Raw genomic sequence first — 144,179 nt, forward strand, 5'->3', positions numbered from 1 at the left:
TTGTGAATAACGGTGCATAAATAGTTGTAAAACTGTACTCTGTACTGCAAACTGATCTGAACTGAACTGCAAAACATGCGAAAATGAAGAGAAGTGCAACCTGAAATGTAAATGAATTTGTCCCCTGGGGTGCTGCACTAATTTATCTCTCCTATTTATTTTCAATCTGTATGTCCCTCACAGCTAAAGCAGGAGATTAAATGAGTTACAGTAGGTTTTTTTTTTTAGGTGAATTACTTTGCTAATGATGATACACAGAATACTACATAAGGCAATGGGCACTTGTCCAGGGCGAATCAGGTATGTGTAGCAGTCTTTAATTAATTATTGTATTGTAGGTATTTTTCTCAGTTAAAGGGATAGTTCATCCAAAAATATAAAATTCTGTCATCATTTACTCACCTTCATATTGTTCCAAACATGTATAACTTTCTTTTCTCTTTGGAACACAAAAGAAGATGTTTAGGACAATGTAGCATCAGTCACCATTTACTTTCTTTGCAGTTTTTTTTTTCTTTTTTTTCTGCACAATGAAAGTGAATTGTGACTGAGACTAACATTCTGCCTTACATTACCTTTTGTGTTCATATGAAAAAAGTAATATGGGTTTAGAACAACATGAGGGTAAGTAAATGATGACAGAATGATGACATTTAATTTCATCATGTTCCTAACATTTTACCTTTAAAGGAATCGTTCACCCAAAAATGAAAATCCTCTCATCATTTACTCACCTTCATGCCAACCCAGATGTGTAGAGTAAAAGTAATCCATAAGACTTCAGTGGTTAAATCAATGTCTTCAGAAGCAATATGATCGGTGTGAGTGAGAAACAGATCAATGTTTTAGTCAATTTTTAGTATAGATTCTCCTCCCTGCTCAGTCAATCTCCACTTTAACTTTCACATTCTTCTTCTTGTGTTTTTGGTGATTCACATTCTTTATGCATACGCCCCCTACTAGGCAGGGGGAAGAATTTCTAGCAAAAATTGACTTAAATATTGATCTGTTTCTCACCCACACCTATCATATCACTTCTGAAGGTATGAATTTAACCACTGGAGTCTTATTGCTTACTTGTATGCTCCCTTTATGGAATGTAAAAATTCTGACACCCATTCACTTGCATTGTATGGACCTACAGAGCTGAAATATTTTTCTAAAAATCTTAATTTGTGTTCTGCAGAAAAAAGACAATCATGCACATCTGGGATGGCATGAGGGTGAGTAAATGATGAGAAAATTTTCATTTTTGGGTGAACTATCCCTTTAATGTAGTGTTTAATGATACCGGTTTACCAGCACAAATATTCCAGCAGGAAGACGTCTGGATGCAGTCTGCCTTTAAACTTGTCAAGCCCATCCAAAAGCAAATGTATCGGTAAAGTAGTAGTAGTAATCATCATTCAAGCCATTCATTCTGCTGCATTGTTTTTATCTCCCCTCCCTCAGTGGGTAAATTGCTCGCTGTTTTATATGCTTCTCACCTCAGTGTGCAGTGTGTGTGCACCATGTCCTCAGTGCAGACAAGAGTTAAATTATTTCACTCATTTATTTTTTCTGGCTTTCACTTTTGTGTAGAATCACCAATTAATTTATGCTTTTCATCATGGGCATTTGTTTACAGGTTTGCTGTTGTTGCATCAGTTTTGCTGTTTTCACAGATTATTTTTAACTTTGTCCTTTCAGACTGATCTCAAGAAAAATCGGCCAGAGGATGTTGAATGGAACTACAGTTGCGAAACACAGACCAAAACAGCATTCTTTCACTTCTTTGAATGGGTGTGACGTGAAAAGCACAGTGCGTCCGATTTTCGAAACAGTTTAAGTAGTAATTACATTAATATACTCCTAACCCTGACCTGACCCTAACCCTGACCCTTAACCTAACCCAAAAAACAACAGTACAGACAAAATAGCTTTCTTTCACTAACATTTTTGCAAATGTAGTATCATGGATGTAACGTCAAAGGTACAGGGCGGGTGTTTTCGGTGTATGAATATTCACTGCATGGTGGCGCTATTCCAATATTCCAATTCCAAATATGGGTGGCAAAACATTCAGAACTTACATGTCGAAATCCTCTGTGATCATGTTGCTACTTTGGTCTGCAACACCTGAAAATGGCGATTCTGGAAAATGTAGGTCATACCATGTGAGACCCCATAATCCTGTTACTCGGAGGCACAGACAGGCTTTGGGAATGCAAAACACTGTTGACATCACAGCAACAGCAAATCTTTTGTGTTTATTCAAATACACCAATCCGATGCCGTTGAAATCTGGGTTATCATTTCACAACAACAATCCAAATCTTTTTATTTCCTCTCTTTTATATCTAGTCACTTCCATACATGTCATATATCACCTTGCCTGAACAAATTATCTCTCTCCTATGGTGCCTTGTTGAATGCCATTGTTTTGTTTTATTAAATGTTTTTGTAAATATTTACAGTGATCTTTACAAGTTAATAATGATTTTAAGTTCAGAAATGAATCTCTACATGGTGCAAGCCTATAGGTCCTTTAAAGGAAATGGCTTGTGTAATGGTAGTCAGCTGGTAGGTAGCTGAGCAGTGTGTAAACCACTCTCCCCTGGCCTCAAGAGGTGCACTAGCGACTGATGCTAGGAGCTGTAGCCTTTAGGCTCCTCGTTAGAATGCCCGCCTCCCATGCTAGAGACCCCAGTTCAAATCCCACTTGGAGTGGGTCGAGCAGGACCGGTTACAGTGGTGCCGTGACCTGGATGGGAGTGAGGTTTAGGGGTGAGTGTAATGATAGCCAGCTGGTAGGTAGCTGTGCAGTGTGTAAACCTCTCTCTCCTGGCCTTTTCTTCTTGTTCAGTTTGCTTTCACGAGGCAACATTTCAAAACAAATCAAAATTGTTCTGAACCCCTGAGGACCATTCCACAGAGCCCTACCCAGTTTTTCAATCTGTCAAGGAGAATGTTGTGGTCAACTGTGTCAAAGACAGCACTGAGATCTAGTAATACCAGCACTGATATTTTGCCTGAATCAATATTTAGCCAAATATAATTTATTATCTTTATGAGTGCTGTCTCTGTGATGCGGTCAGAAACCAGACTGGAAATTGTCCAAGAAGCCATTCGAGATTAAGTATTTGTTCAGCTGATTGAAAAAAACATTTTCAATTATCTTGCCTATGATATGAAGATTTGAAATTGGTTTGTAGTTGTTTAATATAGAGTTATCCAGATTGCTCTTTTTTAGGAGGGGCTTAACAACTGAAGTTCCCTTACGATTCAGTTTATTTTATATTGCGTCACTAAACTGACACTATGGGGAGTGTCGTTCTACACAACCTAGTTGAAACCCTTCTACAATAACAACGATTCTAAGATTGGCTATGGTGTTTAAGCCCCGCACTTTTAGGCATGAAGCTGTCCGGTAAAAAAGCGGGCGCGCAAACACCATTCTCTCATCTTAGAAGTCCTCAACATTCATCGTTGTCGGAATACACGAGCCAGCGGACAGAATCTTCACAAGCTTAGAAGACTCTCCATTCCCCTGCAGTGTTCCGGTGGACATTCTACACCTCGTAGATTGACGTTTTGTTGGTGAACAGGTCCTTGATTTATCGACATACCTACTCCACGCAACAGTACATGTCTATGAGTATACTTTATTGCCATTGCTATATTGTATATACTGTATATATACATATATATATATTTCATGTTTGTGTCTTTTTAAAGATGTTATTCCATAAGTGGTCCTTATGCAAGGGGCACATCCCACCATCAGATCAACATGAGAGCTGCATTCGCTGTCTGGGCCGCGCCCACGCAGAGACAGCTCTCATGGAGACAGACTGCCCTCACTGTGAGGGCATGAGTCTCAACACACTCTTGAATCGCCCTCATTCTGAGGGATGATTCAGCCTCCCACACCCTCCCAACTGCCTCTTCTGTGACTCCCTAAGGATCACACGAGGAGGCATGGCGAGGCCGCGAGGTCAAGCAGGATGAATTTGAGGTGGACCTCGTGCCGGCACATGCCTTGCGACCCCCTCAATATCCATGTACTCTCGCTGAATTTATGACGGTACAGTATGTGCGTGACGAACTTCAGCCCTCTGCAGGAGTGCAAGACCTCATCACGTTCGGTGGTTCTGACTCTGGGGATGATGTTATGTCTCTTGCTGCATCTGGCGATTGGTCAATTGGTCAACCAAAACCAGTGAGGGCGAGGAGCATGCTCGTGCTTCTGACAAGGAGATGCTTTTCGTCCTTTCAAGAGTGGTCGAAGAGCTCAGTCTCAAATGGTCTCCTCCAAAGGAACTGGAAAAATCTCACCATGATTTGTGGTTCCTGAAGTCTGGACGTCGTCAAGTGACCATGTTCTGAAGATCTGCCTTGTTCTTCCCAGAAGTTCATAACGAACTAACAAAATCCTGCCGTGTGCCCTATTCAGCTCACTCGCACAAAAAAGTGGACCACGGGGAAGATAAAGGTTATGCCCAACTGCCCCCTGTGGAGGAGGCGGTAGCGGCAAATCTCTGCCCAGCGAGTAGCAGGGAGTGTAAATCACACCCTGTTCATCCTTCCAAGCTGCGTCGACTAACGTCCACACTGGCTGGAAAAGAGTACTTAGCAGCAGGCCAAGCTGGTTCAGCACTCCACACGATGGCGGTGCTCCAGGTTTTCCAAGCCAAGCTCCTCAAACAAATGGATGAGCAAGGCTACGATCCAGAGACTTTCAAAGAGCTCCACTCCACTATGAATTCAGTTCAAACTGAAGCTGTTACAAAAAGCATTGGGGCTTATGGCAGCGGCATCTGCCATCATTCCATTAGGTCTTTTACATATTACACCTCTTCAGTACTGGCTCAAGCACTGTGTGCCACGATATGCCTGGTGCCAAGGGCGCATGCACATCACTGTATCTTGCCACTATCTAGCTACTTTAGCACCTTGGACAGCTCCTGCCTTCTACAAGCAATGTGTCATGCTAGGACAGGTTTTCAGGTGGAAAGTGGTGACCACGGATGCGTCCAACACAGGTTGGGGTGCAGTGTGTGACGGACACCCAGCTTTCAGCACCTGGACAGGTGCGAAGAGGGCATGGCACATCAACCGCCTGGAACTGTCAGCTGTTTTCCTAGCCTTGAAGGCTTTTCAATTCGAAATAGCGAACTATCATGTTCTGATTCACTTGAACAACACAACAGTTGTGGCGTGCATAAACCACCAAGGCAGAACTTGTTTCCTGCCAATGATGAGACTGACATGTCACCTCCTCCTGTGGAGCAAGCGCCATCTCCTCTCCCTGCGGGCGACATATGTCCCAGGCCATCTGAATTACGGTGCGGACCTATTGTCACGCCAAGGAGCAATGCCGGGCGAATGGAGACTTCATCCTCAGACTGTCCTGATAATCTGGGAAATATTAGGCAATGTAGAGATCGATCTATTTGCCTCCATGGAGAACGCCCACTGTCCCCTCTGGTACTCCAAGTCCCAGGGTCCGCTAGGAGTGGATGCAATGGCCTAAAAATGGCCTACGAAATGCAAATACACGTTTCCCCCGGTGTGCCTCCTTCACTCTGTCATATGCAAAGTCAGAGAGGACAAGGAAACGATTCTATTGGTTGCGCCAAAGTGGCCCAATCAGACCTGGTTTCCAGAAATGATAGAGATTCTGGACGGCCCTCCATGGAAAATACCGCTGAGGGGGGATATACTTTCTCAAGCACAGGGCACAATCTGGCATCCCCAGCCCAAGCTGTGGAACCTGCATGTGTGGCCCCTGAACGGAATGCGCTAAACGTGCCAGAACTGACTCAGTCAGTTATGAACACCAATTTCACAGGCAAGATTGCCATCTAAGAGACACCTTTACGCACTGAAAAGGAATGTGTTCACTAATTGGTGCTTTTCACGTGGCAAAGACCCAGTGAACTGACCCATACCTGAAATTCTTACATTTCTCCAAGAGCAATTGGACGCAGGGCTCACTCCGTCAATGCTCAAAGTTTATGTGGCAACTATATCTGTGTATCACGCACTTGAAGAACTTCAAGAGGCACGCACCTCTATAGGCAAACATGATTTAATCATAAAGTTCCTTAGGGGAGCGAGGCGGCTAAATCTCTCTTGCCAGGCTACAGTCCTGACTTGAGACCTAACTTTGGTCCTAAAAGCACTTGCGGGGCCCCCCTTTGAACCTCTGGACTCTGTTGAATTGTGTGTGCTTTCTCTTAAGACCGCATTACTGCTGGCTTTGGCCTCAGTAAAATGGGTCGGTGATTTGCAAGCACTGTCAGTCGACAATTCATGTCTGGAGTTTGGTCCGAGTCTTTCAAAAGCCACTGTCAAACCCAGAAAAGGCTATGTGCCTAAGGTTTTAACCATGCCCATCAGAATGGAGGTGGTTCACCTTCAAGCCTTTTTCCCTCCTCCATTTAATTTGGATGAGGAACAGTCCTTGCATTTGTTATTCCCTGTGTGAGCACTACACAAATACATTGAGCGCACCCACCAGTTTAGACTGGCTGACCAGCTCTTTGTGTGCTATGGAGGATGCATGAAAGGAATGTTCATCTCCAAGCAGAGACTTTCTCATTGGATCGTTGATGCGATTGCCCTGGTTTACAAGTCGCAGGGGGCGACTTGTAAGGGTGCCCAATTGATGTTAAAGCACACTAAATTAGAGGCATGGCCTCTTTATGGGCATGGACGAACAGTGTGTCCTGACAAGACATATGTTTTGCAGCAGGATGGTCTTCTCAAAACATATTCACAAGGTTTTACAACCTAATGTCTCTCACATTGCAAGTCCTCTCTGCCTAGAGCGCTTGCTATTTCCTTGGCCAAACATATACTTATGCCCCTCTTTTTAAGTACAGGCTCCCCGTACTATTCCTTCAGGGCAGTACCGCAAGTAATTTTGTTTCAAGAACTGCAGTCTCTTGTAGAAGTCTGTGGCAGTTTGAGCAGTAAGTGGAGTTTGAGCTAAAGGACTTTCTCATCTGTCTCTGTGAAGGCAGCTGTGTTGTCTCATTTTAGGAATGTAAACTGCCGGTAGTAAGAGGCTGGTAGACTGCTTTGACAGAAAATCCACTTTTTGTAGTAATATTTTAGTCCCAAAAGTCTCTGGTTTTTTGTGTGGGTGCCGTTTGAGCACTGTGCTGAACTGCTGATATGAAAACAAGAGGTTAAATTGCAAAAGCAAGGTAGCAAAGCAAGGAGCAGTAAGCAAAAGCATCCGAACAGTAGCAAAGCAGGAAGGACAAAGAAAACGTTTAAGAAAAGCCTAAATATCTTACACTGTGCATCAAAGCACAGCATTTCCATCCGTAATTCATGTAATTTTTACTGTACGTCTTCAGTCATTTTTACACATTCATAAATTGTGGATCATGTTTTAAGTATACCTATAAACTTGAAAAATTAAAATTCTCTGATAATTTACTCACTCTCGTGCAATCTAAGATGCTATTTAAACACTTTTTAACTATAAAAGATCACTTCCAGGCATTGATCACGAATCACCGCTCATCAGACTCAAATGACCGACTAGTTCAGTGAAGTGGCGTATTCATTCAGCGGGTCAAACCAATGACATGCTCCATCACAGCGTGCACTCGAATGCTATTGGCTCATGCTATAGTCTTTACAGGCATGAAAAGCAGCAAAGCTCATTGGCTCCAAAAAGGAGAGACTTAAGTAAACGAAAAATATGAGTCAGTGCATGGAGGTGAACAAGAACGATTTGTTCACTTGAAAGATTTGTTCAAAAAGACTGGTTCGTTCACGAACAAAACATCACTAATGTAAACACACACATCAAATAGACATCTGGGTGATGTACTTGTGCCATCAGGGTCACCACATAGTACAGAATGTGCATTCCAATTAGAGGTTGCTCTGCAAATAAACATTATCTATTACTCGGATGGAAATTCATTGAAGAATTTCCGTCATGGTTATTTATGTTTATGTTTATCCATCCTTAGTTACTTTTGCATTATTTCTGCATTGAAAAGTGCCTGTTCTAATGATCACAAAACAAAACAAACACACAGACAAGCAGTAAAAAGGGTGAAGCCAAGTAAAGATGGTTAAAATAAAACTAATGTGCTAGTTCTATTTCATGCCTTCTAAAAGGTTATATATATATATATATATATATATTGTTTTATCTGTCAAAAAGTTACTAATGCCTTCCTACCTGTGTCTGTTCCAACAGAAAAATGTTATAAAAAAAGGTGATATTAAAATTACCACAGGAAATATTGTATTATATCTAATATAGTCGCCAAAAAGCCTATATCCACGTTTTGATTATGAATTACAGTGATCTGCTGACTTCCAGGTATGCTCAAGGTCAGGGTTTCTAAATCTTTTCCCACTGCAACCCACTTTTTTGAATGTCAGTCATGCATGACCAGACCTACAAACCTGCCATATCCATTATAATACCTTATAATTTTTTCCCTGTAATATTCCTGAATTGGATTTCTAAATTTGTATCATGTTTGCTAGTGGATTGAGGTGATCAGCTCAGGCGGTTTCATAGCCTGCAGGGAATAAACTGTTCCAAACATGTGAGCATGCAGCAGCCTTGAAGACATCTTTGCACCAAAAAACATTTCTCAGCCTCTCCAAGTTGGTATTTCTTCAGGCCAGAGACCTCCAAATGGGGGTGGAAACTCCAAAAGAGTGCGGGTTTACTCCAAAAGGGGGTTGCACCAACTCCAAATGAGGGCGTCACTTCCACTCATGGTTAAGGTTAGGGAAAGGGTTAGTTTTGGGGTTCACTATATCTTCAATGGCGATCTGGAGCTCATGCCCCTTTTTTGGAGCAATGCCTGCAGCTATACCCTTCTCAGCCTCCGTCCTGCTGGGCATGTACATACAGTGTTCTGATTTTTCAACAGAACTGGCGAAAGTCCAGCCTGTATGTCGGAAGTTTCATCTCAGCCTGGAAAAAAGTCAGCAGAGCGTGAATTGAGTGGTAAAGTAAGTGTGTTGTTACAGACAGTGATGGAATATCTCAAATCCCCTGGGGCTGCAGTACCCAATGCAAAAGGAAACACTTATTGTTGAAAGAATCTTGAAAAGGAGTAGTTCACCCAAAAATTGGCAGGTCGTTAAAGCCTCTGTATTTCATGCAAGCAAAATGGATAGTGTTTTTACTGGCAAGCTAAAGTAAACTCAAGTGTAAATGAGATTTGAGAACTCCAGCGGTAAATTTTTTTAAAAAGTCAAACTTTTTGAACATTCCTCACACAAACCCTTTGTATGGCTTCAGAAGACTCAGAATATATTGAAAATCAAATAAATATGGACTTTTATGATACTTTCCGGTGCATTTTGGAGCTTGGCGGGATAAATTCCCATCCATTTACAGTATGTTGTATGGAAAAGAGCAGCTCAGACATTCCGCATAACATCTCATTTTGAGTTTCAAAGAAGAGTACGTTCGGAACACCATAAAGGTGAGTAAATGATGATTTATTTATTTATTCATTCATTTTTAGGTAAACTTAAAAGGTGCACTCAGTAATTATTTCCTCATTAGAAAAGTTTAACTCCTAAAGACATGAATTGTAATTTTGCAATATATATAGGAAATCATGACCACTCACATAAAAATGAAGACTCCAGTCATTTCAGTAACCTTAAAAAAGCTGTTTTATTCTACATGGAGAGGGTCCGCACATGGGGTTTGCCATTTTAGAATCACATGACCAACCTAATTCTACTCGCTTTATCTCAGTAATCATCCTGTTATTTGACACTTTCATTTATTGAGTTAAGTAATCATGGCTGACTGTAAATACTATATTTCTACAATGGCATCTGAAACTGAAAACTGTAGGAAATTTCTCAGTTATAAAAGTGATTACAAGTCACAACACATATTTTAAAGGTTACATCAGGTTATAATCATTTGTGTAAGATACATTTTTACTATCAAAAATAGACTGTGTCGTGCAGTGTAGAATGATTATACAATGGAGTCTTTTAATAGTGTTATAGTTCATATATTTTTAGCTGCTGTTTGCAGGAAAACGGTCACAATAGTTTTCATTTTAAGTGTAGCAAACTGGTCCAAGAACAAAGAAGCCTCAGTCTAGGATTCTATGCTTTTCATTGCAATCCTGAGGTTTCCTTGGGAGAGTCTTTTGCAGATGGTCGAGATGGCCATGTCATGTGATGACCATTAAGTGAGACGGTATTTCCTGATTTATAACATGAGTGAGGAGGGGTCTGAAGGAAGGTTATGTGCTATCCTGAAAAATTTCCTTTGTTCAGATGATGGTTGAGAATAAACAGATGTGCATTCTTACACTAGGTTGATTCAGACTTTAAGGGCACCATATTGGCAGAGTCTTTAATTTTTTTATTATTTCAGGGTAGACTCTGTATAATTTATCTAACTCTTCTTCTGTTTCCGAGCTCCTCAGATCTTACAAAACTATTGATTTTAAATTATGCTGCATCCAAGCCACTAGGTGTCAGTGTAAGTCTAAGATGACACAAAGACAAAAGTTACTGAATGCACCTTTAACTTAAAGTACACAGTAATGCAAAACACAATCTGTCACAACCTGTAAGATTAGTTTCATGCATCACTATAATTGAATAAATGTGGAAAAACTGTGCAATGTGAGTTCATTTAAATACCCTCAGATTCAACTGCCCTTGCAAACTCAGTGCAGTAGTGTCTCTCCTCCTGTATAAAGGACAGGAAGTGGATGAGGTGGCACTGATACACTGAGACTGTGGGGGACTGATTAGACAGGACATGACCTGCTGAGCCCCTCAATCATCTTTAGCTCATCAACAAATGACACTCATTAAAGGGATAGTTCACCCAAAAATGAAAATTCTCAGATAATGTACTCACCCTCATGCCATCTGAGATGTGTATGACTTTCTTTCTTCTGCAAAACACATTTGAAGATTTGTAGAAAAAGATCCAGGCTCAGCATGTCCTTAGAATGGAAGTGGATGGTGATTCTATATTTGTAGATCCAAAAGCACAGATAGTCAGCATAACAGTAATCTATCCTATCTCCAGCGGTGACATTAGCAGAGAGGAGAAAGAAGGAAAGTACTATACAAAAAAATAAAAAATTTCTGACCTTTTTTCTAAAAGCTTTTTCATAGTCAGCTGCATGACATACCGTGGAGGGCACTCGAGAAATGCAATTCACAGTTGCCCATGTGAAAATTCACCATAGCAACCATGCCACTGAAGCAAGTGGAGCGTCATTCACTGCAATAGGCAACTCAGCTTGATACAGCACAGCACAAATAACCTCATATCCCCAATCTTTCAACATGTACAGTATTCACCTCTGCATTATTATTAAAGCAATCAATTATGCATTCCATTCATGCATATAAATTAACATGTCCTTTTCTACATGAATTGTTTTGTTTTCTAATGTGCTGATGTCAGTAGGCATGTTTTTTGTTTGTGTCTGGGTATTCATGGATGTCATGTGTGCAAATGTGATGGTAGGCAGGTAGGTGTGCAATTGTCACAACCTCTGTCAAAAAAACATTGAAGTGTTATTTGGTGATGCCCTAAAACTTTTGTTAAAGCAAACTGAAGTGTGTGATTAAGGCTACATCAAATGCATTAATATATTAAAACAGTCTGTTCCGGTGGTGCAGCAAATCCATTGCAATTTTCAAGCCCATATGAGCCTGGACAGACTGAGAGACAAGGTCGGCTTTTGAAGGTACCACAGTGCAATAGAATAATTCACATTGTTGTATTGTGGTCATGCCAACAGGCTGCTGTTATTATAGCCTGCCTGTTTTCCTCGATCCATCACATGGACGTGTTTTGGAAAATTGTTCTTGATATATCATTGAAGTGCAGCAGCATCTCAACATAACAAGCTCTCATATCAAGTTTTTCACGGTTAATCCACGTATTTTATGAGGGACATTATTTAGTTTAATGCTATTGTGCAGTTGAGTTATCATAGTGTTTTCAAGAACAAAACTGTCACTGTTAAGCTACTGTACAGTATATGTGTATATTAGATTTGATTTTCCTTTATCTGTGTATGAAAATCTTAATTTTCATACCACCCTGGTATAAAAATCATCTAATGAGGAGCAATGCCATCTACTGGTATACTGAATATAGCACAATATCTAAATCATACATTTAGGAATACCTGTTTTTGGTATGGATATGTTTTTTAAACAAGACAATGAGAAATTATACAGTTGTCCTAAACATTATAACACTGGAAGATTGTGTATGGACATTTTTTAATAACTGTTACATTAGAAATGTTTCTGCAAACATATCATGAACCTGTCAAGACAAGCTAAACAAAGAAATAAATAAAATACCACAAATAATTATACTATGTAAATTTATTAGTATCATTCACAACTTCATTTTAGACTGGTATACAGGAATACATTCATGCACAGGCTTTAGATTTACTTTCCACTTAAAGCTAGTGCGAAAGCTAGTTTACCTGAATCAGTCTGTCAATGACCAGGCCACTAAGAGCGACTTAATGACAGGCTGCAAAAGTGTGTTGTACATGGCAATAGCAACAACACTGAAAAGCTCCTAGGCGGGAGGTTTTGTTGAGTTGAGATTGGCCGCATCCCTAAGGTGTCTTGAGCCAATCAGCAGTGTCTTTTGCTGGATCACATGGTCATTTCTGTCCTCCTTTTTCAAAGTTGATTTGTGTAAAGGCCTCTTAAAATTCCTGTTCGAAAAAGTTCATGTTTTAATCATACATTTTATATCTTAAATAAAACAAATTAAAACAAAATGAATTCACAAATATATTTGTAGCTGCTGTTTGCAGGAAAATGGTCACGATGTCTCATGATCTCCTATGAGTTTTAATTTTAAGTGTAGCAAACTGGTCTAAGAACAAAGAAGCCTCAGTCTAGGATTCTATGCTTTTCATTGCAATCCTGAGGTTTTCTTGGGAGAGTCTCTTGCAGATGGTCAAGATGGCCATGTCGTGATGACCATTAAGTGAGACGGTATTTCCTGATTTATAACATGAGTGAGGAGGGGTCTGAAGGAAGGTTATGTGCTATCCTGAAGAGTTTCCTTTGTTCAGAAAATAGTTGAGAATAAACAGATGAGCATTCTTACACAAGGTTGATTCAGACTTTAAGGGCACCATATTGGCAGGGTCTTTAATTTATGTTTATGAGGAATTTTGGGGTAGACTCTGTATAATTTATCTAACTCTTCTGTTTCCGAGCTCCTCAGATCTTACAAAACTATTGATTTTAAATTATGCTGCATCCAAGCCACTAGGTGTCAGTGTAACGGTACTGAATGCCCCTTTAACTTAAAGTACACAGTAATGCAAAACACAATCTGTCACAACCTGTAAGATTAGTTTCATGCATCACTATAATTGAATAAATGTGGAAAAACTGTGCAATGTGAGTTCATTTAAATACCCTCAGATTCAACTGACCTGCAAACTCAGTGCAGTGGTGTCTCTCCTCCTGTATAATTGACAGGAAGTGGATGAGGTGGCACTGATACGCTGAGACTGTGGGGGACTGATTAGACAGGACATGTCATGCTGAGACCCATTTACTCACTTACTCACCCTTATGCCATCTGAGATGTATAAGACTTCTTTCTTCTGCAAAACACATTTGAAGATTTGTAGAAAAAGATCCAGGCTCAGCATATCCTTAGTGTCAAGACAGTGACAAAGAGACCCAAGAGCAGAGGAACTGTTCAAAGGATTTATTAACAATAAATATTCACTTCAACTGTGCTGGCGCAGACTGATGATCCCAGCACCGGCTGCAGTAGCGGGAAGAAGTTAATGGATGCACGCGCCGTGGCCGCGCAATGGGAAAATCCGTGAATAGTGTCCAAAAATCCACAGGGATCTCTTTCCAATGGCGATAGCAGCAGTGACAGCCAACTCGTCAGCTAGATCTTGCGCTCTTCGCTTTCAAATTACGTACATCACTTAAAGTGTGATTGTGTCACTCAAGGCCAGCTAGAAGGCCTCGACTTGGACATATCCTAAAGACCACACTCACCAAGAAAAAATAAATCAATCTGATTGGCTGATGAATCTGACGATCTGACTTTAGATGCCTATTCACTTGAACTGTTGATCGATTCTATAAAAATTCTGAAGGCCTGATAGGGTGGAGCTCAGACTCACGTGCTGCTTCGGAAGCACTTGGCTTAGGGCATGTGATTTGTGAACCAGTCATCACGCTTCGCTTGTAAGGATCAAGGAATAAATTCTGATTGGATAAACTATTTGTTGTTTGCTATTCGTTTTTAGATGAATTAGGAGTGGAAAGCGATTGGAAATAAATAGGCAAAAAGGTGAATGAGAATGAAAGGATGAAAAAATATTTATTTATTAGACATGTTAGGCCAGCAGAGAAGGCTTTGCTGGCCCTAAGAATTAAAAAGTGCTTAAATATCATTCTTCTTCACACACAAAGTGATCAATTCTCTTTAGAAGACATTAATGTCACCGCTGGAGGTAGGATAGGTTACTTTTATGCTGATTATGTGTGCTTTTTGGAACTACAAATATCTAATCACCATCCTCTCACATTCTCAGGACCTGCTGAGCCTGGATCTTTTTCTACAAATCTTCAAAAGTGTTTTGCAGAAAAAAGAAAGTCATACACATCTCAGATGGCATGAGGGTGAGTAAATGATGAGAGGATTTTCATTTTTGGGTGAACATTCCCTTTAAGAATAGCCTTGACAGGGACAGAATCTACAAAGAACTCAGGATGTGTGTTTATAGTGGCTGTGTGGTCAGCATCTCTGCATGCGAGCATGGCTGTGAGTTTAAAATCACTGGAAACATTTCTCTCTCACAATGATTGTACATATATCAGTGTGCTTCATACAGTAGCTGACTCTCAAAAAGATATCTGTTGCTGCTGGGCTTGATTAATAAATATAGCAATAGATTACCAAACGAAATCTAAACAGACAGATGCCAATGAGATCTGAAATCTAATATCGACAGTGACTCAAGAAAAATGTCAGTAAGAGTGCAATTACTGTGACTTTACAGATGTGACATTTCACGGGTGACTGCTCACCTGTTTTCAATCAATATTTCCATATTTACCAGTTAGTGTGACATACCGCAAGTAACCTCCATATAATATCCATTCTTTCATGGAAATAAATCAATTAAATTTCCTTTTGCTATTACATTTCTCTAATCTCGTTTGATTATGAATAATGTTGATATAACTTAAGAAGTACTGTCTGTGATTACAGTGAAACTGAAGCAGAGAAGAGAAAGAAGGAAATCACTATACAAAAAAAAAAAAAAAAACATTCTGCCCTTTGTTCCCAAAGCTTTTTCATAGTCAGCTGCATGACATACCGTGGAGGGCACTCGAGAACATGCAATTCACCGTTGCCCATGTGAAAATCACCATAGCAACCATGCCACTGAAGCAAGTGGAGCGTCATTCACTGCAATAGGCGACTCAGCTTGACACAGCACAGCACAAATACTCTCATATCCCCAATCTTTCAACATGTACAGTATTCACCTCTGCATTATTATTAAAGCAATCAATTATGCATTCCATTCATGCATATAAATTAACATGTCCTTTTCTACATGAATTGTTTTGTTTTCTAATGTGCTGATGTCAGTAGGCATGTTGTTTTATTTGTGTCTGGGTGTGCATGTATGTCATGCGTGCAGGGTTGGGGAGTAACGAAATACATGTAACGGGAATACATATTTAAAATACAAAATATAAGTAACTGAATTCCATTACAGTTACAATTGAAATCATTGGTAATTAGAATACAGTTACATTCAAAAAGTATTTTGATTACTGAAGAGATTACTTTGCATTTTGTTGTCATTTTTTTTCATTTAATATTTAGTCCTTTCAGATGGAAAACATTTATACATATAAATGATGTGATCCAAAGTGCATTTGAACAGCAGTGAAACACTTTCTTATGATGTGTTACATTCATACGAGCAGACAGAGAAGTAAGTTTGAAGTAAGTTTGGAGCAGAAGAAATAGAAATAAACCTTGTGTAAATTGTCAAATTTACGCTAAGCTAAAATGCTATTTCTAGCCATTTTACATGCACATGTTACCAGGCACAATCCTATATTTTTATCAGGAAAATTCACGTTGGATCATAATTTCTTTTTTCCATTAAGACCTTTTATATTAGGGCAAAAATCATATTCTTGATAATAATTTTTGTATTGTTTTCCTGTAAACATATCTAAAAATCCTTAAAACAAGATCAATTAGATTTATCTTGTTTTAGAAACAACACTGCATGAGATTTTTAGGTTTTTCAGAGAATGTATTTTTAACGTGTATTTTGTCTTTGAGTTTTTATAGTCAAAACAAGTGAAAAAATCTACCAATGCTGAAGAAGTAATCCAAAGTATTTAGAATACGTTACTGACCTTGAGTAATCTAACGGAATATGTTACAAATTACATTTTACAGCATGTATTCTGTACTCTGTAATGGAATACATTTCAAAAGTAACCCTCCCAACCCTGCATGCGTGCATATGTGAAGGTAGGCAGGTAGGTGTGTAATTGTCACAACCTCTGTCAAAAAAACATTGAAATGTTATTTGGAGCTGCCCCAAAATCTTTGTTAAAGCAAACTGAATTGTGTGATTAAGGCTACATCAAATGCATTAATATATTAAAACAGTCTGTTCCAATAGTGCAGCAAATCCATTTCAGTTTTCAAGCCCATATGAGCCTGGACAGACTGAGAGACAAGGTCGGCTTTTGAAGGTACCACAGTGCAATAGAATAATTCACATTGTTGTATTGTAGTCATGCCAACAGGCTGCTGTTATTATAGCCTGCCTGTTTTCCTCGGTCCATCACATGGACGTGTTTTGGAAAATTGTTCTTGATATATCATTGAAGTGCAGCAGCATCTCAACATAACAAGCTCTCATATCAAGTTTTTCACGGTTAATCCACGTATTTTATGAGGGACATTATTTAATGCTATTGTGCTGATGAGTTATCATAGTGTTTTCAAGAACAAAACTGTCACTGTTAAGCTACTGTACAGTATATGTGTATATTAGATTTGATTTTCCTTTATCTGTGTATGAAAATCTTAATTTTCATACCGCCTGGTATGAAAATCATCTAATGAGGAGCAATGCCATCTACTGGTATACTGAATATAGCACAATATCTAAATCATACATTTAGGAATACCTGTTTTTGGTATGGATATGTTTTTTAAACAAGACAATGAGAAATTATACAGTTGTCCTAAACATTATAACACTGGAAGATTGTGTATGGACATTTTTTAATAACTGTTACATTAGAAATGTTTCTGCAAACATATCATGAACCTGTCAAGACAAGCTAAACAAAGAAATAAATAAAATACCACAAATAATTATACTATGTAAATTTATTAGTATCATTCACAACTTCATTTTAGACTGGTATACAGGAATACATTCATGCACAGGCTTTAGATTTACTTTCCACTTAAAGCTAGTGCGAAAGCTAGTTTACCTGAATCAGTCTGTCAATGACCAGGCCACTAAGAGCGACTTAATGACAGGCTGCAAAAATGTGTTGTACATGGCAATAGCAACAACACTGAACAATATATGCTGGGCTTTCCAGAGCCTATTCTCATTTGCTGTTAAAGATAGGCTATAAACCTCAGAGTAATTTCAGATTACTTTTTTTTTCATACATTTTCCCTATTCTACATTTACAGTATTTTTATATTAGCTCATCAAGAAACGTGTTCAATCAAGGGCTGTAAAGTACTTGTTTAATTGTATTTGTTTACTATACTTTTAGTAGACTAAGTATTCTTTGGGGTAATTTGTGCAAGTACTTTTGAAAACATTGTACTTTAACTAAACTAAATTTCCTTAATTCATTTTTCTCACTTCTCATTATTCCATTCCCATCGCTTTTCTGTTCCTTCTAAGTGCTACAGCACTAAAGGTTCTTTAGGAGGAAGGTCTCACAGAAGTCACTTTATATGACTTCACAACAGTGCTCAAAAAATCAGAGCAATTCTCAAATGTCCATTTTTATGAGGATTGACCAGACACTGTGGTTGTCTCACAAGAGCCCCACACATGCCTTTCTCCTATGTAACATGTGGCACCCACAGATTTATGAGTTAAGAATGACAGGTTGTGAGAAAATATTATATTTCCGACAAAAATAATAGTAGAAAGAATTAGAAACACAACAACTAAATGACAATAAAGATGAGCAAAAACACACTCTTTGCAACTAAAAATTTAAACTCACCTTCATGTTGTACCAGCCCTGTATGACTTTCTTTCTTCAGTGGAGATATTAGGCAGCATGTTAGTCTCAGACATTGTTCACTTTCATTGTATCCATACAAAGAAAATGAATGGTAACTGATATGACATTCCACCTAACATCTTTTGTGTTCAACTAAGAAATAAAATCATACAAGTTTGGAAAACAAGAATTTCATTTTTGGGTGAACTATATATATCTTTAATGCAGTGTACACACACGTAACACATGCAGTCCTTAGGAGCTTTTGCCCAAGCAATGAGGAATGAGTATGAAGATTATGTGACCTTTTAACGCATACACCAACACACTCCACTTTGATCAATACCCTGAGGAAAGAGTGACAGACTTATTGGATTAGAACAGAAAAGTGGGTTAAGTATCTTCTTGGATACCACAAATATATCAGGCATAAAGGTGCATACTGTCACTTCCCAAACAGGGATCTCCGTGCCGTTTACAGTGTAGGGACAATACATAGCAATAGTGATGGAGATGAACTCAGACATGACTGGTAGCATATGCACTTCAGCAAATATTGCTCTGACATGACTGATTTGAAATAAGCTCTTGAAGTGAAAATCATATCATAACACAGTCATATTCACAGTATTCAAATAAATATTAAAGTATAGCTAAGAAACATTTATATAGACAAAAAAAAAAAAAGTAGTTTGACTACTTTGTCGACATTGCACTCTCTACATTACAACAGCTAACATAAAATCACACTGCACTTACACTAAATCATGAATCATAAGGGAATCAGGAAAATTCATATTTTTACATTTACTTGATTTCCCTAAATTCAGTTTTTGCTCTTCGTTTGAAAATCTAACTGTGGTTTGCACATTTCCAATGTTAAGAGCAACAATGACAGATAACTGTATACAGTATGTCTCACTGTGTACTCTTCACAACAAATACAATGGTTACACATGGTATCAGTAATCGATTTGCAACAGTCTGATGACCATGCTGTTTTTCTTTAGTGTAAAAGCACTGGGGGACCTCAGTTGTCACCAGGGCAAGAGCATGTGAATGCCCCACCTCACACACACCCTAAATATCTAAAACCACGTGTCATTTGATCAGGAGGCACAAAGTATGACAAATGCTACTGCAGGGTCGTTTGGTGCAGTAGCCTTTGTCTAGTTTTGTTTTACATTTACAATCTGCCTACTCTTCATGCATTTATAAAACAAATACAAAAGTAAAAAAGTGTTTCATTCTTTAAAAAGAAAACTCCACTTTGACTCTCACAACAATGCTAATATTTTTTGATTGGGCTTTAAGATTGAGAGTCATGATGAGTTTTATTAAAGTAATTAGGACACACAATCATTTATTTACTCTTATGTAAGAGGACTACCTGACAACAATGACCAAAAATGTAAACAGCATCCAAATAAAAGATGCTTTTCCTCATGGGGGTATTAGTAGGGGAGATACTGAATGAGACATCTTAAAGGGATAGTTCACCCAAAAATAATTTACTCACCCTCATGCCATCCCAGATGTGTATGACTTTCTTTCTTCTGCCGAACACAAATGAAGATTTTTAGAAGACATCTCAGTTCTGTGGGTCCATTCAATTCAAGTGAATGGTGATCAGAACTTTGAAGCTCCAAAAAGAATATAAAGGCAGCATAAAAGTATTGTGAGGTGAGAAACAGATCAATATTTAAGTCCCTTATCTTATTATCTTCCTTGTGTTGAAGGTGGTGTTATGCATGAAGAATGTGAATCACCAAAAACAAAATAAGAAGAATGTGAAAGTGACAGTGGAGATTTATAATAAAAAAGGACTTAAATATTGATCTGTTTCTCACCCACACTTATCATATCGCTTCTGAAGTTATGGATTAAACCACTGGAGTCGTATGGATTACTTTTATGCTGCCTTTATGTGCTTTTTGGACCTTCAAATTTTTAGCCACCATTCACTTGCATGTATGGAACTACAGAGCTGAGATTTTCTTCTAAAAATCTTTATTTGTCTTCTGCAGAAGAAAGAAAGTCATACACATCTGGGATGGCATGAGGGTGAGTAAATGATGAGAGAATTTACATTTTTGGGTGAACTATCCCTTTAAAGTGAGCAGAGAAGTTCATGAAAGACCTCAGCATTCTTCATCATCAATTCCTTCATTAGAGGCAGCAGTAGGAATGTTCCATCCTGGTGTGAGTCACACACACACACACACACACACACACACACACACACACACACACACACACACTGTGTGTGTGTGTGTGTGTGTTTTACAGCTAATGTGAGTAAACAGTGAAGTGCATATAGGAATGTCTGACACTTGACTGCAGCTTGTGAGCTGGACCATGTCAAAGTGATTTGTGGCACTGTTTTTCTGCTTGGAAAGAACTTCTGAATGATAGGCTGTTGTGAGGACATTTTCAGTGAAAAGGCATTCAGCAGGGCAATAAAAAGTTTTCCCATTAGATTAATACACCAAAAAAGAACAGACTGCCATTCTAATCCATTCTATCTACTATCCTTGCAACATTTGTCCTAGGATTTGGCACTGTTAAACTTTATCTGTTTAAGATACCAATTAAAGTTAAACAGGCCTTTAAGTAAGACAATTACAAGACAAATTAAGTTTTAGCATTTAAAAATCCTTGTTATAGTTTATTATGGTGTGTACCTACAAATAAATGTTGTTGCCTAAGTGTTAACAAACACCGAGAAGAAACAAACAAACAAACAAACTGAGTCACAAACTGACTAGAAGTCTGTATGGCTATTGGCTGTGGCATAATTGTGTGTCTGGTAATTGTGTGTCTGGTTTTGGAAATTGTTACACAATCTGATGAAACTAGAGAGAATGAACAACTCAATATGTGACACTCGTTCGAGCTCACCGGCATCTCATTGGTTAAGCGGAGGGCTGTCAATCATGCTTTCAGCACCTGCGCGCGCCGTAACTATAAAATAGCTCGTGAAGACTGCGCGAGTGAATTTACTGTAAACACCGCTGGATATCCGTTCGACTAAAGCGACCCGGTAAGTGTTTTCTCTCTTATTTTACGACACTTAATGAGGATGCACAGACAACGTAGTGTGAAAGTCAATTAAATGACCACAGAACTTGCTGAAACGTTGACTTCGGGTCACCCATCCGGTCTCTGATCATCTTCAGATGTCGCGCGGTGAGAATTCCCATCTGCAGCTCAGCAAAACCTGCCGTCCTGTGGATTGAGTGACATTTGCTTTAGCAAAAGGGAGAGTTTAAACACAAAAAGTTATCTATTTAGATTTATTTTGAATTTTATTTGAGTTATTTAATAGGTTTTAAAGTTGGAATTTTACAATTATTTAGATCTGATGCAGATAAAGCACAATTACAGCATGTTTGTCCAGTCAGCAGATGCCACAAGAGATTTACATCTTAACTCACTGGAGATCAGATTAGCAGAGATTAGAGAGAAACTTCCTCTCAGCTAAAACTGACAGAGAAACTCACCATGTGTTGGAGCGGCCTGCAAAGAAAATACAGGTAACATGCAGTTATACTGTATTATATTCATAAGGTTATATCTGCCTACCATCTTATTCTGATTGCTTTGGATTTGAGCTATATTACTGAGTTGATGTTGAGTTGTTTTAAAGGGATTGTTAACCCAAATATGATAATTATGTCATGATTCACTCATCCTTGTTCTAAACCTATATATAATGCTAAAAGGAACACACGTGGTTTTAGGATTTTAGGTAGAATGTTAGCCTCAGTCACCATTCACTTGCATTATATAGAAAAAAGATGCCCTTTGTGTTCAAAAAAGAAAGTCAAGATGGTTTTGGAACAACATGGTGTATGAATTATGTCAAAATTTTAATCTCCCTTTATGTTATTATCTATTCCATAAATTGACAACTGTAATCTATGTGGCAATATGTCATATCTTTCAGATTTTTTTTTTTTTTTTTTTCACTCTAAACACAGTTGGGAAAGTGCATAAACTTGGCATGAGTCCTTTTGTTGAGTTTCAGACCTTGACCTTACTCAAGGGTGTTGTTATATTGAAAGCCTTCAATTGGTTTTGAGGATGTCTGTTTATATCCAAATTAATGTCTCAGTTTATCCTTTAGAGTTTCCTAATCTTTCTGCATGTTCTCACTTTGACCCTAATATCCACTCATTCCAAAATGGTTGGCGAGTTTTTGTGGGAGAGACAGTGGTTTGGTGTGCCACCACCTTGACTCATTAGGCAATGTACCATTGGGTGGCCTTGCTATTTTTAGCCCAAGTCTGAGTCAAGTGGAATTCTGGAGCATAAGGGGTTACCTTACTCATCTCCTGTCTGTAGGCCCACGTTTAGCTGCACTAAAACACTAAAACACTAGAGGTTATTATGGAAAATGGAGATATATGCCGACAGCTACAGTTGGTTTTGGCCAAAACTTGTGATACCTTTGCAGTACACTGAAAAAAATGTAATAATCTACGTTTTAAAAAATGTGCTCCATGTTAACATCTAAATTAACTGGTTTGATTCAAGTCAAAACTATTATTTAATATGTGTGAATCAACTTGACTACATTATCTTACACCAGCAAAACTAATTTTAAGGGTTATATCGAGTAGAAATACCTCCTTGTGGTAACAATTGCAGTTAAACACTTTTTACAGTGTTAATAAAGTGGACTTTTAATAAGAATGTGGATTCCAAATAGCTACTCATTTCAGCTGCTTTGAAATTAATTAGCCCTAATATTATTCATCAGATAAAGATTTTAAATCTATCTCTCCAGGGGACATTTACTGTATTTTTTGACAGTAATTTTATTTACACCTTTAATCAAATAGCTTTTAAGAATAAAAGTTTTTCTATAGGTTTACATATTGATAATATGGTTTCTATTTTGATCCATAAACAGCTGCTTTTAGAATAGATGTTAAAACTGTTACTGAAATTAACATAAAACTTTTGGTAGAACTGTGCAGGTCACGTCCAGGGCAGTGAACAGTGTTATATCAGAAGCAGATGAGCAGGGTTGTGTTGAGTCAGCACTGGATACTTTCTATGTATGAAACATGGGTAGAGACAGGAAGTCTGGAGTCGGTCTCACATTTCCTGGAAGAAAGAGCAGCCTGGTAACTCACAAGATTCAGTCTTGCTGTCACTAACACAACAATGCTCATTTTTAAAGATTAATTACTGTACTAGTATTTGTTGAATACAAAATGAAACTGAGGAATATCAGAATCAGAATGAGCTTTATTGCCAAGTGTAGAGTGGGACGTGGTCATGTGTCTGTCGCTGGGGAGAGAGGAAGCAGTAAGGGCCATCACCTGGTGATTAATGATATGTAACACCTGTGTCTCATTACAGTGACAACGGAGATGGGCTTGAAAAGGCCGCCGAGAACGCCAGTGAGAGAGAATTACGGGCAGCTGCCCTGTATGTGTTTGTGTGTGTCTTTTTATTTAATTAAATATTATTTATATTGTTAAGCCGGTTCTAGCCTCCTCCTTTCCCTTTACCCCCTTTACATTGGTGCTGAAACCCAGGAGTCGAAGGAAGACTGTTCGCCATGGACACCTCACGCTGGGCGAAGTCATCCGCGCCCTGGCTAGCATCCAGGAGACCCATCACCAAGCCCTGCTCGCCCAGGAGAGACGTTTCCAGGAGCTCCTCAAGGCCCAGGCCGAGGATCGGCAGGCTCTACGGAGCTGGCTAGCTCCAGGTGGATCCTCCGCCGCGACCCCGGAGGCAGCAATGAAGCCGCACCTCCTCCTGAAGAAGATGGGCCCTCAGGACGACCTGGAGGCATTCCTTGGCCTCTTTGAACACTCAGCCACTGCCTCCGGCTGGCCTCAAGCCCAGTGGGCCCTCCACTTGCTACCACTGCTGTCCAGGGAGGCCCAGTTCGCGGCGCAACAACTGCCAGCTGAGGACCGCCTGGACTATGTGAAACTGAAGACCGCTGTCCTGCAACGGGTGGGCCGCACCCCCAAACAACATCGTCAGCGGTTCCGCTCCCTTATGCTGAGTGAGGTCGGCCGCCCGTTTGCATGTGCCCAACAGCTCCAGGACGCCTGCCAAAAATGGGTGTTAGCCAGGGAAGGGTGTGGCGTGGAGGACATAATAGAGCTGATGGTGCTGGAGCAGCTGACCATTGAAGCCCACGAGCAGTCCACATCTCTCCCTCTCCCTGTTACTCCCCTTCCTGCCCCTCCCTCTCCACCCTCCCATCCTGTTCTGCTCAGCATCAGAATGAAGCAGTGGGGGGGGATCCTCTGGCATTCCCGCCCTTAGGGAATTCCCGGAGGGGGACTTCCCTCTAGAGCAGTCGCGTGACGAAACCCTTAGGCATGCCTTTGACCAAGTGAGAGAAATCGATGGTCAGCAGCTCCAGCCTGACGTCGCCCTCACATATCCGTATTTTTCAGTTATTAGGGACTGGTTGTATCGAGTGACACAGGACACTCAAACCCAAGAAAATACAACCCAGTTATTAGTCCCGAGGAGCCGTAGGGAAACACTTTTCCAGGCGGCTCATCACAATCCTATGGCGGGTCACTTAGGGCAAGAAAGAACACTACATCGTTTAATGGCCTGCTTTTATTGGCCGGGCATTCATGGGGATGTGCACAGATGGTGTGTGGCATGCTGCGAATGTCAGTTGGTGAATCCACCGGCCACACCAAGAGCGCAATTGCGCCCATTACCGCTAATCGAGGTCCCCTTCGAAAGAATTGCCATGGACCTCGTGGGGCCATTAGAACGGTCAGCATGTGGATATCGGTTTGTGTTAGTCCTGGTGGATTACGCAACGTGATATCCGGAAGCAGTGCCCCTGCACAACATCTCAGCATGCAGTGTTATGGAGGCACTCTTCAAAATTATCTCCCGGGTGGGGATTCCGAAAGAAATCTTCACCGACCAGGGCACTACGTGTATGTCACGCCACTACGCAAACTTTATGAATTGCTGGGGATTAAATCGATTCGCACCAGCGTTTATCACCCGCAAACTGACGGGCTGGTGGAACAATTTAATCGCACCCTATAAAACATGATTCGTAAGTTCATACATGAGGATGCTATAAATTTGGAAAAGTGGCTGGACCCCCTATTATTTGCAGTCAGGGAGGTCACGCAAGCCTCCATGGGGTTTCCCCCCCTCGAGCTCCTGTATGGACCCCAGCCCCGCGGGGTGCTTGACGTCATACGGGAGGCGTGGGTGGAGGGACTTTCCCAGAGCAAAAAATAAATTCAATATGTCCTTGATCTACGAGCAAAGCTACACACACTGGGTCAGTTGTCACAACAGAATTTGCTCCAAGCTCAAGAGACACAAAGCCGGCTGTATAACAGGGGTGCACAGCTACGGGAATTTGCACCGGGAGACAAAGTACTTGTATTACTCCCCACATCAAGCTCGAAATTACTCGTCAAGTGGCAAGGACCCTTTGAGGTTACACGGCGAGTCGGGGACCTCGATTATGAAGTTAAACAAACAGATAGAGGTGGGGCACATCAAATTTATCACTTCAACCTCCTTAAATTATGGAGAGAGGCAGTCTCCATGTCCATGGTGATGGTAGTTCCGGAGAAGGCGGAGCTCGGGCCAGAGGTGAAGTTCAAAGCCAATCCATTCACCCCGGTCCCTTGTGAAGACCACCTCTCACTTTCCCAGCTCACGGAGGTGGCCAGGTTGCAAAAAGAGTTTGCGGACGTGTTCTCTCCTATTCCTGGTCGGACTAACCTCATACAACAGAAAGAAAAAGGTGATTCGGGACGAATTAGAGGCAATGCTCATGATGTGGGTAATAGAAGAATCACTCTTCCGTTCGGTTTGTTCGGGGTTCCTGCCACGTTCCAGCGCTTAATGGATAAGATCCTCCGGCCACACGCTGCGTATGCCGCTGCCTACTTAGATGATATCATTATATACAGTAATGATTGGCAGAGGCATATGCAGCATCTGAGAGCCGTCCTGAAGTAGCTGAGACGGGCGGGGTTCACGGCAAACCTGAAAAAGTGTGCAATTGGGCGGGTGGAAGTACAGTATCTGGGCTTCCACTTGGGTCATGGGCAGGTACGTCCCCAAATTGATAAAACCGCAGCGATAGCGGCCTGCCCACGTCCCAAGTCCAAAAAGGAGGTGAGGCAGTTCATGGGGCTGGCTGGCTATTACAGAAGGCTTGTTCCTAATTTTTCCGATGTCACCACCCCCTTGACTGATCTCACTAAAATGGGGGCACCAGATCTGGTCCAGTGGACGGAGGCGTGCCAACAGGCTTTCACGAGAGTGAAATCTGCACTCTGTGGCGGGCCGCTTTTACATGCTCCCAACTTCTCTCTCCCCTTTATTTTACAGACAGACCGTGCTCTCACAAGAGGTGGAGGGTGTGGAGCGCCCCGTGCTGTACATTATTCGTAAGCTCCCTTTGAGAGAGACTAAGTACAGCACCATCGAGAAAGAGTGCCTTGCCATCAAGTGGGCAGTCCTAGCCCTCCGCTACTACCTGCTGGGGCGGGCCTTCAACCTCCACTTGGATCATGCCCCGCTTCAGTGGCTCCACCGTATGAAAGATACTAATGTGCGGATCACTCGTTGGTACTTGGTGCTTCAGCCCTTCAAATTTAAGGTGGTCCACAGGCCTGGGCCACAGATGGTTGACTGATTTCCTCTCCAGGAATGGGGGGGGGAGTTGGCAGGCTGAAAGTTGCCGGGCCTATATATAGAAATACACAATAATACTATGTTTATATATAGAGAGAGATATGTGAGATGTTTATCAGAAGAAAATTAGGTGAATTGAAATTAATTCTATATAGGAACAGACGAGGTGTAGTGTGTAATTTATGCATTGCTAGTGTCATGGAATTACAAAGAGTGTTCCTTAAAACTCCCTGTCTTTCATTGGTGGACAAACAGATAGTCCTGCTGAAAACTCATGCTACTGGTTGAGAAAGGAGTTTACATGTAGGGCTGGTCTTGGTACCCAAACAAACAAAGCAAATTTGAAAACCCCACAGAGTCACAGTGTTTCACTTTTCGGGGGAATCAGCCTACCAATAGCTTACTTACAATAGTCTCTGCATATTAAGCTGGCATAGGAGAAAGTGTTTTAACATAAAAAATTACACGCATCACCTTTTAACTTTTGTGATTCTAGACATTGGGATACTATTTCTTGCTCATGCGTTACACTGATTTGACAGTCGTATGAGGTCACATCTGGCCTATTGTAACAAATCTTTGACTGGAAATTGGGTGAATGAAGGAAAATGCTACTTCAAGGGGCAAGTTCTTGCTTCAGGACTTACTTGGATGTCTATGAAATCCGGCAGTGTCTACAAGAGTTCAGCCAACCAATTCATGTTAGGCAGATTATTTCTGGTGCTTCACAGAGACTGTTTTACCACTGCTGCTATTCATGGGACTTCAGTGATCTTTAGAAAGCAGAAAGCATGGTGATGATGAATGGACATGAACTCATGTAGCTACTGTAAATATCATTGTCACTGTATAAATTTTGACCTACAGATTGCCCAACACATTTTTGAGAAGTCCTTAAATACATTAATGACTTGTATCTAATAGGGGTAAAAATTCAGTTGATTATTTCCCCACCAATGTGGATGGTAGAAGCTAGTTTAAATTTAATGGAAATGATTTTATAGTGTCATATAAACTCATATAAATGTCATATATAACTGTTTCTTTTTTATTCTTCAGAGGCAGGATGGAGGAAGCACAACTGTTAAAGGAGCGCCTTCAAGCCATTACGGTAACAACACAGCTACAGATGGGCTTTGTCTATATATTACTCGCCTTTCGGAAAAACTTAAAGGGCTAGTTCATGTTGTTATTTACTCACCCTCATGTCATTTCAAACCCATTAGAATGTTTTTCCTTTGTGGAACACAAAAGGTGATGTTAGGCAGAATGTTAGGCACTTGACAGCTTCAGTCACCATTCATTTTCATTGCATCTTTTTTCCATATAATAAAGGAAAGTCATACGGGTTCGGAACAACATGAGGATGAGTAAATGAGAGAATTTTCATACAGCAAACATATATATATATATTTTGTGAAAATAATAGTGTAAATATTTAGTCCTTTGGAAACAACTGGAAACAACAGGGTGTTTCAAGTAAATTATAACTGATGAAAAACTAAAATGTCAAACATTGTACTATTTGTCCCGTTTCTCTGCAGAACAAGAGAAAAATCCAAGTGGAAATCGCTCAGAAACGGCTTGAGATTGATAGGGAGAAACTGAAGCTTCAACACGTCAAAGTACATTTATTATGTTTGAAGTATTTTAGACTAATATATTGGACCTTTTTCACATTGCCGGGTTTGGAACGCAGAAGTAAACTATAGCAGGATAAACTTCTATAAGAGGTACATGGGAGACCAACGTAAATATTATTTTTGTCTTCCAAATTGCTTCAACACCAAAAGGAAAAAATAATTATTACTTTCCCAAGACTTTCCAAAAATAGAAAACAATGGAGAGAGATGAATTACGGCAGGCACTAGAGGGAAAGTTTACTTTCTTTACTATTATTAATTCTTGGGTAATATAGTGATATAAATGTACTTTAAATAGTTATTAAAAAAAAATTAAAATAAAAAGTTTGCTCAGTTTAGGCTGCTTAATTAAGAAAGTGCGTGATCATAGTATGTTAAAAGGGTCCATGTCCTGTTCAGTAAGTAAGAGTTATTCAGAATGCTCTAAGCTGAAAGACAATCTTGTTGAATAGGTTGTTTGATATGTAAGGGTCTGGCATTTGAAGTATTTCTCTGTGTCTTTTAAAGAAAAGGTCCATGAGAGATCTGTGGCTCATGGATGGGATGAACAATAATGATACACAGGAAACACAAAAAGCTCTTGAAGATGCACAACAAACCAAACTCCTCAAGAGCAACATACATCGGTAAGATTTCTTCTGTAAAGGTTCATTATATTTAATCCATTACTGTGTTTTATAATTTTGTATATAAAAAAACTGTATTTTTTGTAAATGATTAATTTTAATGGCTTGATTAGAGAAGTACTATTTATAAATTCAGTGGCCTTTTGTCCAAATGCCTTAGTTATGTATTGTTAGTTATGTTTTTTGGTCAATAAGATCAGTTTGTTTATTGCAGTTATCATGGCAGATTAGGCACATTGACGTCTTCCTAATACAGTTTCAATCTGAAGTTTGTGTCAAGCATGCAGTCTCTTAAAGCATTTTGTTGCACTTCAGGGGTTGAAATAATGTTTATCAGCCTTGCGGTGCCCTTATCAACCAATAAGTGTTAAGTATGAGGCAAAAAGGGTGCAATGCTTTGTAACAACATAGCATTGGTGACAATGAAGTCAGATGGATGCTAAATAAAGCAATTACCATGTCCTTAAAAGGCTGCTCTATGCAGGTCTCACCCTGGTACTAATATTGCTGACTGTTTCATTCATGATGAATGAATGTACTTCAAACTGATGATATGGTTTTAAAGTCCTCTTTGTGGGACCATGATCAGTCATATGAGAATAAAATCTATTAAAAGGCTAATTATCAAATATTTCCAGTCTATATAAACTGTAAATACTAATACTTATCTCGAATTCTAAAAAATAAATAAATAAATAATTTACTCAAGCTTAATTAGGGCCCAAGCACTGAAAGTGCAGAGGCACTATTGTTCTAAGGATTATTAGGGCCCAAGCACTGAAAGTGCAGAGACCCTATTATTCTTCTAAGGATTATTATTATTATTATTATTATTAGGGCCTATGCACTGAAAGTGCAGAGGCCTTATTGTTCTTCAAAGGATTACTATTTATATTAGGGCCCAAGCACTGAAAGTGCGGAGTCCCTATTGTTCTTCTAAGGATTATTAGGGCCCAAGCACTGAAAGTACGGAGACCCTATTGTTCTTCTAAGGATTCTTCTTCTTTTCAAGGTTTTCAGTACTTTTGGGGTACTTAACATGCGTGAAAGCTCTGTAGCGCCACCTAGAAGATGGACATGTTCAGGGGGCTTTGTAGCACATCCCTTTTGAACTACCATCACCAAACTTTTTACACATATAGATCTCATCAAGCCGGACTACTTTCATCAGGAAGTTGGCCATTTTGGATTGTTTGAAAAATGCATGCGCTGGAATTTGAAATACTCCTCCTAGGGATTTCATGTTACAGGTATCAAATGTGGGTGACATGCTACATATATTGCTCTCATCAAGCCAGACAACTTTCAAAATTGCAGTCATTAGCTCTGCCCAACAGGAAATCAGCCATTTTGGATTGAACGTGCATTTTTTTGAAAATTGCAGGCCCTGAACTTTTGAATACTCCTCCTAGGGGCTTCATGTGACTGGCACCAAACGTAGGCAATATTATGCCAAGACATTGAAGATGTAAGCGACATATTTTTGATATATCAAACGGTGTTGCCATGGCGATGCGATAAAGTAACGTCAAAAAATGGGAAAAAGGAAGTGTCTCATAACTTCTGCGTGCATCATGTGATTTACATCAAAGTTGAGCCGTGTGTTTGGCCCTCACATTGATGTGGCTATTGTGGGTCACGGTCGTAGCGCCACCAACTGGTGGAAGTGTGGCACTTTTAACAAACTTTGAAATATCCATCTTATGTTTACCTGAATTGCTTCAAATTTTTTTGAATATTGTCAAGACAGTGCAGATTTAAATTCTGAAGGGATTCTTGATATCTTAAACAGTGTTGCCATGGCAATGCATTAAATGTCATTTTTCTTTTTTATGTACATTATGTATATGTTTTTGAGGTACTTGACATGTTGGAATTTTCATGATATTTTGCACACATATCAGAGTTGTCGGCCATTAGGTCTGGGCAAAAGTTAACACATGGGCGTGGCTGTAGAGCTCTGTAGCGCCACCTTTTGACAAAAGTGGTGGGGTCAGTTTCTTCTACGGTCACCAACTTGCTACATATGTTGTTCTCATCAAGCCAGACAACTTTCAAAAATACAGTCATTAGCTCTGTCCAACAGGAAATCAGCCATTTTGGATTGTGCATTTTTTGAAAATTGCGGGCCCTGAACTTTTGAATACTCCTCCTAGGGTATTCATGTGACTGGCACCAAACTTAGGCAATATTATGCCAAGACACTGAAGATGCAAAATTGCGAACGGATTTTTGATATATTGAATAGTGTCGCCATGGCGATGCAATAAATTAAGGAAACAAATGTGAAACAGGAAGTTCCTTATATCTTCTGTGTGCATTGTATGATTTTGATGAAAATTCAGCTGTATGTTTGGTAATGGGGGCTGATCACATTTATGCGGCTATTATGGGTCACGGTCATAACGCCACCAACTGGCACCAGGAAGTAAGGCAATTTTATCAGACTTTGAAATAGCCCTCTTGTGTTTACGTGAATTGCTGCAAAATTCTTTAGAATAATGTCAAGACACTGCTGATGCAAAATTGTAAAGGGATATTTGATATCTTAAATACTGTTGCCATGGCAGATTATTGTGCAAGTGAAAACCGTTTTTAAAGTGAAATAAAAAAGCTATAGAAGTTTAAGTTTATTGTAATGAAAATGTACTGCACAAACTTAATTTTTTTATATAAATAAAATATAATAAAAATATCAACCAAAATGTAAAAATACTAGAAAATCAGAGCCATATGTCTAACCTAGTTCTGAGTGGCAATTAATTTTAATCAGACGCAGTACCATAAATGTCCAATAGAGGGCAGCTAAGCTCCATTGTTGAATGATTCCCAAAATACCACATCTCAGTCCCTCCAGGATTTTGCAGTTCATGTCTAGAAGGGATCCCTCTTTCGTATGTTATGTATAGTCTAAGTATGTGTTACATTCTTCAGTTAACTATGCTGGCAGCCAAATGTTTGGAATAATGTACAGATTGTGCTCTTATGGAAGGAAATTGGTACCTTTATTCACCAAAGTGGCATTCAACTGATCACAATGTATAGCCAGGACATTAATAATGTGAAAAATTACTATTACAATTTAAATAAAATGGTCAGAACTTCTTAAACTACTTCAAAGAGTTCTCATCAAAAAATCCTCCATGTGCAGCAATGACAGCTTTGCATATCCTTGGCATTCTAGCTGTCAGTTTGTCCAGATACTCAGGTGACATTTCACCCCACACTTCTTGTTGCACTTGCCATAGATGTGGTTGTCTTGTCGGACACTTCTCACACACCTTACAGTCTAGCTGATCCCACAAAAGCTCAGTGGGGTTAAGATCCATAACACTCAGGGCCTGGGTAGCTCAGCGAGTATTGACGCTGACTACCAACCCTGGAGTCACAAGTTCGAATCCAGGGTGTGCTGAGTGACTCTAGCCAGGTATCTTAAGCAGCCAAATTGGCCCGGTTGCTAGGAAGGGTAGAGTCACATGGGGTAACCTCCTCGTGGCCCGATTAGTGGTTCTTGCTCTCATTGGGGCACGTGGTAAGTTGTGCGTGGATCGTGGAGAGTAGCATGAGCCTCCACATGCAGAGTCTTCGCGGTGTCATGCACAACGAGCTACGTGATAAGATGCGTGGCTTGACGGTCTCAGAAGCGAAGGGAACTGAGACTTGTCCTCCGCCACCCGGATTGAGGTAACTGTGCCACCACGAGGACCTACTAAGTTGTAGGAATTGGGCATTACAAATTGGGAGAAAAGAGGATAAAAATTTATTTAAATAACTCATTTCCAATTATCTGTTGTCCATTGTCTGTTTCTTTGCCCACTCTAACCTTTTCTTTTTGTTTTTCTGTTTCAAAAGTGGCTTTTTCTTTGCAATTCTTCCCATAAGGCCTGCACCCCTGAGTCTTCTCTATACTGTTGTACATGAAACTGGTGTTGAGTGGGTAGAATTCAATGAAGCTGTCAGTTGAGGACATGTGAGGCATCTATTTCTCAAACTAGACACTCTGGTGTACTTATTCTCTTGTTTAGTTGTACATCTGAGCCTGAGTACATCTCAGCTGTGTTTGATATAATGGCAAGTGATTTTCTTGTACCAAATTAGCAATTTAGCATGATTACTCAAGGGTAAGGTGTTGGAGAGATGGCTGCTGCAAATGGGGCCTGTCTAGATTTAATCAAAAATGACTTTATTTCAAATAGTGATGGTGCTGTTTTTTACATCAGTAATGTCCTGACTATACTTTGTGATCAGTTGAATGCCACTTTGGTGAATTAAATGACCAATTTCCTTCCAAAACAGCAAAATCTGTACATTATTCCAAACTTTTGGCCACCGGTGTATGTTTATCAAAAGAACGACAGATAAAGTTAAAGATCTGTTTAAGATGGCTAGAAAAATAACAACAGCATGCTCATGAACTGCTTTTAATTTTAAACAATGTAGACGTTAATTATACAGTATTAAGAAGATAGCAACATTTGTGCCACAGTGATGAACTTGAGGAATCAAGAATGGGTTCCGCAGTTTGCGCTCTTTTCCAGTCGAATCCCATAGAAAAATGCAAACAAATGTGTCCCCACTCAAGATATTCATCCACTGAGGTGCAGATACATAATTTAATTAAAATATGGGCGGATTAGAACCACAGACCTCTTATGCAATGGGCGACTTAATTACCACGAGACCACCCAGTCAGACTCCTTTTACTGGCGCTGATTGTACTTCTCCACTGACTGACAATATCTCATGACTGACAATACCACACATAAAGATGAAGTTATCAATTTTATTATGTTAAATATTTATTTTAGAGCTTGAATTGATCATCAAGAATGACTTTTTATCAAAGCAGACCATTTAAAATAATCTTTTACTAGCGCTCATTGTTGCTTTGCGACTTCAAATGCCATGTATCATGGGCATGCCGTTGCTATTTTGCTAGCCATCTTAAACTGATCTTTAATTTTATATGTCATTCCTTTGATAAACACCGTTAACGGATAAACGCAGTTACACATACTTAGACTATACATAACAGACTGCGCATATGCGAGAAGTTGAGGAAAGAGGGGTCCCTTCTAGACACGACCAATTTTGCGATCTTGCAAATTCAACCAATCTCCGCGTTATTTGCGGTAGCTTGACATTTTTTTTTTTTTATTCCCGTAAATTTTCTGCAAAAAACATAAATCTGAGGGAATTCCATCGCTTTCCTTCATGTTTGACTGCAGAAAAACAAATGCTTGAAAAGCTTGAAGCCGTCGCCACATTTCCAAATGCACAGCTGCCGTTTGTATAATCTCCATATTAACAGTGTAAGCGTCTCCACCTCGTCTCCTCCACATTGTGTGTTCACTATCAAAATCCTTCTAAACTTTGGCAGGACCACAGACAGCACACATACATCACAGCTAGTCTTTAATCTTCACCCTGCGTGCTGTGAATGAGACACAAAAACCCATGTTTATACAAAGAATCCCTAACATTCACATAAAATCCCCATTAGTTGTGTAATAAAATGTGATTAGAATTTGAAGTGCTATTAACACAGTAGGCTACGAATCTGAAAATGGCAATATATGCTGAACACTTGTATGCTGAAAGTAAATGTTCATAAATGTTTTTTCTGATATAAAAAGGTCAATAATATAGATACAGTATATGCAATATACAGTATATGACAATATGACAAAAATGACCATTTTCATATATGTAACATTTTTTAAACACTTGTGGAATTTAAATGTGTACATAAATGCTCAAGTATATGAACTCTAATTGTATTTGTTCATATATGGCCATATACCAGATTTTAATATCAGACAATGTAATTATGGCAACAGGCCTAATAATTGAATCCTCATTTGTGTTTTTAGTTTACAAATTTATTGTATGTCTATTTTAACCTTAGATAAGTTTTCTTGAGGTAGAAAATTTGAATACAAAAATAACTAAGGGTCTTCCAATACCCACAGGTTTTGCCTAAATGTATGGTTTTTTTTTTTTTTTGCTAACTGCATATTAAATTATTATGCACTAAAATATTTACATGTAATTGCATTTACAATGTAATTAATACAATTACAGAGATATATAATGATGATTTGTGAGTTTTCACTGCAAAACAACCCCACAAAATGCAGCAAATTGCATCGCAAAATTTGAGATTTTGTAATCCCAGCTAATCAAATTACGTGGCCATTTCCTAACTGCACCGTAATTTGATGACCAAACTTTAGTCGCGGCAACGTAACTGATTATGTTGTGTCAACCGGAAAAGTGAAATTCCTGGATTCGTTGCAACAACGTAACTTTGGGATGGTGCCAGTCCGTCATGACGATGTTGTGGCATCGTCGTTAATAAAAGTTGTTTTTTGGTAACCAGTTTGTAATTTTTGCTTTTAATAATTATTCTATGGGTGGGCATGCAGTATTCTAACCTAATGCATGTCCTCATTTGCCCAACATTACAGTTGTGTATGAATAATGAATATAGACTCAAAGTTAATGCACTTCATTTATTTTGACAGAGAACGGAGAAAAATGCAAATTGTGACCTATTGCCACAGAATTGCAATGAAATTACAAGCCTAAATGACTTCTGTGCTCATACTAAACTCTACTTAGACCAGCTTTACACCTAATGCCTTGAAATACATTTGTTAATTTTAATTTAAATCCATTTGAAGGATAAATAAAAATGGTAAATTCCTTCATTACAATATAATCTTTAGATCTACATATTTTTTTCAATAAATAATTATAGCAAATTATAGCAAAAATTTAAAATGAATCAGTTAGCAAAATAATTAAAAATTAACAATTAAATAGACAGATAGATAGTCGGCCATTTTGGATTTTTTGAATATTGCATTCTCTGAACTTTTAAATACTTCTAGGTGATTCATGAGACTGTCACCACATTTAGACAACATTATGCCAATTTATGCCAAGTGTAAATTGCGAACAGATTTGGAAATATCGAACAGTGTTGTCATGGCGAGGCATTAAATTAATGGCAGAAAATGGAAAACAGGAAGTGTCTGATATCTCTGTGTGCAATGTGTGATCAAAATTTAGATGTATGTTTAGCCTTGGGGGCTAATCACATGGATGTGACTATTTTGGGTCACGGTCATAGCGCCACCCCCTGGCAGCAGGAAGTGTGGCTCTTACAACAGAATTTAAAATAGTCCTCTTGTATTTACCCAAATTGCTTCAAAATTGTTTAGAATAATGTCAAATGCCAAATGTATGTGTCCACCTTGCATTGTTTTCTGAAAGCAATGGACCCATGGTGCTTGGGCTGTCATTGCTGCTTGCAGCTATATTTATTATTATTTTTTATTTTTTTCAAGGTTTCGGGGGCTTTTGGGGCACTTAACATGCTCAAATTTTGCACACGTATCAGAGTCCATAGATAGGTGTGTAGAGGGGGCTCTGCAGCGCCACCTAGAAAATGGGCGTGTTTGGGGGGCTCTGGAGCACATCCCTTTTGAGCTACAGTCACCAAACTTTGTACATATATAGTTCTCATCAAGCTGGACAACTTTTGCACTGACAGTCATAAGCTTCACCCAACAGGAAGTCGGCCATTTTGGATTGTTTGAAAAATGCATGCTCTGGAATTTGAAATACTCGTCCTAGGGGATTCATGTTACAGGTACCAAATGTGGGCAACATCATGCCAAGACACTGATGCAAAATTATGAACAGATTTTCGATATATCGAACAGTGTTGCCATGGCGACATGATAAAGTAATGTCAAAAAATTAGAAACAGGAAGTGTCTCATATCTTCTGCATGCATTGTGTGATTTACATCAAAATTGAGCCGTATTTTTGGCCTTGTGGGCTGATCACATTGATGGGGCTTTTGTGGGTCATGGTCGTAGCGCCATCAACTGGCAAAAGGAAGTGTGGCACTTTTAACAGACTTTGAAATATCCCTCTTATGTTTACTTGAATTGCTTCAAATTTTTTAGAATAATGTCAAGACAGTGCAGATTTAAAAACTGAAGGGATCTTAAATAGTGTTGCCATGGCAATGCATTAAATGTCATTATTCCTTTTTATGTATATTCACGTTTTTGAGGTACTTGGCATGCTTTCATTTTCATGATATTTTGCACACACATCAGAGTTGTCGGCCATTGGGCCTGGGCAAAAGTTAACACATGGGCTTGGCTGGGGAGCTCAGTAGCACCAACTTTTGACAAAAGTGGTGGGGTCAGTTTCTTCTACAGTCACCAGTCTTGCTACATATATTGTTCTCTTCAAGCTGGACAATTTTCAAATTTACAGTCATTAGCTCTGCCCAACAGGAAGTCGGCCATTTTGGATTGAATGTGCAATTTTTGAAAATTGAAGGCCCTGAACTTTTGAATACTCCTCCTAGGGTATTCATGTGACTGTCACCAAATTTAGGCAACCTTATGCCAAGACATTGAAGATATATAGAACGGTGTTGCCATTGCAAGGCAATAAATTAAGGGCAAAAATGTGAAACAGGAAGTTCCTTATATCTGTGTGCATTGTATGATTTTGATGAAAATTCAGCTGTATGTTTGGTAATGGGGGCTGATGGGGGTCACAGTCATAGTGCCACCAACTGGCAGCAGGAAGTAAGGCTATTTTAACAGACTTTGAAATAGCCTTCTTGTTTACATGAATTGCTTCAAAATTCTTTAGGATAATGCCAAGACACTGCTGGTGTAAAATTGTAAAGGGGTATTTAATATCTTAAATAGTGTTGCCATGGCAACACATTAATTGTTGTTATTATTCCTTTCTTCCTATATTTGGGTATAACGTAAACTGTTGTAACTCAAGAATGCTAGGGAGTACAGACCTAAACCTGGTCTCTTTTTAAAGAAGACACTTGGTGGTTTATTGTGCAAGTGAAAACAGTTTTTGGAGTGAAATTAAAAATGTATAGAAGTTTGTTTATTTGAATGAAAATGACTGCACAATCTTTTTATTTTTTTATATAAATAAAATAATACTAAATATATCAACTGAAATGTAAAAATATTAGAAAATCAAAGCCACATGTCTTAACCCAGATCTAATCCAAATTTTAGGTCGATATATTAAAAAAATGACCTTTTGGTGGCAGTTTTTATTCAGATGCAGTATCAGAAATGTCCAATAGAGGACAGCCAAGCTCCATTGGTCAATGATTCCCAAAAGACCACATTTGCACAATTATCTGAGTAAATGTGATTTTAATGCATTCATTTATACAGTTTATAAAGATGCACAGAGCAGAAAATACTAGGCACATTTCTGTGTGTGTGTGTTCCTATTAGATCGCCCTTTAGCTTGTTGGCGATTTCTCATATTATGTGATGGTCAAATATGTACTCCTGCAATAGATTTTTTCTATCGCGAAATAAATTGCCTTAACCTACTGTACTCTTCAATTGGTTATATAAACTAAGCCATCTTGTTTTTTTGAAACACTTTAACTTCTCAACCTTAAGGTTTACTTAGAAAAATGGCACTTAAGGGTCTTTATGCAACACTTAACATGTTTTAAGGGCGTTCTTAAGGAAACCGAAAGGGATTGTGATGTTTTACTTATACAGTTGTGCTCAAAAGTTTGTATACCCTTGGAGAATTGATAATATATGTACCATTTTTAAAGAAAACATGAGTGAGCAGGCAAAACACATTTCTTTTATTTCTTATGGGATTCATATTCAACTTTAGGTTATAACAGAATGGCACAATCATAAAACAAAACATGGCAACAAAGAAAAAAATGAAATGACCCCTGTTCAAAAGTCTGTATACCCTTAGTTCTTAATACTGTGTATTGCCCCCTTTAGCATCAATGACAGTGTGCAGTCTATTGTAATAGTTGTCTATGAGGCCCCAAATTCTTGCAGGTGGTATAACTGCCCATTCATCTTGGCAAAATGCCTCCAGGTCATGCAAAGTCTTTGGTCGTCTTGCATGAACCGCATGTTTGAGATCTCCCCAGAGTGGCTCGATGATATTAAGGTCAGGAGACTGTGATAGCCACTCCAGAACCTTCAGCTTTTTCTGCTGTAACCACTGGAGGGTCAACTTGGCCTTGTGCTTAGGGTCATTGTCGTGCTGGAAAGTCCAAGAGCGTCCCATGCGCAGCATTCGTGCAGAAGAATGCAAACTGTCTGCCAGTATTTTCTGATAACATGCTGCATTCATCTTGCCATCAATTTTCACAAGATTCTCCGTGCCTTTAGGGCTCACTACCCCCCAAAACATCAGTGAGCCACCACCATGCTTCACAGTGGGGATGGTATTTTCACTATAGGCCTTGTTGACCCCTCTCTAAACATAGTGCTTATGGTTGTGACCATAAAGCTCTATTTTGGTCCCGTCACTCCAAATTACAGTGTGCCAGAAGCTGTGAGGCGTGTCAAGGTGTTGTCGGGCATATTGTAACCGGGCTTTTTTGTGGCATTGGTGCAGTAAAGGCTTCTTTCTGGCAACTCGACCATGCAGCTCATTTTTGTTCAAGTATCGTCGTATTGTGCTCCTTGAAACAACCACACCATCTTTTTCCAGAGCAGCCTGTATTTCTCTTGAGGTTACCTGTGGGTTTTTCTTTGTATCCTGAACAATTCTTCAGGCAGTTGTGGCTGAAATCTTTCTTGGTCTACCTGACCTTGGCTTGGTATCAAGAGATCCCTGAATTTTCCACTTCTTAATAAGTGATTGAACAGTACTGACTGGCATTTTCAAGGCTTTGGATATCTTTTTATATCCTTTTCCAGCTTTATAAAGTTCCATTACCTTTAGGGGTGTGACGATACACTTACCTCACGAGACGAGACGATACACAATACTGGGTTCACGAGAACGAGATGAGACGATATTTTAACACTATATACACTACCGGTCAAAAGTTTTGAAACATTTACTCATTCTTTATTATATTTTTTTTTCTTTACATTTTAGAATAATAGTAAAGTCATCAAAACTATGGAATAACATAAATGGAACTATGTGAATTATGTTGTGACTAAACAAAATCCAAAATAAATCAAAACTATGTTATATTTTAGCATCTTCAAAGTAGTCACCCTTTGCCTAGAATTTGCAGACATGTACTCTTGACATTTTCTCAACTTCTTGACGTATCACCCTGGGATGCTTTTTAAACAGTATTGAAGGAGTTCCCATCTATGTTGGGCACTTATTGGCTGCTTTTCTTTATTATTTGGTCCAAGTCATCAATTTCAAAAACTTTTAAAAAAAAAATACATTTTAGTTTTGTAATGAAATAAATTAATATGGTGGCACAATTATATTTTTGTCTACAAAACTAATTTCAAACATTTAAGCATACACCTTCAGATCAAAAGATTTTTAAGATCATGAGAAACATTTCAGGCAAGTGTTTCAAATCTTTTGGCCAGTAGTGTGTATGACTGGAAAAATAGTCTTTTATTCAACTGAAAGTCACAAAATGCAAAACAATGCAGGTGCATTTTGAAATGTTTTAACTAATCATCTTGTAATGAATGTCACTTTCAGAAATCTACTTTCTGAGTATGAATTATCATATGCAGTAAAAGACAGAACAATATGCAAGCACTGTAAAAGGTTTTGCCACAAACTCAACTGACTGGCTTCTCTCCTGTTTGATTTCACATGAGTCTCTTCAGACCTGGTTGATTTTAGTTGAGAGCTGCGGTGGTTCTGTAGGTGTCTTTGCATAGTGCTTGTGTTAGCCGTGGTGTACGGCACTATTTTCTTACAGTGATTACATATTGGCTGTGTCTCGTTTGGAAGGCTGTGTCCTCCAGAGGTCACATTTATCAGCCGCATACTTCATCGAGCCTGTTTCGTTTCATTTTCTATTTTATTTTTTTATTGGGGAAAAAATAAGAAAAAGAAAAAAATGAAATGAGACAACCTCGATAACGTATGTGGCTGACCTCCGGAGGACGCATCCTTCCAAACGAGACACAGCCTTTGTTCGTGTCTTGTCTGTCACTCTGTCGCCATTTATTGTTTCCACCGGGTACCTAAAATGCTGCCACACAAACGATTTAAAAGTGGCGGGGGCATCTTCTATGCTAATTTCACCCTCACACTCCGTCATGCTGATATCGTGAGACAGCTTTTCACCTCAACGAGAAATATCGTCACGTTTTAATATCGCGAGATCTCATCACACCCCTAATTACCTTGTTACGCAGTTCTTTTGTGCTCCCCATGGCTCAGTATCTAGCCTGATCAGTGCATCCACGTGAGAGCTAACAAACTCATTGACTATTTATACACAGACATTAATTGCAATTTAAAAAGCCACAGGTGTGGGAAATTAACCTTTAATTGCCGTTTAAACCTGTGTGTGTCACCTTGTGTGTCTGTAACAAGGCCAAACATTCAAGGGTATGTAAACTTTAGATCAGGGCCATTTGGGTGATTTCTGTTATCATTATAATTTAAAAAGGAGCCAAACAACTATGTGATAATAAATGGCTTCATATGATCACTATCCTTAAATAAAAGACAGTTTTTTTTTGCATGATCAGTCATATTTTCAAAATCATTGCCAAAATTTCAGTTTCTGCCAGGGTATGCAAACCTTTGAGCACAATTGTAAACCCCTTAAATAACATTTAATGGTTATTTTCTGCAACTTCTTCAATTTTAAGGGAAACTTTAGGGCGTTCTAAAGGGAAAATTACACTTAAGGTGCTTTATGCAACTGGGCCCAAGTATTTTAGTTTTTTTTTTTTTTTTTACAGTTCAAATCTCTGAACAGTTAGTTTCTTGTTCACACCAGATTTAAATTTTTTATACATTTAAGCAAATTGCATGTGTTTTGACAGATGTGTGCAAAAGAGTAAGTACAATTTTCTACAATTTGCACAATAACTAAAATGAATTAGTATCAATATTTTATTGAAATTAGACTTTTTTGATTACATGATAACATAAAAATAGAGGATCAGTTGGGTTTTTCCCCCATTTACCCCCTATTTTCGATGTTTTGGATAAAATGGTTGAGCCATTTTCATCAATGAACCCTCAAGTTAGGCTCATTTGAAATGTCGAACGCCTCTCCTTGAAAGTAGACAAGAGCAGGCTTTGCTGTTAATAAAGTGGATGCAATTTAAATTCTGTTGCTTTTAAATGAAAATAAATATGATGAACAAAACACTCAATGTACCTTTTATTTATTTCCCCCCATAAGATGTGTCTGTCCATAAATTTTTTGTTTAATAAAGACAGGTATTTTAGATATTTCAGAAATATACTAATCACATATCCCATACAGAGGTTGCACTGTCAGAATGTTGGGAATATTCACATATAATATATACATATAAAAACATGATATTAGAGAGAAAAAAAAATCTAACATTTTAAAAGAGAACAAAACATCACGGTTGTTTAAGCCAGTAAGCATTAAGCTGTGTGGTCAGCAAGTGATTTCCCATCGTGCTTGCAGTTCGCACAACTCGGAAATGCAACGGCACTGCCAGCCTGCTACAACTGCGGCCACCTCGCTCTCGCAGGAGTATTTTTGACATACGTGGTCATGATATCACAGCAAGTCAGACAGATTTCTAACCGGCATGCACCTGTCGGTGATCACTGGTCTAATGAAATGCATGCTGTTTTTTCTTCAGATGAGCCTAATGAAATGCATGCTGTTTTTTCTTCAATCATTGGATAGGATCATAAGCAGAGAACATGAAACATAAGTAGCCTACTGTCGCTCACATGTCGCATGTTTTAAAAATGCACTCTTAACATTTTAAAATGTTTTTCACTGAAATGTTCTAATTGCAAAATAGACTGCAGAAGGTGAAAGTTGAGTTTTTAAGCTTTAATTTGATACCTAGTATGTGAACAGTTTTTGATATAAAACAAAGAATTTGTTTTTTTAGCCACACTCAAACGGCCCACCTGTTGGCCAGTGACAGTTAACAGATTTAAAATGGGCATGTAAGATGGCCTCTGTAGCACCCTTGTTTTCACCTACAGTCAGCAAAATTGGTACATAAATAGTTCTCATCAAGCCAGACAACTTTCATAATTATAGTTATTAGCTCCACCCAACAGGAAGTCGGCCATTTTGGATTTTTTGAATATTGCAGTCTCTGAACTTTTAAATACTCCTCCTAGGGGATTCATGAGACTGTCACCACATTTAGACAACATTATGCTAAGACATTGAAGATGCTAAATTTTGAACAGATTTTTGATATATCGAACATTGTCCTTTTCAAATAGCCAAGGGGTCCGTGGAAAATTGTGAAAATTGTGTTGCAATGTTATAATCAAATAAATAATAAAAAAACAATAAAAAATGTACTCAATCTAAAGCTACTGACTAGTGTAAAATATGACATAGAAGTTTAGAATAATTTATTCAAACAGCCTATTAAAAAAAAAAGTTTTAGATTCTGGAATGCAAATTGGAGAAATCACTTATTCCCATGGTAATAGCCGCAGCTACTTCTCTGATTGGTGAATGAATCTCGCTTATAGACTCGGGGGGGGGGGGCGAATTACTTTTTACATGTGTTATTTACAGGCGTTTCAGCGGATGACCGTGGACAATTTCCATCATACATTAAGACACGGAGCTATTACTTCATCCAGTAAAAAAAGAGAAGGGGTTTAACGACGTGTATTTCAAGTTATATCGACCAAAATGAGCGTGAATATTCACAAGCCACAGCTGACCAGCACTGGATTAGAAAGCTCCCCGTTTCTGACTGTATATAGCCTACTTTGTTATTTTGTTTAATCTTGCTCTATAAAGTATGCTACTGTCATATTATAAGTTAGTATAAAATGATGATTGACGATCCAGCTTTAGGTCAAATGTGAAGATATTTCACAGTTATTAATGAAGATATTAACACAGTTACCCTGACTTTAACCATACGATCTGTCTAAAAGTGGCCAATATTAGTTCATTTAATTGTAATTATGCAGTATATATCATTTTCCACTTCAGTATAACTGTCATGTATGTGAATATAAATCGTGTCACCCTCACTGCCGAACAGAATAGAGCCTTTGTGACGTAGGAATATGAAAACTTTTTATTTTCCTTTTTTCCTTTTATTTGTAGAAAAGCAAAAAGTGACAGTTAAATGACAGGACAATTTGACACAATGAATAATGATTAAATTGTGTTTTTGTATCATTACTGCTTTTTAATTATGAACAATACAATTATATTATAGTAACAAATAAAAATGAATTGATCAATACTCAACTGTCATATTCTTCAGAAAAAAATATGGTACTTTCCTCATGCTTTGACTAGGGGGAAATTATAATATTTACTAAAAAAATCAGTTCTCTTTGAGCTTTGTAGTGTTCTCTGTGATGTTTCTTCACACTGCGGATGGCGCTAAAACCAGAAATGAATGACGCACTGTCTCCCTAACTTCATTTTATGGTGTTTGTTCTTGCTTTCTTTGATTATGAATCGCTTGTTCTGTATTCCTCACTTGTAAATTGCTGTACAATGGCTGGATGGAAGTCAAAGTCAAGTTTATGTATAAAGCACTTTAAAAACTTAAGTGTAGAACAAAGTACATTAAGTGTACATCAAACACAATACACAATCTTACAAACGTATTAAAACACAATGGAATAAAACATTTCAAAACATAAAACCAAATGTAATATAACTGAAACACGTTGCACACAGAAGGACAGCAGTGCTTGGCCGTTCTGCAAGCTTCATATGTATTAAAACTTATTGGAAATAATTACTGAGATCATTTTATACTTTTTGTAGATAATATCATATTAGTTCTGATGGTAAGTGGGATCAGGGGTCCGCAAAGAATTTGGGTTTATGGTTCAAAAAAGTTTGAGAAGCCCTGCTATAGTGTGACTTAACCCAGGCGGGTAACAGATGTGTGTGTGTGTGTGTGTGTGTGTGTGTGTGTGTGTGTGTGTTGTGCCTAGGAAATTCTGGAGGAATTAGTGGATACATTACACACAACAAAATATTTAGAGATTCAATATTTAAACTTTCAATTTGTATCACATATTCTTTGTGTTCTGCAGGATAGAGAAAGATATTGAAGCATTGGAGAGAGAAGAAATGAATATATCAACAAATGAGGGCTTGATTCTAAAGAGACTCAAAGCCATTGAAAAGTCTCCAGAGGAAATTATAAAGGTACAGTGCTTTTGTAATTCCTAAGAAAGGATGCTATAAGAAATTGTGATATATTTTTATATACATTTGACTAAGTATAGACCAGAATTGAAAACTTTACTTTGGGTCTTGAATATCTTTGTATGTTTACAGGCAGTGAATGCAGATTTCATATCAGGTAACAAAACAGCATCACCACAAAACAATCAAGCAAACTGCCAACATACTTTTGTTAAATTGTGAATTGCTGCATTATTAATTGAATTAAATTTATTTATGAATGGCTGTTTTTGCAGAAACAATCCATATTCATTCAACAGTTCCAAATATGCTAAAGCCCAACACACCTTTATTGAATCAGAGGAAGAAACAAGACCTGGAAACAGAAGCAAGAAATGACCAAGTCAAACCTGGTAGACTGAAAAAAGCCATCAAATCAGATTCAGTATATGTAAAACAGTAAAATAACATTTTTTATTTTTTTTTGTACAATGCACATATTTCTTTTGTTCCTCACAGCTTTGTTTGCCATGGAAATTAACGTTCAGAAGGACTTGCGCACGGGTGAGAGCCAAGTCATCTCCACCGCCACAATTTCTCCCCAAGAGCTTCAGCAGAGAGGCATCAAGGTCTACGATGATGGCCGGAAATCCGTCTATGCCCTACGCACAGACGGCCGCCAGCCTGGTGCTAACGGAGTGGATGAACTCAGTCCCGTAGAGGTGGAGGAGCTTCTGCGACAGGCTTCTGAGAAAAAGAAGAGGTCCAGTCTGGTGCAAACAGACACTTCATATCCCTACAGCCCTTCCCATGGCATACAATCAGCCCCCAGCAAGCCCCATAGAGACAGCCACAAAACCAATGGATACCAGGATACCTACAGTGTAGACTTGTCTGCATGGCCTGAACTAGTGTACAGTGATAGCGTACATTATCCAGAGGATGCGGGTCATAGAGTTCCTCTCCTGCCCATGCCCAATTACAATGACAGACAAGAGGAGTACTATAACAACAGCAAAGGAAATAGCTACGGCTGTGAGTTATATAGAGGAGATAGGCATGGGCTTGGACAGTGTTACGATCCAAGAGAGAAGCACAGAGGAGCCCTGCACATGGATTCTGACATCAGAAACCACAGGCCACGCTCACCATACTCTGAGGACTCCAAACTCGGCATCCTGAATGCCATGCCATCGGACGAGCCTGTCACCATGATCTTCATGGGCTACCAGAATGCCGAGGAGGACAACCAAAGCTATGAGGGCTCTGTTCGGGCAGAGCTGGTGATGATTGGAGATGGTGAGGATGACACCAGCAGAAGCTTTCATCCTCATCTGAACTCTAATATCAACGATGCCGTAGGCCAGGGGACCAGATGGAAGGGCAAGGGAGATGGCATGGAGAACCCATCAGCTACAGGTACTCGAAAGATCAAAAAGGTCAAAGGGAGACACAAGCACTGCTGTGTGCTAATATAGCATGAGGCGCATCGTCTGTTTCACTAACACTCTTCTATCAGCTCTTCTATGCAGCTTCTCACCAGACTGGCTTTCCTTGCTCTGCATGCTGGACATTGCTGTCTTACACCACAGATTTCAGTTTCTCAGTGTCTTAACAAACTGCTTACTGTTTTTCCACCCATTCAAAATGATAATGTGTCATAGAAACACAGATTGCACACAGAACACAGAAACACAGTTGGCAAATCTCACTATAAAAAAAACAAGCAACCTGGTCTGACAAAATAAGTTCAAAAAGGTGACTCCCCTCACCCAAATAAGTTTATTATCTCTCTATCTATCTCGTAAAGGCCTGAGAAAGGCACTGTAACACTGGATGAAGGGGGAAACAAACTAAGGCAATTAATAATGACATCATGGGCCCTATTTTAAGAGTGCTAGTTCTAAGCACAGCTCTATGCTTTAAGTCATACATTCAAAGTTAGTGGGCATGGCCATATAGTTTTGGTATTTTCATGCAAGCAAGCCTAGTCTAGGCGCAAGTTGGTTTGGCAAAATTGCACGCACAAAACACCATTGGGCTGGGTCAAGTACAATTTAATTCTGTGGTTCTTCTCCAGCACTGCCTGCATCCTGTTATTAAGTCCATTCCCTATCAAGCACCAGCGATATAAATAAAGACAGCACATTCATAAGATGCTGGTTGTGTAAATGGATTTATGTTCTTTTGTGCATTAACTGCATCCTTGTTGAATGTCTGGCATATTTCTATGACAGTGACACGCTCTTTTTGTACGCATGAAAATTTGGTTCTCGTCAGGATTTTTATTTACATGTATGCTCCTTTAAATTAAAAAGAATGTAAGTATTATGAGTCATTTTCACCTAGTGACACAAATCATCGCTAGTATTAAGAGTGATTGTATCGGAACGCACTTAACTTTGATTTTACATTTTTTATTCATTTATTTCATCCTAAAATATTTCTAAGATCAAATTACATTTCAAACAAAACAAAAATGTAATCAAAATAACGAAGTGGTAAAAAATCATACCAAATATGCACATATTTTCCAAGTTTGGACATTACATTTATTACCAACTTCTGGTGGAATCTCCAAACTGCAATTGCAGAAACTGAGTTTGGAAGTTGTGCTGTGATAAGACGTGCTTTTAAAATGTCTAAGCACAGACTCATTTCTCATAAAAATAGCAAATTGCACTTTGTGCCACTTCACTTACATACAATACATACACCCACAGATTGCTCAGACACTCCCACCCATGCCCACTTATGCTGGCAAGAAAATTGCACTTAGAATTATTGGTCTCGCGAAACTTGGATAAAACTTTGCGCACGGTCGTATCGTGTAGCGCTGCGCTTTGTGCACTCACGAAAATAGAGCGTTTCAAATTACGTTATGTTTTTGACATATTTGACAACAGCTATTGATGGTTGATGATACTTTATTTTGCTATGGGGGCCAAACAGTAGCAAACACTAGGAATCCCAGATATGGTCTGCATTCTGGAAATAAGACCACAAAGTATAAATCTAAGTGACTTTATGAAAACATAAGCCCAAAGTCACTTATAATAAGTGAACATGGCAACACTGAAAAACACTTAGCTTTACAGCTTTACCTCCCTCTAGCGGTGAAGGGGCATAAATTCACAACTCTTTCAAGAAAATGCATGCAAAATATTATCACCTGCCAAAACATGATCATTTCTACGCTTGTTTTTTCACATTTTGCATATGTTAATTTCCATATTGTTATTTTGCCACTTGCAGTAATTAGCATGACAGCATGCCATCTGCTGTAACATATGAACAATCATGCTTGCTCTCATGGATTGTGCTTTTTCTTTTTACTACTTACTTTTCTGTCATGCACCTCTTTCTTATGTGACTTTGTACTTTGACTTTGTTTATGTGAGTGTGTCTTGGCAGTGAAGTGGGTGAGAGATGACCCTTTGTAATAAACCTGATTGAGTGAGTCTTGTTTAATTTTTTTCACTTGACAAGTAAAATTTTCTGTCCTATATTTCCTGTATCATCTATTGAAACAGGTCTTAGTCGTCCCTCTTTTATATCCTAAAATGCTTTAGTTTCATCACAGTCTAATGATTTGTTACTTAATCGAATGCAAGTGTTAGAATAAACAGTCTCGTTCTAGAGTGCATTTGATTGGACAAAAATCTGCATATTGCAGAGAGAGTCATCAGTATTTTTGGTCTGTTTTCCCAGAAGAGAGAAACTGCATATATCTGCTAAATGTGAATTTTGTAGGAATACACTTAATGGCCTAAAAGTCACAAATTTTTATGTGATTTCATGGGGTCTTGGGGAAAGATAGATAGATAGATACACAGACAGACAATCAATCTACCTCGGCCTTAGAAAACACACACACACGCGCACAGGGAGAGAGAGAGAACTCTTGATGGTGGACAGATAATTTGCCACGCATGTCTTCAAACTTTAAGAGGCTTTTAAGAAGGCACGGTGGTGTGCTTTAAAAACTCTTATATAATCAATCTTGGGGATTATATAAATAGGGATAGCTTGTTTCTGAGGACAAATGACTATATATCCTTATTAAGATTAGCCTTTTTCTTAACCTGCCCAGGCATACACAGATTAGACAGCGAGGAGGTAGAGCAGGGCAGAGAGGTATCAGGTGAAAGGGTACTGGCGCTGGGCATCAGCATGTCTGTTGTATTGCCCACTAACTTCTGTTTGGTTGAGAGAATAGAAGCGAGCAGCTAAATCAATTGCCTTTCTCTCATGCTCCCTACAGAATTACAGATACAGATGGAGAAATTGGCCCAAACCGCATAGTGTCCAACACTCTGGGAAAATCTCGCACCATTGTCCAAATCAGGCTGTGAGATGGGAAACTTAAATCGGCATATCGGCAGAGTCTTCTGAAAGTGAAATGAGGATGCACACACACACACACTTGCTTATGTAAATGTTAATGTAATCATAGAATGAAATATACATGGTTGCAGTTTTAAGATGATTCAAACCAGTACAAAAAGAAATGAATTAACAAGATATTTAATAAAAAAAAGCGTTGTCATGTGTATACTTAGGGTGATCCATATGCCTTTGAAATATAGTTGCCTTATAAATTATTTGGACATTCTTAAAAATGTATAAATGTCATTGCGTTAGATAACAAAATATCAAACCAAGTGGCATTTATTATAATGAAAGGTAGCACAAACACACTTTTCACGAAAAGAGGTTTGAATTTATTTAAAAACTTCAAATATAACATTAGATATACTGTTGAACACTTTCTGGTTGTCAAACTTAGTGGAAAATGTCCATAGTTAATGTAATGAACTGATTACTTATTCTGCTAGGATACCTGTGTGATACCTTCATACATCCACTAAAAATGAATTAATAGTAATTAAAAATAATTGCAGAAATGGCTAAGAAAATAGAAGTTCTAAGAACAGGTCTTGCATTATTTGTATGAGTATCAGTCACTTGGCTTGATATTTTGTTATCTAATGCTATTCATATTTAAGTGTCCAACTAATTTTGGGGGTCACATAACATTTCATGCTGCTGTCAGTTCCCTTAGTACACATCATTTGAGCACAATTTCAGTAGTGCTTGAAAGAAATTAAACACACAAACACACATCTGCTATAAAAGCTATAAGACTCCTGTTTGAAAGGAAATGCCATAAAAGCAGAGATCAGTGAAGACTGATTATCATTTTAGAAAGCTTTACATGAGAAAGCAAACTAAGGGACTGAACCATTAGAAGCAAAAGACCCAGAATGACAATCTTAACGCATGACACTTCTGTGTATACTGTATGGCTTTGACAGCTGTTTTAGACACAGTTATTATCTATACTAATGGAGAATGTGTCTGTCTTTCTTGTCCTGATGTGTTCTTTCCATGTCCTTATTTATATCAGATTTCCATGTCAATGTCCTCTTTGTCAGCCCTTATTCTCTATATATGCTTTTTCTCTGTTTATTTAGGTAATAATTGTTTCCTTTATTTAAACAATTAACCAAATGTTAGACAAATAAATATTTGTTGTTTTTGGTCACTCTGCAATTTTGGAAAAGTGATGGAAGAGCGATGTGGACAAAACACATATTCAAATTCTAAATCAGATTAAATCAAATCTATTAATAGCCTGTGCCTTTGTATTTTCTGTGCACCGGTGACTTAAAGCAACCTGTCTCATAACAGACGTCTAGCGTGGGATTTTGTCAGAGCAGTGAGGATTGTGTGCATACAGTATGTTTTTATAGTTTTCTTATGTGTATGTGCATGTGTGAGAGAGAATAAGCATGTCATGTTTGTCAGTGGAGTTAATGTGCAGCCATTGGCTGATTCCCACGCATTCAATCAGAGCTTTGGCTTCTATTCACAAACACACACACACACAGATGCACTCAGAAGAAGAAGGCAGACCTCCATCACTGAGGCAGCCAAACTGAAAGCTTCATCAGTAAGGACTCCCATTCAAAACTTTTCTGTTGATGCTCTTGTATTGTGACACATCTGTCAGTTTCTGTATGAGGAGGTGAGTCATTGTGCACCTACATCTGGTGAGAACAGTTTGACATTTCTAGACATCTTTAACAGAGTTTAACAGAGGCCAGATGTGAATTTTTACATGTATTGTTGGGAATGTCTTGAGAAGAAAAGATGAGAGGAAGAAATAGAGATACTTGATGTGTTTTTGTTATTCAATGTTCAGTATTTTTGGTGAGTGTTCAAGTGTGTAGGATGGTAGCTAAAAGAAGGAAAAAAACATGCAGAGCTTGAGCAACACAGACAAGCGAAAGACAGAATACCCTCTGTGATTATTTTAACCAAGTTGTACTGCAAGTTTTGTATTGCATATTTTTGTTATAATGCTAAAATACATTTAAAAATATTATTTAACACACACACACACAAAGACATGTAAGCATTCATTAATATTTTTTTCAATAACATTTTAATGTGGACTTTTGTGCTGTTACAAAACAAATAGAGATGGCATCACTGTAATAAAACAGATGTGCCAGGTGAGTGTTACTTCAGAGGTCCCTAGTGTCCGGTTATTCCTGGAAAAACATCAGTTAAAGGTCACACAGTGATTTATGAGGATTTATTTGGCTTCGAGTTTGCAGGATGCAGCGTTAAAAAAATAAAACCCTCACAGAATTTATAATCGGATTTCTCCAGAGATTTTCTCTTGAGACATTTTGCCTGAAAAGAGCACCAATAAGACCTGAACACCAGGGGTCACTAAATGGTAACCAACAAACTAAGTGTTTTGAGAGGGTACTCGCTGCAGACTGTAGTGCGATGACGTAGTGGATTTTGGTGACGTATGTGGATGTTTTGGTTTTTATACAGAACATTATTACTTAGTATTAAAGTATTACACTTAGAGATTTGTTTAATATAGCTTAGCTTTTAAAATGGTCATAACTATGGATTTAGTAAATTACTTTTCCTTCTTTTTCCTCTTCACCCACAAAAAACAAATATATAAATTAAGCAATACACTCCTCACTATAATGTGCTCCTCATTTTAACATCATCTCCGCTGCACATAAATGCCATGGGGTGAATTATTTGTATATTAACATGTAGTGGTCAAATATACTTGGAAGTGTGCAAAAGTGAAATTAAAGTGAATGTGAAGCGCTCAGCACATGGAACCAAATGGTCCAATGGTTGTGTAGCACAGAACCGCTCTGAATACACTGTAATAATTGTAATAATTAATAGATAAATCAAGCTGTTCGCTTCAAAGTCTATGCATGTACACAATACAGACAGGACAGAGCAGCATGCATAGACTTTGAAGCGTACAGCTTGATTTATCTATTAAAGACCCTTTGCGGTTAAATAATAGCACAATGTCATACCGCGATTTTATTTTAATTAACTGTGCAGCTCTAATATATAAATGTGTGTGTGTGTGTGTGTGTGTGTGTGTGTGTGTGTGTGTGTGTGTGTGTGTTATATGAATATATACTGTATTAATGACCTCTACAGTAATAAAACATTAAAACGTGAATACGCATGCGCTTTAAAACATCCACTAAGTCACTAAAATTCAATATGCATGATATTAGATCCTCTACAGTCTGCAGCGAGGAGTACTTGTGTGTTTTCCTTGCTTTTCAGTGCAAAAAAATAATAATAATAATAATAATAATAATTCCCCTTGTCAAATGTTCCATATCATAAAAGACATCCCACAGTGAGAGTGACCTTGCTCAGAATATGGACTGCATGTTTAAAGTTGCGTGGGCAAAGGCAAGCGTTCAATAATTGGTTCAGAAAGTGTGGGCGCACAGAGGGAAAGAGAGGCTCTGAAGCTCAGTGCAACCAGTACTGGTGGGGCTGGAACACCGAGTCACTGTCATTTCTGCCAATATCTGTTCTTTCTGCTCTATTTCACCTTTGACAGTTGCTGACGGATCGATTGGTCTGAACAGGGATTTGTCACGATCTTGATTTTTCCCCTTTGCGTTCAACCATATGAATTACTCGCGACGCTTCGCCTCATGGTTACTCGCGTTATGTTTACAAATTATTCAGGCATGTGCGTTTTGCAGTAGATTGGAGATGATATCCATTTGGCTCCTCTTTTTAAAGCTGCTGGTAGGTATACTGAAGCTTTGTGCATCTGTTGCATCCTTTTCTGCTTTGGCGAGCATCTGCATGCGCAAGCACGAAGACGGAATGATGCAGAGATTCAGTGTGCTTCATTTGTGAAACAGTCATGTTTGGCAGATTGCCCTGCCAATTCTCATGGACTACAGAGCATCAGATATTAAGACCCCAATTATAACATCAAATTCACTTAAAGGAATGTTTCGGGTACAAAGTTATGCTCAACTGACAGCATGTGTAACAATGTTGATTACTACAAAAAAAAAAAAAAAAAAATTGACGTCCCTCATTTATTTAAAAAAATAACTTTGCCGTTACATTACAGCAAGATACTTACAATGGAAAATACACACTGTTTCAAAAGTATAGCAACAAGATGTAAACATTATACATGTTAGCATAATTTTAGTGTGATAATCAATTGCTAACATCTGTGTAAATTTATGTCTAATATCACAACAACAGTAAACCCTGTAATCTGATAAATGCAGTAACGCCAGTAAATCCCTGATTTTATCACACTAAAAGATTGTGTTAACATGTACAGTATAACGCTGATAAACATGATATCCACATACGTGGAAACTGGGACAGTATTCCCTCCAAAGTTGAAAACACAAATTATTTTGAATAACTTTCAACATTAAGAGATCTGTGGGTCATTTCGCTTCATTTTATTGTGTTTTATTTTCACTGTACAATACAGTTCTATTCATTAACATTAGTAAATGCATTACTATATTCACTGTGCATTTTCACAGAATCAATAGCTTAATCCAAAAGCTGAGCATTTTTTGCTTTTAGAGGATTTATATGGAGTTTCTATCAGAAAAGACTCTGGATGATTGGAATTATTATGAATGTAGAGAAACTAATAATATTCGGTTCAGGGCTCAGATACTTGCTTGAACTGTCAGATCCTGCCAGAGGCGATAACGGCAGGGGAGCAGAGCTTACCCCGCCCAGGACAGGATCTAAACCAGTGGAGATGGGGTGGAGGGGGGTGAAAACAACGGAAGTATGAGAACAATAAAGACAGGTGTGTAGGCTTATAAAGCAGAGGCTGTATTGTAATTGGATTAGATGCCTGATTGAATGAAAGCGTAAGGATCCATAGTCTTCCTGCTAGAACTACCGCTTACGTTTCCATTTCTTAGGATGAAAATAAGGTGCATTTTGAACTATTCTGAGACCAGTGCAGACAGACAGCACACTGGAGGTTAAGTCGTTCACTAAATAGGGAGCAAGGGAGCATCCTATAGCTCTCTATGCAGCTAAGTGCTTTCACTCCTGAAATCTGACCAAAAGTTCAGTTTCAGGCTGCAGATGATGTTTGGACCACTCAACATGTTTGGCAGACATGGGACAATGGGAATGAGTACATAGATTCATCATTTACAATGTATAATTTTTTTATAACATGGTTGGAAGTGATTGGATGATGCTGTCCGTTGCTTTGAATCAGAATTAATTATGCTAATTTCTGATATCAAAAGCAGGAATAACCAACACTCCTAGAAACATAATAAACAATTTGATGAAAAAATGTGGACTTTCTATAGCTTGGTATTATTTAAAATTTTACAACTTAGTCCTGCTGTCCACATATGTTGACATCAGTTTTTAAGGAAAACTCTAGTTACAAATCAAAAATGAAATGGACAATGCACACAGCAGCCATGCTCAGGTCTCAGGAGGATAATGTTCACATCTTGAGGCTTAATTTTGAAATATTGTGCATTTTAATGGTTACATGCTCCATTCACTTCCATTGTAAGAGCATTACTACCTCAATTTTTGGATTTGAATTCAAAATTATTTTTGTGGTAATCAACATTATGCCACAAATGCTGTTTATTGAGCTTAACTTATATTGAACGCAGAACATTACTTTAAATATTTGAGCTGCTTTGTCCAGTTTAGGATCTAAAGTGAAAAGATCAGCAATTTTGCAATTCAGGGAAGACACCATGACCATTAAGTCAAGTCAAGTCATTTTTATTTGTATAGTGCTTTACACAATACACATTGTTTCAAAGCAGCTTTACAGAAAGTCATGCATTTAACAGAAAATGTAACTGTAATATCTATAAAGTCTTAGAGTCATCATCGTGTAGTTTGATTAAATATGATAGTAAATTGTGTATAAAAAATAAATAAATAAATAATAATTGTATTTAGAGCCCCAGTGAACAAGCCGAAGGTGACTGTGGCAAGGAACACAAAACTCCATAAGATGTTGGTTAATGGAGAAAAATAACCTTGGGAGAAACCAGGCTCACAGTGGGGGCCAGTTCCCCTCTGGCTAAACAGCATGAATATAATGCCAATATTAGTTATTTGTGTGCAGTGCAAGTCATGGTTTGAAATGAGTAAACTAAGTAAGTGTTAAGGGCCAGTGTTTAAACAAAGATTTCATATGAACTGTAAGATTAATGACTAATGACTTTGAAGTTAATCCTGGATTAACTGCAGAAGTTCACATAGATGCATTGTCCTTTGTTAGTTGGCAGATGAAGGCTTTTGTTGGCAATTAATTGATAGTCTATGTATTCTATTTTAAGAGAGTAGTCCATCATTAGACCAAGGTGATGCAGGTAGAGATCGGTGAGGTGCATCGCAGTTCAACTGGCAGGTAATTTCGGTGAGGTCTATCCTAAATCCAAGGTTCAGGCAGTGGCATATGAAGTATCCTATGTCTTATGATTGGAGTTGGCATCACTTCATTCTTTGAAGTCCATCGTAATAGACTGAAGTGATGTCTGGCTGGCACCAGCTGCATTTAGTCCTCATCACTCAGAGACACATAGCAGTGGAGTCCGACACCAAGCAGGAATGGAGCTGGATCTGGCCAGCTCTGGTAACCTCGGGATATGAATCCCAAGGTTGAGACAGGCAAACAAATTGAAATATAGCTGCAAGCAAGTGGGCCCAAGCACCATAGGTCCATATCCACCCGGTGACTATTGGAAAACAATGCAAGGTGGACACATGCATTTGGCATGTCACATTATTCTAAACAATTTTGAAGCAATCTGGGAGGACTATTTTAAAGTCTGTTGTAAGTGCCACACTTCCTGCTGCCAGGTGGTAGCACTATGACCGTGACCCAAAATAGTCACATCCATGTGATTAGCCACAAAGACTAAACATACATCTACATTTTTATCTAAATCACACATTGTAAACAGAAGATATGAGACACTTCCTGTTTCCCATTTCTCACCATTAATTTAATGCCTCGCCATGGCAACACCGTTCAATATGTAAAAAAAATCTGTTCACAATTTAGCATCTTCAGTGTCTTGGCTTAATGTGGTGACAGTCACATGAATCCCCTAGGAAGAGTATTTAAAAGTTCAGATTCAAAAAATCCAAAAGGACCGACTTCCTGTTGGGCAGAGCTAATAACTATAATTATAAAAGCTGTCTGGCTTGATGAGAACTATATATGTACCAATTTTGGTGACTGTAGATGAAAATGGGGGTGCTACAGAGGCTATTTTACATGCCCATTTTAAAGGGGGTGCTACAGAGCCCCCGCCCCCTACACGCCCATGCTTGAACTTTTGCTCAGCCCTAATGGCTAATGACCCTGATGTGTGTGTAAAATTTCATGCAATTTTAAGCATGCCAAGTGCCTCAAAAACACCCAAATATAGGAAGAAATGAATAATAACAATTAATGCATGCCATGGCAACAGTATTTAAGATATCAAATATCCCTTTACAAATTTACATCAGCAGTGTCTTGACATTATTCTAAAAAATTTTGAAGCAATTCATGTAAACATAAGAGGGCTATTTCAAAGTCTGTTAAAAGTGCCATACTTCCTGCCTCCAGTTTGTGGCGCTATGACGTGACCCATAATAGCCGCATAAATGTGATCAGCCCCATTACCAAACATACAGCTGAATTTTCATCAAAATCATACAATGCACAAAGAAGATATAAGGAATTTTCTGTTTCACATTTTTAGCCATAAATGTATTGCTACGCCATGGTGACACAGTTCAAAATACCAGAAATCTGTTCAAAATTTAGCATCTGCAATGTCTTGGCATGATGTTGCATTTGGAGTTAGTCACATCCCCTAGAAGGAGTATTTAAAGGTCCAGAGCCTGCGATTTTCAGAAAATCAAAAATGGCCGACTTCCTGTTGGGCGGAGCTAATAACTGTGAGTATGAAAATTGTTTGGCTTTACGAGAACTATATATGTAACAATTTTGGTGACTGTAGGTGAAAATGGGGGTGCTACAGAGCCACCTTTACATGCCCATTTTCAAAGGGGCGCAACAGACTGTTCAGGACATCAGAAACATATTTTCCAAAACAGATTTAGGGTGAATGGTGGTAATAGCACCAGCAGGCATGCATAAAATGACATAATGTTCACTCAGTATGAACAATAGCTTTTATTTCTCTCTCTTACTCAACAAACTCACTGGGCACATAAAGCCCTAATTAACCTATTACATAGCACTTTGATAAAGATTTATCTGCAAAGAATAAACATTTTCACTGGCATACTTACTAGAGTACATAGCTCATGCTGTACCAAAAGCAAGACATCCTCCTCAGGCAGAGCATGTTGCCAGGCAACTGCTACTTTTCAAAAATCATAAAAAACAGTGCCTCAGCAATCATATTTTAGCAAAAAATTATGACAACTATAACAGTGTCATATGATTTGTTATTAAGTCAGCTTTAATTAAAGATAAAAAAAATCAATAAGGCTGTGGAAAGCTATTCAAAGTTGTGATATATACTAAGGCAAAGATTTGCCTCATACAGATTTCCTGAAAGTGCTTTCAAAAGCTAATTGTATGAAGGAAGAACTATCTGCATCATTTATCCTCCTTTTAATTTTCCTCTGCATGTGCTTTAATATCAAGGCTGATTAAATTCCTGTCTCCTCGTTTGTCACTTAAGTGATAGTTCACCCAAAAATGAAAATTCTCTTATCATTTACTCACCCTCATGCCATCCCAGATTTGTATTACTTTCTTTCTTCTACTGAACACAAACAAAGATTTTTAGAAGAAAATCTCAGCTCTGTTGGTCCATACAATGCAAGTGAATGGGTACCAAAATTCTGAAGCACCAAAAAGCACATAAAAGCATCATAAATGTAATCCATAAGACTCCAGTGGTTAAATATATATCTTCAGAAGCCATATGATAGGTGTAGTTGAGAAACAGATCAATATTGAAGTCCCTTTTCACTATAAATTCTCCTCCCTGCCCAGTAGGTGGCAATATGCACAAAAAATTGCCAAAAACAAAAGAAGAATGTGAAAGTGAAAGTGGAGATTGATAAAAATAATAAAAATATAATAATAATAATAATAATAATAAAATAATAATAATAATAATTCATTACATTTATATAGCGCTTTTCTAGGCACTCAAAGCACTTTACATAGTGTTGGAGGAATCTCCTTAACCACCACCAGAGTGCAGCATCCACCTGGATGATGCGATGGCAGCCATAGTGTGCCAGAACACCCACCACACACCAGCTGTTGGTGAAGAGGAGAGAACAGTGATGTAGCCAATTCATATATATAGGGTATTACTAGGAAGCCATGATGGATAGAGACCAATGGGCAAATTTGGCCAGGACACCAGGGATCCACCCCTGCTCTTTTATGAGAAGTGCCCTGGGATTTTTAATGACCACAGAGAGTCAGGACCTCGGTTTAATGTCTCATCCGAAAGACAGTGCCTTTTTAAAGTATAGTGTCCCCATCACTATACTTGGGCATTATGACCCACACAGACCACAGGGTGAGCCCCCCTGCTGGCCTCCCTAATACCTCTTCCAGCAGCAACTATATTTTCTTCCTTCCAAGTAGTTGCCAGGCTCAACCTGCTCAGTGGGTAACCAGGTGAAAGCTGCAGGGTGATAAAGGACTAAAATATTGATCTGTTTCTTACCCATACTTATAATATCACATCTAAAGATATGGATTTAACCACTGGAGTCATATGGATTACTTTTATTCTGCCTTTATGTGCATAAAGGCATACAAATCTGGGATGGCATAAAGTATCCTTTAATGTAGATTTTCAGCCCGCTTTGAGAGATGCTCCACATCTCATGATAATTTGTTAGCAAAGACATCCACCCACCCTCTGTCTCACAGCTTAAATTGATGAAACAAAAGTGACAGTGCAATTTTGTTCAAAAAAGCATAAAGCTGCTTCTTCTAGCATAGTGTTTACTTTATGAATTGTGAGCCATCAAAAGGAGCAAGACTAGAAGAAAATGTGTTGGTATTTGTGATTTTCAGTGTTGTGTCAAATTGGTGCTCCTTTAATTCTAAACAGATCTTTTTTCAATCTAACTTTCATAGAGAGCCACAGCTGGTGTGAGAAGGTCAAATGAGAGTGAACTAAATGAAGACAAAAGCAACTCTGTAAATCAGCAACGAAAAGAGCAGGAATACCACTTTCAGGCAGTCACCATGGAGACCAGCCCGCTTTCAGAAATGGCTGATCTAACAGACTGTAAAATGGATCCTGGGTATACAGAGGACCAGAAATGCCAGTTCAGTGAGGAGAAAGAATGTTTTGCCACATATTTCTCAGAGTGCCTAGATACCACAAAAAGCAACCCTCAGGAAGACACAGATGAGCAAGAACGCAAAGACATAACCAATGAATGTGATAGCTCAGGTGAATCTGATGGCACCACAGACCCTCAAGAGGGCATTTTGGCCAAGGTCAAAGAACAAGAGGAGTCAAAACCCAGAGAATATTTGACCTCTGAGCTTTACGAAGACTCTCACATGAATGACCAACCAGAAGAGGTAGAGAAAATCAACATTTCTAATGATGTCCAGGTGGAAGAACACATTGAGCCCCAGGAACAGGTGGATGAACAAGAAAAATCTGGGATAGAGCAGCAAATCGAAGAGTTAGCAATTTCTGAAGTCCCAACTGAATCAAAGGATATGGATCAAGATGAATTAAGTGATTGTTTACATGTGGAGATGGCCATTATTTCATCAGACAGTGATGCTGAGGAGCAATGGAGGTCTGTAGTTTCATCAACTGTTGACAAAGAAGCGGATGAAGATAATGGTGATCTCTTGGGTATGGATGAACCAGAGAACAATTCTGAGGACCAAGCAAGGCAGGAAGACGACACAGTGAATGAGAGTAATGCTGAAGACGAGGATGTAACCCTGGCGATGAACATCAGTGAAAGTGATATTCTAGAACAACCAGAATGTCCCACAGAATGTGAGCTGCAGGATATTGCTTTGGATTCCACTGTCCACTACTGTAACAATATTCCAGAGGATGAGGAAGAGCTTGTGCAGAGCTCAAAGCACAACCTGCAGCACCTGTCCTGCTCAACGTCCGAGCTTGACAAGAGGGTGCCACAAGACTTCTGTGTGGTTCAGGACATAAAGAGTGAAAATGTCAGCACGGAGCACTTGGATTTCAGAGTGGCACGCAAGCAATGGCAGAAGATGGATGAGCAAACCAAGGGTCAGGTGCACCGGCCAGTAGTGAGGCTGGGGTCTTGCCAGGTTGGTCACAGCTTCATGTATACACCTGTGCGCAACATTGATCGCCCTAGGAAAGACCCAGACATAGAGAGTCTTGGTCTGGGAGATTACCAGTACACTCATTTTAGCCCCTGTTCGGAAGACTCTGGTCTAGACGACACAAGCTACAGGTCCAATTTCGATGAGCCAGAGACTTCAGTGGAGAGGGAGATCCGTGAAGCTCTGGAGCGAGAAGACAATTTCAGGCAAGAGAGGGCAATGGCAAAGGCCTCTGCTGGTGAGGCTACGCAAGTTAAACTCAGGCCTGGTACTCTTCAACACAGCAAATCAGAGCCTGGGAAGCAAGGAAGGATGTTTGACACACCAGAGGACAGATGCAGGTCTCAGAGATTTCCTAGTGCAAGAACACCAACTTTCTCCATTACTGCTTCATCTGGAAGAGGTCCCACATACCACGAAATGACTGCCAACAATGTCATTATACTCGAGCCGGATTCGTACCCCATCAGCCCAATAAATCAGGGGAAAGAAGGGCTGCTCTCTCCAGGGAGAAATAGCCAAGAATGGCCATCAGACATGAACAACGTCATTATCTTGGAGACATCCAATCTCATCATCCGAAGTGCCTCGGAATTCTGCCTGAGCACTGCATGCCAAGAGACACAAGAGAGCACATTTCACAACAATCCCTTTTTCAAACTGCGCTCACATAGCACCCAGTCTCTGGTGGACCAGGAAATCATGATGGTGAAGCAAAGAGAAGAGGAGCTCAGGAGGCAGAGAGCACAACTATATGTAAAGGACAGATATGACACAGTCCTAGTGTCCCCCAGCCAACTGCAGAATTTCACTTATGAGAGACCAGGTAGAATTTTTTTTTTAATAATGATGTAGAAATTTATTAATGAAGTCATTTAATGTAGAATTTCTTTGGTCGGGGGGTAATTACTTCGAACTGTCATGACATAATGATGTAGTTAAAGGGATAGAACTATTCCTTTAAGTAAATGACATTTGTTTTGATTTGGATACTTTACAGGAGAAATACCAGTTAAATCAAAGTCATCCCCCTCGTCTCCTTCGAAGACATGCAAAATGGGCCGCTCTGCTTTGTCCTGTGACCACAAGGTATGTTATGTTCAAAAGTGGTCAATTTTTAAACTGTGCATATTTTTCTGTTTGTTTGTTCTTTCATATATCATACATTACTGTTTGGAATTTCATTTCAATGCATCTTTCTGTTCTTCATCAACATGTCTTTAAAATCTCATTGTTCTGTGCTCATTTCACCTTGAAACTGCATGCAGTTTTACAGGTGAAACTTTCTACTTTAGTTCCCAGAGGCACCTAACCCTCGAGTCAGACGGAAAAGTGCACTGGCCCAGAGATGGGAGGCAGGTATCTTTGCCAATCATCAGAAACAAGACTGAATGATTTGATTAAATGAAGCACCTAAGCTCAAATCAAGTCTCTATTACAGTGAAAGCATGCATAAATAGTTTAGAGAGTAATACATTCAGTAATTAGACAAATTTGAAACTTATTAGGTAAGTACTAAAAATCTATTTACGACACAGTAAAACTGTACTTTTTACATTTTCTGATGGTAATAGTATTTTCCTTCTGAATTTGATCCTGGATACACTTTTATATTATTGCAGATGAAGCACAATTTATAATGTATTCCTAAATTGCACTATGTACAAAATAATGTTAAACATTGAGAACTTTATTATTCTATTATTCACAATATATGCATCATTTAAAAAAATACAATAATTTTGAGTCTTATATTAACAAATAAACTTTGTTATAAGACATTTTGTCACTTTAACTATTAAACCCCTAATACAGTAGAGAACTGAGGTTAACAGAAATAACATTATATTTGATTTAAGCTGATCAAAAGTGCAATTTAAGACAGGGAAGTCCATAGCTTGGACTGTCTAACAGAATGGTGTCTGAGGTACTGTAGTTAATTGAATACATTTTGGATGTAGCTCCGAGAGGTGTTACAAGATAAGTAGCTGGATTCTGTACTATAATTACATTGTGAGTATTTGAGCTATTTTCTGCTTTGATTGCCTGCTAATAATGTGAACATTTATTCTTGTGTGAAAATATTAATACAAAAGATGTGTGAGTTTCACTCCATAATATTCATGTTGCAACTTAATAGATATGTTTCTTCCTTTGCAGTATGTTTTCAAAATGCAAAATGCTGTTTAAACCTTGAAATAAAATGGAAATGATCATTGATAATGGTTTCTCATGCTGTTTAAATAATTCTAGGCATTCCTCCCACTCTCTGTCTTGAAAAGTTTCCATATGATTCATATGCTGGTTATATGTTGCGTGTGGAGGCGAGAGGTGAGATACAGAATGCTAAGTTTCCAAGCACAAAAAGAGCAAGGACAGCCACTCTAAACTTGGTATCCTGTGGAAGCAGGAAGAAGGGGACTTTATATGTACAGTACATTAGATTAACTTAGATAAACATTATTACATATTATATATCTTTTTGGGATTTTTAATTAAATGGTTAAAGGGATAGTTCACTGAAAATGTATTACCAAAATCTATGTGACTTTCTTCCGTGGAACACAAAAGGAAATGTTAGGCAGAATGTTAGTCCAGTTACCTTTCATTTTCATTGCATCTGTTTTTCAATACAATGAAAGTGAATGGTGACTGAGGCTAAAATTTTACCTAACATCTCCTTTTGTTTTGCACAAAAGAACGAAAGTCACATGGGTTAGGAACAACATTAGGGTGTGTAAATGCTGCTTTATTTAATTATTAATATACACTCACTAAGCACTTTATTAGGAACACTATGGTCACTACAATTTTACAGAGTGGTTATCTGAGTTATCGTAGCCTTTCTGTCAGCTCGAACCAGTCTGGCCATTCTCTGTTGACCTCTCTCTTCAACAGGGCGTTTCCGTCCACAGAACTGCCGCCCAATGGATAATTTTTGGTTTTGACTTTTGTACGTGAAAATCCCAGGAGATCAGCAGTTACAGAAATACTCAAACCAGCCCGTCTGGAACCAACAATCATGCCATGGGTGAAATCACTGAGATCACATTTTTTCCCCATTCTGATGGTTGATGTGAACATTAACTGAAGCTCCTGACCTGTATCTGCATGATTTTATGCATTGCACTGCTGCCATATGATTGGATAATTAGATAATTGCATGAATAAGTAGGTGTACATTTGTTCCCAATTAAGTGCAGAGTGGGTGTATAGTGTTTGCTTTCATCCCCACCTTTATCGACAAAATTTGTTTGAGCAAAGTTTTGCCTTACTCAGTTTCCATTCCCTGAAAAGTTTGATTGAACTGGAGGCTCTTCTTCATTATCACTCCCTGCTGAATGAGGAGAAATTACTAAAAAGAGACTGTTACATCATTTTCGAAAAAATATTTTGCCTCATTTCAGTCTCAGCTGGAATCATCTTGCAATTTATGTCTGACCCACAGGCAGAAGGACTGAATAGACACTGTGTACTACCAAAAGAATCAGTTGTGTACTTGTCATTTTATGTAAAAATAACTTTGAAGTTTTAAATGAATGCAAGTCTATTTAAAGTTTTTGCTTTAGTCATGAGGTTCAATATTTTCACAGCATTTTCTAAAAGTCTTCCATGTCTACAATTAGTTATACAAACATTTTCTAATAAGACCTTGCTTGTGAAGTTGCAAAACTATCTTTAATACAATGGTCCAAACCACAAAACCAGAGAGCACCCCTGTGGTCCACAGGTAAGGGAGCAAAAGAGACTTTTGCTGTATTCCAACAAACATAAAAGCCACTGTAATAAAATAAAGTAATTGAATGATTTTTTTTTTTATGTTCTCCCAGTGATATTACTAAAAGGAAGATATTTATTTGAGATAAACTGTCTAATGAGTACAATTAGAAAGAGCTAAATTCACCTGCAATAATTTCAGTACCTTTTCCTACACCCCAGTGCAACCAATTGAATTTCCACCTCCTGAATAAATAAAATTACAGTACAGGGAGCTATTATTTAACTCACAGTTTGCTACATGCTACAGAGTAATTAATTTTCAAATATGTGAGTGTAAAAGGCTACCAGGTTTTAAAATCAAGCTCATTTGTTAGAAACTAATAATGTGTTGAAGAATACCTTGAGGAGTCTGGAGCTGGTCTGAAAGCCACCATTGTTGGCTGACAGAAAGCAAGAATCATAACAGTGCAGCCTAGGTATGGATGAGTACCTGCTCTCTGCAGAGAACCAACACATACACATATTATAGACAATACAGTATATAATTAAATATAACACCACACCACATTAAACAAACCACTCTATTTCACACTCTGACATTGATCTTAAATGAAATAGTGTCCACTACTGGCAAGGAGTGAAACTGTGGCATTTAAAAGATTGAAATACTAGATTCAGTATTGTCACTATTATTAAGATTTAAGCATTTTTATTGCAAATCAATGTGTCTCCAGCAGATCACAGGCTTTACTCACTGTGCTCCTTTTCTGTCAGTAGATGAAGGGAAAGATAAAGCCAACAGCTGTGAGCAACAATGTGAGAGACATCAATGCACAATTCACTTTTAAATACAGAAAACATTTAAAACCTACAACCAGAAAGGAATATATGCAGTTATGGAAAACTAATTACAATGTGTAGAAAAGTATAAAAACAAATAAAAATCATGCAAAATATGCAGGAACCACAAAAACATGCATGGTGTCAGAGATTTTATGGCAATAGAAGTATGAAAAAATCAGTATAAAAACATGTTTATGTTAAACCCTCATACCTGTAACCATATCTTTTGTCCAAACAGTGTTTGTTCTGGACAATCAGTTTTAAAATAACTGGCCATTAATGTTCTAGTGCTTCCTGCTAGTATCCAGGCAATCAGCATGAGCCCTCCTACGTTTCAAAAAGGCAGTTGTTGATGATGTTCACTATTTTACCTCTACTACTGGTTATAGTTTGTTTACAATGTATGACTTAAAATGTCAAGTAATCTAATTCAATTGCAAATTTATCAGCTGATGCTTTCAACCAAAGTGAATTACAGTACACTTGTTATATATGGATTATCCCTCTGGAGTAACCTGTGGTTAAGTGTTTTGGTACGTGGCAAAATGATGATATTTTGTAAAACCCCTGCAGGGTTTGAACCTACAACCTTTCAGTTACCTGTCCTGATCTACATCACAATGCTTATCACAGTGGAATTGTAAGTATTCTGCAGTAAAGTTAATTACAATCGAACACCTACCATATTTTTATGAGCAGTGGGGATCGAGAGCCTGTCAGGATTTCAGGAGGGCCGGTAATGACCTGACGATGGGTTGATATCAGTGGCTGCCGTTCATGTCTATGGATCATACCTGCAGCACAACACAACAATAAAACTGATGAATAAATCATAATCAGCACATTTAGATTACACCATAAAGATATGATATAAAATATTTTAGCCCTCGTATTCCTCTAAAACGCATGACAATTGTTGTTACTGGTTAAAGTTTTTTTTAGGAAATTAACTTGTCCTTGATTCCTTGTAAAATTTTACTTCAGACTTCAGTTGAATCATAGCAAGATAGCAGTTGTTATTTCACTCCCTGTGCATCCAGTGACCCTTTACTGCTGTCATAAAATAAATGACAGGAAACGAATAATGATTGCCCAAGGCATCACAGACACTTTTTAATCAGGAAGGTCAGAATTTCGATCTGTGGAGTAACAGGGGTTGCACAGAGATCATAAAAACAAAGGTACATGCAGCATTGCATCAGATGAACCTCATAATCATTTGCAATAAAAATAAATAAATAAATAAACAGTTTCCAAGAATGAGAGAGACAGTCCTTGTGGAAAATACTGAAGGAAATGATATGCTAACAACCAGAAAGACAACTGCTAATTCATCACACTGTAAATTTACCAGTTGAAATTTTACACACATGAGAAAAATCAGAGCACTTGAAATGAAGTGTATATTTTTTTATGTTAAAATTCTGTACTTTCTCCTATCCCAACTTAAAGGCATACAGGTTTGGAACAACATGAGGATGAGTAAATGATTTGAAATTTTCATTTTTGCGTAAACTATTCCTTTAACATCAAAAGCAGATTCTGAGACAAATATTTTCCATGCAAGATAAAACTTTGAAATACAGAACAATCCATGGTAATTCTGTTTACATATTGTAGGGTCAAACAAAAAGTATTCCCCTGTACCTCTATGCTGTTGCATGTTAAAAGCTGAGAAATCTTGGGGTTGACCAATGTGAAGGAGCCAACACCAGATCCACCAGTGTTTGTGGCATCCCAGGCCTGAAGCAGAAAGTGCTCAAACTGCTTGTCTCCAGAGATTGTGACTACAGACATTGCAAGCATCATATACATCATATACAAGAAACCAGCAAAAGAAAGCAACATCATTGCAGTATTCAAGACAGCTAAACTGGAAAAAATGACAATCACTGGCTGAGTCATGTGGGTTTTTGCATTCAACTAACCTTTGAAGTGATCCCCTGGGCTAAATTTACTGACATTAACAGTCAGTGTGTATGGACTGACAGTTGTGTTGGGGTGGCCATGATGCTCTGGCATCATGCTCTCCCAAGCTTTCTCCACTTTTCCATTTTTGTATCCACTGACAGCAGTCAAGCACAACGTTCCAAGGATTGCCAGAGCAGTTTTAAGATTGCTCATTTCCAGTGGAGACAAGGTGATCCTCCTCAGTTAATATATCCTGAGAGGAGTAAAATTATGGCCATTGGTCCTGATGTTACAGATTACAGATTATTGGAAATGGATTTTCAATTCATTGTGATTGCTACGGTGGATCTCATTTGCATGTCAAGTACCACCAACCCTTGGAATTAATGGATTTATATTTTAGTGCACAGATGTCTCCAATATGACAAAAAATGTCCAGAGATTACAATGTGGGCCAACCGTCTTTCTGGCTCCTCACAACCCCTTTGTTTTCTTTAAGAAAAATGTGTACGCTAGCAACATTTTCCACCAAAAACTTGAAAAATAATTAGCCTATTCTCTATAGCAGTGGTTTTCAACCATAGGGAAGGGGTTCAGTAGGTGTCCTCAACAAACTTCTCAGGGGGCCAAAAAACAACTAAAGATACATGCATTTACATCACTTTTTACTATAAATTCTCCAGCCTGCCCAGTAGGAGGCGATATGCACAAAGAATGTGAATCATCAAAAACAAAAGAAGAAGAATGTGAAAGTGAAAATGGAGATTTATAATTAAAAAAGGACAAAAATATTTATCTGTTTCTCACCCACCCCTTTCATATAGATTCTGAAGATATGGATTTAACCACTAGAGTCATATGGATTACTTATTTGCTGCCTTTTAGTGCTTTTTGGACCTTATAAGTTTTGGCCGACATTCACCTGCATTGTGTGGACCAACAGAGCTGAGATATTTTTTCTTAAAATCTTTGTTTGTGTTCTGCAGAAAAAAGAAACTCATATGCATCTGGGATAGCATGAGATTGAGCAAATTAATCGAGAATTTTCATTTTTGGGTGAACTTCCCCTTTAAAACCCCTAGTTTCTGGGGCAATGGCGCTTTGGAGTCAAAAAGTTTGAGAATACCTAGCCTACATTATAGCTTTTTCAATCTCTGAATTTAATAATTCCTCTGACTTTTCCAGACCTGGAGAAAAAACTTTCCCTGATATCCTATGTTTTCCAAGTTCCAAAGCAGTGGATATCCACAAACAGTTCAAATAATAAACAAGCATTTCCTTGCTAATGTATTTGTTATAGCCTGCTTTTTTAAATAAATTACCATACATTCCTCAGTACAACAAAACTATAATGACATTGTTAATAAATGAAATATTTTCATAAAGTCTTGTCCTAGACCTAGAAGACAAATGATGATAGCAGAAAAAATTAATGCAAAAGTCTATTGTAAAAGAGCTTCAAAATCAAATGCTGCACTCACCTTGTCAGTAACCTGTCTGCTCAGGTAATGCTGGCAGGTAATAATTTTATGGTTTCATCATGAATATTGAGAAACAAATGGGCAGGTCATGTCACAGTTCAAGACTCTTTCCTGCCACAAGATGGAGACAAAATCTGAAACAACCGCTAGCGCTAGCAGGTTGTTTGTTTGTTTACCCTGAAGAAGAAGAAGAAGAAGAAGAAGAAGGAAAAAAATAGAAATTCTAATGGTTTCCAAGATGAAATCCATTACAAGTCAAGTGTGTTTTGGGTCATATTCCATTAGGATTTAATGGTATGTAGTGGTTTCCATTATAAATATGTATTGGTCTCTAATGGTATCCACTAGACATAACAACCTCACCAATATATGTGAGGGCTTCAATTATTTTTTTCAGCAGGGTACCTATTTATTTATTCACTAAACTATTTAACACTTGAATTGGATGTAAATACAACACATTTACAATAGTAGACTCCTTATTTCCTATCCTGCATCTAATTTTGTTGTATTTTTAAACAAACAGCGTGTCTAAAACATTTCTAGTTCATAGTAATACATCAGTGCAACGGTCAATGTATCTTATATTAGAAGCGTTACGGTAACGTAGATACCTCATTCAGCTGGTTCTGTTGCGTCAAGGGCTAGCAGGTTATTTGTTCATTTACGTAGTTTTAATTCAATCATTCTATTATATAGCAGGTGAATGCGATGCAAATACATGACTAGTAAAATAGTACACAGTTTATTTTTCTATGTTCCATCTAATTATTTTGCATTTTTAAACAATCAACGTGTGCCATAAACGTTAATTTCAACGGGTCAGTATGTTATAGTAGTGCCATTACGGTAACGGGAAGCGGAGAATAACAGCAAAATACTGTACACGCCTCCCATCTACAGCACCTGGAACGTCCTTAGCCGAGACCAGGAAAAATACACTGGTGTGTCTTTTAATCCTACAGCTCATTAATATGATCGCAATGTTTATGTAGGTTTTGATGATGTCAGGTGGTCGGGAATTATGTGATTTGTACTGTTGACCATGTCATCAGAAAATCGTCTTGGCAAATGTCACTGTTGCCCTGGTGACACATTTAAAATAGACTTGCTTGGCCTTTATCAGATACATTCTTAACCTCGATCATGATACTTTTGGGCTGTGACTTTAAATACAGGTGGTGATGATGCATTGAACATAGATGGTACTACGTGCAGAAACAAAACTGGACATTTCGAGCTATGTATGCATGCATTTCTAGAGTTATCTAGAGGTTTTGTGTTTGCAGTGTTCACCTTGTTGTGTAATGTAAGGTGGTTCTTGCATTCAGTCACATGGTTCTTAAAATGTTGCAATAATTTGTCTTTATAATGGAAACAGTTGCAATTCTTTGATATAAGCTGTGTGAGTACATGCGCATGAAGTGATTGTTTTGTTATAATTCTTATGTATTTTCTAAGCAAATTTTACACTAATACATGTAAGTTTTCGAACTTAACAGAAATTAAACACTATATGAATATTATTTCAAACTCTGTTAATAGAAAAGGATTAAGAACAATTACAATTTGCTCTGCTTTTAAACCCTTTACCCTAGTAGATGTTTAAATTACTATATTTTACATATAGATATATTTTGACCTATATTTTTGCTGATTGTTATTGTGCTATTGTTCTAAGTTAACAAGAAAAAAACAAACATACTTGGGCATAGCTGGACTTCTGTTAAATCCAATTAAATGTCGTCTGTTGGAACATCTTATGATTTACATGTCTTCTGATTCCCTTTTCAGTGAAGGGGGTACTGTTGCATTACTGCTCAACGTTTTCTGCATATTAAGGAGTGCAATCATGACATATAGTAAACAAATAAGAGTGATGGTCCTCAATGACATGGAGAAACTCGACAAGACCCTCTTTCGTCTTGAACAAGGCAAGTTTCAACTCATGATTATTAACATTGTGCATCGTCCTCTTGATGCAGGACAGTGTATTGTAGTGTGATAATGGTAATGCTCAATATGATATGTGCAGATCGCTTGTCGATATTTATAAATGATCTACTGTTCAAAAGAGCCAACTTAATTGGCAATACCAATTCATTCATGAACTAATAAACTGTAAACGCAGCAGAAGAACTTTGACCATATAATGAGATTAGTTATGCTTGCTATTAGTCATACTGAAGAAATATAATCTGAGCAGTATGGAAGTATCTAGAAACCAAAGGTGATATCTTGTTGGGGAGATCTTGCTGGCAAGACATAGTGGGACAGCTGTTAAACTTTTTAGTTTTAACAGTTCCATGTATACTTTACTTAATTATATGTATTCAAATAGTTTACAGCTTTATTCATTCATATGGGGCAAATAAAAAAGGGATACAATAGTGCTTCTGCAGCCAAAAGAGAAAACAGTGTAAAATGCATTAGAAAAAAAAAAACATTAAGAAACCTAAGACAACAAAAACATGGCATATAACAACAAGATGCAGCAGCTGCAAATATCATTAAAATACAGGTGCATCTCAATAAATTAGAATGTCGTGGAAAAGTTCATTTATTTCAGTAATTCAACTCAAATTGTGAAACTCGTGTATTAAATAAATTCAATGCACACAGACTGAAGTAGTTTAAGTCATTGGTTCTTTTAATTGTGATGATTTTGGCTCACATTTAACAAAAACCCACCAATTCACTATCTCAAAAAATTAGAATATGGTGACATGCCAATCAGCTAATCAACTCAAAACACCTGCAAAGGTTTCCTGAGCCTTCAAAATGGTCTCTCAGTTTGGTTCACTAGGCTACACAATCATGGGGAAGACTGCTGATCTGACAGTTGTCCAGAAGACAATAATTGACACTCTTCACAAGGAGGGTAAGCCACAAACATTCATTGCCAAAGAAGCTGGCTGTTCACAGAGTGCTGTATCCAAGCATGTTAACAGAAAGTTGAGTGGAAGGAAAAAGTGTGGAAGAAAAAGATGCACAACCAACCGAGAGAACCGCAGCCTTATGAGGATTGTCAAGCAAAATCGATTCAAGAATTTGGGTGAACTTCACAAGGAATGGACTGAGGCTGGGGTCAAGGCATCAAGAGCCACCACACACAGACGTGTCAAGGAATTTGGCTACAGTTGTCGTATTCCTCTTGTTAAGCCACTCCTGAACCACAGACAACGTCAGAGGCGTCTTACCTGGGCTAAGGAGAAGAAGAACTGTACTGTTGCCCAGTGGTCCAAAGTCCTCTTTTCAGATGAGAGCAAGTTTTGTATTTCATTTGGAAACCAAGGTCCTAGAGTCTGGAGGAAGGGTGGAGAAGCTCATAGCCCAAGTTGCTTGAAGTCCAGTGTTAAGTTTCCACAGTCTGTGATGATTTGGGGTGCAATGTCATCTGCTGGTGTTGGTCCATTGTGTTTTTTGAAAACCAAAGTCACTGCACCCGTTTACCAAGAAATTTTGGAGCACTTCATGCTTCCTTCTGCTGACCAGCTTTTTAAAGATGCTGATTTCATTTTCCAGCAGGATTTGGCACCTGCCCACACTGCCAAAAGCACCAAAAGTTGGTTAAATGACCATGGTGTTGGTGTGCTTGACTGGCCAGCAAACTCACCAGACCTGAACCCCATAGAGAATCTATGGGGTATTGTCAAGAGGAAAATGAGAAACAAGAGACTGAAAAATGCAGATGAGCTGAAGGCCACTGTCAAAGAAACCTGGGCTTCCATACCACCTCGGCAGTGCCACAAACTGATCACTTCCATGCCATGCCAAATTGAGGCAGTAATTAAAGCAAAAGGAGCCCCTACCAAGTATTGAGTACATATACAGTAAATTAACATACTTTCTAGAAGGCCAACAATTCACTAAAAATGTTTTTTTTATTGGTCTTATGATGTATTCCAATTTTTTGAGATAGTGAATTGGTGGGTTTTTGTTAAATGTGAGCCAAAATCATCACAATTAAAAGAACCAAAGACTTAAACTACTTCAGTCTGTGTGCATTGAATTTATTTAATACACGAGTTTCACAATTTGAGTTGAATTACTGAAATAAATGAACTTTTCCACGACATTCTAATTTATTGAGATGCACCTGTATATTAGATATGTATGCACAGCTAAGAGGCAAAATGCATCCTGATTATCAGACAATGTTAATGAATGCCATCAAAATGGGTGAATATAGTTTTATAACTTCCAGATAATCTCTGGGGGCTTTCACACTGGGCACGTTTATTGCGGTCTGATTCCGAGTGCGATTGTTCCCGGTGCCCCCCGCAGCGTTGGTCTGGTTTCGCACTCACTTGATTCTATCGAACCCCGGTCCATTTGCGTTCATCTTACGTCATCACAAACACGCATGGAGAACACAACGCGACTCATCATACTTTTTGTTTTTTTGTTATTTTGGTGCCATTATGCACAGCAGAGTGAACAACAACTGCGTATATGTGCGCTTCATGGCGTAACTCATCAGATGTCCAGGGGAAGGCGGCTTGCTGCTGCTCGCAAATGGCGTTTTTTGAGGAGACAGCTGATTGCAAGGAATTAACTTGCATCTTTGTTTACATTGCACGCTTACTCACGCTTGTGTCCAAGGTGAAGTTATCGCCACTGTCATCTTCTATTATACCCTATATTTATATCCTATAATAGTATTTATATATAGTATTTATAAGGTGTATAGATAGATAGATGTCGTCATCGGCTAATACGCATGCGCAGGTTACTTTACTTCCTGAACGAGTGCGCACCCGAGTCCGAGTTGCTTTCAGTTTCACGCGAATTGCGCTACAGTTCCATTGCAACCGAACTCAGACCACCTCCTACAGGAAGTCTCGGGTTCGGTACCGCGGTGCGCTCCCCGGTCTGCATGACAGCTTTCACATTACTAATTTTTCATGCGACCCGTGCAGTGTTTCGAACTAAACTGCCAGTGTGAAAACACCCAGAGAGGGTTTTCATTATATGAAAGCTTAATGGGATAATTCACCCAAAAATGAAAATTATCTCATAATTTACTCATGCCATCGCAGATGTGTATTACTTTCTTTCTTCTGCTGAACACAAATGAAGATTTTTAGAAGAATATTTCAGCTCTGTAGGTCCTCACAATGCAAGTGAATGGTGACCAGAACTTTGAAGGTCCAAAAAGCAGATAAAGGCATCATAAAATTAATCCATAAGACTCCAGTGGTTAAATCCATGTCTTCAGAAGCGATATGATAAGCGTGGGTGAGAAACACATCAATATTTAGCCTGCAGCTATTTACTTATCAAAAATACACAGTTTGTAGTGCCGTGCTCAAGTGAAAGTGCTACTGGAACTGTTCCTCACCGTGCTCAGGACCGTTCGACCCTGATGGTGTAAAAGCAGACCTAGTCTATGGAGAAACACTTGCAGTTTATGATTAGCTTCACAGAACAGTGAAGAAAAACCTTGTTTATTGCAGTAAAGAAAAACCTTGTTTATTGTGACTTGTGAACAGCAAAATGGAACTGAATGAACTTTTTTGGCACTTTCTTGTGTTCTGTATCTACTCAGGGTTTGAGCTCCAGTTTCGTCTGGGTCCCACTCTTCAAGGGAAACATGTGCGTGTTCACACTAACTACCCTGCAGAAGGGGAACGCTTTGAGCGCCACAAATTCCGAGCATTAGATTGGATTAACCCTACTGCAAGAGAAGATGATTCTGACAAGTTCTGCACCCTTGACCTCCAGGTTTCAGGCTCATACCAGTATTATTTTGGCCATGGGTAAGTTAGGCTGCAAAGGAGATTTTAAAGGAATACATACTACCAATTAGGGCTGCAAGATTATGACAACAATCATAATTGTTGATTATGTCCTTTTGATATTGTAATCACAAATTGTTAATTTCGATTAATAGAATTTACAGCAGTGCGACATCTTGTTTTGCTCTAAAGCTTCTTGTCAGGTGATGTATTGTCAGCACCGCGAACAGAAGTGAATCATAAACTACGTATCTGTGGATCAGACTGCTTAAAATGCACTTTTAGAACCACTTTTTATAGACTAATTCAGACACCTCTGATTTGCCTTGTCATTTATGCATGTCTGTGATTGGTTACCGTGCTTAAAGGGATAGTTCACCCAAAATTGAAAATTCTCAGATGAGTATGACTTTTTCTTCTTCTGAACACAAATAAAGATTTTTTTTATATATATATATATATATATATATATATATATATATATATATATATATATATATATATATATATCTCAGCTCTGTAGGTCCATACAATGCAAGTGAATGGTGGCCTGAACTTTGAAGGTCCAAAAAGCACATAAAGGAGCATAAAATAATCCATAAGACTCCAGATGTTAAATCAGTTCCTTCAGAAGCGATATGATAAGTGTGGGTGAGAAACAGAAAAATATTTAAGTCAATATTTAATATAAATTCTCCTCCCTGCCCAGGTCTTGGCAATATGCGTGAAGAATACAAATCGGCCAAACTTAAGAAGAAGAATGTGAAAGTGGAGATTTGTATTAAAAAAGGGCTTAAATATTGATCTGTTTCTCACCCACACTTATCATATTGCTTTTTAAGATATGGATTTAACCACTGTAGTCATATGGATTACTTTTATGCTGCCTTTATGTCCTTTTGGACCTTCAAAGTTCTGGTCACCATTCACTTGCATTGTATGGACCTACAGAGCTGAGACATTCTTCAAAAAATCTTAATTTGTGTTCTGCAGAAGAAAGAAAGTCATACGCATGAGGGTGAGTAAATGATGAGACAATTTTCATTTTTGGGTGAACTACAAAAACATGTTGTCAATAGAAAACTTTGACGTAATGAGAGTAGGTCTAAATTTAATGCTGCTAACACTATCCATGTTTAGTTACTTACGGCAGCTGTAATTGTACTTTTGATTATATATTTATTTTTAATTAATTGTGCAACCCTACTATCAATTCCAGTATTGTCAGTCTATCTAGATTGGTGAGTTTGTTTATTATAAAAATGTATGATATTGACCTAATCTCCTTGTTCATTTATTGTTACCCATCAGAGATGAGGAAAAGTCTGGTGGTGGATATATTGTAGTGGACCCAGTGCTCCGGGTAGGAGCAGATAACCATGTATTGCCCCTAGACTGCATTAGCATCCAAACATACCTGTCCAAATGCCTTGGACCCCTGGATGAGTGGCTGGACAGGCTTAGAGTTGCCAAAGAAGCAGGTAAGAAAAGAGCTGGAGCATTTTACATATCGAAGGAACAGCTTTCATGATCTTTTAAACTAAATACAACAGTACTGAAGTTGAATGTTTGTTTAAATTGTTATACATGATTGCACCTAAATGAACAGAATGTTCCACATTGCATTAGTTGCACTTACATTTTACCCTGTTTCAACTTCATCTGCATTTGAACTTCTCTTATCTCCTCAACGGTCTGTTTGATTACATGCCCAAATCAATAACTATCCCAAAGGCATGAGCAAATACGCCAAATTGATTTAACGAGGTTCACAGACTAAAGTAACTGAAAAAATGTCTGTCTTTTCAGATAGAACCATTTTCATTCACTAGATCAGAACAATGACAGTTTGAGAAAAACAAATTGTACATTAACAACAATGAGGCCTACGTTTGTAATACATCAGACTGGCTTAATAATGTCCAATCTGGGCAATTATGCTCTTACAATTCAGGGCAGAGTGATCATAAAAGTTGTCTATGAATCAAAAATGGCTTTATCACATTGGCAAGTAACTAATAACTAATTACAAGTAAACTAGTCCAATTTCACATGCATCTCTTTTAGGATACAATATGATTCACTTCACGCCACTGCAGACGTTGGGTGTCTCTCGCTCCTGTTATTCTCTGGCCGATCAGCTGGAGCTCAACCCAGACTTCTCCCCTCCTGGACACACTTATACCTGGACGGACGTCGGCAACCTGGTGGAGAAGATGAAGAACGAGTGGAATATGTTGTGCATCACTGATGTGGTTTACAATCATACGGGTGTGTGTTTTTCTATGTGTATAACTCAGTGTTGTTGCTGCATTCGCCATATTGCAGCTGTTGTTTTGGGCATTCACTCCTTAAATGTGGTGCTTATAATCTGGTGTTATTTTGTGGGAAACTATGGTTGCATCATTGCTTAAAAGGAACCTCAGTAGTAGGTCCTTTCACAGAAACGCAGCTATTAACAACATCTATTTTTATTGGTTTGCAAAGTAGCATTAATTTTTAGGTATAAAAAACATCACATATTTAATTTTACACTACCAGTCAACAGTTTGGACACATTTTACTGAATATATGTTTCTCATGATTTAAAAAAATGTTTTAATCTAAATGCTTATGCTTAAAGGGATAGTTCACCCAAAAATGAATATTCTGTCATTGATTACTCACCCTCATGTTGTTCCAAACCCTTTCTTTCTTCCATGGAACACAAAAGGAGAGTTAGGCAGTGTGTTAGTCTCAGTCACCATTCAGTTTCATTGCATCTTTTTTCCACATAATAAAAGTAAATAGTGACTGAGGCAAACATTCTGGATAAAGGAATTTTCCGGGTTCAACACAAGTTAAGCTCAATCGACAGCATTTGTGGCATAATTTTGATTACTACAAAAATTATTTTGACTTCTTTAAAAAAAGCAAAAATCGAAGTTACAGGGTGGCACTTACAATGGAAGTGAATGGGGCCAATTTTTGGAGGGCTTAAAGGCAGAAATGTGAAGCTTACAATTTAATAAAACACTTACATTAATTCAAACTCATGTATAATTTGAGCTGTAAAGTTGTTTAAATCGTAATTTTTACAGTTGTTTTAGGGTTTGTTGACATTACATCGTCATGGCAATGAAGAAAAATTGGATATAACTTTACACTGAAAAGGTTAGTAAGTGATTTTATCACACTAAAATCATGTTAACATGCATATTGTTTTATGTCTTATGTAGGCTATACTTTTGAAACTGTGAGAATTTTAAAGTTTACGGATTGGCCCCATTCACTTCCATTGTAAGTGTCTCACTGTAACCCAGATTTGTGCTTTTTTTTTTTTTAAAGAAAAGGGAGGGGCAAGTCAAAATAATTTTTTGTGGTAATCAATATTGTGCCACAAATGCTGCTGATTGAGCTTAACTTGCATTGAACCCAGAATATTCCTTTAATTTTCATATGTGGGTGGACTATCCCTTTGAAATACTTGAAATAAGTTTTATTGACAAATATAAATTGTGCTTAATTATGCATTTCTTCACAAAACTAACATTTATATTAAGTAGGTGTGTTCAAACTTTTGAATGGTAGTGTATGAATCCAGCAATGGGGCTCCAATAGAAAAGGCTGCAATTCCAACGTGATTGACTGTAATCTTATGTAAGCCCCCACTAAAAGCCCTTGCATTGACTTAATCTCTAAAAATAGTTTATTTACAGAGGACAGGAGCTGTTGGTGAAACATTTGCCTTGTCTGATATAGTCTTGTGCTGCAGTTCAGCTGTGGTATGGTGCTACTAGTAAGACCCCCTATGTCAGCAGAATATTAAAGAGAAACATTTCAAGCTTTCATTCAGACACACTTACTGTGTGTTTAGATGACTACTTGCATGTAGTTTGTTACATTCTTTGCTTTATCTTGTTACAGAGCTTCTTCAGTCTCTGTTTGACATCACTAATGATGTGATGATAAAACCGTGTTTATTTTTAAATCTGTTTGGATCATTAGTCTCTCTGCATGGATGTGGTAGAATACTCAGGGTTCATAGAAAGCAAAGTTCTAAGTTCACCATTCCTGCCAGAGCTCAGCACAGCTAAAGGTCAGTGAGTGTATGATACCTTATCTAGAGCTGAGTGTAAATGTCACACACTTAAAAAGGTGAAAATCCACTGCTGTGTATTGTATGTGCATTTACATAGGTTATGTACAGTGGGCTCCAAAAGTCTGAGACCACATTAAAAATCTGGGATTCAAAATCTCATTTAAAAGTGCTGTATGTAAGATTGACAACAAGCGTTTGAAATGGGTACAGCTGTCCAAATTCAAAATATTGGAAAGTTGACTGCCTCGCCCCAGACTCGAAGCTCATGCGGGTTGCCAGAATGTTGATCAGCAAATTAGCCAACTCAGCATCCATTTTAAAGGATTTCTGGGCTTTAAGCTGTCTCCATCTTCCAAAGGCATCTCCAATATTTATCCTTGTTTTACTACGCCTCTGGTCATGGTGGTGTTTAGACAGATGGCGTGTCTTTTTAGGTCGGGTGGAATCTGTTATCTCTGATCCAGTTCGTTTGCTGGCTTCCATAGCTGCAGCACGCAGTGTTGTTTGCCTGCAAACTTGTTCAAATCTGGCAACCTGGCGGTGTCGAAATACTATTGGTGTGTGGGCAGTGGGCGGGATCACACAGGCCAAAACATAAACAGAAATTCCGGCCCGGAATGGAAACTTCAAAGTAGAATATACTGGCTGTAGCATTGTTATCGGAGAAGCCAGTATTTCAACTTAGCATGTTTCCTAATTCTCTAATGACATATTATGGTCATTTTATGATTTAGTACAGTAAAAATATTACATATATATTACATAAACTTATGTTACATACATAAGTTTTAGGATTTAAAAAAGAAATGTTATGACATAAAATGAATGAGAATTCTGGATTAGATTCTCTAAATAGATATAAGGAAATTTGTGACATTGACCATGTTAACTCAGGTCAGATTTCCTTTCTTCCATTGAAGTACACAAGATGCTCTTTGGAGAATTCTTAAATCATGCTGGAAAAACATGGATCATCAAGGTTATGCACAAACTTTTGGAGTTTATGCCAGGATTAAAGCAAACGGGAGCACACTATATACTAAATGAATTCTGACATTTTAATTTTCCAGTTCAACTTTTCACTCAAACTGTTAAGCTGATATAATTTGTAATGGAAAAAAAAATCTATTAAATTGAAAAAATAAAAAATACAGGCATTTTCAGTAGTTGTCTTTTTTGGACTTTTGGACCCATTTTATACAGTAGTTTGTATTTTAGCCACTCTTGATCTATACTGTTCCTTGCAGGTGTAGTCATTCACTCTTACAATGAATAAAGCATTTATCATATTTTAAATCCAAAAAAATACATATTTTTTAATGTCAGCAAAAATAGAATCACTAAATTGTCCACATTCCTGTGATGCTCATTTCACCTAACACATCCAAAATGTTGTAAAAATGTTGTAAATGTGTTCTGTTGCATTGTTATAATAGCCACTATGTGTTTTTCTGGCTTGCTCAGCGGCTAACAGCAAGTGGATTAAGAAACATCCAGAGAGTGGTTATAACCTAGTGAACTCCCCTCATCTGAAGCCAGCCTGGGTGCTGGACAGAGCCCTGTGGCACGTCACCTGTGATTTAGCTGATGGAAAGTATGCAGAACGAGGCCTCCCAGCTCTCATCCAAAATGAAGAGCACCTCCATGTGAGTGAACTGTTGGTTGATGCATTAGAATTTTATTGAATTGAATTAGTGTATAACATTTCCTTATTACTTATAACAAAGTAAAATGTGTTTGTAACAAGGTTAAAGTGGGAAAGGAGGAGGCGGGAACCGGCTGAAGAGTCAAAATTAATTTTAATTTAAACAAACAAAAAGACACAAAACATGAACGCGCACACGGCAGCTGCATGTGGCTCTCTCTCTCTCGAACTGCCGCATCCCGCTGCACTTATGCCTGATTAGCCCGATTGGAGGCCGGGCGTGCGTAGTCACGGCCCCTCCCCGCCCTCCTCCACGTCACACTCCTCCCTCCTTTGCCGGGTTCCCCGGCATGATGTACACCCCACCTCCTGCATGCCGGCAGGCTTTTCCCCACCTCTCTAGAGCTGGGGAGGGGGACAAGGGGAGGGAAAAACAAAAAAAAGAGGAGAGGGAAAGAGCAAGGCAGAGTGAGAGAGAGTGAGAGAGAGAGAGAGAAAACTTGCTCGCTGGTTCCCAGACATGCCGTCGCCTAGTCCTCGACCACTCCTCCTCCCTCTGGCAGACGACAGCCGCTCCTGGAGCAAGTCGTCCAACCCCTGGTGGATGGAATGCCCCTCTGCGTTCTGGTGGCCGGTAGGGAGCCCCTCCACCCCAGGCAGTGGCTCCACTGCTCCAAGCGGCCGGCAGTGAGCCCCTCCTCCCCTCGCGGATGGTGGCCATTCCTCCATGTCCAGGCGGCCGGCAGCAACTCCTCCGTCCCCCGGCGGACGGCCGTGGCTGCTCCTTTGGGCGGATGGCAGTGGCGAGGGCTCCACGACTGGGCTTCGGCACCAGTGTAACGAGGTTAAAATGGGAAAGGAGGAGGTGGGAACCGGCTGAACAGTCAAAGTAATATTTTAATAAAACAAAAAGACACAAAACATAAATGCACACGGCAGCTGCGTGTGGCTCTCTCTCGAACTGCCGCATCCCGCTGCACTTATCCCTCTCCTCAGCTGATTAGCCCGATTGGGGGCCGGGCATGCGTAGTCACGGCCCGGCCCAGCCCTACTCCTCATCACAGTGTTGTTTTTATTAGACCATTCGTGGGATTCTCTGGCAAGATGTGTATCCCAAGATTAAACTGTGGGAGTTCTTCCAAGTCAAAGTGGTACCGGTGGTGGAGCAATTCAGAACTTTACTCCAAAACAGTGAGTTCCTTGAAGGTTCTCAGATACTTGCATTAAGAGAAGTGAAATTGTTCATGTGTCAATTGATTTGTTCTAAAATGGCTTTACAGGAGCCAAACCTGATAAGAGTAAGGCTGATGGGAAACAACAACTGAAGATCATTCAGGACCCTCAGTACAGACGTTTCGGGAACACCGTAGACATGAACTCTGCTCTGGAGATCTTTGTGCCCCATGGGTCAGTATGTTGCTGCACGTTTGAGCATGTGTTTCCAAGGGCTAGGCGACACTCACTGAGCGCTTTATTAGGAACACTATGGTCCTAATAAAGTTCCCAACTTGGTCTTCTGCTGTTGTAGCCCATCCACCTCAAGGTTCGATGTGTTGTGCATTCTGAGAAAAAGACATTTCTGTCTGAAGAACTGCCACTCACTGGATGCTTTTTGTTTTTTTTTTTTGTTAAAAACAATTCTGTGTAAACTCTAGAGACTGTTGTACGTGAAAATCCTAGGAAATCAGCAGATACAGAAATACTCTGGCACTAACAATCATGCCACGTTCTAAATCACTAACATCATAATTTTCTGCATTCTGATGGTTGATGTGAACATTAACTGAAGCTCCTGACCCGTATCTGCATTGATACAATGCATTGCACTGCTGCAACATGATTGGCTGATTAGATAATCCCATGAATAAGTAGGTGTACAGGTGTTCCTAATAAAGTGCTCAATGAGTGTAGCTAAAATAAATTATATATTTCAGCCTTTTGATGATATTCAATATATATCTCAATATTTATATATTCGCTCTAAATTTGCATTCATTTATTTTCAGTCAGAGAAACCTGTAAAAGTCTAGTTAAAAAAATAATCAAGCCATGTCTTCTACTAAATATTTATATTCCCCAAAACAGCAAAACATAGTAATTAACAGCAATATTTAGCAACATATATTTTTACTGAACATTTTAAAGCATGTAAAATGCCATGCAGAGACTTCTGTGAGCATTTTTGATTGATGTATTTTAAATCAATTCATTAAAATGGACAGTTTGAACTGATTCATGGGAATGAATCAAACTTGGCAACTCTAATGCTGCTTTGTTACTGAAATTTAAATCTAAGAGACTATTAAAATATCTCCATTTTCATGCTCTCTTACTTGCAAATTGTGACACATTGAAGGAAGGAAACTTAATTGCCAAATAAAAAGGGCATTAACATCATCTTTATATCGCCAGCAAAATCATCACTGATATTTTGTGAATATTCTATATATCGCCTAGTCTCGCGTAGCCAGACCTATGACTACAGCAAAGGTCTGGGGTCTATAGCTGCTTCAGTTGGCCAAGAACTGCCCATTTGGCCCATTTGTGCCATTGCCCTGCTCTAATGTTCTCTGTAGGCGGTGTATCATGCATTTTTCTGGAATTACATGTGTATTTTAAATGGTAAATGGTCTGCACTTATATAGTGCCTTTATAGGGGGATTTTTCCCCTTTTTCTCCCAATTCAATTTGGAATGCCCAGTTCCCAATGCGCTCTAAGTCCTCGTGGTCGCATAGTGATTCGCCTCAGTCCGGGTGGTGGAGGACGAATCCCAGTTGCCTCCGCATCTGAGACAGTCAACCCGCGCATCTTATCACGTGGCTTGTTGAGCGCGTTGCCACGGAGACATAGCGCTTGTGGAGGCTTCACGCCATCCACCGCGGCAACCATGTTCAATTCACCATGCGCCCCACCGAGAACAAACCACATTATAGCGACCACGAGGAAGTTACCCCATGTGACTCTACCCTCCCTAGCAACCGGGCCAATTTGGTTGCTTAGGAGACCTGGCTGGAGTCACTCAGCACACCCTGGAAATCGAACTAGCGAACTCCAGGGGTGGTAGCCAGCGTATATTACCACTGAGATACCCAGGCCCCCTATAGTGCCTTTTTTAACCTTAGCGGTTCTTCAAAGCGCTTTACACTGTGTCTCATTCACCCATTCACACACACACTCACACACCAATGACAGCAGAGCTGCCATGCAAGGCGCTAGCCTGCCATTGGGAGCAACTTGGGGTTCAGTGTCCCAAGGACACTTCGGCATGTGGAGTCATGCAATTAGACCTGCAATATGAAGGCCACAGATTTATACAAAGACACTAAATCCGTGCCTACCCAGCACTGCATTTAGCTGTTTAAAGCCCTTCAGAATAAAAATACGATGTGAATTGTGTTGTTATAGGAACAGTCCTAGTGCCATTGAAGATTGCTGTAACTGGCTGAAGAAGAGACTGGAGGAACTGAATAGTGAGCAGTACAGAGAAATTCAGCTCCATCAGGAGCAGGTGAGACTTACTGCACCTTTACCTCTAATATCATTGTAGTCCAGTGCAGTAATGTCATTTCTGTATCTTCAGGCTGCTAACTGCATTAATGGAAGTGTGACCTATGAGCGACTGGCTGACCATGGACCCAAGCTAGGCCCTGTCACCAGGAAGCATCCTCTAGTCACAAGGTAGCACATTTCATACAGTCAAACTCTGCTGGGATTTTAGCATCATATTTCTTTGTGCAATAAAAATAATACTCTAAAAAAAACAAATTCACTATTTTTTATGCCATGTTTTTGCGAGCTGCTGTTTACAATGTTTATGTTAACATTGTCTGTATGTAGATATTTCACTTTTCCATTTGAGGAGTTGACCCTGGAGCAGGATCTGGAGCTGATTAATCAACCAGAAAAGGCCTGTCATTTCCTGGCCCACAACGGCTGGGTCATGGGGGACGATCCCCTGAGGAACTTTGCAGAGCCAGGTCCACTATTTTGCCTTTTTTGACCGAGTTCACCAATGGAATAATATTGTCCCTTTAATTAATTATAAATAAATACATTAGTTTGTGCAGGTATATATCAAACAAAAACAAAAAACATTTTAATAAAGCTGGGAATAAATTTGCACCATTAACATTTTTTGGACAATACCAGTGTTCCTGCGGATCCGTAAAAAGTCTTATAATGTCTTAAGTTCAGTTTAGTAAATTTGGGGGCGGAAAGACAGGAAACATGATATGACCTAATGTGATTTTCAACTTTAAAAGAATATGATTTAATTAAATAAATTAATGTGCTGCATCCTTCATATTGAAAACACGACACTTTTGTATTTTCTCCAAGCATGCTGGGGGCTTGTGAGTGTTTTCAGCTGTTCGTAATCATTAAGCCATATTGGAAATTTATGACAAACTATCACTAAAGATCAACTGTTGATGATGATGATATAGTGTTGATGAAATATGACAATGTTTACTTTTAATTGTTTATATTGTAATACGTTGTAGATTATTGTAGGAGAGCACATTTTATATCCCTTGTTTGAATGAGCAGCTGGAAGCAGTGAAGTGCAAACATTTCAAAATAAGAGTCCCCGATGTATTTCAAAGTTAAAGTGCTTTTAAAGTTAAAAGTGCATTCAGTAATTTGGGGCTAATTTAAAAAGTTTTACACATTAACAAATGAATTGTGTTTTTGTGAAGAGTGATCTGAATGGTGTTCACTCACATGAGATGAAGACTGTGCTCATAATAGTTTTCTATAAAAAGTGTTTTTATTATACATGGTTTGGGTCACCCTTTCAATATGTTTTGCCATGTTGAAATTACATGACCTGCGGTGTTTCACTAAACATCGAAGAATAGAATCCTTGCGCTCAAGGCCGTTACTATGTCTTGAACATTGGGGGGAAGGGGGGGGGTGACCAGACCATGGGGGTGGGGGGTCGCGGGTGTTGAGGTCACAAATATAATGGTCCTCGGTCCTTTAAAATAGTAAAGGCGATTAAAATTATAATTTTCTGAATAAAGGCTTTAAATGTGTTTAAGTTTTTTTTAAATGCGACCAAAATGTGATAATATTTGGTTTTAAAAGATATGTTTTTTCAAGTTCATATAGTACAAGACAAACACTGTGTCTGCATTGCTAGCAATCTTTTGTTTCTTTTTTGTGCATTATCAAAGAAAAGATAAATATCATTTGAATTTCTTTTCATCATTTATGTATCTATAAAATTACATGACTGTAGCTGGCTAGCTAAAAGAAAATACACAAAATTATTTACTCCCCCCATAAAGTCGAAATCAATCTTTTCTTCAAGAATCCTAACAATGCTCTTTTACATACAAAAACACTTCATTTTGACCACTGCTGTCAAGGTCCAAAAAAAAACAAAAACAAAAAAAACATCATTAAAAAAAGTAGTCATACAACACTAAGATTTTCTGTTGCCCCAGAAAGCTTGGAACATAGTAGTCCAAATGACAAGTGCACTGTTATGATGTCTTTATACTAAACATTTAATAGTGCTTTATAGCGTTTGCCCTTTTTGAATCCTGAAAGCTCCTGCTCACTATAAACTGTTATTCTATGAAACAGAGCTGCTTAAAATATCTATTTTTATGTTCCAAGAAAAAGTAACAGCATCTGGTTTTTGAACAACATAAGAGTGAGTAAATGAGTGAGTAAAAGTACATTTTACATTTTTAGGTGAACTTCTTTAACCTGTGTCACATTTTTTGAGCACAAACCTGACGAGACATACTAAAAATAAAATGATCTCTTTTAAAAGTAGACTCTTAGGAGATGCTGTACAAAATTACGAATGAATTAAAGACATAAAGAAATTATTTAGAAAATCTTAAATTGATTGTTAATGATTACCTCATAATATTTGCACTAAACATATATGACACTGTCCTTGCCAAAACCTAAAAACTCAGTGGAAGCCACAAGTCACACCATGTTCTAGTTCTAATTTGTGCTCTACTTTGTGTTTTTTTTTTTTTTTTAATAGATAATTTTCTTAGACAATGTCAAGAAATTTTTCTAAAAGCTCCTTCAAAAACCTGCCAGATAACCATATTCATTCAAATCCTTTACAATATTCACACATTCACTCTTTGTCTTAAACCTGATTCGCTGAAAACTGCTCCGTTAATGTTTTCACATTCACAGTTATGATTGACATACAAATCACGTTCTGGACATGACATATTTTAAATTCAAAACGGCGAATTTCGCCAAATGGTGAATAGTTTGAACCCTTGAAAATAATGTCGGTCGGTACAACATTTCAATCATAAAACAGTGGTCAAAATTGCACGTTTAGTTAGATACTTGTATCTCACATGACACTAACGCTCTTAACCTGAACTGCTTGCTGATGCGCGGCACTAGAATATAAATAATCTACGAGGTTCCCGCTTAGCGTCTTAAACTTGAGTCCCGCCTTCATCGATTTGATTGGCTATCTCATATCACATTGACGAGCGGTGTAAGACTACTGAGTGCGGTAAAAATGCAACTTTTTTAAACCTTTATGTTATTCTTGCAACGTAATGACAACTAGATGGCGATGCATATGGACTGCAGCAGAACAGCAACAAGGATATCAATTGTTGGGGGGGACAATCTGGCCATATTTGATTATTGAAGGGGACTTGTCCCCCTCAAAGTATATTGCGGTTACGGCCCTGCTCGTGCTCATTGGCTGCTGCCTATGTAGATACGCGTGTCTATGCTTAGCACAGTGTTGTTTGGTGATGCGAAGAGTGAAAAGAACACAATGGAACATACTTATTATCATGCTTTAGAAGTGGAGACAACAGGAGATTCAATAACTGTACTGCCAAAGAAGCAAAAAAGGTCTGAAGCAAGACAGAAAGACTGGCAAAGACAAAAAACTTAAGTAAACATCGGTACGGTATACACAAGTTGGAAAGATTTGATCATGGAGAAAAACCTAGTGATGCCGATGTTGCTTCTTTTTTGTTGGACAGGTAAGAAATTATTAATTGTTTAGACCACTCTCTAAAATATTATCAGTGGAATTTACAGAAAACTCATAAAATTTTCCCTTGAACTTTTTAAAATTACGTGTGTTGTCAACGTACACCGATCAGCCACAACATTAAAACCATCTGCCTGATATTGTGTAGGTCCCCCTTGTGCCACCAAAACAGCACCAACCCACATCTCAGAATAGCATTCTGAGATGATATTCTTCTCACCACAATTGTACAGAGCGGTTATCTGAGTTACCGTAGACTTTGTCAGTTCGAGCCAGTCTGGTCATTCTCCGTTGACCTCTCTCATCAACCAGGCATTTCCATCCGCAGAACTGCCACTCACTGGATGTTTTTTTGTTTTTGGCACCATTCTGAGTAAACTCTAGAGACTGTTGTGTGTGAAAATCCCAGGAGATCAGCAGTTACAGAAATACTCAAACCAGCCCATCTGGCACCAACAATCATGCCACGGTCTAAATCACTGAGATCAAATTTTTTCCCCATGCTGATGGTTGGGATGATTTTCAGAACTGTGCAAGGATTAGGACATTGGGGGCCCAAAGACGACTAAAGTAGTTGGGCTTGGGGGATCTTCTACTGTTTTATATATTACCTATTTTTGCATATTTTTGCCTATAGCATTAAAACTAAGTAAACTCATATGCTGTGAAATCAGGCATCAAAGGTTTTCATGTACAGTAGAATAAATTGATAACTGTTTAGTACTTTTAAAATTTGCCATGGAAAAAGAATATGATGTTGAAATTAAAAATTTGTTTTTTTTTTTTTTTTTTTTTTGCTTCCTTTAAGCCTAATCACACCAGTAATTAAATACATTAATATTCACATATACCGATTTGATCACTGATATATTATGCATCTCTAAACACACTATTATTTGTCCAAAACACTAACTAATAATATCCAGTGGTGTATGTGTAAGTAAAGTCATGTCACTTGGTGCAGTTATTTGATGTTATCCTCCTTTAAACCACAAGGTGGCGATATCAACACAGTTTCTAAACCCTAAGCATTGGCAGCACTTGTCAAAGCCTATTTTAGCAGCAAGGTGAATCAAAGTTGCTTTTTCTTATTCACATTCTGGTCAGGCTCCAACGTTTACATCAGGAGGGAGCTGATCTGCTGGGATGACAGCGTTAAACTGCGGTATGGCAACGGTCCCGAGGACTGCCCCTACCTATGGGCCCACATGCAGAAATACACTGAGATCACAGCCAAGCACTTTGTGGGAGTGCGTCTGGACAACTGCCACTCAACTCCACTACATGTGGCTGAGGTACCGTGGCATTGTCAAAAGAAAGATTATTGCTGTTGGCTAGATCAAAGATAAATAACATGTTTAAGATTAACTATGTGTAAATGATGAATATTAGACATTATTGGGGGGGGAGTGCAGGATTGATATTTCTCCCTACACATTTGTATATGATGAGCTCGTTAGTTACTCTCATGGTTAGTACATTTTGGCTTATGCGCATTCCCCAGCCACTGATTGCTCCATTTATTTCGGTTCATGCTAAGAAATATTTAGTGTGGCTTATTCTCTGTCTCATGCTCATTGACAACAAGGTGTTGGGATATCAGTCAACATGAAATCAACCCTGTTTACTGTCTAAATAAACTCAGCAAAAAAAGAAACGTCCCCTTTTCAGGACACTGTATTTTAAAGATAATTTTGTAAAAATCCAAATAACTTTACAGATCTTTATTGTAAAGGGTTTAAACAATGTTTTCCATGCTTGTTCAATGAACCATAAACAATTAATGAACACGCACCTCTGGAACGGTCGTTAGGACACTAACAGCTTACAGACGGTAGGCAATTAAGGTCACAGTTATAAAAACTTAGGACACTAAAGAGATCTTTCTACTGACTCTGAAAAACACCAAAAGAAAGATCTCCAGGGTCCCTGCTCATCTGCATGAATGTGCCTTAGGCATGCTGCACGGAGGCATGAGGACTGCAGATGTGGCCAGGGCAATAAATTGCAATGTCCGTATTGTGAGACGCCTAAGACAGCACTACAGGGAGACAGGAAGGACAACTGATCATCCTTGCAGTGGCAGACCACGTGTAACAACACCTGCACAGGATCGGTACATCCGAATATCACACCTGTGGGACAGGTACAGGATGGCAAGAACAACTGCCCGAGTTACACCAGGAACGCACAATCCCTCCATCAGTGCTTAGACTGTCCGCAATAGTCTGAGAGAGGCTGGACTGAGGGCTTGTAGGCCTGTTTTAAGGCAGGTCCTTACCAGACATCACCAGCAACAACGTCACCTATGGGCAAAAACCCACCATCGCTGGACCAGACAGGACTGGCAAAAAAATCTCTTCACTGACGAGTCGCAGTTTTGTCTCACCAGGGGTGATGGTCGGACTCACGTTTATCGTCGAAGGAATGAGCATTACACAGAGGCCTGTACTCTGGAGCGGGATTGATTTGGAGGTGGAGTCTGGGGCGGTGTGTCACAGCATCATCGGACTGAGCTTGTTGTCATTGCAGGCAATCTCAACGCTGTGCGTTACAGGGAAGACATCCTCTTCCCTCATGTGTTACCCTTCCTGCAGGCTCATCCTGACATGACCCTCCAGCATGACAATGCCACCAGCTATACTGCTCGTTCTGTGCGTGATTTCCTGCAAGACAGGAATGTCAGTGTTCTGCCATGGCCAGCGAAGAGCCCACTGAGCACGTCTGGGACCTGTTGGATCGGAGGGTGAGGGCTAGGGCCATTCCCCCCAGAAATGTCCGGGAACTTGCAAGTGCCTTGGTGGAAGAGTGGGGTAACATCTCATAGCAAGAACTGGCAAATCTGGTGCAGTCCATGAGGAGGAGATGCGCTGCAGTACTTAATGCAGCTGGTGGCCACACCAGATACTACTGTTACTTTTGACTTTGTTCAGGGACACATTATTCCATTTCTGTTAATCACATGTCAGTGAAACTTGTTCAGTTTATGTCTTAGTTGTTGAATCTTTTTATGTTCATACAAATATTTACACGTTAAGTTTGCTGATAATAAAAGCAGTTGAAAGTGAGAGGATGTTTCTTTTTTTGCTGAGTTTATATGTTCCTGTTCTTATTCTGACTTATTCAGATTACATTATTCCTAATCTTTTTTCTTTCTTTTTTTGTCTTTGTAATCTTTAATTAAAATGTAATTACCTGTTCTTCCTCTTAAATTACTCTCCCTTTCTGTTGACACCAGTTAGGCTATTATATAATGTTAACCAATTGACAAATAGTTATTTAGACATCATTTTAGCAAACTTACTCTCAGGTTTGACTCTATTCTGATATTAGTGATTTTAAAAAGGGATTTTGATTCATCCTTTTGAATCCTTTCACTAAAAATATTTTTTCGGACCTGAGACCCGAATATATGACGTAATAACAATAACCAAGAACTCTACTCTGGTTTTGTTAAACAAGCACCATTTAAGCACAAGAAACAACTTTCTTGGTTCACCGCTATTCTTTTAATTCCAGCGTTTTGAACGTGATGTCTCCCGGCTCCTGAGGGATTATGGGATCGTAAAGTGTCCAGTCCAGTAAAGTGCACTTCAGAATCTTTCCGTAAATAGTAGGTCATCTGGGTATTACTCGATAATGGTTAATGAATACTGAGGATTTGGACATACTACTTCATTGGCATACTGTTTTTTGCCATACTATCCACCTTATTTTTCAGCGAATTAAAGCACTGTCATTATCAAACTTGAATGTGGACCACATTCAACTGGTGTTGTCGGAATCTGTTTCCCCCCAGCAGATCTGTATGGGGGGAACATTATCTGACTGTAACATTCTCCACTGTTAGAATGCGTTCCCCCATGCACAAACTTAAGCCTAACCCTCCCCAACCTAACCTACTCTACCCTACCTACCATAACCTACCCTACCCTAACCATAACCTACACTACCCTACCTATCCTAACCATAACCTCATACTCTATCGGGGCTAGGGGGAAACCGATTTAGACAGGGAACACAATTCGATACAACACTGGTATAACCCACTTCCAGCTATATTAGCTATACAAAAATACTACATTATTGATTACAGGCTGGCAGTAAATGTCAACATATTATGATCATTAATTACGATTTTCATAAACACATTTTTTGTTTTGATCGCTTGTAGTTTTACCATTTACCGTTTTGCCATCGTTTCATCACACTATGTTGCACAGGCAGAATAGTGATCAGGTGCTGACAGGACAGTCTTGACACACCTCCACAAACTTTACACAACCAGCAGAGAGCAGAAAGATGACGGGGAAATGCTGCTTCAACTTTCTTTGCACCAAAACTGCATCTTGTTTCATCTTAATAATAAATAATAAACGCATTTTACTCTCCGTTCTTGTCAGAGAGCATTCTCTCTGTCTTAGCAGTGTAGACAGTAAACAGACACGCAGATCTCGCATTCAGCATGGCTTATGAAACATTGCCTTTGGAAATAAATAAATAAAGGCATCATTGGAAGTTATGCAGGTATATATAAATGGAGATTTACATGGAGACAAGAAAGACTGCATCGTCATGATCTCGGTAAAGAAAGAAGCAGATTTTATTACTGTCTTTTCAATACAACTACACAGCAACAAATGAGTGATTTACTTACTCTTTTACTATAAATGCTGATGTTAGAATTTATCAGACATTGCCACATTATTCTGCTGTATATCCTGTGGTTGTGTGATAGTTTATAAGCCCAGATCACTAACTCTGGTATTATTATCCTTCTATTTATTTATATTGCGGTCAATAACAGCAGAAATTTTGCACGTTCACCGGAAATGCAGCCGCTGCTTACTTCCGCATTGCAAAATAAGGTGGATATAGTAAGGACTGTCATTCACTGAAATTGTGTATGAGAGTGATTTGTTCACTTAAAAGATTCAAAAACACTGATTCGTTCACAAGCAAAGCATTATTCTCTGGTATGGACAACCCACTTTTCATTATCCAATCAGCTCCCGATGGTTAAAATCAAGTCCTACATTTTTCTTATCGAATATCCTGTTTTACTATGAGATGTCACATTACAGAAGTAAAATGGGTTGCGAATTGAAGTTCACGTTGACATCAAGCAATTTAGCATCAACAGGCAGTTTTCTATCCAGCAAACCCTCTAACTATAACACGTGTTGTGCCCTGCAGGCCATGCTGGCAGCAGCCAGAGCAGTAAGACCCAATCTCTATGTGATAGCTGAGCTCTTTACAGGCAGCGAGCTCATTGACAATGTGTTTGTAAACCGGCTGGGAATAACCAGTCTCATCAGAGGTACTGGAAACATAGTCTTTAGGCATGACACATATCAAGTCTTATCTGTGTGTCTTTCTTCTCCTGCTTTACATCCCTCTTTTTTTCTGTCAATCACCATTCACTACCCCTCTAAACTATCTCTTCTGAATCTGCCATTCTTACAATACCATCCCAAAACTCTCTTTTGGCCTTTGAAAATCTTATTTTATACTTCTTGGCTCATGTTGGTTTGATTTGAGGCATGACTCTTCCTCTTTCTGAACCCATTTCTTGCACCCCTCAAACACACTAATGTTTGGTTTCACACTTGGGTATGCATCCCCCTCTAAACCTGCTTGCTGCAGTTTATGCTGGATGCTGCCCGCACTCTCAGGCCTGACCTGTATGTGGTGGCCGAGCTCTTCACAGGCAGCGAGGAGCTGGATAATGTCTTTGTGACTAACTTAGGAATCTCATCACTTATCAGAGGTATGATGTTTTAAAAGTGATGGCCATTAAAATGGAAATAACACAAAAATATTAAATAACACTAATGTTGAATTGGCAACACTTTACAATAAGGTTGTATTTGTTAACATCAGTTTAAGGGATATTTCACCCAAAAAATGAAAATTCTCTCATTTACTCACCCTCATGCCATCCCAAATGTGTACAACTTACTTTCTTCTGCTGAACACAAAGATTTTTAGAAGAATGTCTCAGCTCTGTAGGTCCATACAATGCAAGTGAATGGTGTCCAGAACATTGAAGGTCCAAAAAGCACATAAAGGCAGCATAAAAGTACTCCATTTGACTACAGTGGTTAAGTCCTTATCTTCAGAGGCACCGTGAAAGGTGTGGATGAGAAATGGATCAATATTTAAGTCCAGTAGGTGGCAATATGCAGGAAGAATGCGAATTGCCAAAAACACAAGAAGAATGTGAAGATTTATAGTAAAAAAGGACTTAAATATTAATGTGTTTCTCACCCACACCTTTCATATTGCTTCAGAAGATAAGAATTTAACCACTGGACTGGTATTGATTACTTTTATTCTGCCTTTATGTGCTTTTTAGAGCTTCAAAGTTCTGGCCACCATTCACTTGCATTGTATGGACCTATAGAGCTGAGATATTCGTTTGTGTTCAGCAGAAGAAAGAAAGTCATACACATCTGGGATGGCATGAGGGTGAGAAAACGATGAGAGAATTTTCTTTTTTGGGTGAACTAACCCTTTAGGTACATTAGTTAACAATGAAAATTTATATTACAGCACTTGTTAGTTTCAGCATACTGTATAAATTATTAAAATGAAAAGTTGTATATATTAACATGAACACATTATGAACTAACATTAGCTAACAATAAACAATTGTATTTTTATACATAACTTAATAAATGCTGTAAAACTATATTGTTCACATTTCATGATCTCTAATGCATTTACTAATGTTTACAAATAGAACCTAATTGTAAAGAGTTACCGTTTAATTTTATCTTGTTTGCATTGTGAATGTGTTTGTTTATAACAGAGTGTGCACTGAAATCTAACAATAGTTATAAATCTGACTGATAGCTCAATCGGAACGAAAAGTCTTCATGTAAGCACCTCAATTTAATCAAATAACCTGATTGAGCTTGATCTGAATAACACTGAAATCTGATAGAAAGAGTTATGCAGATCTTAAATAAAAAGAATAATAAGTTAAATAGAAGAATAAATGCAATGTAAGCCATTGAATCCAACTATTACAGTTGGATTAAAAAATAACTTGCACATATACAGTAAAAGAAGACTACATTGCTTAGGTTTCATAGTTCATAGTTAGATTGAATTTAAAGGGATAGTTCACCCAAAAATGAAAATTCTCTCATTTACTGTACTCACCCTCATGCCATCTAAGAAGTGTGTGACTTTCTTTCTTCTACTGAACACAGTGAAGATTTTTAGAAAATACCTCAGCTCTGTAGGTCAATATAATGCAAGTGAATAGTGACCAAACCTTTAAAGCTCCAAAAATCTCAAAGATATCATAAAAATACGACTCCATTGGTTTAACAAATTTCTTCTGAAGCGATCCAGTTGGTTTTGGGTTAGAACAGACCAAAATATAGCTGCTTTTTCACTGTGTATTTTGCTATTGCAGTCTCTAGGCACAGTCATTATTTCAAGCTCGATTACACTTCCTAGTGCTTGACGCATGTGCAGAGCGCTAGATGGCGGCGCTATAGTAAGTGTAATCGTGCTTGAAATCATGATCACCAAGGCGAATGCTGCCAAGATGTACAGTGAAAAAGGAGTTGCATTTTGGTCTGTTCTCACCCAAAACCAACTGGATAGCTTCAGAAGACATTGATTAAACCACTGGAGTCTGATGGATTATGTTTATGCTGACTTTTTCTAGTTTTTGGAGCTTCAAAGGCCTGGTCACCATTCACTTGCATTGTATGGACCTAAAGAGCTGAGATTTTCTTCTAAAAATCTTCAATTGTGTTCAGCAGAAGAAAGTAAGTCGTCCGCATCTGGGAAGGCATGAGGATGAGTAAATGATGAGAGAATTTTCATTTTTGGGTGAACTATCCATTTAATTTATTTGACAGACATTTGTGCATGTAAATACAGCCATTGTTATTAGACACCCCAAATTGTTAACAAATATATTGCTGATTATATACATCATGACATATTAACAGTAAAGTAATAGCAATGATCAGATTTGTTTTTGTTGTAAATAACTAATACAATAAAATGCAGCATTCATACTTTGTTTTTTGTGTGTTTTTGTAGAGGCAATGAGTGCAGGAGATAGTCATGAGGAGGGCAGGCTGGTGTACCGGTATGGAGGGGAGCCAGTGGGTGCTTTTATGCAGCCCAGTCTCAGGCCTCTGGTGCCCAGCATTGCCCATGCCATGTTCCTGGACGTCACACATGATAATGAGTGCCCTATTCAAGTATGCCATTTCAAATGCTCCATTATGCTTTTCATTGTTTATAATGGCGGTCTCTTTTGAATGAGCTTTAATTTGGATGTTCTGTGTCATAGATCCGCTCTGTATATGATTCATTGCCTAGCTCTGCTATTGTGTCTATGGCCTGCTGTGCCACTGGAAGCACTAGAGGCTACGATGAGTTAGTACCCCACCAGGCAAGAAATCAACTTCACTAAACATTCTGTCTATAAAATGAAAATTCTGTTATCATTTACTCACCTTTCTTTTTTTTCCTTGGAACATAAACGGAGATGTTAGAAAGTATATTGGTCTCAGTCACCATTCACTTTCATTGCATCTTTTTTCCATACAATGAAAGTGAATGGTGACTGAAGCTGTGATTCTGCCTAACGTCTCCTTTTGTGTTCCACAGGAGAAAGTAAGTCATATGGGTTTGGAACAACATGAGGGTCAGAAAATTATGACAGTATTAAAATTTCATATGTGATACATTTAAGTTCATTTTTGGGTCCATTACCTTCCTCTTCTTTACTGCTGTCAGATCTCAGTTGTGTCAGAAGAGCGCTTCTATACAAAATGGAATCCTCAGCTTAAACCCTCCTCTCCTGATGAGGTCAACCTTCAGTCAGGAATCATCGCTGGAAAGCTGGCCCTCAATCGGTTACACCAGGAACTGGCAGCAAAAGGCTTCAATCAGGTAAACACAGCTTACTGAACTAAATCCCTGTGCCAAATGACACCCTCAGCCCTTGCAGTCCTCCGCTGGGTCCACAGTGACAGTAATGACACATACACTGTCGGGTAGTAGTCCACCAAGAAATCTGCACCAATGCAGGCTTTGCAAAAGGGAACATCATGGCTACATTGAGGCCGCAAAGGGCACACTTGTAAGGCCGATAACAATATCTAGACTGCTTGGTGGCCAATGGTTGATATAATGCAGATGTAATGATCTCAAAATGCCCAAATAGCAGCCAATAAATCGATCTGGCCGATATAATGGTCTGTCTCTAGTCATGACACCACTTCTGAATCATAAAATGACAAATGGGACAACATACGGTCTTGTGGACCTAACAGACACATACAAGTGAAGGCCACAGGTCCACATCAAATGCTTAATTTGGGACAGGATACTAAGTGTATTAGTGTTTACATGCGTTTGTGTGAATTTACACCTGTTCCAGCTTCATCAATGGGTCTTTGGATGTTTTCTTAGGTGTTTGTGGACCAAGTGGATGAGGACATTGTAGCGGTTACCCGTCATAGTCCCAGCACACATCAGTCAGTGGTGGCTGTGTGTCGTACTGCTTTCAAAAACCCCAAACACCATGGCTACACAGATGAGGTTCCACCAATGTACATCCCAGGTGCATCATTGGTTCTCTGCTCCTCAACAGAGATACTGAACCTTCTTTGGTGGATCAGATATTCTCTCTTTAATTTAAATTCTGTTCGAGTCAACATGAATCTCAGTTTACAACCCATTATATTTCTGTAATGTGACGTTTGTCAGAATGAAACAGAATATTCAATGAGAAAACTTAGGGCAGGTCTTGTTTTTATACATCTCGAATTGATTGGATCGTAAAAAGTAGGTGTTTCATACCAGAATAGAGCCCCACCTGAATGCAGGTTTGCTAAAACAATGCCTAAATATCTATTTGGCTATTGGTTAACATTATCCAATATCCTGCACCACCTAAGTAACTTGTGCAGAAAATTATTATTTTATTTTTATTTAATTTTTTTCAGAGGAAGAGCAAGTTATTACATTTTGGTTTAACACTACAAAGAAAATTACAAAGACTCATTTTGGATATCTGGTTTAATATTCTGTTTCAATTATGAGTTGAAGCCAAACTCATAAATAATCTTTTTCCTTCTCTCACAGGTAAGATCGAGGAAGTGGTGCTGGAGGCACGTACGGTAGAGAGGCAGGCGGGTCACTACAGAAAAGATGAGAGGAGCATTAATGGCATGCCTGGGTACACGGTGGAGATTAAAGAGCACATCCAGGTAACCCGAGTGCTGTGAGACTGCTCTAATTATAACTGTCTTCAGCAGACACAATTGCCTCCACTGAGTACACTCATTTACACTACAGCAAAAAGCTCAAGCCCTACCCTGCAATTAAAGCATCAAAACTCAAAGAGCTCTGCTTTCATCTCAACCACTTGTTTTGGGTTAGCCTGGCCTTTCCTGTCTAGTTGGAAATTTTCGCTGCCTGGACTTGCCTTTTGATTGACTGTACTGTCAACACTCCACGAGTCAATCTTATCTCTTAGTCTCAGAGGTTTCTTTGTCTCTCCTCAGCTGAAGGACAGTACGGTGGTGAGGCAGGCTGGGGTGACGTCTCGAGGGTGCAGTGAATATGTGCAGGAGATCGTGTTCAAGCAGTTCACACCTGGAAGTGTCATTGTTTTCAGGTTAGACTTCATAAGCATTACTGACCCCAAATTGACACAGAATAATTGTCCCCTATGGCAGTGATTCTCAGTTGGATTTGCATCAGGATCTAGATTTAAATAGCAACCCAACACAGTACCAAATTGTTTATCATACAGAAGTAAAAAATATCCTTAAATTCAAACATGAAATATAGTAATATTAACATGACAACATGCAAAAATTAACATGACATAGGCTGTGTAGGAAAATTGTCAATTTTGTGAATGCATAAACAACAGCAGAAGTGTGATTTACCGGCTTAAAGGAATAGTTCACCCAAATTAAAATTCTCATCTTTTACACACCCTCATGCCATCCCAGATGTGTATGACTTTCTTTATTCTGCTGAACACAAATGGAGATTTTTAAAAGAATATTTCAGCTTTGTAGGTCCTCACAATGAAAGTGAATGGGGTCCAACATTTTTAAGCTCCAAAATGCAAATAAAGGCAGCATTAAAGTAATTAATGCAACTCTAGTGGTTAAATCTATTATCTTCAGAGGCAATATGATAGGTGGGTTAGAAACAGATCAATATCTAAGTCCTTTTTTACTATCAATCTTCACTTTCTTGTTCTTTTGTTTTTGGAGATTTGCATTCTTCATACATATCACCATCTACTGGGCAGGGAGAATTTATTGGAAAAACAGACTTAAATATTAATCTGTTTCTCATATTGCTACTGAAGATATGGATTTAACCACTGGAGTCACATGGATTACTTTTGTACTGCCTTTGTGCATTTTGGAGCCCAAAATTTGGTTCTCATTCACTTGCATTGTATGGACCTACAGAGCTGTGTAACGTTTGCAGGAAAGAGGTGAGAGGAGGATCTATGTGCAGGCTATAATCAAAACTCTTTTACAAAATAAACATAAAAGAACTCAAAACACGACAAGAGAACAAACTGTTACATCCATGAAAGTTTAACAACTGACAAAGGCTACGTTCACACTACAAGCCTTAGTGCTCAATTCGGATTTATTGCTCAGATCCGATTTTTTTTTTTCTGTTCACCTTATTTTTTAAATGTGGCCAATATCAGATTCCAGTGTGAACTGGTCACAGTCCTGAACTGACCCGCATGCGCAAAAGAACAATAACAAAGACGTCACATGCAGCATGCTGTCATACGGAAGTAAACACGGAGGCCACTAAATTCAGCATTTACACATTCATTTGTAAGGTGATATGTAGCGGAAGCCAGCGGATTTGTGAGCAGGCGATAAGAATGACGAGGATGAGGATAAAGAGTGCAAAGTGTTTACTTATGGCTTTTTGTGGAGCAATGGCTGCTACATCTGTACGGAGGTGTGTGTGGTCTAACACCTCACTGTCCCTCCATTGACTACCTTTGCAGGTGTCTTCCATATTCACCGAATGACCAAAGAACTGCCATTCTTTGAATGGCAAATGTTTGGAATGACTCCCGCCAGCGCACTGAGCTCAGAATTGTGATGAATGTCAATGTAGAGTGACATAAAAGTCGCATGAATTCAGACTGAGGTCGCATTGCAAAAAAATATCAGACCTGTATTGGATTAAGGACCACATATGGAAGTGGCCCAAATCAGAATCGAAAAGATCAGATTCTATGTGGTTTGTGCTGTTCACACTGTTATGAAAAGAACAGATCTGAGTCACATATGAGCAAAAAAATCTGATTTGGGCCTGCAGTCTGAACATAGCCAAAAGACAGAGAGAACACGAGGGCAATATATACATAAGAACTAACAAGGTTAATCCAAAACACATCTTTTCAAACTACAAGGCTTTATCCTTCTAGCAACCTCTAGTGGCCAATAGGAACAATGTCCCAAGTGTTACAGAGCGCCCCCCTATCTAAGGAGCGGCTCCTGACGCTCCATAACATATCAAACAAACTAAAAAAAAAGTAGTTCATAGGAAGCGGAGACTCAGGGCAGGGAGCCGCAGGAGGTGAAGTCTCCAGAGGTGGAGCTACAGGAGGCAAAGGCTCAGGGGGCAGAGCCACGGGAGGTGGAGGCTCTGGAGATGGAGCCACAGGAGGCAAGGGTTTAGGTGGCAGAGCCGCAGGAGGTGGAGGCTCCGGAAATGGAGCCACAGGAGGTAAGGGTTCAGGTGGAGGAGCTGCAGGAGGCTGAAGCACAGGGGGTGGAGCCACAGGAAGTGGAGGTGGTTGCTGGACGGGGGTCAGAAGACTGGACGATGGCCACTGGACAGGGGTCATACTGGAAGTGGGTGGCCGTTGGACACTGAACAGACTGGTAGCTTGTGTCTGACAGGTGCTGACCACTGGATTGAGCAACAGACTGGTCGACAGCAGCTGGGGACTGGACAGGATCGTGGACAGCCTCGGGGAATGGGACAGCCTCGTCAACAAACTCAGTGGCCGGGAGCACTGGCAGCAACTGGGGAACGGCCTCCGTGGCCGGGAGCGCTGGCAGCGACTGGAGAGCAGGGGCCCTTCTTCTCCTCCTCCTCCTCCTCCTCCTCTTCCGGCCAGCCGGGAGCACTGCTGTGGGAACGGCCTCCGTGGCCAAGGATGCTGGCACTGGGACGGCCGAGGCTTCAGGTGCTGGCTCTGGGACGGCCGAGGCTTCAGGTGGGCTTCAGGCGCTGGCTCTGGGATGGCCGAGGCTTCAGGCGCTAATTCGTTGACCGTGGCAGGCGTGAGAGCTGGCTCGCTCGTTGACCGCGGCAGGCGTGGGCACTGGCTCGTTGACCGCGGCAGGCGTGGGCACTGGCTCGTTGACCGCGGCAGGCGTGGGCACTGGCAGCGGCACGGGATTACTGCCATACCCCACAGTGTAAGGGGAGGAGAATGTGAACCTCAAAGCATAGTCAATTAATTTGCCCAAGGAAAGTTCACATCTGCCACCTGGCAGACAGGATTTCACAGGCTCATCAAGTCCGAACCGATAGCAGCCCTTGAGACAAATATCTCCCCAACTGAAATCCTGGGCGAAATTGCAGAACTGCTCTGTATATTGCTTGATGGTATCACCTCCTTGTCTGAGAGACATCAATTGCCAAGCCGCTAGATCCATAGTCTGGTCAGCTGTTCTGTAATGTTTGCAGGAAAGAGGCGAGAGAAGGAGGATCTATGTGCAGGCTTTTTAATTAAAATTCAGAGAAATAAACATAAAAGAACTCAAAACACAGCAGAACAAACCATTACATCCATGAAAGGTTAACAGCCGACAAAGACAGAGAGAGCAGGAGGGCAAGATATACACAATAACTAACAAGGTTAACAAGACACAGCTGGGATCAATCAAGGGGAACACAGAGAACAGAGACACAACAAAAACCAAAACCAATCTTCAAACTAAAAGTCTTTATCCTTCTAGCGACCTCTAGTGGCCGCTAGGAAGAATGTTCCAAGTGTTACAAGCTGAATATTCTTCTAAAAATCTTTGTTTTGTTCAGCAGAAGAAAGAAAGTTGTACACATCTGGGATGGCATGAGGGATGAGAGAATTTTCATTTTTGGGTGAACTATCCCTAACTAACACTTGGAACAAACACTGGACTGAAAGTACTGTACTTGTATTACCAGTACTACCAAGTGACAAATGATCTTAATCAAAATACCATTAAAGGAATAGTTCACCCAAAAATTCTAGTTCTCTCATTCTTTGCTCAACCTTATGCCGTCTCAAACTCGTACGACTTTCTTTCATGGAACACAAACGAAGATCTTTTAAAAGGATATATGATGTGTTACAAATGTATTTATTTAGTTTTTGCAACCCACCAGTTGATAACCACTGCCCTATGGCAAACTTTTGACTTTTAGCATTTAATGAAGTTCACAAGTTTATTTATTATAGGATGTGAGCTGTTTAAGATCAGAGTGTGTTTCTTTCAGGTTGAGTCTAGACCCCAAATCACAGGAGCTGGTGGGTGTTTTGAGGAATCATCTCATTCAGTTCAACCCCCTCTATAAAGCAGGCAGTCTGCCTGATCAAAATGCACCTGCCATACTGAAGAAACCACTTACACAGTGAGTTGAATCTAGCATTTTTCAACCATAGAGGAGACCTTATTGTGTCATATAACTACATTTGAATATATTTTTTTAAAATTCCACACTTGTGCTGGTGCTGGAGACCAATCTAGAACAATTCCGCACATCTAACACCTAAGAAGGCCAGAAAAATGGGTGCCACACCAGACCACACATATCAATTGAGATTTGAGACTTGATTAATTTTACATTTAAAGGAATATTCCATGTTTGATACAAGTTAAGCTCAATCGACAGCATTTGTGGCATAATGTTATTTACCACAAATATTAATTTAGCCTTTTCTTTAAAGAAAAAAAAAAAAAAAAAAAGCAAAAATCTGGGTTCCAGAGAGGCACTCACAATTGAATTGGGCCAATCCATATATGTTAAAATACTCACTATTTCAAAAGTATAGCCACAAGACGTAAACTCTATGCATGTTAAAATTATTTAAATGTGATAAAATCGCTTACTAACCTTTTCTATGAAAAGTTATATACAACATTACAGCTTTGTTGCCGCTGTAAACCTTAAAATGATAATAAAAACGAAGAGACTTTACAGCTCAAATAATACACAAGTTTTAACAGAATTAATGTTGTGCTTTTTTATAAAATTATAAACTTCACATTTCTGCCTTTAAATCCTCCAAACATTTTCCCCATTCTTTTCCATTGTAAGTGCCTCAGAGTAACCCAGATTTGTGCTTTTTTTTAAGAAATGGAGGGACGAGTCGAAATGTATTTTTATGGTAATCAACCTTATGCTACAAATGCTGTCGACTAAGCTTAACGTTTATTGAACCTAGTATATTCCTTTAAATAACTGTTACTGTATGTCAAAGATTGCTCGTGATGGCATAAAGATACCAAAACTAGGAGTAAGTCTTGTAAACAAAGATTACAACATGCTATGTTTGTTTGTGGGCAGGTTGGGTAGTAACATAGTTGAACTGATTCCTGTCATAGTCATCAAGTCATTATAAACGTAGCTCTCCTGGCTGATCACTGGCACCATTTGGGTGGACAAAGGGCATCTGAGTAGCCCTCACAGATCGCAAAACCATATGGGAAAGCAAAGCAATATGAGTAACAGTTACTCAAATTGCTTTCCTTTGCCATATTTAGCTAAATATGTATGCCTTCATGGTTGAGGAGTTCTGAAGAAGCTTTTTCTTGTTTCTTTTCAACAATAGGATCATGTCTAAGCTGACTCTGGCTGATATGAATGTTCTGCTGTTTCGCTGTGATGCTGAGGAGAAGGAAGACGGAGGAGGTTGTTACAACATCCCTGGCTGGACGTCACTCAAATATGGTGGTCTGCAAGGTACGGACCAAGCTTTTGCCATTTAGAGTAAATATAACATGATTGTTTTGTTACTGTTTAATTGACTTAAAGACCCCCTCCAGTGAAAATCAAGTTTTTAACCTTGTTTACATTTCCATATGGTGTTTTTTTATATGCTAGAAGACATACCATGAGTGAAATCAGCAGTCAACACCATGGCTGAGCATTTTCACTTTGGAACTGCAGTCTACCAAAGACAGTCTCAAAAACACAGATTCAGACAGCCAGGGTTTCATACGTCACAAACTTAAGGAACCAGTCCCATCAACTTGCAGGGTGGGGATTTCCATATCAATAGCGTACGCTACGGCGAAGCAAGGGGTATCAGGAGAAACCAGGTGTAGCTACGTATCGGTATTTTGCAAGACATGTTCTGTATTCAGATGCAAAGTTGCAAAATAACAAATGGTGAGCCTTCATGTATTACCAAAGGATCTGAAAATATGAGATAAGTGGGTGAAGGTGAGCGAGTAGCCTGAGCTGCAGGTGAGCAATGCAGGGACTAATTTGCATATTCATAGAACTAAATGAGGCAAAGGTGTAGAGTTATATCTAAACCATTTTAAGGCATGAAGGGATTATTTTCATGGGGGAAAAAAAATAAAATATGTTATTTTGATTAACAAAGATTAGTTTTTAGGGGTTAAACCAGTGACTGGAGAGGGACTTTAAATAAGTCCATCCACTTTAGGCGATTGTAGGAAAAAAACCTTCTGCAGAGGAAATGGCAAATAAAGTTTTAGAACTGACTTTTATTTTAGCTTAATCCAAGTAATGCTGCTGTGTTCCATAAATGCTCCACTGATTTTTACTTTGTTCTGTTGCCATGTCACCCACACAGGTCTATTATCAGTGATGGCAGATGTGCGACCCAAAAACGATCTGGGCCACCCGTTCTGTGACAACCTGAGGCAAGGGGATTGGATGATTGACTACGTGAGCAATAGGCTGATGTCACGCGGGGGCTCGCTGGCAGAGGTGAATAAGAGATCAAAACTCCAAATATACACTATATGTAGCAGCTAATCTCATGGGTTTATTTGAGGTTAAGAGCTTTGAGAAAAGCCAGATTTAACGACATGAGTGCCGTCTACACAAAGTCAAAACAAACCACATCATTTCTGCAGAGAAAACTGCTGCCCCTTTCCATTACCAACTCTTAAATCCATTAAGATAAGTGTGTAGCTATGCAAAGGTTTAAAGGGTTAGTTCACTCAAAAATAAAAAGTCTTTCATTATTTGTTTCAAACACATATTACTTTTTGTCTTCTGTGGAACACAAAAGGAGATGTTTGGCAGAATGTTAAGGACTGACAATCTCAGTCACCATTCACCTTCATTGCCCCCCCCCCCCCATGGGTAAATTTGGGTTTCCTTTGCCCTTAGGTGGGCCAGTGGTTTCAGACTATGTTTGCTTACTTGAAACACATCCCTCGCTACCTCATCCCTTGCTACTTTGATGCCATCCTGGTTGGGGCTTACACAACTGCCCTTGATGTGACCTTCAAACAGATGTCAAGGTCAGTGTCTAAAGAAGAACAGACAGATTATCCTTCAGCCTCTGGAGTATGTCTGTCCTTCCTTATATTTACTATAATCTTAAGAATGCAATTAAAGTCAACATGAAACAATGTTCAAGACTCATTTTAATTGTGACATTTTTCAAAAGTAAGTAGGGTCAACTTTTTCATTTTTTATGGCTATTATTATGATTACATCTGCAAAAAGCAAGCATTTTACATTGTGAAAGTAGCCTTTATTAAATCAAATTTTCATGTTCAGGTTTTTCATAATCTAAAGGTTTTCATTCTTTGGACTCTTACAAAATTGCCCTTATTGTGTGCATACTATGTCTGTGTGTTAGTTTTGTGCAGAATGGCTCATCTTTTGTGAAGTTGCTGACTCTGGGATCGGTTCAAATGTGTGGCATTGGACGATTTCCAGCTCTTCCGCCTCTCTCACCAGCTCTTCCTGATGTGCCCTACCGCGACAATGAGATCACTAAGCAGAAGGAGCAGTGCTGTGTTTCCTTGGCTGCAGGTGAACCCATAAATACCCTTCAGTCAGTGTTATCACAATGAAGTTGCTTTTGTCACCTAAGTACATTTATTAATTGGTGCTGATAGCACAATGGTTACAGTGAACTTTTCACCAAAATATGAAAATTCTGTCATTATTTACACACCCTTATGTTATTCCAAACCTACTTAATTACAACTTACTTTCTTCCATGGAACACAAAGTAAATGTTAGGCATAATGACTCATTATTATCGCTGTCAGTCAATGACATTTTTTAATAGTGATTAATCGCATAATTTTTCGTAGTTAATTGCGATGAATCGCAGATTTTGACAGTGCTAAAATTTGGCTCTAAATATAATTATTCTCCTATCAAAATGCATTTATTTCCATCTTAGGAAAGAAAACAAAGCAATATGTAATATAATGCTTTATTAACATTTTACAAACAAAGCCTTCCACAGTATAAAGATAGAAATGCATTGAAATAACACCAATTCAAGTAGCATTAAATGTTTCCCAAAGTCTAAGTGGGAGTTTGAATAATTGAAAGAACTAGTCCTCATATAGGTTGGATATTCATTGCAATGGATATTAAATCCCTTAAGCTCTCATCCTCCACAATATTAATTGTGGCTATCTGCTTTGTTACAGCAATCGTGAAGTGTGATCATGATTCACGTCAGGGCATCAGCACCAGCATCAAGCGCCGCTTTGAACTCCACATAAAAAGAGCTTGCAGACAAAAACGTCTCTTTCTGCGTTTTGGTTATTATTAACAATTGATGTGCTTCTGTGGTAAATAAGATGCGCCTTACTTATGCTAAAAAATTATTGATTTCTGTCTGGGTTGTTTTGTACAACAAATAGCATTAAGAGCTCCTTTCCCCATCATTTGATCACTGACACTGAATCACTGCTATGTGTGTTTGTGGATTATGCATCAGTGTAATGACTCCAGGCAGACACATTACAAAGCTGTTTCCGCCCTTCCAACCAGTGTTTTTGCTGGTTTATGCTGTTTTAACATAAAATGTGTTAATGCTGATTAAGAATTAATCGCATGCGCTAACGTGTTAATTTTGGCAGCTCTACTCATTATGCATTTTTTTTTCCATACAGTAAAAGTGAATGGTGACTGAGGTTGTCATTCTGCATAATTTCACCTTTTGTGTTCCACAGAAAAAAGAAAGTCATACAGGTTTGGAACAACATGAGGACTAGTAAATAATGACAGACTTTTCATTTTTGGTAGAACTATTTCTTTAAAGATCCAGGCTGCTAACATTAGGTGGTTAGGTTCAAACTTAATTGTGACACAGCATGTTACATTCTATTTAAGCTGTAAGATGTTATTCTTGATGATTTCCTCATTCTATAGGCTTACCTCACTTCTCTGCTGGAATCTTCCGCTGCTGGGGCAGAGACACGTTCATCGCCCTGCGTGGACTCATGCTGGTCACCGGCCGTCACCTGGAGGCTAGGTATTGATCCAACAAGCATCCTACTGTATGAGTGAATTCCGTTTATTGAGCCAAGAATCTAACAAGAAGCATATGAATGACCTCAGACTGATTTGAAAACTTAATTGATCCTACTCCTGTGGATCTGTCAGTCAGTAGATATGAGTTTTCTCGATCTCAGTTGTTCCTGCTTTATCACACAGGAACATTATCCTGGCCTTTGCTGGCACTCTGAGGCATGGCCTGATCCCAAACCTGCTAGGAGAGGGTGTGGGGGCACGCTTTAACTGTCGTGACGCAGTGTGGTGGTGGCTGCAGTGCATTCAGGACTATTGCACTATGGTGCCCAAAGGCACTGACATCCTCCAGTGTCCCGTGTCCAGGATGTACCCCACAGATGACTCCAAGCCAATGGCACCTGGCACTGTGGTAAGCCACTCACACAAATTCACTAGGACTCATAATAGACGATGGTTTCTAATAGGAATTTGTCTGTGCAGTGGGGTACACTGACCACCCAGCCCCATACATTTTTATTTAAGAAAATAATATTTTTATTAAAATACCATTTATAATAACAAAAATCTAAAGCTAATTTGAGGATAATTAGGAATCACTGAAACTCATTTAGGGATATATACATGATACTGATTTAAAAGGATAGTTCACCCAAAAATTTTAATTCTCTCATCATTTACTCACCCTCATGGCATCCCAGATGTGTATGACTTTCTTTTTTTCTGCTGAACACAAACGAAGATTTTTAGAAAAAATATCTCTGCTCTGTAGGTCCATATAATGCAAGTGAATGTTGATCAGGCCTTTGAAGCTCCAAAAAGCATATAAAGGCAGCATAAAAGCAATCCATAAAACTCCAGTGGTTAACCCTCTGGGGTCTGAGTGTGTTTTGGGCCCTGGAGAAGTTTTGACATGCCTTGACATTTGTGCTTTTTTCAGTTGCTTAAAAACATATTAATGGCTAAAGTCTGATAACACTGTATTTAGCACAAACTAGGTTACAATAATATGTGAACAACATGTATGTACATGTTTGTATTTTTGAGAAAATAATGTTTATGCATGGTTTTTGAAAAAACAAAAATTTTAAGTCACCTGAAATAAGGCCATATAACACATACTAAACATTTGTTCAAAAGACTTTTGAGAACTGGATCTTGTAGCCTAGAGTTTTTGCTACAAAAATGATGTGAAAACCATCCTGATCACTCATTCATACAAAAAATATAGTCATTTAACTTTTGTAAGTCACTTTTAATGTTAGAAAGGCCATATGCGAGGAGGCATGGTTGATCATGAATATTGATGTGATTCACACCTGAGGAGATAAAGACCCCTCCCCTGAGAAAGAGAATGAATGTGAGGAGACTTTTTGATTGAATGTATTGTTTGTAGCTTATTCACAAAATCAAGTTTAAATTAAAAGAAGTAATCTGACTATACATTTTCTTTACATAAAGACTTTACTTAAAAACTTTAGACCTACACTACCGTTTAAAAGTTTTAGATCGGTAAGATTTTTTTATGTTTTTAAAATAAGTATTTTCTGCTCACTAAGGCTGCATTTATTTGATCCAAAATACAGCAAAAAAAGTGATATTGTGAAATATTTTTACAATTTAAAATAACTTTTCTATTTGAATATATTGTAAAATGCAATTTATTCCTGTGATCAAAGCTGAATTTTCAGCATCATTACGGCAGTCTTCAGTGTCACATGATCCTTCAGAAATCATTCTAATATGCTGATTTTCTAATATGGGCATATTTACAGCACATTTTACACATTTACACCCGAACAGATATTAACAAGCACAAGCATCGTAGATGATAATGAGGCACAATAAACACTAGTTAAAATATAATCTAAACATTCATATTATTTTTCTATCATATTACATATCATATTTATATCATACAGCATACAATTTAAATACCTGCTTTAGCCGAAACAACTTTTAAATGCAACTAAAACTTGCCTATTAGGACATATTTCAAATTTCAATACTCTGAATCCTGGCTGGCAAGTCTGGAAATAGTCCAGCTAGTAAAATATGTACATGTTTTTATAAAATAGCATGTCAACTAATATGTAAGTAAAACTAAATTACTTACTCATCCGAAATTGTATCCTCGGCTGGATCAAGTCGCTCTTCAAAATGCAAACGAGTCCGTCGACCCCAGAGAGTTAAATTCATATCTTCTGAACGATAGGATAGGTGTGGCTGAGAAACAAATAAATATTTATGTCTTTTTTCACTATAAATCTTCTCTTTCACTTTCACATTGTTCTATTTTTGTTTTTGGTGATTTGCATTCTTTGTGCATATTACCACCTACTGTATGAGGAGGAGAATTTATAGTAAAAAAAAAAAGGACTTAAATATTAATATGTTTCTCATCCACACCTATCATATCACTACAGTCGTGTGGATTACTTTTACGCTGCCTTTGTGTTTTTTGGACCTTCAAAGTTCTGGCAACCATTCACTTGCATTGTATGGACCTACAGATCTGAGATATTCTTCTAGAAAATTTTGTTTGTATTCAGCAGAAGGAGGAAAGTCATATACATCTGGGATGGCATGAGGGTAAGTAAATGATGAGACAATTTTAATTTTTGGGTGAACTATACCTTTAAGTGTCACTTTATAAAAATAAAGGTATACGTACCAATGTAACAGTTCTCGGCTCATTTTGAGTTGGACTTGGTCATTTGCTGTTCAGTGAGCCAGTGAGTCACCCTAGCTGATTCAAAGGTTTATGACTGATTCAGTCAGTGATTCAGACCATTGACTTTTGTTTTCAATTCAGACTGATTTGCCAATCAGTTCTGATTCATTAAAACTAACTGCACTAATCAAGTGAGTTGAATTGGACAGCAGGTTATGCTGTATCACGCTGTCGCGTGAGTACAACGCAATAGACAATTGTGTCAACTATTTACTGACAATAATGTATATTACTTTGTGGCGTTTAGTCTTTCTCATCACATAAAATTCACAAGTCCAAAACTCAGTGTATCTTTTTGCTTAATCCATTAAATATGTTGTTTTTCTTATGTCACAGGAGCAGCCGTTGTATGAGGTAATTCATGAGGCCATGGAGTGTCACATGCAGGTTATTGAGTTTAGAGAGAGGAACGCCGGACCACAGATTGACTGCAACATGAGAGATGAAGGTAAGGTCATTGATACACTAGCCTTTTTTTTTTTTGTTTTTTTTTTGGAATGCACACTCTAATGTTCTGTTGAGAATAACCTTTTGTGTTCTAAACCATCTTAGGCTTCAATATAGTGGCCAAGGTGGACCCCGACACTGGCTTTGTTTATGGTGGAAATCAGTTCAACTGTGGGACCTGGATGGACAAAATGGGAGAGAGTGAAAGAGCCCACAACAAAGGCATACCGGCTACACCCAGGCATGCCCTGATTTTTCTTTTTGAGACTCTATATATAAATGGATCTCTTCTCTCTCTTGCACTTTCACTCTCTCTGTCTATTATGATCATTCCATTGATTGATTCTTTTGTTGTTAATGCAGAGATGGTTCAGCTGTGGAAATAGTGGGTCTTTGCAAATCTACATTACACTGGCTGGTGGAGTTAAACAAACAAGGGCTCTTTCCTTACAATACCATGACCATACAGAGAGACGGTGAGCTCAGATAAGCCCTCATGCCCTTACAAACACCCATAACTCTGTTCCAATACCTAGCCAGCATTGTAAGGCCAGAAACATACTTTATGCTAGTACGCGCACGTAGATGCAAATACTTTGTCAATGCATTGCCAACATGTGGTCCTTGTGTCACTGTGGTGGTAACAAACCTCTGTACTCCAGGATGCATCAGAGTTACCTTTAAAATTCTGTTCCAGTAAAGATGCACTTAGTAACTTTTGTCTTTGTCATTTTGGACTTACACTGACACCTAGTGGCTTGGATGCGGCATCATTTAAAATCAATAGTTTTCAGTTTCAGATGCCATTGTAGAAATGTAGTATTCACAGTCAGCCATGATTACTTTAATCAATGAGTAAAAGTGTCAAATAACAGGACTAAGCAAGTAGTATTCGGTTGGTCATGTGATTCTAACGTGAATAAAACAGCTTTTATAAGGTTACTGATATGACTGGAGTCTTCATTTTAATGTGAGTGCTGAGTGCTCATGATTTCCTACATATCGTGTCTTTAGGAGTTAAACTTTTTTAATGAAGAAAATATTATTGAGTGCACCTTTTAAAGTAGATGTGTTATTATTCAGGTAATTTGCTATAAATACATTGGCTTCAACTTACTTGCTCAGCATTATTCTCTTCAAACTCTTGCTCTGCCTTGACAGTAATTGACTAAAAGAGAAAGCTTACTGTATAAGTGGAAAGTTTACACTAATGTCTGCTATATCGCCCCTTGTGGCAACCTTGAGAGTGCGTTGTTAATCAGTTTCGGTCCGACACATTTTGGTATGCAACAACGCAGGAAATTCAGCTTGCCTAGAAGTGTCTGCATTCACGTACTTGCATAGAGTTTGTTTCGGCCTTAAGACATCATTAATTCCGGTGGGCCCATGAGAAAAAAAATCTAATTATTAACAACTAAAGTCTTGACCAACACAAAATAGGTATCGTTTTAATGATTAGAAGCTCTACTTTACAGTGCATGTAGACATTGTGACCAAAACTGAACAAGTGCTTTGAAATTTGCAGACAAATCAGAAGTGTACCGTTTGATCATTTATTAAAAATTTAGCACTGTAGATATTATTGTAATCGATAAAAACATAAAACTTATCAAATAGCCATGTGTCATATGTTGTTGGAAAACTCTCAAAGAGTAGAATACAACCAGCCTATTTGTTTTACTCACAGACAAAAAATATAGTGAGTAATAGCTAAGTATATATCTTTGACATACGTACATGTTTCATGTGAACAGGTGTTGCTCATATGCTACGTTTTCGCTTATAACTTAACAAAAAATAAATAGAACATAAAATATCACCATTACTTATAGGAGGTGATTATCTTTAAAACGAGCCCATGCACAACGTAATCGGATGCATAGATCATTAGATAATCCACAGGAAGCACTATGTGCACACAGCTTCTGGCTATCTGGCTACAATCACGTTAGCTTTCCTGGATCAGATGATGTCATCAGAAATGCTGGAGCGTCATGGAACGCTAAACAGATTGGGTTCAGATTGCTCCAGCCAGTGGCGATAGAGAGTCATGTGATCAGTCACTCTAATTACATATGGCCGCCAGGAGATGGCACCAAGTACTCAATGATGTCTCATGAATTTCATTCTGTGAAATCTCATTACTAAAATCATGTCTGCATGCTATGCAAACCTTTAGTCATTGTTGTGTTTGCATGTGTGATTAGTTCTTTTGTACAAGTATGTTTTATTTGTTTGGAGAGGCTTTTGGATACTTGGAGATGTTTTTTGGACACTAGGATAAACTATTTTTGTAATGCTATAACTTTTGATTGCTTTGTATTAATACAACATTTTGATCAGCTACAGGTTACATGATTGGGAACAAAACAAAAACTGTTTTTCAGAGCTACCTTATTAACACCCTACAGAGCCCCTAAAGGGCCAAGGTGGTAAGGAAAAAAATTAGCAAATGCTTTTGCGTTCTCTCGCAAAACTTTTGCATTCCCCCGAGAAACGTTGCATGCACTTACAAAACTTTTGCATTCGCCCAAGAAACTATGCATTCTCTCGCAAATAATTTGGTGTTCTCTCGCAAATTATTTTGCTTTATCTCGCAAAACTTTGCATTCTCTCGCATATTAAATTAATGTTCTGCAGGCTATTGCATTTATAAGAGATAAGTCGAGATGACAGGGGCCGGTGCCTACTTTTTTGTGGAAAACTGTATCTTGTTGAAGATAAAGTGACTCCTTTCTGTATTGCATCATTACATCATGCATAAATCTGATATATGGCATTATAATGTGTTGCACTTCAAAATGCAACATATTTAAAAATGCTTTAAAAACGACAGTTTATATATATTTGGCATGTTTTCCCAAACTACAGGCCTAATGAAATTTGAATATCGTATGCTTAAATATCAACTATTATTTTGTATGTACGTATGTTTATGTGGCCATTTATCATGCTTCTGCAGATGGCGATAATTGTGTTATGAGTGAGCCAATCATTCAACACTGACACATACTAAATCGCATAAATGATGCCTCCCCAAGGTACTCCAAAGGGAGAGCAATCATGGTGACTAAACTAAAGGGTTGTTCCAAACACAAATACGAATGATTTAAAAGTGAGTTCTGAATTGCAGTTATTTTAAAGCCTAAAATCTTCAGTCACCACACATAATAAAGCATTTTGTTATTGCTTTATTAATGGAGAGGGAAACCAACAATAAAAACAATAATAATATGCAATTAATTTGAATTAGACCACTCACATTTAATGTAATTTTAACTGTGTTGTCTTTATTTTGACACATTCATAAATTGAAGATTATGATTTGTGCATTGTGTATTGTCTTTTGGGCTTCACTCTTTCATTGCATTGGCTTTCTCTTCTAGCAGAAGACTGTCATTATGTTGCACATTTTGTGAGAGAACCCAAAATAATTTGCGAGGACGCAACAATTTTATGAGAGAACAAGAACGCAAAATAATTTGCGTGAGAATGCAAAAGTTTTGCAAGAGAACGCAAAATAATTTGCGAGAATGCAACAATTTTGTGAGAACGAGAACGCAAAATAATTTGTGAGAGAACGCAAAAGTTTAGCGAGAGAACGCAAAATAATTGGAGGGAGAAGGCAAAAGTTTTGCGAGAGTATGCAAAAATTCTCAGGGGGAACGCAAAGGTTTTGCGAGAGAACGCAAAAGCTTTTGCTTATTTTTTTCCCCCAGCCGACAATTTTTTTCACAACCACACTGACCCTTTAGGGGCTCAGTAAAAAAAAACCTGAGATAAATAATATCAAATCTGAAAAATAAGAAAAAAGCTTCATTTTTGGCAAAACATTTTTTGCAGTTTCTTAGGGTGAGCGTCATATTTAATCATAATTTATATCATTAAATACCAAACGCTTGACCCTACTTGTTTTTGTTTTTTTTCCTTTGTCGAGTTATAAGCCTTTAATTTTGGGTATGCCACTGAAACAGGAAATCTTAGCATAAAACACCCTCCGAGCTAAAAGGGTTAAGCACTTTTCAGACCAATGGTGGAAAAGCGCCTATAGTTGCGCTCTTGACACAAAACTTTTACCAAAAGGTCGACAGAAAAATTATGCTGCCTACCAATTTACCTCGCTTTGGCCAAAATCTAAAGCAGCATTGCATGTATCATTTGCAGAGAAACCATTCAGAAATTACATTGCAATGAACTCAATTAAAAATTCCTTGAAGATGGCAGACAGGTTGAGAGAAATGCCTACAATGTCTTTCATTCAATATGGAAAAGTATCTATAAAAAAATAGTTCCATCTAATTCAAAAATTAACATTTTACCCAAATTTTTGTGTGTGCTATAACACATGGCACACACAATATTTGGGTGAAATGTTTATTTTTGTATTATTTTTTTACATTTGTTTGTGCTTATCACATTAGCGTCAAATGTAAGTGTTGAGTCTTGTTACACAAGTAAGTATAGATACCCATATAGAGCATTTCAATTCTGTCACTAAGGTTCCATTTCAGATAGGATGCAGCCTTATAAGCTTGCTCGTTATTGGAACAGAGCTAATATTTATGACTGTTTGATACTCTCATTTATCCCTAGTGTTCATCCAGCACTACTGAGTTACTAACTTCCTGTTTAAATCACAGGCCAGCCGCTCTCTGTGTCCTATGAAGAGTGGGACAGAAATATCCAGAAGAACTTTGAGAAGATGTTCTATGTGTCCTGTGATCCAAATGACCCCAATGAGAAGCATCCTGAGCTAGTCCATAAGCAGGGCATTTATAAAGACAGCTATGGAGCCTCCAGCCCCTGGTGTGACTACCAGCTCAGACCCAACTTTACCATTGCCATGGTGGTGGTAAGGACTCATTCTAAGGCTATGTCCACCCTAACAAGTTTTTGGCTTGAAAACGCATTGATTTTGCAACTCTCATCCTCACTGAAACAACGTTTTCCTCCACCGAAAATGAAGACTTTCGAAAATGCTCTCCAATGCTGCATACTTGGAAAATGATGATGTTTGGAAACAAACACTGAAATACCGAAAAGATATTAGTGTGGCATTGCCCAATCTGCTGTAGTCATTAAAAATATAAGCTAGTGACCAAAATGCTGTTGGTTCAAATACTGCAATGGTTGATCCAAGAGCAGTAACTATTGTGTCTTTGTCGAAGGCATGACTTGGCAGATAGTGCATGTGCTCAGACATGTTGCATGGTCACGTTTATTAGTGGGTGACCCAAGTTGAAATCCAGCTCGGGTAATTTCCTATCTCATTACCTCTTGCTCCATGGAAACTGTGCCTTTACTGAGTGTACTGTAAGTTAGGTGGATAACAGTGTCAGCTAAATGACAAATTAGCAGCTAGTAAATGTCCAATGGTTTCCCTTCATTAGGCTCCAGAGTTGTTTTCTGTGGAGAAAGCTTGGAAAGCTCTGAACATTGCAGAAGAGAAGCTGCTTGGACCTCTTGGCATGAAGACCTTAGACCCAGAGTGATAATCCTTGTTCTCCTACCACATATTATAATGGAATGTCAGTAATATTGTTTATGATTTTCTTTGTTTAACTCAATTATTGTCTGATTATTTGAACAGTGACATGGTTTACTGTGGAGTTTATGACAATTCCCTCGACAATGACAACTATAACATCGCTAGAGGCTTCAACTACCACCAAGGCCCTGTAAGATCCATATTTAGTTCTTCATCAGCTCAATGTCAACTCTAAAGTCTTCTTCTCTAGGGATTCTTATCATTCTCTTTGTTTACTGTCTACAGGAGTGGCTGTGGCCAATCGGTTATTTCCTCCGTGCCAAGATCTATTTTGCAAAGAAGCTTGGCAAAGACACTTATGAGAGAACGGTGTATTTGGTGAAGAATGTTCTCTCCCGCCATTACATCCACATGGAAAGGTGTGAATGCATATATTTATATACATAATACAATTAGTAATGTTAACAAATGAGATCTACACAACTTTATAAAAATACACACTTATTGTAGACTATATTTACTAAAAGTATTTCAAAATGATGAATATTTAGATAACTTCATGTCTGTTGGCCAAATAGCCATGTTATCAGCTGATACAGATTATCTCAAAAGTCAAATAGTCAATATATATTGGTCTATCAATACTCTTAATCCAATTGAAGGGTGCTTCTGGGGAAAAAAGTTGCTTTTTCAACTACTGAGAAAGTATGCTTTATTTTTTAAGTAAGCTTAAATGTCTGTTGAACAATTTTATTTTATTTTTTATTTTTTTTAATTACCAGAACCAAATTCTTTTTATAACTTTCAACCATATGACTTATCAGCATGACTTACTTTTCTAACCATTCAGCAGCACTGCAACACAGCTACTAAACTAGCAGTATGAAACATACAGTGTGACCAGTGTAGTCCAGTTCTTGAATCAGTGACTCTTCTGAGCAGGTTCTATTGAATCTGCAACGTGACCAGTGTAGCCTGATTCCTGAATGAATTACGAGTCAGTTCTTTTGAATCTACACTGCAAAGTAAACAGTGTTACCTCTTCTATTAAGTGAATCAAAATTCCTTACAATTCTCTTCCCAACTGCAGAAACGTGCCATAAGAACTTAGATTTCTGAAGATCTTTCGTCTTTTTTTCTCAGGTCACCATGGAAGGGTCTGCCAGAGCTCACTAATGAGAATGGCCAGTATTGCCCCTTCAGTTGTGAAACTCAGGCCTGGTCCATTGCCACTGTGCTTGAGGTTCTACATGATCTGTGAGCAGAGACTCTCCCTCGTCTTCCACAAATGTTCCTTTGCAATCTTGTTTGTGTGCTCCTGACCTAAACAGCTTTGAGGGCACGTTACCATCTTGAGCTAACAGAGAGAGTTTACTTTCTGTCCAATGTAGAGTATAAGATTCCACCTTCCCTTTGAATTATTCAAAGCGAGAGCACTGTAGCAACTTCTATTTGCCACTTGAGACTGTGAAGTTGCCCTTAAGTTAACTTAATTAAGGTGCATGGTCATAATGCTGTGTTTGACTCTTATCTCATGTTTTAGATGTCTAGTATAAATTATGCATCATCAGTGTTAATGTAACATCTTTGTCATAATGCTTTGCACACAACCACACCTTTCACACTGTTGTAAGGTTAGGATGTAACTTTTGATGTTTGAAACTCACAAAATTATTTTTGTTTGCATGTTTAAGATAACTGAATAATTAGAAAAACTGATAATAGGAATAAATGTGAAATAAAAAGAGTGTTTAACGACTGAGTTTCTGGGAAATAATTGGTTTCACTTTTGTTAAAACTTGGTTTTTGTTATCAATTAAAAAGCACATATATTTAAATAATTTGCATTTCCCAGAAGTTATGTGCAACTTTAAATACCTTTTTTATTATCAGGAAGTTTTATAACCTTTGATCTATAAACATCAAGGAGTATTTTTCAATATAACTATTTATAGTTCTAACATGTATCTACAAAAAAACAACATCATTAAAGGTTGATCAAAAGCAAAAGTATTGTCCTGTACAAGGATCGAAAAAAATTTAATGTAAGTAATTCAACAGTTTCTGTAAGGAGAGTTAGACTAAATTGCTTCATAAGTCTGCTTTTGTGGTAGGAATTCTGTTGGAGAAAAAACAATAAAACATTCATACTATGAATTATGGCAAGTATACAGGTGCATCTCAATAAATTAGAATGTCATGAAAAAGTTCATTTATTTCAGTAATTCAACTCAAATTGTGAAACTCGTGTATTAAATAAATTCAGTGCACACAGACTGAAGTAGTTTAAGTCTTTGGTTCTTTTAATTGTGATGATTTTGGCTCACATTTAACAAAAACCCACCAATTCACTATCTCCAAAAATTAGAATATGGTGACATGCCAATCAGCTAATCAACTCAAAACACCTGCAAAGATTTCCTGAGCCTTCAAAATGGTCTCTCAGTTTGGTTCACTAGGCTACACAGTCATGGGGAAGACTGCTGATCTGACAGTTGTCCAGAAGACAATCATTGACACCCTTCACAAGGAGGGTAAGCCACAAACATTCATTGCCAAAGAAGCTGGCTGTTCACAGAGTGCTGTATCCAAGCATGTTAACAGAAAGTTGAGTGGAAGGAAAAAGTGTGGAAGAAAAAGAAGCACAACCAACCGAGAGAACTGCAGCCTTATGAGGATTGTCAAGCAAAATCGATTCAAGAATTTGGGTGAACTTCACAAGGAATGGACTGAGGCTGGGGTCAAGGCATCAAGAGCCACCACACACAGACGTGTCAAGGAATTTGGCTACAGTTGTCGTATTCCTCTTGTTAAGCCACTCCTGAACCACAGACAACGTCAGAGGCGTCTTACCTGGGCTAAGGAGAAGAAGAACTGGACTGTTGCCCAGTGGTCCAAAGTCCTCTTTTCAGATGAGAGCAAGTTTTGTATTTCATTTGGAAACCAAGGTCCTAGAGTCTGGAGGAAGCGTGGAGAAGCTCATAGCCCAAGTTGCTTGAAGTCCAGTGTTAAGTTTCCACAGTCTGTGATGATTTGGAGTGCAATGTCATCTGCTGGTGTTGGTCCATTGTGTTTTTTGGAAACCAAAGTCACTGCACCTGTTTACCAAGAAATTTTGGAGCACTTCATGCTTCCTTCTGCTGACCATCTTTTTAAAGATGCTGATTTCATTTTCCAGCAGGATTTGGCACCTGCCCACACTGCCAAAAGCACCAAAAGTTGGTTAAATGACCATGGTGTTGGTGTGCTTGACTGGCCAGCAAACTCACCAGACCTGAACCCCATAGAGAATCTATGGTGGTATTGTCAAGAGGAAAATGAGAAACAAGAGACCAAAAAATGCAGATGAGCTGAAGGCCACTGTCAAAGAAACCTGGGCTTCCATACCACCTCAGCAGTGCCACAAACTGATCACCTCCATGCCACGCCAAATTGAGGCAGTAATTAAAGCAAAAGGAGCCCCTACCAAGTATTGAGTACATATACAGTAAATGAACATACTTTCCAGAAGGCCAACAATTCACTAAAAATGTTTTTTTTATTGGTCTTATGATGTATTCTAATCTTTTGAGATAGTGAATTGGTGGGTTTTTGTTAAATGTGAGCCAAAATCATCACAATTAAAAGAACCAAAGACTTAAACTACTTCAGTCTGTGTGCACTGAATTTATTTAATACACGAGTGTCACAATTTGAGTTGAATTACTGAAATAAATGAACTTTTCCACGACATTCTAATTTATTGAGATGCACCTGTATTAATGGGCATCACAGAGGGGCGATTTTATGTTTTTGCCAGCAAAAAAGCAGGAGGTGTGCACAGGAAACATTTGTAGTCCTTATAATTACGTTGTTACATGAATTTTATCAATGTAACAAGAGGACTCATTTACATTAATGGAATATTCCGGGTTCAATACTGTTTAAGAAATCAACAGCATTTGTGGCATAATGTTGACTACCACAAAAAAATTATTTTGACTCGTCCTTCTCCTAAAAAAAAAAAGCACAAATCTGGGTTCCAGTGAGACACTTACAATGGAAGTGAATTGGTCCAATCCGTAAATGTTCTAATACTGTTTCAAAAGTATATCCACAAGACGTAAACGATATGCATATTAACATGATTAAGTGTGATAAAATCGCTCACCGGGGCGGACTGGGAAGAAAAATCGGTGGGGGGATGATGGTTTGGCGTTTCAGCTTATCGACCCCAGTTCGGCCCGTTTTGCGGCCAGCCCACCAGGAAAAGTCCCGGTCCTCCCCATGGCCAGTCCGCCCCTGCCGCTCACTACCCTTTTCATTGTAAAGTTATATCCAATTTTACAACTTCGTTGTCATGACTCGCCCTTCACCGCTATTCTCGCTGGGAACGAGTCTGTTTTATTGCAACGATTCCTATGCATTGCTTGAATAGCGCACGTACCTCGTAGCGGTTGCTTGATGCACGCTGAATGCTGAAAAATATCTTTCTGCCTCGCCAACCAAACTCACTCGCCGTGATAACCGCAGGTGATTGGCATCTATTTTTAGCTGGCAGGAGCCTTTACAATATTAGACCATGTGTCCACCAAAGCGTTTACCCGTTTACACAAGGTATAACCCTGTAATCCCGGTAAACGACCATTTAAACAACTTTACAGCTCAAATAATACACACATTTTAACAAAAGAATGTGTTTTGTTTTTTGTTTAAAAAAAAAAAAAAAAAAAAACATTGAGCTTCACATTTTTGCCTTTGAACCCTCCAAAAATTGGCCCCAATAACTTCCATTGTAAGTGCCTCAATACAACTTATAATGTCAATCAACATTATGCCACAAATGCTTTACTTGTATTGAACCCAGAATACTCCTTTAAAGGAGCAATATGTAACATTGACATCAAGTGTTTAAAATGGGTACTGCAGTCCAAATCAAAATATTGGAGAGAGTTGTCTCCCCTGCCCCCTCCTCCCCAGAGTCGAAGCTCACGCGGGTTGCCAGGTTGAGGACACGCAACAGGAACGAACAAACTGACAATGGCAAGCGACGAGCCTTACACTGTAAGTTGATCAGCTAATGCAGGGGTGTCAAACTCAGTTCCTGGAGGGCCCCAGCCCTGCAGAGTAGAGTTCCAGCCCTGCTCTAAAATGCCTCCTTGTAATCTTCAAGCACTCCTGAAGACCTTGATTAGCTGCTTCAGGTGTGTTTAATTAAGGTTGGAGCTAAGCTCTGCTGGACTGTAGCCCTCCAGGAACTGAGTTTGACACCCCTGAGCTAATGTATATATTTGCAATGTTTTTATTGTTTGCAAAGTATAAACTAGCTCATGTGGATTTTGTATAACTCTGTCAATGTTAGCTAGATGTATTGCTGGCTTCTACGCTGTGTTTGCCCGCTAACTTGCTTCAAATCTGGCAACCCAGGGTGTCGAAATACTATTGGGAAATGGGCAGTGGGCGGGATCACACAGGCCAAAACACAAACAGAAATTCTGGCTGGAACAGACATTTCAAAGTAGAATATATTGGCTGTAGCATTGTTTTCGGAGAAGCCAGAATTTCAACTTAGCATGTTTCCTAAATCTCTTATATTATGATAATTTTATGCTTTAGTACAGTAAATATATTACACATTGCACCTTTAAGGGCTGGTAAATTAAGATTAGTTCAAGAACTGAGGTTGTAAACAATAAGGCAGGGGTACTCAAGTAAAGTTCTAAGAGGTCCAATCTCTACATTTCCTGCAAAGGTCCAGATAATAATACGTAGCTTACATGTATTATGACTTGCCACATTGGCAGCAATAGTACTTTGTAAAAAAATAAAAATAAAAGCAAATCCTAAACAGTCAAAACGGTCTTTTCAAAACTGCGCAGAGACAGCAAAAGTAGTGGAGTCTGAGGGATCTTCTACCAAAATATTAAAATATTTCATCAAGACTTCATCAGTCGAGGGCACTTGGATATTAATATTAAAAGATAAGATCAACAGTTTGTTTTGAAGCTGAATGACAGCAGTCCAGTTATTGTGTTTAAATATTTTTACATTCAGAATATATATGTATGGGACATAGGAGGCCTTTTGATGGATAAAAAACACTGTATGGGGATTCAGGGGTGTCCCCTGAGGAAAAAATGTAAAAGTCTGAATGGACCATTTTTATATTTTCCTTAAAGTGTGTAAGTACTTACAAACAAACAAACAAATATTTTTATATAATAACAGTGAAGCATTAAAATACTGTTTGCTTAATTTAAGTATAAATAGGCTTCTCTATTGATTCAGTTCACGAGACATTGCTGAACACTTTGGGGAAATTCCTTTTCCACTACCTAGTTGAATCCTTTGTATCATAATGCCAATCTTAAAATTGGCAGTGGTGTCTGAGCCTCGCCCTTTTAGGCGCGCATTTGCCCTATATAACCGGGCACTCACACACCATTTCTTCAAGACCGACAGCATCTCGTCTTGACTACACACCTGGATCATCCCTCTCTTCGCCATCGACGGACACCCATCAGCGGACGGGATTTCCTGCAGATGCATCAGAACGTTCTTCGCCTGACTCTCAGCACCTACAGCGAAAGATTCACCCGCCTCCTCTAGTACTCAGTGAGACATCTACACGGTTCCCGCAGCATCCAGGCAGGAGCTGTATCCTTTCATATATACAGTATATATATTCAGTATATATATATTGTAATATTCCATCCAAGTGACGTAAAAAACTCATAAAAGAGCCACTTGTGTGTACGTGTCTTTTTAAAGATGTTGTATCGCAATGTTCCTGTGAGCGACACATCGCTTTGTCAGACCAACATGAGAGCTGTGTTCACTGTCTGGGTCGCCTATGCCAAAGCAGCTCTCATAGGGACACACTGCCCACACTGTGAGGACATGGGTCTCAAGTGCTCCGCTCTAGGGTCACCCTCGTTCTGTGGGAGGATTCTGCCTTTCGCACCCTCCCAACCACTTCCTCTGTGATAAGTCTTGAGGGACCACATGAGGAAGCACCGTGGGGCTGCGAGGTAGAGCTGTAAGAAACCGAGGAGGATCTCGTGCCGGCATAAGCCCCACAAGCCCCTCGATCTTCCCACGCAACATCTTCGCCAGTGCAGTACGCACGTGACGACCTCTGGCCCGCTATGAATGAGCACGGTGTTGTCATATTCGGCAGGTATGATGATGATAATGATGCGTGTCCCTCGCAGCATCGGAAGAATGGTCCATGGAGGATGCTGCAGCCCCTCCCCCCACCGAGGGTGAGGAGCGTGCACTGGCATTTGATACGAGTTACTCTGCTTCATTGCACGGGCAGTTGAGGTGCTCGGCCTTGAGTGGTCGCCTCCTGTCGAGCCGGAAAATTCTGAATGAATGATTCCTGCACACCATCCGTCGTCAAAAGTCTGTGGTTCGGAAAGCAGTGTCATTCTTCTCTGAGGTTCACATGGAGCTTACTTAGACCTGGCGTGCACCCTACTCTGTGCCCAGATCGGAGGGTCTGCTGTTTTCAGGCATATTTCAGCGTCTTTGTACTGTGAAGCAAATAGCGCTTTCAGTCCCCAGCGGGAAGAATCCCCCTGCAAGTATAGTGTTTATAGGAATCTAGAGCTCATGTCTTTTCTATTATTTTTTGACTCGCCCTTCCCCGCTATTCTTGCCAGAAATGAGTCTGTTTTAATTGCAACGCTTCCTATGCATTGCTTGAATAGCGCACGTACCTCGTAGCGGTTGCTTGATGCACACTGAAGGCTGAAAAAGCTCTTTCTGCCTTTCCAACCAAACTCACTCGCCATGATAACTGCGGGTGATTGGTGTCTATTTTTAGCTCGCTCGAGCCTTTACACTATTAGACCGTGTGTCCATCAAAGCGTCTTTTCCTGAGGCCAGTATATTTTTTCAATTGTTTGCAATGGGAGCGCCGTGTTTAAAAAAGCAAAGCAGCATGACGAGGCGCTGCACGTCTATTCCACGCTGAGTGCAGCGTACTTGCAGGGTTGGGAGGGTTACTTTTTAAATGCATTCCACTACAGATTACAGATTACATGCTATAAAATATAATTTGTAACGTATTCCGTTAGATTACTCAAGGTCAGTAACATATTCTAAATACTTTGGATTATTTCTTCAGCACTGGTAGATTTTTTCACTTGTTTTGACTATAAAAACTCTGCCAGTACAGTAAGACAAAATACATTCTCTGAAAAACCTAAATATCTTATGCAGTGTTGTTTCTAAAACAAGATAAATCAAATTGATCTTGTTTTAATGATTTTTGGATATTTTTACAGGAAAACAATACAAAAATTATTATCAAGAATAAATAATTTGATATTTGCCCTAATATCAAAGGTATTAATAGAAAAAAAGAAATTATTATCCAACGTGAATTTTCTTGATAAAAAAATATGATCGTGCCTGGTAACGTGCATGTAAAATGGCTAGAAATAGCATTTTAGCTTAGCGTAAAGCTGACAATTTACACAAGGTTTATTTCTATTTCTTCTGCTTCAAACTTACTTCTCTGTCTGCACATATGAATGTAACACATCATAAGAAAGTGTTTCACCGCTGTTCAAATGCACTTTGGATCGCATCATTTATATGTTTAAATGTTTTCCATCTGAAAGGACTAAATATTAAATGAAACAAATGACAATAAAATGTAAAGTAATCTCTTCAGTAATCAAAATACTTTTTGAATGTAACTGTATTCTAATTACCAATTATTTAAATTGTAACTGTAGTGGAATACAGTTACTTATATTTTGTATTTTAAATAAGTAATCCCGTTACATGTATTCCATTACTCCCGAACACTGCATACTTGGCAGTTTAATTCTGGTCGCTGAGAGTTGAAAATTTTTCAGCTTTGGGCAAAACGCTGCGCTCGTCACTATCAAAGCCGCCCAATCACAGTGGAGGAGGGGTGGGACAAATACCACACCGACCAACCATCACATCCTACTTGTACAACAACTGAACAACAATGGAGGAGAAGTTTGCTGGTCTCTGAGCATTCATGTCTGTACCAGATGACATTCCCGGACTACCACAATATTAATATGAAAAATGATGCTTGGAGGAACATTAAGTGCTTCAGCTTTCCCTTCTTCCAGAGCAAGAGCCAGAGCAAGTACTCTATCTTGTGCCGACATTTTTACATTCCGTACTTGTTATTAACACAAACTATCTGCAAAATTAGGTACCTGCAACACATTACTTCCACAGATATTCCATATCATAGCAACCAAAGCGTCTCAGCTGAAAAAACGCTGCGCCTCCAAAGCGCTTTCAAGCACTCCCAGCTAGGTGTTTTCAGAAGAGTGCCTGGCATTTTCAGCTGGCAAAAAAACGCTTTGGTGGACACATGGCCTTAGCACTGTGCACGGATGGGTGACGTGCTCTGAGTGAAAAGCTCCCGTATGATAAGCGGCAGCTATCTGTGCCTGTTACCTGCGCCCGCTCACACGTTTCATGCTTCCGGGCATCTCAGAGAAAAATCAACCCACACTCTAAGCAAAATGTTCCCGTCTTATAAACGGCAGCTCCCCTCAACACACGCAGGAAACTCGGTGCCCACCTGCGCATTTCTCAGTGTGTTAAAAAAATGGTAGTGTGTGGTTATACATTCCGGTTCGTGACGCGGCTGCCTCACTTCATCTATCCTCCAGCTATCACAATTAGTGTCAAACATAAAGCGCCTGCTATCCCGTTATGTGAACATGTGGCGGGAGCTCACGGGCATGTCAGATTGGGTGCTAAAAATTATCGAACACAGGTATTCGAACCAATTCACATGCAGACCGCCTTGCTTCAACAGTGTTTTGTCCTCGACAGTTCCGTCACGGGACATGCCTGTATTACGTGCAGAAATTTACAATCTCCCGCAAAAGATGCAGTAGAGGTTGTTCCGAGCTGCCACGGCTGCAAAGGGTTTTACAGCTGCCACACTTTCTTTCCGAAGAAAGACAGTGGCTTTGGCCAATCCTAGATCTGAAAACGCCCATTCAAGATGTTAGCTCAGAAATGGATCTTATCGCACATCCGTCCATGGGAGTCGTTTGCATCAATAGATCTAAAGGACATGTACTTTCATATCCGAATTTTACCGCGCCACAGGCTGTTCTTGAGATTTGTGTTCGAATGGAGGACATATCAATTCAAAGTCCTTCCCTTCGGATTGTCTCTGGCACCACGCACATTCACAAAATGTGTTGATGCGGCGCTCGCCCCTTTGAAGATGAACGGCATGTGAATTCTAAATTACCTCGACGATTGGCTACTACTGGCCCAATCAGAGGCTCTGCTATGTGAGCACAGGGACATTATACTTCACCATTTGAACAGCCTGGGTGTCATTGTCAACTAGGCTAAAAGCACACTTTCCCCCAGCCAACAAATCTCCTTTTTGGGGATTCGATTCGACACCATTAGCATGCGTGATCACCTCAAGTGCGAGTGCGTCCAGACCATTCACCAGTGTCTGTCTCAGTTCAAACTGGGAAAAATATTTCCACTGAAGTCTTTCCAGAAAATGCTGGATTTTATGGTGGCCATCATACCATTAGGTCTTTTACACATGAGACATCTCCAGTACTGGCTCAAACACCATGTACCGAGTCACACCTGGCGTCAGGGGCACATGCGCATCAGCGTGACTCACCGCTGCCTGGCTGCTTTAGCACCATGGACATCTCCAAACCTTTATCAGCAGGGTGTGATGCTGGGTCAGGTTTTTAGACGAAAAGTGGTGACCACGAATGCATCCAACATGGGTTGGGGCGCACTGTGCGATGGACACCTGGCTTTTGGCACTTGGACAGGTGCGAAACAAGCGTGGCACATCACTTGGAAATGCTAGCTGTCTTCTTAGCGGTGAAAGCTTTCCATTCCGACATAGTGAATCATCACGTTCTGATTCGTTCAGTCAATATGTCAGTGGTAGCGTACATAAATCTCCAGGGTGGCACTCGATCGCTACCAATGTTGAGCTTGGAGCCTCCTCGTATGGAGCGCATGCTATCTTCTCTCCCTGCGCGTGACATATGTTCCGGGCCATTTGAACTGCAGAAGATTTGGGAACTGTTCGGCAAAGCAGAAGTCGACTTATTTGCCTCTGCAGAGACAGCCCACTGCCCTCTTTGGTACTCCATGTCCCAAGCCCTGTTGGGAGTGGACGCCTTGGCCCACAAGTGTCCGACAACATGCAAATATAGTAGCATTGCCTTTAAATTGTTTAACTTGGATCAAACGTTTTGGGTAGCCTTCCACAAGCTTCTCACAATATGTTGCTGGAATTTTGGCCCATTCCTCCAGACAGAACTGGTGTAACTGAGTCAGGTTTGTAGGCCTCCTTGCTCGCACATGCTTTTTCAGTTCTGCCCACACATTTTCTATTGGATTGAGGTCAGGGATTTGTGATGGCCACTCAGGTACCTTGACATTGTTGTCCTTAAGCCATTTTGCCACAACTTTGGAGGTATGCTTGGGGTCATTGTCTATTTGGAAGACCCATTTGTGACAGAGCTTTAACTTCCTGGGATGTTGCTTCAATATATCCACATCATTTTCCTTCCTCATGATACCATCTATTTTGTGAAATGCACCAGTCCCTGCTGCAGCAAAGCACCCCCACAACATGATGCTGTCAGCCACATACTTCATGGTTGCAATGGTGATCTTTGGCTTGCAAGTTCCTCCAAACACAATGATGGTAATTATGGCCAAACAGTTACATTTTTATTTCATCAGACCAGAGGAAATTTCTCCAAAAAGTAATATCTTTGTTCCCATGTGCACATGCAAACTGTAGTCTGGTATTTTATGGTGGTATTGGAGCAGTGGCTTCTTCCTTGCTGAGCAGCCTTTCAGGTTATGTCAATATAGGACTCGTTTTACTGTGGATATAGATACTTTTCTACCTGTTTCCTCCAGCATCTTCACAAGGTCCTTTGCTGTTGTTCTTGGATTGATTGATTTGCACTTTTCACACCAAATTATATTAATCTCTAGGAGACAGAATGCATCTCCTTCTTGAGCGGCATGATGGTTGCGTGGTCCCATGGTGTTTATACTTGCGTATACTATTGTTTGCACAGAAGAACATGGTACCTTCAGGCATTTGGAAATTGCTTCCAAGGATGAACCAGACTTGTGGAGGTCCACAATTTGTTTCTGAGATGGTGGCTGATTTCTTTTGATTTTCCCATGATGTCAAGCAAAATGGCACTGAGTTTGAAGGTAGGCCTTAAAATACATCCACAGGTATACCTCCAATTGACTCAAATTAGCCTATCAGAAGCTAATTGCCTAAAGGCTTGACATCATTTTCTGCAATTTTCTAAGTTGCTTAAAGGCACAGTTAACTTAGTGTATATAAACTTCTGACCCACTGGAATTGTGATATAGTCTATTAAAAGTGAAACAATCTGTCTGTTAACAATTGTTGGAAAAATTACTTATGTCATGCACAAAATAGATCTCCTAAACGACCTACCAGAACTATAGTTTGCTAATATGAAATCTGTGGAGTGGTTAAAAAATGAGTTTTAATGACTTCAACCTGAGTGTATGTAAACTTCTGGCTTCAGCTGTACATGCGCTGTCGGTTGACAGTTCATGTCTGGAATTTGGTCCCAGGCTTTCAAAAGCCACCATCAAACCCAAAAAAGGCTATGTGCTTACGGTGCTTTCCACACCCTTAGGGCTCAGACAGTGCACCTACAAGCTTTCTCTTCTCCACCGTCTGCATTTATTATGCCCCGTGCGGTCATTGCACACGCATGTGGAGTGCACTCACCAATTTAGACTTTCAGATCAGCTCTTTGTTATGGAGGATTGTTGATGTGATCGCCCTTGCTTATGAATCACAGGGTGTGAGATGCCCTATTGGCGTGAAAGCGCATTCAACTAGGGGCATGGCCTCTTCATAGGCATGGACAAATGGTATATCCCTACAGGATATATGCTTTGCAGCAGGATGGTCTTCACAAAACACGTTCGCTAGGTTTTATAACCTAGATGTGGTGTCCATCGCTTCACGAGTCCTCTCTGTCTAGAGATCTTACTATTCCAACACCCGGTGGGTGAGCCCGAGCCCTTAGCATGGGCGGGCTACCTGTTATATTTTAATACAGTTGCCTGTGTAGGCCGCTACCCAATTTACTCCCACTATAAGTCACAAGCACTTCCAATAAATATAAATAAATAAAAATAATAAAACCTCCCTCCCTACCTCTGGTACAAAAGGGTTCAATTATACTGTGTCTTTTATATGACTCATACACATCCTCAGACTAAGATTAACTTCCTGTCTGGTTTTCACCATGTGGGGTTTTTCATTTTCATACACACTAAAGAGATATTATACTAAGTCACTGCCCGACGGGCCTGTGACCTTATATACATATACTTCTAAGTGTTTTATACCCTGGTGCATCCAAGGGTATTACGTTACATAGCACAGCATGATGGGACTCTTGCAAACTTGGCCGCACTACAACTTCAGAGTTTCGAGGAACGAGTGATGCGTTCTTGTCCTCAGTCAGAAAATTCTGAAGAAATAATGTGTGAGCGCCCGCTTATATAGGGCAAATGCGCGCCTAAAAGGGTGGGGCTCAAACACCATTGCCAATCATAAGATTGCCATTATGATACAAAGGCTTCAACTAGGTCGTGGAAAAGGAATTTCCCCAAAGCATTCAGCAATGTCTCATTCCCTTCATCTCAGGGAACCGAGGTTACAAGAGTAACCGGAGACGTTTCCTTGCCACCCATGCCATGATGACATCTTTGATAAATGTTCACAAAATTAGAACAAAAATCTGTTTGTTTATAAAATGCTCATAAAATGCTGATTAAACTCTAAAGGCATCATGTTAACTTGTCCTGATACAAAACTGGCTTTGCTGAACCGTCTGAATCACATATCAGACAGATGAAGATAGTTTCACTTTGCTTCATTTTTGTTTTCTGCAGTGTGTTTAAGCGAATGATGCCAGTATCTGTAGTATTGTCTCCGCTACTGTTGGAATAAAAGTGCGTTCAGCACTAGGGAATAATCGTGTAGTGCTGGACGTGCTTTATTCCCACTCTACAGATAAATATTTCGCTCTAGCGCTGAGCACACTTAATTCCTGCTCCACACACGTATACACATATGCTTACACAATCACTTAGCCAGGTGTCAAATAACTAGCACAAAGATTTAGATCTCAGCCCAGATCCGGACTGGAGTCCGCCTATTGAGTTCTCCAGCAATAAGGTATATATTTATCAATAAAATAAATTGACTTTTTTTCAATATTTCTTGTTGCTTTGAACATCATTAGTGAGGCAAAAAAGCATGTGTGAAAATCACTCTGGTGTAAAGTTGGGTCTGTCATTGCAAATACAGACTTTGCATTTATGCAAATTGCCCGGCAATCATTGGCTGATGTTTCAAAAGGTCCGCGGCAACAGTGTCAAAGTTGCAATTGTTTGAACTTTGAGTGCCGTGTTACAGTGCTTACCGGAAGCACAACGTGACGTATGGGAACACTTAAGCTGACGCTTTACTTCATAAACTTCTATGTATTCCGCAGCGCTGACACGAATCATGTGAGAGCCCCTTTAAAGAAATTGAGTAGCTTGTATATATTCTCTGGTAAAGAACTGGCTAAGAACCAGAACCAGCTGGTGGTGGAATTTTTGTACTGTAAGTGTAGTATTGTTTGATGACAGATTGTCAATTGACTGAATTGTATGGCTGCTCACCATGGTCCAGAAAGTTGTATAGTTGCTCACAAAAGTCACACTGCAAGAGCATGTAACAGAGAATTGTGATTCAAAGAATCATGTTTCATTTAATCAACAAGGATGAAAACTTGACACTTCAGCCAAACGTAAAAGAAATTCCAGAACTGAATATCACCCAAGGAGAAGTTTGCCAGTGCTTCCCATGTAGTCTCGAACTGGGATTTCTTGTGTGCTTGGCTGGAAGTGGAGTTTTGAGGGCCAGAATCACTTTCCATGACTCATGCCTCACTTTAGCATTAAAGGAAATATTACAGCTAATATTTAAATGTCTACAATGAATACATGTAAGTGCAGCGTAGTTCTAGCGGGAAGACTCACAGCTGTACATCATCGCACCATTATCTAGGTTACTCCTAGCCAATCATGCATCAGCCATCGCTTTATAAGCCTGCTCACAATCTATCACATTGCTGTTTCAGTGTGCCAGCACGACAACCTCCACCACCCCACTGCGACCAGTTGAGTCCCATCCTGCACGGGGATAGGCTTCTTGCCCCCTTCCTCTTCTCTCCGGCAGGATATGATGGTTCCGAGTACAACAACTTCGGACCGCCAGATGGGGCTTATGCCAAAGAGAGACATTACATTTCTGTTTTTTTATTCATCAAACAAATGTCATCTTAAATTTTACTCAAGTCTGCGAGTCTTCCTGATAGAAATACAGTTGTGGCCAAAAATATTGGCACCCTTGGTTAATATGAGAAAAGAAGGCTGTGAAAAATGTATCTTTATTGTTTATCCTTTTGGTCTTTCATTCAAAATATTCACAAAAATCTATCCTCAAATAGATATCAAACAATTCCAAACACAACACAAGTTTTATCCAAAAAAATATATATTTTTGTCAAATATATGTGTGACACAATTACTGGCACCCTTGTATTCAATACTTTGTGCAACCTCCCTTTGCCAAGATATCAGCTCTGAGTCTTCTCCTATAATGTCTGATGAGGTTGGAGAACACCTGGCAAGTGATCTGAGACCATTCCTCCATACAGAATCTCTACAGATCCTTCAAATTCAGAGGTCCTCACTGGTGGACTCTCCTCTTCAGTTCACCCCACAGGTTTTCTATGGGGTTCAGGTCAGGGGACTGGGATAGCCATGGCAGAACCTTGATTTTGTGGTCAGTGAACTATTTTTGTGTTGATTTTGATGTGTGTTTTGGATCATTGTCCTGCTGGAATATCCAAACACAGCCCATTTTAAGCTTTCTGGCAGAGGTTATCTGTTGGTATCTGATAAAGTCCATGATGCCATGTATCCAAACAAGATGTCCAGGACCTCTGGCATATAAACAGCCCCACAACATTAAAGATCCACCACCATATTTAAACGTGGGTATGAGGTACTTTTCCATATGGCTATCTCTCTGTGTGCGCCAAACCCATCTCTGGTGTTTGCTGCCAAAAAGCTATATTTTTGTTTCAGCTGACCATAGAACCTGGTCCCATTTGAAGTTCCAGTAGTGTCTGGCAAACTGAAGATGCTTGAGTTTGTTGTTGGATGAGAGCAGAGGCTTTTTTCTTGAAACCCTCCCAAACAACTTGTGTTGATATAGGTGATGTCTGATTGTAGTTTTGGAGATTTTCTGACCCCAAGACCCAACTAATTCCTGCAATTCTCTAGCTGTGATTCTTGTAGAATTTTTGTCCACTCGAACCATCCTCCTCACCATGCGTGGAGACAATATAGACACATGTCCTCTTTCAGGCCGATTCTTAACATCTCCAGTTGATTGACACTTCTTAATTATTGCCCTGATGATGGAAATGGGTATTTTCGATTCTTTAGCTATTTTCTTATAACCACTTCCCATTTTGTGAAGCTCAACAACACTGCACATCATAAATTTATTCTTTTGTCTTACCCATTGTGATGGATGACTAAGAGAATTTGGCTTGTGTGTTACCTCATATTTATACCCATGTGAAACAGGAAGTTGTGGCTGAACAATTTCATGTTCCTTGTCACCCAGGTGCAATAAAAATGTAAAATATGAATGGGAATATATTTCACATATATTTTATTTATAAGAATTTCTAGGGGTGCCAATAATTGTGGCAAACGTGTTTTGGAGAAAAATATGTTTATATTTGTATAAATATAAATATAAATATTCTATGAGATTCCCCATAGAATATCAAAAGGGTAAACAATAAAGGCATATTTTTCACAGCCTTCTTTGCTCATATTTACCAAGGGTGCCAATATTTTTGGCCACAACTATATGAGAAATGTGTTGCATTAACTTTATCTTAAAATAACAATAAAGTACCTCTATGTTGAAGCAGTTCAGGGGCTGGGATTGGACAGTATTTATTGATGTCAAGCGTCCCACAGCAGTTTTTCCACCCACCTCCCAAGCCTGTAACATGAAGCCCTGGAATTCAGAGGCATTCTTCACCACCTGCAGGGTTACTGAGAGTTAAACACAGGGATGTGTGTTGACCTCCCAGGGACTGCAAGTGTAACTCGATTTGACCTCTGCTTCTTAGATAATCATGAGCATTTCTTTATTGAGGAAACAACAATGGTAATGAAATGGAGTAATGTGAGACCATGAAATTACTCTAATAATATACAATCATCCCTGCTGGGGGGAAAAAACCCAGCCTTAGCTGGTTTAAGTTGATCTGGTTGGTCTCCCAGCCTGGCCAGCTGAGAAGAGCCTAAACCTCCTCTAAAACCAGCCAATCAGACCAGCTGATAGGCTGGGAGACCAACAAACCAGCTAAGGCTGGTTTAATCTGTTTTTCTTTTCAGTTTTGGAGGTGTAAAGGTGGGATGATATATGACAGGACATTTGAATAACACTTAATATAACAGTTTTTATTCATTTAACAATGGATGGTTGCCAGTTAACTTAAGATGTCATATAAATGGGGCTTTATGATTGCTGTAGCAAAAGGGATAGCCACAGCCTTCTGGCTGATTAATATTACGGAGAATGGGGGTTTAAGAGATTTAAGGTCCATTGCAATGATCTATGGGGAGTAGTTCTTTCCATTTGTGAACCTACTTAATTTGAATTTGAGAAACATTTAATCTTACATGAGTTTGTGCTATTTTATTGCATTTCTGTCTTGATATATTATGGAAATCTTTGTTTGGAAAATATTGATAAATCATTGTTTTTACATAATGTTTTTTTTTTTCTAAGAAGGAACATTATGCATTTTGACAGAAAAAGAAGTATACTGCATATGGTTCCAAATTTCAGCACTTTTAAAATCTGCTATTCATCGCAATTAACTATGAATAATCATGCAATTAATTGCGATTAAATATTTAATCAAGTGACAGCACTACAATTAACATAAAAATATGTCAAACGAATATCTCTGAAGAATTACTTGCAGTTCCCTCACTAATTATGCTTTGTCCTGGTCTGATTGTGTAAGGAGAGCTGCTTGTTGTGGCTCAAAGCCAGTATGATTGGGGATCATGCTTTGACAAGAAACCTCCACAGTACCATAAGCCATGACCCTCCTCACATAGCACACAAAAAAAAGGAGAATTCCAGCATTCAACTAAAAAAATACCATATCAAGTTAAATGTATCCTGTATGGGGATTTATGCTTCTGATAAGGCCCTAACTCAGTTGACTATTTTGATTCAGTGGAAACAGTAAAATATATTTTTAAAAAAAATATGAATGAATTGATTGTTTGCAAAAAACATCTCTTTTTTTGGTCTAATTGATCTTTTAAACCCTCATTTTTGACCGGTTTAAGAGTTAAAAGCAGTAAAACACTAATCTTAATCTTAAGTGTGTTCAAAATGCCTTTGTGTTATCCTCAACATTGACTAAATGAATATGTACAAAAAAAATTTAAAAAATAATAATTTGTTTATATTTATGGAATGTCACATTTTTGTCTCCACCTCTTTATATGTTCGGGTCAAATCTGACCAAGTGGTAAATGCTGGTTTTCAATGCAGCTGTGTGTAGCTTCTCTTGAGTGAAGAGTGTCACAAGATCTCTCTCTCTCTCTCTCATAAAAATATGAAGGCCATTTTAGAAATTATATAACATGGTCTTCTACTTCCAGAAGTACAGTAACTTTCACTAGGAGGCAGTAAACATCTAATTCATTGCATACAACAGGTTTTCAGCAAAGTATTTACCATGTTGATGAAATAGAGGCTTAAGAATATTGTGTATAAAATATGATACGCACAGTTTTATAGAGTTAATATTTGCAGATATTATACACACAACTAAATATACTGCCAAAACACACACAGTTATTTGTAGTTGTTCAACTACACAATGTTGATTTGACAATGCTGACAGTGTAATTGTTGTACAATATTTTGACACGGAGGATTGGAAGCTTTGCTTAGAATCCATGTTTGGTTTTATTGAAGTAAATAAGGTAACAGCATCAGGAGAACAAAACAGTTAACAGCACAGTTGACGTTATGCAGTCTTGACATAAATCCATAAACCAGCAAACAGGTGAAGGTCTTACACAGGCAAACAGTCCACAGGTATATCCACAAACGATGAGACAGGCAGAGGTCGAACACAGTAAAGCAGTCCAGGCAATAATCCATAAACGGGTAACAGGCAGAAAGGTAGACAATGCTCAGTAGTGTTTGCAGGGCAAAACAAGACTTCACACTGAGCATACGCTACCCAGTGTTTATATAGTCCCATGCTTAATGAGCTAACAAGAAGCAGGTGAGTGAACAGTCAATACTTGGGTGAGAGGAAATTCTGGTGGCATTCTAGGGAATCAGCTTGGCTTACAGGTGTAACAGAGACCCCCCCCCCAGTTTAAATGACACTGGTGTTACTTGCTTGATTATTTTGAATGGACCTACATATCTGGGACTGAGCTTGCGGCATGGTAACCAGAGACAAATGTCCCTGGCAGACAACCAGACCCATTGCCCCGGTTGATAGGCAGGAGCTGGACGACAGTGATGATCGGCCTGCTCCTTTTGCTGATGTATGGCTCTCTGGAGATGCATGTGGGCTTGATCCCACACTTGTTCGCTTCGTCGTATCCAATCATCAATGGTGAGAACATCAGATGGTTCACCAGACCAGGGGAATAGAGGGGGTTGATATCCTAGTGTGCATTTGAATGGTGTGAGACCGGTGGAAGGCTTGACAAGTGAGTTTTGAGCCTAGCCCAGGGAAGGTACCGGCTCCAATTAGACTTGTACATATGTATGTACGTAGTGCTCCAATTCCTGATTGAGGCGTTCGGTTTGTCCATTGGATTGTGGATGGTAACCAGAGGTAAAGCAAATTTTTTGAAGAAGGCCGGCCACACTCAAGAGGTGAATTGGGGTCCTCTGTCAGATACGATATCTTCGGGGAGGCCGTACCATCTGAAGACAGGCGACAGGCTTTCGAGAATTGGTAGATTAAGGAGAGAATGACTGTCCCTGTGATTCGGGAAGGTCGGTAATAAAGTCAAGAGCAATGTGTGACCATGGGTGTTGAGGAAGGGGCAAAGGTTGCAGAAGACCAGCAGGAACTTGCTTCGACAACTTGAATGTGGCACATATTTGACTGAAGGTTGTTGTGTCAAGAGTGAGTGATTCCCACCAGAATCTGTTTTAAAGGAGACAGATGGTGGCATGTATGCCTGGGTGACCAGAACACAACGATGTGTGAACCCATTTGAGCACTTGTGGTCGCATGTTGGCAGGAACATAGGTCTTATTGGTTGGACATTCAGCAGGTGGTGGAACTTGGATATTGGCCTGGATCAAGTCATCCATGATTTCCCAGTGCACAGGAGCCATCACCAGAGAAGAGGGTATTATGGATTTGTTGTTGATGGTCTCTTGCGATTTGTCATGTATTCGAGATAATGCATCAGCTTTGGTGTTCTTACAGCCTGGTCAGAATGTGATCGTGAAGTCGAATGGGGTAAAAAAAACAATGCCCACCTGGCCTGATGGGGATTTAAATGCTTGGCTGCTTGAATATACTCAAGGTTAAATGATCTGTGATTACTTGAAATAGGTGCCTAGCTCCTTCCAACCAATGCCGCCACTCCTCAATTGCAGCCTTCATGGCTTATAATTCCCGGCTGCCAACATCATAGTTCTGTTCTGCAGAGGAGAGTTTATGGGAGAAGAATGCACAGGGAAATAGTTTAGCTGGGTTACCATGTCGTTGGGAGAGAACTACACCAATACTGTTGTCGGATGCATCCACTTCTAGGATAAAGGGTAACGTAGGATCTGGATGACAACGTATGGGCGCACTTGTGAAGCATCTCTTGAGTTCCTCGAAGGCAGCAGAGGCAGCTGGATGCCACTCTAGATGTTTAGTGGCTCCCTGGAGAAGGGAAGTAAGAGGTGTGGCTACTGAACTGAAGCTTCTGATGAAGTGTCTATAAAAATTGGTGAATCCAAAAAACCATTGTACCTCCTTCACAGTTCTTGGTTGAGGCCAATCCAGAACATCTCTTACTTTGGAGGTAACCATAGCTACTCCGTCTGGTCCAATAATGTACCCAAGGAACAAGATGGTTTCTTTGTGGAAGTCACATTTCTCGGCTTTGGCATATAGTTGATGCTGGATGAGGTGTTGAAGGACTTTGCGTACTTGTTGAATGTGTTCTTCGAGTGTGGAGGAATAGATCAGGATATCGTCAATATATACAATGTCCCTTTTGTTGAGCATATCACAGAATATTTAGTTGACAAAAGACTGGAACACAGAAGGACAGTTGGAAAGGCCGAAGGGCATGACCAAGTATTCATAGTGCCCTGCACAAGTGGAAAAGGCTGTCTTCCACTTGTCCCCCTCACAGACACAGCTCAAAAATGGTAAGCGTTGCTTAAATCCAACTTAGTAAAAATTTTGGCAGATCTGAGTTGTTCCAGAGCAGCAGGCACAAGGTGTAATGGATAACGAAATTTCACAGTGATGTCGTTGAGACCTCTGTAATCTATGCATGGGCGAAGACCTCCATCTTTCTTTTCAACAAAGAAGCCAGCTGCAGCGAGCGAAGTGGAAGGACAGATAAAACCCTTCGCCAGAGCTTCAACATATTCCTCCATCGCTTTGGTTTCTGGCTCAGATAATGAATAGACGCATCCTTGGGGCGGAGAAGTGCTGGGCAGTTGGTCAATAGCACAATCACAAGGAAGATGAGCCAGGCATACATCTAATTTATCCTTCAACTCACAATTAGGCTGCTATAGTTAGGTCTGCCGGAACCAGAAACAGTGATCATGATCTATAACTCCGCAATAAATTGAATGGCATCTATGCTAATATTATTTTATTTGTTTCCCTGTCTCAACCTCGGAACTCCTATCCTGAGGTCACCAGAACCGGCTGGATCCAGCTCCATTCCTGCTTCATGTTGGACTCCATTGCTACGTGTCGCTGTGTGATGATGGCAGCCGGTGCCAGCCAAACATCACATCAGTCTATTACAATGGACTTCAGAGGATGAACTGATGCCAACTCCAACCATAAGACATGGGATACTTCATAAGCCATTGCCTGAACCTTGGACTTCACTGAAATGACCGGTCAGGTTGAACTGCGATTCACCTAACTGATCTCTGCCTGCATCACCTCGGTCTAATGATGGACTACACTCTTGAAATTGAATACATAGACTACCAATTAATTGCCAACAAAACCCTTCATCAGCCAACTAACAAGGACAATTGCATCTATGTGAACTTCTGCAGTTAATCCAGGATGGACTTCAAAGACATTAGTCATTAATCTTACAGTTCATACAAAATCTTTGTTTTAAACACTGACCCTTAACACTTACTTAGTTTAATAATTTTAAACCATGACTTGCACTGCACATAAATAACTAATATTGGCTTTATATTCATGTTGTTTAGTCAGAGGGGAACTGGCCCCCACGGTGAGCCTGGTTTCTCCCAAGGTTATTTTTCTCCAATAACCAACATCTTATGGAGTTTTGTGTTCCTTGCCACAGTCGCCTTCGTCTTGCTCACTGGGGTTATAAATACAATTATTATTTAATTACTTATTTTTAAATACAATTCACAATCGTATTTTATCAAACTACACAATGATGACTCTAAGACATTATAGATATTACAGTTTTATCTTCTGTTAATGCCTGATCTTCTGTAAAGCTGATTAGAAACGATGTTGTGAAAGGCACTATACAAATAAAAATGACTTGACTTGACGATGAGGAGGAAGCTGGGCAGCTTTGACTTTACTGAAGGCTTCGGAAAGATCAGCATACTCCACAGGTGAGACTGGTACTTCTTTGATAAGAAGAAACATTAGTACTACACAGTTTTAATGAGACAACAGTAGTCCGACAGGAATCTATGCAACTAGGGCACCAGCTTAAAATTTGACCATCTCTCCAAGAGACAATGGGGTTATGCTTACGAAGCCAAGGCAAACCAAGGATAATGGGATTTCTGGGGGAATGGATGACTAAGAGCTGGATGTCCTCTCTATGTAACAGACCAACTTGCAATTGTATGGTTTGAGAAACTTGATGTACGGAGCCCATGCCCAGCGGACGACCATCTAAGGCTGTGACATGTAGAGAAGTACAGTGAGTAACAGGTAACTTATATTTCTCCACCAAATTCTGGTCAATAAAATTGCCAGCTGCCCCAGAGTCAAGTAATGCTTGTTCTATTTTCACATTATCACGCAATATCGTAATGGGTAATAGCAGCTGATTAGTAGTAAAGAGTTGAGAAGAGTTCAAACTCACCAGAGGCTTGTTTGAGGTTGTTGGTCGAACTGGGCAAGATGCTAGGCGTTGACCTGAACCTCCACAGTAGAGACATAATTGAAACTGGAAACGATGGGCTATCTCCTCAGGGGAAATTTTGGTGTGACCAATTTGCCTGGGCTCAACAGGGGTGTTGATATGTACTGGAGGCAAGACTGAAGATGCATTCCTGCTGACCCACCAGGAAAGTATCAAGCTGTCCAATCGAATGGTCAATTTAATGTACTGGTCAAGAGTGAGACCTTCATCATGACAGGCTAGTTCCGCTTGAAGCTCAGCATTAATTCCTTTACGAACAGCAATTTCAGTTCATCATCCAGCCATCCGGTTTGTGCAGCCAAGGTACGAAATTCCAAAGCATAATCTGCAGCAGCATGGTTACATTGTTTGAGCATCAGTAAGGTTTCATCAGGTGACTAGCTGCCTGCTGGGTGTTCAGACACCTAAATCATGCTTGAAACTGTTCAAACGAATGTTGAATATTGTTCTCGCATTCCCAGACCGCAGTAGCCCTATTTTGCGGTGCATGGAAGGATAGTGTCTATAGCTACAGACAGGCACTAAAAGCTGCCAGGTCAGCATATTTTGAGTACTGTGGCTAAATTGGTTAGGAATAAAGCCTCAACTGAACCAGATATTCTGTCGCAGCACAATAGTAATGACTTATGAATTTCTTTACGGATAAAATTGAAATAATCAGAAATAAAATTGGAATTATGCAATCATCTGTCACAGTGCCTCAGACAACAGTCTCATAATTTTCCTCAAGTGCAGGAAATCCTTCTCTGTCATAGGTCATGAAGAGCTAACAAAACTTATCGAAACATCAAAAGCCACAACATGGAGTTTAGATCCAATACAAACTAAGCTATTAAAAGAGGTATTCCCTGTAATCTCAGAACCTCTTCTTAATATTATTAACTCCTCGCTATCCTTAGGACATGTCCCAAGAAATTTAAAAATGGCAGTTTTCAAACCGCTTATTAAGAAGCCACAACTTGGACGGAATAACCGACGCCATACGAGAAGTAGACGTGTGAGCAACTAGCTCTGCACACTTTGCTAGTTTTTTAAATTATTTTCATGTTATAATCCAGTGAGATTCGATACACCCAGTTACATATTTGCTCTTTGAGGTAAACATGGCAAAGAAGTCAAAATTCTCAGACTCTGGAGACATTAAAAGACACTTACATGTTCAAGCTGAGGCCTCTGATGGGCCTGCGAGCCGGGGACTCGATTTGGAAGGCACATCGGGAGAAGAAATTCAGCGTCAACTGTCCAACATTTCGGTGATGCTGATGAAGGTTGTTGCTGACTTGGAGGATCTTGCTGTAATACGTCGATTGATTACGGCGATGGAAACAAAATTCTCTGAGATGGTCACAAGAGTGGCAGAAGTTGAGAGATGGATTGATTATTTGGAGTCATTGGAAAGGGAATTATCCACTAATCCACTCGTGTCCAAAACAGACTTGGAACACATTTTGGGAAAAATTTAATATTTTGAAAATATGAGCCGAAGAAATAACATACGGATTGTTGGAATTCCTGAGTATGAAGAGGGCAGAGATATGGTGAAATTCCTGGACGAGCTCTTCCCGAGTCTGCTCGACTTAACAGGCCATAAACTGGAAATCGAGCGAACTCACAGAGTCCCGGCTCGGAGATCGGCAGAGAGAGACAGGCCCCGATCAATTCTGGCCAAATTTCTGAGATCATCCAATAAAGATCTCGTGTTGTGCCAGGCGAGGAGCAAAGGAAAGCTTTCTTGGAGGAGTCACAAAATTTTCTTGTTCCCGGACTTTGCAAGTTCGACAAGAAACGCGATCGGTTCAAGGAATGTAAGAAACTCTTACATCAATGGAAGATCGCTTTTGCACTGATGTTTCCGGCCAAACTGAGAATAGACACCAGGGATGGCAGCAAAGTATTTACATGTCCCAAACAGGCACTCTTCTTTATAAATACATTGGAGTGAGTAAGCCATTTGATGTTTCTTATATTAATGGACTGACTCGCTGTTCAGTGACTTAATTGTCTGAGGAAGCTGGGTGCCATTTTTGTTTCTTTTTGCATTGGCTCCGCCTAGCGCCTGGAGTTTGTTTTGTGGCATGACTCCTTCAAGAAACTTTTGCATTGACCGAAGATCACTTTTACACTGAAGTTCCTGGCCAGATTGAGGATGGACACTGTGGATAACCGCAAAATATCTACGTGCTCACATAATGGACATCTTTTATAAAGTTGACGGGCTGAGTGAGTCATGATGTACTTTTTTTATGCGGCCTCCGAGTGAGTTTGGCTCTTGATCATCCGTGGAACTGGGATGCCTGTTTTGTTTCTTTTCGTGCTGGTTCTGCCTAGCGGCTGGAGGTTGTTTTTGCGGAGTATTTTCATGAGACATTGGAATGATTTTGTCTTCTGCTGCAATCATAACGGCTGGCTCACTGAACAATTGTCTGTCTGTCCGAGGAAACTGAATGGCTTTATATCAGCTGGAAGTTGTTTTGTGGAGGAACACACCTTCAAGACAGTTCTGTGAATTAATCTACATGTTCTTTGTGTTTATTCTGCCTGTTGGCTGGGGTCTGTTTTACAAAGTATTTTCTGTTATGTAATTTTGCCTCACAAAATTTGTGCAGAGGCACCGGACTTGAGCAATCCGATGGCAAATTTGTCGCGGGGGTTCTCGCATGCGAACATGGACCTTTTGAGTTTAGAGGGATGGATGCCGGTTGGTGTTGTCGTGCGCGGGGTTAATGTGCACGTTTTTTTTTTCTGTTTGTTTTGTTCGGGGTTTTATTGTTGCTCTAATGGGGAATGTGGTCTTTATAATCTTGTTTCTGACACACAATTTATTTTTTCTATTATATCAATATGTCAATTGTTAATATGAGTGGGATATCTTTCTCCACATGGAATGTGAATGGGTTGGGGCACCCCATAAAAAGAAGGAAGGTTATTTCTTAAGCATAAAAAATATGATATAGTGTTTCTTCAAGAAACGCATCTATCCCCGCAGGAAGCTGAAAAATGTATGATATGGGGTGGAAATGTTTTCTTTATTGCTGGCTCAAGTAAGAGTAGGGGAGTCATTATTTTGATAAATAAACATCTACAATTCAAATGTCTCAAACAGAGTAAAGATAAATTAGGAAGAGTCATTATTGTTTTAAAAGAAATTCAGGGGCAAAGGTTAATTTTGGCTAATATCTACGCACTTAACACTGATGATCAAGGGATGTTGCAAGCCGCTGGCACCCCTCATGATGTAATATTGGGAGGAGACTTTATTCTTTTGATGGACTCAGTCCTTGATCATAGTGAAGCAAAAGTGTGCAAGCCCCCTAGAGCAACATTGATGCTTCACAGGATGTGTAAAAATCTTGGTCTTACAGATATTTGGAGACTTTTGAACCCATCTAGTAGGAACTATCATTTTTTTTCATCAGTCCATAAGATTTATTCTAGAATAGATTTCTTTATATATCTAAGTTCCTCATTTCATCTGTTGTTGATTGCTCAATTGGAAACATCTTAGTCTCAGATCACGCCCTGGTGAGTTTAGAGATGTTGCCACATACGGAGAAATATAAATCATATAGTTGGCGCCTTAATGTACCCCTTTTGCAAAATCCTGATTTCCAACAAATGTTAAAGACTGAAATCAGTGTTTTATGGAGACCAACTGGTCCTCAGTATCCTCTGTGGGCGTGGCTTGGGAGGCACTTAAGGTGGTTCTTAGGGGTCGGATCATACAGTATGCGTCATTCACCAAAAAATCCAAAACACGAGAACTTGTGGAGTTGGAAGGGAATATTAAAAGTGCAGAGGCAGAGCTGAAGCACCAAATGTTGTCTAATGGCCTCAGAGAATTGACCCATTTGAAATACAGATATAATACTATTTTGTTGTGGAAAGTGGAGTTTTGGTTATTCAGGGTAAGACAGTCATACTTTGAGTCGGGGGACAAAGCAGGGAAGCTTCTGGCTAGATATATAAAGCAGAGAGAATCTTTTTCTACCATTCCCTCAGTGAAATCTGCTGGTGGTGAAATATTTACCTCGGCCATTGATATTAATAATGCTTTTAAAGAATTTTATCTCAATCTTTATAGTTCCCTGTCTTCGTTTACTGATGAAGATATTAGAAATTTTGTGGAACAATTAGAACACTCTAAATTGATGACTGAGCAAAAGAATTCTCTTGATTCTGAGATAACCTTGGAGGAGCTTGACGACAAAGCTCTGGGGCCAGATGGCTTTGCTGGTGAATTTTTTAGATCTTATGCTACAGAACTGGCTCCACATTTGTTAGAAGTTTATATGGAATCATTAAAGAATGGAAAGCTTCCACCAACCATGGCACAAGCCCAGATCAGTCTGATTCTTAAAAAAGACAAAGATCCAAGCGATCCCACTTGATGGCGAAAAGGTATTTGATATGGTAGAATGGGATTATCTTTTTAAGATTTTGGAAATATATGGGTTCGGAAATACTTTTATTGGATGGATTAAGTTACTTTATAGAGACCCTGTAGCGGTGGTACAAACAAATGGATTAATTTCAGATTATTTTACTCTGGATGGGGCACTCGGCAGGGTTGCCCTCTTTCCCCATTATTGTTCTGTCTTGCCCTGGAACCTTTAGCAGCTGCGATAAGAAAGGAGGAGGATTTTCCAGGGGTGGTGGTGGGAGATGTGGTGCATAAGCTTTTACTTTACGCAGATGATATTTTGTTATTTGTTTCCGACCCCAATAGATCTATGCCTAGCCTCCACAGAATTATCAATTCCTTTTCTAAATTTTCGGGATACAGAGTTAATTGGTCTAAATCCGAAGCTTTAGCTCTGACTGCGTACTGCCCAGTAACGGCTTTTCAGCCAGGCGCCTTTCAGTGGCCCAAACAGGGCATTAAGTATTTGGGTATTTTATTCCCAGCAAATTTATGTGATATAGG

The 144,179-nt window shown here is 39.1% G+C and overlaps 3 protein-coding genes across 11 annotated transcripts; all 3 read left to right on the plus strand.

The window, feature by feature from the left end:
• The first annotated feature begins 21,308 nt into the window (after positions 1 to 21,308).
• palmda (palmdelphin a) lies at positions 21,309 to 50,962 on the plus strand. Of its 3 annotated transcripts, XM_051700416.1 has the most exons (9): positions 21,727 to 21,836; positions 28,033 to 28,084; positions 28,518 to 28,598; positions 29,124 to 29,242; positions 45,290 to 45,404; positions 45,537 to 45,561; positions 45,680 to 45,796; positions 45,903 to 46,802; positions 49,648 to 50,962. In XM_051700416.1, the coding sequence occupies exons 1-9, from the start codon at positions 21,805 to 21,807 to the stop codon at positions 49,686 to 49,688; spliced, it is 1,482 nt and encodes a 493-aa protein (XP_051556376.1). In that variant the 5' UTR covers positions 21,727 to 21,804; the 3' UTR covers positions 49,689 to 50,962. The 3 variants fall into 3 exon arrangements, with proteins under 3 accessions (XP_051556377.1, XP_051556376.1, XP_051556375.1); XM_051700417.1 differs by lacking the exons at positions 21,727 to 21,836; positions 49,648 to 50,962 and adding an exon at positions 21,309 to 21,343 and having other exon boundaries at positions 45,903 to 48,840; XM_051700415.1 differs by lacking the exon at positions 49,648 to 50,962 and having other exon boundaries at positions 45,903 to 48,840.
• A 335-nt stretch (positions 50,963 to 51,297) lies between these two features.
• si:ch211-153l6.6 (uncharacterized) lies at positions 51,298 to 63,280 on the plus strand. The gene is made up of 4 exons (XM_051700410.1): positions 51,298 to 51,339; positions 59,872 to 61,900; positions 62,075 to 62,163; positions 62,370 to 63,280. Exons 2-4 carry the CDS (start codon positions 59,983 to 59,985, stop codon positions 62,463 to 62,465), a joined length of 2,103 nt encoding a protein of 700 aa, XP_051556370.1. The 5' UTR covers positions 51,298 to 51,339; positions 59,872 to 59,982; the 3' UTR covers positions 62,466 to 63,280.
• A 5,951-nt stretch (positions 63,281 to 69,231) lies between these two features.
• On the plus strand, positions 69,232 to 117,457 carry LOC127442395 (glycogen debranching enzyme-like). 7 transcript variants are annotated; one of them, XM_051700391.1, is made up of 34 exons: positions 69,232 to 69,323; positions 70,824 to 70,963; positions 74,581 to 74,791; positions 76,082 to 76,251; positions 76,838 to 77,041; positions 80,316 to 80,497; positions 81,576 to 81,687; positions 81,777 to 81,903; positions 83,903 to 84,005; positions 84,078 to 84,175; positions 84,335 to 84,474; positions 88,611 to 88,798; positions 93,150 to 93,273; positions 95,574 to 95,737; positions 95,830 to 95,931; positions 96,279 to 96,434; positions 96,957 to 97,107; positions 97,632 to 97,756; positions 98,054 to 98,166; positions 102,042 to 102,176; positions 103,378 to 103,508; positions 104,371 to 104,507; positions 104,916 to 105,049; positions 105,394 to 105,569; positions 106,932 to 107,034; positions 107,217 to 107,442; positions 110,101 to 110,212; positions 110,317 to 110,452; positions 110,575 to 110,687; positions 114,852 to 115,063; positions 115,602 to 115,699; positions 115,802 to 115,889; positions 115,985 to 116,118; positions 116,843 to 117,457. In XM_051700391.1, exons 2-34 carry the CDS (start codon positions 70,882 to 70,884, stop codon positions 116,958 to 116,960), a joined length of 4,605 nt encoding a protein of 1,534 aa, XP_051556351.1. In that variant the 5' UTR covers positions 69,232 to 69,323; positions 70,824 to 70,881; the 3' UTR covers positions 116,961 to 117,457. The 7 variants fall into 7 exon arrangements, with proteins under 7 accessions (XP_051556351.1, XP_051556348.1, XP_051556347.1 ...); XM_051700388.1 differs by lacking the exon at positions 69,232 to 69,323 and adding an exon at positions 69,872 to 69,973; XM_051700387.1 differs by lacking the exons at positions 69,232 to 69,323; positions 93,150 to 93,273 and adding exons at positions 70,255 to 70,273; positions 92,700 to 92,823.
• Positions 117,458 to 144,179: the final 26,722 nt, after the last annotated feature.

Source organism: Myxocyprinus asiaticus, chromosome 6, assembly GCF_019703515.2.
Source record: "Myxocyprinus asiaticus isolate MX2 ecotype Aquarium Trade chromosome 6, UBuf_Myxa_2, whole genome shotgun sequence".
Taxonomy (NCBI): Eukaryota; Metazoa; Chordata; class Actinopteri; order Cypriniformes; family Catostomidae; genus Myxocyprinus; species Myxocyprinus asiaticus.

Coding starts and splice junctions, on each gene's coding strand:
- palmda (XM_051700415.1), top strand. CDS start 21,805: ATGTGTTGGAGCGGCCTGCAAAGAAAATACAG. Junction 45,562..45,679: donor GAATGCAGATTTCATATCAG/GTAACAAAACAG, acceptor CTGTTTTTGCAG/AAACAATCCATATTCATTCA. Junction 45,797..45,902: donor AAATGACCAAGTCAAACCTG/GTAGACTGAAAA, acceptor TGTTCCTCACAG/CTTTGTTTGCCATGGAAATT.
- si:ch211-153l6.6 (XM_051700410.1), top strand. CDS start 59,983: ATGGAGACCAGCCCGCTTTCAGAAATGGCTGATCTAACAGACTGTAAA. Junction 61,901..62,074: donor TTTCACTTATGAGAGACCAG/GTAGAATTTTTT, acceptor GATACTTTACAG/GAGAAATACCAGTTAAATCA. Junction 62,164..62,369: donor CTTTGTCCTGTGACCACAAG/GTATGTTATGTT, acceptor TTTCTACTTTAG/TTCCCAGAGGCACCTAACCC.
- LOC127442395 (XM_051700391.1), top strand. CDS start 70,882: ATGACATATAGTAAACAAATAAGAGTGATGGTCCTCAATGACATGGAG. Junction 97,757..98,053: donor AGATTAAAGAGCACATCCAG/GTAACCCGAGTG, acceptor GTCTCTCCTCAG/CTGAAGGACAGTACGGTGGT. Junction 107,443..110,100: donor CAATGGCACCTGGCACTGTG/GTAAGCCACTCA, acceptor CTTATGTCACAG/GAGCAGCCGTTGTATGAGGT.